General features: G+C 44.9%; 2 protein-coding genes across 7 annotated transcripts; one reads left to right on the top strand and one right to left on the bottom strand.

The window, feature by feature from the left end:
• Positions 1-30,059: 30,059 nt before the first annotated feature.
• On the bottom strand, positions 30,060-70,261 carry LOC119180309 (uncharacterized). Its single transcript, XM_037431477.2, has 12 exons — positions 69,994-70,261; positions 69,485-69,576; positions 65,145-65,254; positions 58,660-58,782; positions 44,371-44,513; positions 43,062-43,273; positions 42,277-42,421; positions 40,055-40,245; positions 36,360-36,551; positions 33,601-33,676; positions 32,669-32,721; positions 30,060-30,773 (listed from the first exon to the last, which is right to left on the bottom strand). Exons 1-12 carry the CDS (start codon positions 70,112-70,114, stop codon positions 30,654-30,656), a joined length of 1,578 nt encoding a protein of 525 aa, XP_037287374.1. The 5' UTR covers positions 70,115-70,261; the 3' UTR covers positions 30,060-30,653.
• A 432-nt stretch (positions 70,262-70,693) lies between these two features.
• Positions 70,694-118,524, top strand: LOC119180032 (putative RNA-binding protein Luc7-like 1). Of its 6 annotated transcripts, none has more exons than XM_075869170.1 (10): positions 70,738-70,876; positions 80,057-80,147; positions 83,227-83,321; positions 84,489-84,587; positions 85,902-86,012; positions 89,284-89,475; positions 90,188-90,480; positions 102,156-102,311; positions 103,297-103,374; positions 118,223-118,524. In XM_075869170.1, exons 1-9 carry the CDS (start codon positions 70,874-70,876, stop codon positions 103,358-103,360), a joined length of 1,104 nt encoding a protein of 367 aa, XP_075725285.1. In that variant the 5' UTR covers positions 70,738-70,873; the 3' UTR covers positions 103,361-103,374; positions 118,223-118,524. The 6 variants fall into 6 exon arrangements, with proteins under 6 accessions (XP_037287062.1, XP_075725285.1, XP_075725286.1 ...); XM_075869171.1 differs by having other exon boundaries at positions 70,747-70,876; positions 80,060-80,147; XM_037431165.2 differs by lacking the exon at positions 80,057-80,147 and having other exon boundaries at positions 70,694-70,876.
• Positions 118,525-124,237: the final 5,713 nt, after the last annotated feature.

A 124,237-nucleotide genomic window follows, 5' to 3' on the forward strand; every position in this document is an offset into this window, starting at 1 on the left:
TGGATTTCGTAGAACTGAAAGATTTCGCTCAACGCAAAAAAACATTAGGAAGAAGTTTCCTTCGGAGCTAAAGCAAACAAAAGTAACAACTTAACGGGGCACTGACGTGAATATTTGTTCTTCGGTTTGTTGGTCCAAATAAAAGGGTTGGTGTCGAGAGACCTAAAACGAGTATTGCGGTGATCGGAAACGCATCAATTACCTTAAAAGAGCACTCTTGGTTTCAATATCGAGGAGGTGGCTTCTCCGTGACGTGTCAAAGCAGTGTGACGTCACGTGAAGACAGCAACGGGCGACGTACTAGCGGCAAATCTCTCCCCACATCGTGGTGCACATAAACAAGGACGAGTGAATCGTCGCCCAGTCACCCCGACCATGATTTCCGTAATTTTGGCCGTGTGTGGGACGCAGAGCTCGCAAATTCAGTAACTGTCTTCACTCGTCGGGATAATGTCTACTGCAGTGTAGCTGGCTTGCTCATGCTCAGCTATGAAGACTTTAAAATCAACATAATACATTTTATACGTGTTGCCCGACTCCGCTGTTTCGAGAGTGTTGACACTGCATACCAAGAAAAAAAATGACCCTTTCACGGTGTCTTCAAATAGTGTTAGTACTCCTTTAAAGAATAGATTTGTTGGCTGAACTTTATTTTGGTTTCTATGTAAAAAAAGCGTCTTTGGGCTAAGAGCAGTTTACCTTTATTGCTTAAGTCACAATAATAACTTCTCAGATCCGGCCTCGCATTTCCGATGGAGGCGTAAATGTTGTAGGCCCGTGTACTCAGATTTCAATGCATGTTAAAGAACCCCAGGTGGTCGAAATTTCCGGAGCCCTGCACTACGGCGTCTCTCATAATCATATGGTGGTTTTGGGACGTTAAACCCCACAAATAAATAAATCAAACAGATCCTGTCTCAAACTAACAACGGTTTGCACTATCGTGAAAATGTTGAACGGCCAGTAAAATTGGCGGGAAAGTTGGAATTTTTGCCCATGGGGTGGCTTTCAGCTCTCCCATAGTAGAGGCACTAAGTACTCTGAATCGTTAACCACTTCTTCTAAACACACAACGCAGAGTAGCCGAGTCATTAACGGTTGGAAGCACACGCGGCCACGACGTTTTAGGGGCGAAGCTCCTTAAGGCACGGGTCTGTCCATCCCTTGTATGTAGTAGTACGTAGCCATTGGTGGCACATACCCGCTCTAGACTGGGTATGTGCCACAGGGGATTCGAGATCGGAGAGGGCGGTACTTGGAGTGTTCACTAGAGGGACGCACGGATGGACGGACAAACAGACTAGCAGACGGACGGACGAATAGATAGGCGCGCGGACGTGCGGAAGCACGGACGGGTTGACGAAAGCTTTGTCCCAATCACCATCCACGTGGATATGCTGTGATTTTTTAAGTGCGAATGCACTTTATAAGCGACCCTGAATCCGACATCCGCAGTGCGCCTCCTCCTCTCCCCTAGCAACGGCGCGAGGAGTGGAACGGAGCAACGGCGCAGCAACGTCACACATCACGTGATTGCGCGTGCCCGCGCAGCCACGACTTGCTCGAGATCGGCAAGTCGTCATAGGTATGGATCCATCGCAGGCATCAACCTCCTCGACTGCTATACCTCCAACAACGAGTACAACGCAACCGAATGCGAGCATTGCACGCGTCGTTCAAGATGTCGCGCCGGTTGAAGACAAGGCAGCGCGGCGAAGGGCCCGTGATGCCGAGCGCAAGCGGGCGAAGCGGGCCGCGGACATAAACAGTGTTATAGTGCGAATTTACTGACATATACGCGTAAACTCACCAAGATTTCCCGAGAGGGTCTAATGGTTCCTGGGAATCGCAATGTGATCTTGCGGAGGAGTTTACGTTAACTCACTGGCGAATGCCTACGGATTTTAACTCCCCCTCATAGCATCACCTCGTGCATTCGCACTTAACCATGTTCACCCTCGGGGAAACGCTTGGGAGTTTTTCTTTGTTTTTGCGTTCCTATTGAGGTCTATTGATGTGTATATATATTAGAGTGTCGTCTTTCTTTTCAACCAGGCCACCAAGCCACACCCCTTCCTCCATACAGCCTCTCGGTCCGTCACCCGGGAAAGCTCACGAACATCCGGTCATGAGACCGCTTGTGTCATCTGCGTGATCGGCATGACATTTTTGATCGGAAATCGTGGGAGCCGGCGGCCGCACGGTATGAATGCGAAGTTTTTGAAGAAGGGAAAAAGGCCCCTAATTTTTGTCTGCCTAACTGACGACACGGCGCAGTGCCTAAACGCCCACATGGCAGCCGTTCGACAGAGGATATGGCCAGTTGGGAGAGGAGGCTCGGCCTTTTTGGGCTCGGCCTTTTCGGCCGGTTTGAAGATTTCGATAGCAGCAGCACGTGTTGTGCACCCCAGAAACTTCTGGTCTATTCAATGATCACTCTTCAACACCGAAGCAAAAGGCGTGCTTTTCAAGTTGCCCCAGATTAAGCAGATTCTTTTTAAGGTAAAGTTAGGAACTAGCTCTTGCAATATTGTGTTTAGCCTATAGGAAACTTTTATTTCAATTACTGGCCACGCACAACGATAAATGTAGTGAAAATTTATGGGCTACTCGCTAAGGTTTTCGTTCCCCGCCAATGCTAATAGGATACACTAGCACACAAAAGCAAAAGCCAACAAGCAAACTTGAATGCCAAAGTGTCGGAGAGCGCTAGCTGCTTTCTATAATAAGTAAAGTTAGTTCCTATTAGTTCTTATCGAGTCGGCGTGCCATCTATACTCTGCGATGCCACACAAGCAGGACGTCTTTGTGCAGCAACCAGTTTTGCGATTGTTTCCAGCGCCACGCAGAATGTGGCATGAAAAGGTCGGCACGACACGGCACATAGTGAGCCCGAGTAGTTTGTCTTTTTCGTAACTTTTTACATCCTTAATCAAAATAAACCAGCCCTACAGAATAACGGAGTGGTGGGCTATAGTTGCTTATGGCTCATAGTGAATTTTGTGGGGTGGCATTATATGGGCACCACATGCCCTGTCTTTTCTCGTTCTTGTATTCGTCCTAACGCTGCCCCACATGATTCGCTATAGCCTGTTCAACTTTCTAGTACGCTGGAAATGTCAACATGTTTCTCGGTGTGGTGGCGACATTTCGTACGAGACTCCCCTACCATTCCCCCGCAAACTTCACAACAAGGGGGCAGGCCAAGTGACCCCCTCCACAATCACAGGCCTGCCTCTTGTTATGGGCTATTTTCCATAAAGCATCTAAGTACCACCATTTTGTGCTGTAAAGCCTATGTTTGCTTGATTCTCTACATCGCGACGTGAATAAATAAGGCCATGCATGAAACATCATATGCACCAACCCAATCGTGCGCATGTATATTCGCGGACCGTAACACTATTTATTTAGTTGATAACTATACAAAACACGGCCCCGCCACGGTGTCCTAGTGGTTAAGGTACTCGGCTGCTGACCCGCAGGTCGCGGGATCAAATCCCGGCGGCGGCGGCTGCATTTCCGATGGAGGCGGAAATGTTGTAGGTCCGTGTGCTCAGATTTGCGTGCACGTTAAAGAGCCCCAGGTGGTCGAAATTTCCGGAGCCCTCCACTACGGCGTCTCTCATAATCATATGATGGTTTAGGGAAGTTAAACTTCACAAATCAATCATCCATCATACAAAACACAAAAGCAAACAGCTCAATGCATGGCGACCCTCAAACCCCTTTGTAACCTGCATAAGTTCGGGTGAGTGAAAAATCTTGCTGTTCATAAAAGATGCGTATATCTTCTAATGAGTAATGCCTTTGTTAAAACGGATGATGCTTGGACCAGTTTGCTCGCACTTAAGAAAGATGAAACAGCGCAAGACAAAACAAGCACGCAGAAAGACGCGCCGGTACAGCGTTAACTCGCACATCTTGAATTGTTTTTAGAAACGCAAGGATCTCTGTGGCATTCATCAGATAGGAAAATTACAAAAAGACTTTCGATTACGGTGACGCGTTTCAAGAAGCTGCCAATACAGGTAAAACAAGAAAATGCAGCAGCATGAACTAAAACATACAAACTGAGGCACGCTCGTAGTCAAGCGGAAGGGACAAAATGAACGTATATATCATGATATATAAAAATTCAAACTTTTCCACCAATCGAAAACCCAATTGAAATCTAAACAGCATGGAAGTTACACAAGGTCAAAGCTACTGCGCTGCATCCACCTCTTTATGTGTACACAGATGTTCTCGCGTTTTTTTTTTTTTAATTTTCCAAGTTTAATTTGTTGCAACTGCACATCTGAACGCTTCGGTTTCTTTAACTTCGGGCCAAGTCAATGAGCCTTCGCCGATTTCAAGGGTGCCTCGAGCACTGCAGGCGATCGCTACTCCAGTGAAACTCTCGACAGGCAAGCTTCATAGCCGGTCACCCATTAGCGTAACCCAGCGTACTTCATCGTTCTCACGGCGTCCTTCACCATGCTGGTGTCCTTCTCATTCCACCCGATGGCCGTGTAGCTGGGCCGGTCCTGGCGCCAGGTCAGAGGAGTGACCAGTTTCTTGACCATCTGCGCACACCAGTTAGAAAAATATGGTTACAAGGAGCTAACTGGAGGAATAGTGAGTGAGGGAGGGAGGAAGAGAGGGAGGGAGGAAGTGATAGCCCTGTGACACGTGGCAACTTAGGTGCACTTTGAGCAAGTGCACTTCACCACGAGTGTCATTTGCGCACGAGAATGTTTTGTGTCACTCGCTGCGAGGACAGTTGCCGGCAAATGCGTTCGCCAACTTGACTTCGCTTCCACAGATTGATTGATTAATATGTGGGGTTTAACGTCCCAAACCCCCTATGATTATGAGAGGCGCCGTATTGAAGGGCTCCGGAAATTTCGACCACCTGGGGTTCTTTAACGTGCACGCAAATCTGAGCACACGGGCCTACAACATTTCCGCCTCCATCGGAAATGCAGCCGCCGCAGCCGGGATTTGATCTCGTGACCTGCGGGTCAGCAGCCGAGTACTTTAGCCACCAGACCACCACGGCGGGGCTCGCTTCGACAGTGTGTGTAGCTTCGGTAGCAGTGCCTTGCACATAAGTACGCTGTGTCAAAGTAAAAAAGCAGCACTCGTAGTATTTTCAAACCATCATTTCTAATAGGAATACTGCTATATATTAAAACAAGTCATAACACAACAACAACTTCGTTACTGTCGCCCTCGGGCAGTTTGCGGCCACGTCCGCTTGGGGGATGCGGCCTTCATGCGGAAACACATGCCGTGCAATGACCGCGCCAGTCGCGTTTTTCGCACAGGTGTAGGTGAGTCGTTCTTTAGTCGCTTGCAATGACGTGTGTTATTGTTGCTACTTCAGCGAAGACAAAGTGGTCCGACGATTAGCCACGGGCGCGAAAATAAACATGTTGCACTACAGTTATCCGCCAAATGTCCCTGCCATCATTTATAAAGTGCACTTCGCTTTCTCATGTAGCCGCGCACCACGAAAGTGACACCTTGTGATGTGTGTATAATTATATGTAAGTACACTCGCTTTAAGTGCACTAGAACTGCCATGCGTCACCAAAGTTTCACGATCATAGCGCAGAAAACGCAACCAACCAAGACTTCTGTGCAAAGCCACGTGTTCCTTACATTCAATTTGTATCTCACAGACTAAGGAAACTGAGAAGCATACCTGTGGTGCTGATGCGGTTTTAACGGCCACCATTAAGCTAGTAGATATGATATGTGCCGCCATGCAGATAAATATTGAGGGGGTAATATACAAGAAGCGGACTGGCGTTTCTTTCGTAAAACATGCGCAACAAATTTCCCAGCTGAATTACGGGTGCGTTAAAAGTTACTTTCATAGCTGTGACTGCTTCTACGTTAGGCAGACGGGCCGGTCTGTAAACCAAAGATTCATGTAACAATGAGGGATCACTAAATCCGCGCTCAATATATAACCTTTACACTACCAACGGCGTGTATTCACACCGCAATTTGTTAAATGCATACTTTTACACAAGAACAAGAATGTAAAGACACGTCTGGTGGTTGAGGCCTGGCGTATCGATAATAAGCGCATGCATTAGTCGAAGGTATATTCACTTGTATAAAGGCAAATTCAAATGCCCTAAAAGTTATCTCTCACGTAAACCCCTCGCACTCCACGGCTTATATAAGGTATCGCCTCTAGCCCGGGCATGCGTACAAGGTTTTCTGTCTACATTCTTTTCGGTCGCGGAGCACCTTCTCATTTGTATGCATAGTCAGCGTCCGTGTTCTCCAGACTTTTCTTATGCGCGTTCGCACGTCTTTCAAGATGAATCCTTGCCAAATATGCCAGCTTTTTTTTTACTCTTAGTGGTCACTCATTCACCTCACTCAGTTACACACTCCCTTCTTCACACGATCACCCATGCTCACCAACTCAATCACCTGTCATCACTCACTCGCTCAATCACTCGTTTGCACTGACTTACTCACTCGCACACTTATCCACACTCACACCCTACATCCCCGCGGCGAATAACCGTTAGCGTTCAACCAACCGAGGCAAGACGGAAAGGCCCATGAACCTTACAAGGCTAATCGGATTGCTACGGTCGTACGTAAGCAGCTTTTTTCTTGATTGCTCACTTTCAAAACGTCGAGGACGTGCTTGAGCTCCTTATAACTGCGACCGAGTTCCATGGTGACGAAGCCGTAGTGGTAGAAGCGCATGCCCCAGTACCGGGACACGCTGGAAGCTGCCGCCTCCTTGGACAGGTCAAGGTGGACTGCGCCCAAGGCTCTGAAGATAAATGGTTAAACAAAAAATTAACTAGGGAGCATAACCAGAGGACGATATAATATAATTTTGCATTAATATTTATTATTCTCAGAAGGGCTCTTGCCTTGGGCCATCGGACAATCTATTTACAGCACTTCTTTTCTTTTTTACGTGTTGCGTCATGTTACGTTCGCCAAGCTGTACTATTTAATATTCTGCTGTGTTGGGGGGGGGGGGGGTTTCCCGGCACCCCGTGCTCGGAGGAAGCCTTGCGGCTGCTGTTCCAGTTGTCACGTGATCATAGAAGGCGGTGGCAAGCTAGGAGATGGGCGGAGCCGGCGCGCCGCGACGTCGACACAAGCACCTCAGTGATTTGACGTCGCCTACCACTATTTACAAACATGTAATATGTCTATAGTGTACTAGAATAAACTATTCTATAGTCAGATAGAACTTCAGAAGTCAGGGGAGGCCCCGCCCAGACGACCAAAACGCGGCAGCCGATCACTCCGAGCGACTCAACGAATAGTGCCGCTCTTGCTCTCGGCAGCGTTCTTTGTAGGCGGGGTCAGCGGCCGTCCTGTTTGTGACGTCAGTCCGGAGTATACACGCCCATTGGTGCAGACTTGTGGGCATCCGCCTTTGAGGAGGAAATGCTGCTGACTTCTAAAGTTGACACAGACTACGGTACGTTATGCTCTCCGACTCCGTGCAAGTTACAAGGTCACTCACACGACGGGAAAACTGATGCCGTATTCGGTCCTGGTGTGCCGGCCGGCCGACTCCATGAATGTCGCCTGGTCCGCGGTCATTCCCTCGAGGAAACCCTTGTGCGAGCGTGTGTAGAACTGCTCGCAGAAAGTGTAGTCGCACACGCCATCTGGCGGCAGAGCCACGACTGTCTCCTCGTTGGACCCGTAGTGACAGATCACGGACTGGGCCAGTGGGCTCTTGACTGTGCGTACGTGCAGCCGAAGGCAATACAATTACAAACGTCATTGTATACCACGATATTGATGAGAACAGACAGTAATGCCAGGGAAAGTATGTATAGAGGATGTTAATAGAATTATAATGTAAATGTGAAGAAGCATTCTGCAGAAATACTTGTTGCTGGACTACTTGGTGTCGGATCACAATCATAATGTAGCGCAAAATAATAAAAAAAAACAAGACGTACACAAAGTGCTTGTGGTGTGTCGTTCTTTGTGTCCGCCTTGTCGTATTTTTGCACTATATTATGAATGTGAAATGTGAAGAAAGAAAAGTGGACGAAAACATAACTTGCCACCGGCAGGATCCGAACCTGCGACCTTCGAATAACGCGTCCGATGCTCTACCACTGAGCTACACGGTGGCTGGCATCCCCCCGTCCGCCTTAGAGGATGTGCATTTAAACGTGGGAGCGTCAGTCAGCTCATATGTACCCTCTAAAATGACCCCTTAAATTTACACCATCATTCATTAGAGCATGGTGATTTTAGCGCTACAAAGTACGAACGCATGTGAGAGACAGACAGGCGCTAGCTGTCACAGCAGCTGCTGATCACCTCGTAAACTGTGAAAGGCGTATACCATATAAAGAAGAAAAAAAAAACGAAGTAACTGTGTTAGTGACACGTTCAGCTGCTTGTAAAGCCGGGTGCACTGTTAAAGGGAACTCATGCATCCACAGCATGTTTGCATTACACTCACTTGCAAAAGCATAGCGACTTATGTTTACAAGAGACTCCTTATGATTGGTCGTTCTGGCTCCTTTTGACAGATTAGTGCCATGCATAAACCTTTTTTTCATATGAAGTTGCATACAGGACCGACAATGTGAACCATGCTCACTGCAGTGTTTGTTCCCTTTAACGGTGAATGGTATTGTACAAGAACAAAATTACGTTATTTTTAATATCGCAGCGCCAGAGTACCCTCTAGTTAGTTTTAGGAAACTCTATGGCATCAGCGGCAGTGTGACATCGCGCTTGCATGCGGCGCCACCGAGACGAAGCGGCTATGCATGCGGGAGACTAAAATGATCTACATGCGTGTCCATTACCCCCCCTTTTTTTTTCTGTATCATCGGTATTGTTGTGCCTTCTTCGTTTCGGGTATCAACAGTGCAGCTTGTGCGCAGTGCGCCCACATTCACGAGTTCGACGAAACTAAAGCGGTTATATCTCAGTAGGACAACCACTTCTTCAGGCTGTAGCACGTATTAGAGACTTGCGAGGCTATGTGTTACAGAAACCAGCTGCGCCAGAGGCAATGCACAGGAACGTAGACAAACTGAACAGCTTAGTTGATTTATTTATTTATTTATTTATTTATTTATTTATTTATTGATTGACTGATTGATTGATATGTAGAGTTCGTCCCCAAACCACCATATGAGTATAAGAGACGCAGTAGCAGAGAGCTCCGGAAATTACATGCACCCAAATCTGAGCACACGGGCCTACAGCATCTTCGACTCCATCGAAAATGCAGCCACCGCAACCGGGATTCGATCCCGCGACCTGCGTGTCAGCAGCCGAGTACATAAGCCACTAGACCACCGTGCGCGGGTACTGGAGAGCTTTTCTTCCTCCAGCACCAGTCTAAACTACAATTACAGAATTATTTTCAAAATAAGTTGCATTCCACACTTTTGACTCCATGGCTGCTGTGCAAAATGGATGTTCCGTATTCTAATGAATATTCAGTTTAGTGAACTTTCAGTGAGGAGCCTTGAAGTTCGCTGTATTGTATTGAATCGTCCACGGCAAGTCTCCTGTTACCCAAATGTTTCTATAGCATAGTCAGCAGAAATCACTCTTGGGCAACATTGGCACGTGGCCTACCTTTCAACGCTCCTGGACCACGAAGACCTGGCTTCGAAGCACATCCCCGGAAAGAAGTTTAATTTTGTTTATTATTTTCATCGTGCACGCGCGCTAGCTGTGGTATTGGAACAAGACCACTAAAACTTCACGTGAAGAGAGTTTACTTGGTGCAGTTTAGCTGATACACCCTGTATAAATGCTGTGGTTCAGTAACGGCATTAACAATTCGTGGCCATGAGGGGGTGTCACTGGAGCATGCAGTTTCGACAAGCGGATTTGTTTTCGACGCTGCAACTTCAAAGCAGCTGCAGCCTTGAGGAAGACACGTCCGCTCGTCGAAACAGTCAGCTTTGCTGCAACCCCTTCTCCCCCACCCCTTCCCACGCTCATGAATTTTTCATCTTTTGAAGTTTCCCCCTTTCCATTAACAATAACGGTAGCACGGCAACAAGCTGAAACACTGTATCACTATGGCAGACACAAGATAGGCGACTTACGTACTGTACGGGAACGAAACCATATCAGCAGTGCGTTGACTTACTTCGCGGAGTTTTAGGCGTGTTCCTGACTCCATCGGTGATTGGCCAGCCTGTTGCGCTCTCTGTGCGATACGGAAACAAAGTGAAATCGAATGCACAAAGCTTTACGGCGAGGGTGTTTTAAGTATGCTTGAAATTATTGGGGGCGTCATGCATTTTGGCACAGAATATTATGAGCTTGCAGTGTCTCACACAAAAACATCCCTTTCGTCATATACTATCCAACGAGACCCGAGCAGCAGCCTGTGGTGGTGCCAACAGCGACAGAAGCAATGCAGCCCCGAGAAGTGAACTTTAGACGATGAACATAATGCAAGCCGCGTTCAATGGCTCTCTTTCTTCGCGGAAATCCAAAAAGACCTAAACTTGATTGATTGATTATTATGTGGGGTTTAACGTCCCAAAACCACCATATGATTATGAGAGATGCCAAGAACTAAACTTTGAGCAAAGACTGGCATTTGGCGCAATGTTATATGGACGATGCATACTCTCGGATATAAGTGTGTAGGTCAGCTTACAGTGCTTCTGGAAAACTGAGTAAGAAAATGTTGCAATTGTTAACATATATTGCTGTTTTATTGAATATTTCTTGATGTCTGGGAGAACGGTTCATTAGGACAAACGGGGGTCGCTTTAGGAGCAATGAGTGATTCAAATTTATTTAATCAATTTCTGGCTTTCCAGATAAATTACTTAGAACTTTTTCTCCATATTTGTCTAGACAAAAAGCCATTATATGACACTTTTTTAGAGAACTGAAGTATGGCACCCAATTCATATGTGAAAATGTGCGTGCGTGTCTGGTGGATATTAAAGCGCGTTTGTTTCATAATCGTACCTTTTTACCGTACAACTTATAAATAAAATATTCTCATGTCGAAAACAAGAGTGTTTGCGGCATAATATTTTTTGATTTATTTTAAAGTATCTGGGTTAATCACGACGCTTGCAATAATAAAATAAACTGCATGCGAAAATACGCGAAAGCCTATCGAGCTTATACGCAACGTCTTTCAATGCACTATATATATATATATATATATATATATATATATATATATATATATATATATATATATATATATATATATATATATATATATATATATATATATATATATATATATATATATATATATACGCAGGTGCACGATACTCACCATTCGATGCGTTATCGGGCATCTCCGCAGGAAATGTGGGCATTTGACCTGACCTTTCTGCAAGCACAAAGTATTGTTTTGTCAGGCAAGTAACAAAATGAAGAGGTCCGAAACACACCCATTCATAAGTCATGCGCATAAAATAGCTCTCATTTGCATTTTTTTTTTTCTAATAGGAGATTGCTCTTCCAAATTTGGTTCATTGATTCATTCATTAATTATTCGGTCATTCATTCATTAATCGATCACTCTTATGGATTCGTTCGTTCGCTCACTGTCTCTTTTTTTACTGTGATATATGGGCTGAGAAAGATAATATTGCAAAGGAGTATAGTTCTGCGGGATGCCGCAAGGTGACGGAATGGTTATGAAAAGGGTAACTGGTAACTTTGCGGCCTTGTGCTAAAAAACCGGCGGCTGTCAATTACCTTTTTGAAGAATGCAATATGTAGACCTGGCAATCATTCTCGCTACCAGTTTAAACTTATATTGTGACGAAGCCTTGGAACTCTGCATCGGGTCGTCCTCTCTAGCTCCTTAGCGGGTCACTCTATTCGGCTCTTTTTCTGAAAGAGCTCCACTCGTGCTGGGGGTGACTGCACCTCTTGGGGTGGCGGTTTAGACTTATTTATACCCTCAAAAATTGCCCATAGAGATGAAATTACATATCGGTCAATGACTTCCGAGGAAGTGAGATTCTAGAGTTAGACATTACTATTATCTGGTACCTCCCATTCTCGTTAATAATTACATATTCTTCATCGGGTGTGCAAAAGGCTGCCTTTCTGGATACTGCAGTTTCATATTGCCAAAAAGGTATCATACTAGTGTCTGACTTCCACTCTCATCCTATTTCGTGGGGCTTTAGAACTGATTTGAATGGGAAACGTCAGTGGGACCGGGTTAATAAGAATAATTTTGTATGTGAAAACAAAATAAATCTTACTTTTATGTGCAATCAGTCCTATTCTAACTGGACATAACTTTTTCTAGTGTTAACCTCCCCATGTCATAATGGTTTGCGAATAATTCTGGCACAATTAGCGACCACATGCCTATTATTTGAGGTGGTACGCCCAGCAACTTCCATGCTTGGACCATGGGTTACGCACGTGAATTTCGGCACATTGAACAAAAAGTATTACGAGCGACTTTATCTAGCCAAATAGACTACGAAGAACCAGACGGCACCAGATTAAGTGAAATCTTAAAATACTTGTTGAATAGATTCAAATTTACCATACAAAGTTCCAAAAGCGCTTCTACCAACCCTTGGTGGAATGCTGACTGTTCGCGGGCTTATAGGTTAAGAAAAGCTGTATAGAAAAAAAAATACTTTGCAGCCATAGCCCTTGCAATTCGAGTTGATATAAGTATATGCAGCCGCTATTTTAAAAAAAAACTGTGAAATGCAAAGATGCAAAAAACTAATTTGACGCGAACGATCTGGGTTTATTACAAAGGCGGCCAATATAAAAGCACTATTGAAACTTACGAGAATTAAGAAAGCTTTTCTGGAGCTGAAAAGCGTGGGATCTGTGGTATCAATGCCAGGTGAGCTGAAAAGGTTGCTCAAATACATAGGTCAGGACGTATAAAGTCCTTTCATGAGTGTTCTCTTATACCAACCGCAATCCCTAGGAGCGAGGATTTTGAAGAGGTCTCAGCTGCAGAAGTAACACATCTACTAAGAAGACTGCCTGATTCCACTTCAGGTGTTGCTGGTACATATATAAACGACGTCGGTAATAAACTCAGTACATGAAATTCACCCCTTTGGTCTACTTGAAATCGTTGATCACTCAATTAGAAATTCTAATAAATCTCTCCTGACTGGGGAGTTGCGAGAGTGATTCCGTTATTAAAAAAGCAAGACGCTGGGTTTACCATAGAGAATACCAGGCCTATAGCGCTCACATGATTTGATTCGTGGGGTTTTACGTCCCAAAACCACCGTACGATTATGAGAAACGCCGTATATAGTGGAGGGCTCCGGAAATTTCGACCACCTGGGGTTCTTTAACACGCACCCAAATCTGGGCACACGGGCCTACAACATTTCCGCGTCCATCGGAAATGCAGCCGCCGCAGCCGGGATTCGATCCCGCAACCTGCTCGTCAGCAGCCGAGTACCTTAGCCACTAGACCACCGCGGCGGGGCAGGACTCACATCTAATCTATAGTAAAACACGTTGAAAGAATTTTACATAGTCGTGCAGATCGCTGGATGTCGGATGTCGCTGGATGTCGGACTCTGCAGCCATTTAAAATTGGATTCAGGCGTGGTTGCTCTATTTGGTGTGCGCATGTTGATCTAGAGAGTATAATGCAGCTTGCCTGATATCAAAAACAATTTTTCGCTTAAGTAAATTTGCACATCACAAAAGCATATGGCAATGTAGAGCATGTAAAAGTATTAGAGCCGCTTCATAACTTAGGACTGCCACAATTCTTTGTGGCAATGGTCTCTGACTTCTTAGGTGGTCGATAATTTCATTGATCGCAATCCGGGGCTAATTACTAATTCGCAATTACAATTCTGTAAAATATCGGGAAATGCGGTGGCTCTCGCAATAGTCAGTATTATCACGGTTATTATTTATAGTACTTGTGTTTACTATTCCCTTACAGTAGGATGCGCAGGGCTGTGTGCATTCTGATTTCATCGTATTTTTCGCTACATCAGCAAACATTCACACAATTTACCGAATTCTGCAGACGTGCGAATAACATGAATAAATGGCTGTAGGGTGTTCACTTAACATTCAATACTAACAAGAGCACAATCGTAGTTTCCGCACAAAATATCCCAGTGCAAATTTCGTAGCTGTACAGGTCGATTCCGTTAAACATTTGGGAATAACCTACCCCGCAAAACCTAACTGGAGACCCCATATCGAAAGCATTGCTGCAGAGTGGGCACGCGCAGTATGGCTGCTGCACAGGCTCAGCAATAAACGTGCAGGTTTGCGCGGAGAAGTGTTTGTCGTAATTTATTGCATGCACACTCAGCCGATATTAGTATCCGGTTGCGTTTCGTTTTGTGGCACTCCCGCTAAGAAAGTTAGACCTCTGCTTCTGTATGAACGTTAACCGTTGCGCTTATATCTGGGGCTACCTAAGTTCGTTGCAGACAATGTTCTTTATTAAGAATAACGCCTGCCTTTTCTTGTCAAAAGATTTCATATTTAAACAATACGGGAATTCTTAAAAATATGTACTTCAACACAAGAAGGTCACCAGTAAGTTTTAAATAAGCAGAATGTATCATTTTAACCATCAATAGCCCCGTCTACGTTGCCCCCTAGTAATTTTTATACAGAAACATGTGGACGCATTAAACGTTTACGGCTGGAATGTTCTTGTACTCAGCACTGTAGAAGTAACTTCAGTGCTGAGTAACTATATATATATATATATATATATATATATATATATATATATATATATATATATATATATATATATATATATATATATATATATATATATATATATATATATATAAGTTTACTTATTAATATATAAATGACATTTTAGAAAATCATTTGGCCCATCTCGAAACAAACATTGCGATAACCACTGGTGCTTCCGTTTGTGATGAGAAGGCAGGTGTGGGACAAATTAGCGAACATCTGGGTAGGATTTTTTTTTTCATTTTGGCTATGTAATACTACGCACTAAATACATTCCACCTGGTTCAAAGAAGAATGGGAGAAGATACCATGAATCCGCGTTATTATTTCAGATACCACGGCCTGTACGTAACAAACTAAATACAACGCATACAGTGTTCGAACACGCACCAAGCAGGAAGGCCCATGCTAAGTACGAGGCGCAGACGGTCACCATGAAGACGACCATAAGCCCCAAGATCACCGTCCACTTGTCATAAGGGGATGGCTGCTCACTGGAAAAAAATTAAAAACGCATATGACGTACAGCCATGCGCAAATGAACTTCCAACAAGTTAGTGTTACCTAAAACGCGCTCTTCGGTTCTCGCTTCCGCCACTGCGCTCAATGATTTAGGCTTGAAAGTTTATTTTGAGGTCTGCAAGCGACTTGTGGTAACCCGACATTTTGCAGTCCGAGATGTTCATCACAATTTATCACCCGAGAAACCTGTTCTGTAATTTATTACGGCGAAAGCATTTAAAAAGCCATCTAACGCTTGAAAACACCGGTGCCGACTGCATAACTCGTGGTGGCACTCGCCAGAATTACTGTGAGCGGAAATGACGCCGGAAGGTTGCCGCCATATGATTGGATAAATGTAACGTTAAATGTGATCGCGACATTGCATCAAAATAGGGATTGCTATTGGATTTATTTTTATTACCATAATTTTTAATTCAAAGCGACAGAGAATAAAGCTCTCGGACTTTTCCAGCTTCCAAAATTCGAGATTGGTCAAAAAAGTATGCCCAACGCCATGTGCTGGAGGAAACGCGCCAGCGATGGCCCGGGCGCCGTTATTTGAAGAAACTGATATAAAAAATTGTAAGAGCGTTGATATATATACGTCATTGCAAAAATAAAGATCGGTAAAGTTACAAAACATTATAGAAACATTATAGAAGCGTTCGCGAGCTGACTCGTTTCGCACGTGTCGTTCCCTCAAGTACCACATTGTTTGTTACCATCGCAACGACATCCTTAATACGCTGGACGTAACAGGCAATATGTCATGCGAGCTTCCTGTTCATTTCATTGGGAAGCCTTCCGACGTCAGAGGGCGAGGGGTACTCTGTAAGGTGAGCCCACGAAAATCGAGTTGAGGGTAAGCATCCATTTCAGTGTGTTTTGATATCTCCACGCTGAATAACTTTGCACTGCGGGGCCCTATTGCTGTCGTTCTTGCGGCACTTATCTCTTAAGCCGTCAGTGTACGCAACCAGCTCGAAAAACATGTAAAACTATGGAAGTCATGAAAAGTGTTAGAGGGCCCCTTTAATGTATCATACTCGTTGTAATCGACGTCCGTCCGTTCGCCGGAACGGTTCAAGTGAGGGCGCGGCAACGGACGCCGGTCGCGTTGGTCGCGCCTCACATCCGACTACAACAGCGTTCGTGTTTGGCTGTAGTAGCGTCGCTACTCTAGCACATAGAGTTTCCTAATTAATATACACAAGAGGGAACTCTGGCGCAACTGCCTATGGAGCTGCAGCGCACGTCGCTTCAGCGAGCATGGGAATTATGGGTAGTACACGGATTTGTCTAATCTTCATACTCCTGGCCTGCTTCTGGCTCCGTGTGTGTTCGTGTGGCTTAGAGCTGTTTTCTCACGAAACAAAAATGAACAAAAGTTCAGCGGTTGCGCTTCACCATCTTACTGTTTTAGGCTTACCGTTTCGAATCGGGTCACAAAGTTCAAAAGGGTTCATTCTTTCCTTCAAAACAAAAGCGTAAAAGAAGGAAGACGCACGCATCAGGTTCCATTCTGACCAACCCAGTCTCAATGGGCACAATCTTGCGCCGAACACGCTTTGGAATTATAAAGAGTCCTTGAATTTTTTCCCACTTCATTCGTAAATTGGCATATACATTCTGACCAAAGGTCTGCAAAAATGGTGTAGCTCAGTCATACACACTTAATAAACATATTCTAAATGTGAATACACTTTATAAGCGACCCCAAACCATCCACCGCCGTCGGCGGCGTCCGCAGTCTTCTCTCTATCTTTAAAAGAAAGAGGACTTGGCGGGCCGCAGCGCGACGCTCTACCGAATAAGCCACGATGTCCTAAATAGAGATGCAGCAGGACTAGCAGCCACACTGGCGAAAGGCGTCGATGACATGCGCGCCACTTCTCCTAAGGTACAGGTAGTGATATGCACGATACCGGAGGTACCGGTGCGTGATAGCAACCTGCAAAGAGCGGTGGTCAACGCAAACCAAGAGGTATGGCGGATGAGTCGAGAGAAAGGCTTTGAGGTGGTGGAAATAAACAGAGAGGTGCATAGGTGGGGGGGTTTTCAACGAGACAGAATTCACTTCGATGGGCGGCTAGGTCATGAGGTGGGTTGGCGACTTGCAGGACGCTCAGTAGCTTTTTTGGGGGGCAAGCGAGCCCTTCGGGGTGCAGGATAGCTAGTAACGAGGAAAACAACCAGGGAGACTCTTCGACAGGTGGTATGGACAGAGACGATTCCAAAGTGGCACCAATATCTAAGATAGGTAGAGTCCGGGGCATAAATAGACGTAGCCACGAGCGCCGAGCCAATTCAGACATAGGGTATATTAACATGCAGGGTGGTAGGAACAGGCTGAAGTGGGAAGAGATAGAAGAACAGCTAAGGGAAGAGAGGCCGATGGTATACGGTTTTGTAGAAACACATCTCAGGGACATGGAACAACCTCCGAACAACCCGGACTACGCGTGGGAATATTGCAATAGAACAGAAGGCAGCAGAAAGGGGGGTGGTATTGGGGCATTCATTCATAAAAGTACAGACTGGCAAAAAGTCAAGCAGGAGTGCAAGGAACATTTATGGCTAAAAGGGAAAGTGGCAGGTCAAATGACACTCCTTGGTTTCGTGTACTTGTGGACGGGAGCAAAGGCCAGAAAGGAAAACCAGACAATGGTAGAGTGTATATCAAAGGACATTCAAGAATTAGGAAGAGAGTGCGAGATAATTATACTAGGAGACATGAATGCGCACATAGAAGATATAGATGGGTATACCGACCCGACAGGCAAAATGATCATGGATATGTGTGAAAGGCTCGATTTGATCATTTGCAACAGTACCGAGAAGTGTGAAGGGCAAATAACATGGGAGGTAGGAAGGCTTCAGTCGACGATAGATTAGGCACTGATGTCACATAGGATGTATGATAAGCTCAGGGGAATGCACATAGATGAAGGTGGCTCCAGAAGTCTGGGTAGCGATCACAAACGTATCAAGCTAAGTTTTGGAAGAGCAGTGAAAGTGGGAAGGAGACAAGATGAGCAACTACAGGAAAATTTTTATCCGGAAAGGCAAATTGAAATAGCCACTAAACAAATTGAGAAAGTAATCACGGAGGATAATAAGACAGTATGGACATACACGAATCTAATTAGACTCTTTGAGCTAGAGCTTGCTAAGACGCGTGACAAGTCACCCCGGAAAAGAAGACACAAACCCGAAAGTTGGTGGGATGAGGAAGTTAAGAGAGCCATAGCAAAACGTCAGGAAGCCTCTAGGGAAGACCGACATGCTAAGCAGCGGGGTGAACCGACAGATGATGTTGAAAGAAAATGGGCAACCTTTCTAAGCTGTAGAAGAGATGCATCCCTTCTGATCAATGAAAAGATTAGAAGGAAGGGAGCTCAGTGGCTGGCAGAAGTACATAAAAAAGATAGAAAGGCAGCTGCGAAATTTTGGAACCATCGAAACTCCCTAAGAAATGAGACGAGCCTAGAGCAGAGATTTATAACTACTACCCAAGGTGCTAGGCTAGAAGGGGACGAAGCTATTGAATATATAAGAACAAAAGTGACACAAAAATTTCGACAAAGAAGTACTTTATGCACCACAATAGACAAGGACGAATCAAGTGGTGCAATGGCTCCATTTTCACAACAAGAGTGGGTAAGGGCTGAGAAAAGGGTTCCTAGTAGTACATCAACAGGCCCGGATGGCATACCAATTAGGCTGATAAAGACATTAGGTCCGAAGTCTAAGCAGGCTTTGAGAGAGGCAGTGAGCACAATAATAATCGATGGTGAAGTTCCCGATGGATGGAAACTTAGCAGGATGAGCATGATCTATAAAGGAAAGGGGGACAAAGCTGACATAAACAACTACCGTCCTATAACAGTGACATCAGTGGTCTACAGGCTGGCGATGCAGATTATAAAGGAAAGACTGCAGGCGTGGATAGAGGATGAGGGGGTGCTGGGGGAACTGCAGAATGGATTTCGGAAACACAGGAGGTTGGAAGACAATCTGTTCTCACTGACGCAGTGCATCGAAATAGCAGAAAAGGAACACAGGCCCCTGTGGCTAGCATTTTTGGATATCAAGGGAGCGTACGATAGCGTGGTTCGAGAGGAATTGTGGGGAATACTGGACACACTAGGCGTGGAACATGTAGTCACTAATCTTTTAAAGGGTATCTATAAAGGTAACAAGGTAGTTATAAAGTGGGAAAAACAGGTATCGAAGCCTGCAGAGGTAAAACGGGGGCTTAGGCAGGGGTGCCCCTGTCACCCTTATTATTCATGATGTACCTACAAGGATTAGAGGCAAAATTAGAGGGAAGTGGACTGGGCTTCAACCTCTCTTTAGTCAAACAAGGAGAACTTATTGATCAGGCACTACCCGCATTAATGTACGCAGATGATATAGTGCTAATGGCCAACAACAAGGAAGATTTGCAGAGATTGATGGACATCTGCGGTAATGAGGGAGATAGGTTAGATTTCAGCTTCAGTAAGGAAAAATCAGCAGTCATGATTTTCAATGACAACGAAGGTAGTGAGCTTAGAATACAGGAGGTCACTCTAGAGATAACAGATAAATACAAATATCTGGGCGTATGGATAAGCAAAGGGACCGAGTATCTGAGGGAACACGAAATATACGTGACGACTAAAGGTAACAGGAATGCAGCAGTCATGAAAAATAGGGCACTGTGTAATTACAATAGGTATGATGTTGTGAGAGGAATATGGAAAGGGGTCATGGTTCCTGGGCTGACGTTCGGCAACGCGGTCTTGTGCATGAGATCAGAAGTTCAAGCAAGATTAGAAATTAAGCAACGTGGAATAGGTAGGCTTGCTTTAGGAGCTCACGGGAATACACCAAATCGGGGAGTACAAGGTGATATGGGATGGACATCATTTGAGGGCAGGGAAGCTAGCAGCAAGATAAAATTTGAGAAGCGATTGAGAGAAATGGGGGAAGAGCGTTGGGCTAGGAAGGTTTTCAGCTACTTGTACATGAAGAATGTCGATACAAAATGGAGGAAGCGAACCAGGAAGTTGACTGGTAAATACTTAGAAAACAGCAGGTGACCAAACCAAAAAGAACTATCGGTTAAGAAGAAAGTGAAGGAAACGGAGACTGACATGTGGAGAATGGGCATGATTAATAAGTCCGCACTAGAGGTCTATCGAACTTTTAAGCAGGAAATTGCAAGGAAAGGATCTATGATAATACTCGGGGTAGTTCTTTACTGTTTGAGGCCAGAACGGGAGTACTGCGAACCAAGACATATCAGGCCAAATACGAAGGGGTAGACACAGTATGCAGTGCGTGTGGAGAGGAAGAAGAAACTGTCGAACACTTGATAATGTTCTGTAAAGGGCTTCACCCTATAGTTCAGGATGATGGCGCAGAGTTTTTCAAAGCACTGGGGTTTATGGACCGGGAGGGCAAAATAAACTTTAAGCGGGTAGACTTCACTAGAAGGAGGTTGTCTGATTGGTGGCTAAAGTCAAGGCGCGAGTGAAAATTGAACTCTTCACTGCAAAGTACGAATCCTCAAACTCTTTTTTAAGAAAAAAAAAATATAGTTTTTGGTTCATTATATATTACGGCTTGGTGGCGCTAGCCACCGCCCGATCTAAAGGGTACAGCCATATCCATCCATCCATCCATCCACGGACGCGACGCTGATATCGGTGTCAGTAACGCGCCTTATACCCCCTCCCCCTTCGCTCGCTCCTCCGCTCTCCTCGCTCGCTGCAGCTGCGCGCGCACCCCTCTCTCTCGCGCGCCCGCCTTCTCTCTCAGTCTCCCGTCGAGAGCGGGTCGTGAGGGGGAGTAAAGTTAAAATCCGTTGGCATTCGCCAGTGAGTTAACGTAAACTCCCCCGTGTGATCAAATTGCGATTCCCAGGAACCATTATACCATAAAGGCACCATAGTGTGATTAATAAATATAATAGTGCGAATTAATAAATACCCCTCATAGCATCACCCCGTGTATTCGCACTTAACCATGTCCACCCTCGGGGAAATGCTTGGGAGTTTTTCCGCTTAGGGCTCACTCTGACTACGACTCACCAAAAATTTCTTCAGCCGGGATCATTCGGCCTCTCACGAAAATTTTCTTAAAGCGGACTCACTCAAACTCATGGCTCCATCCGAGTCTGAGCGAGTCCGAGTTATTTGACTTGAGTCCGTTTGCTCACAATCAGCTTTTCCGACCATGGTGTCAATGCACTTTATCACCGATATCTCGCATATTCGATGCTCTTCTTGGCGCCTCCAGTTACGAGCGATTACAAGCCAGTAAGGATATTTTGCTTGAAAGAAATGACAACATCCGCTATATTCGTCAATGACTTCCTTGGAGAGTTGGCGGCGGGGTCAGTCAATGCACCTTACTACGCAATTCACTGCTCTGATGAATAAATATTGATCTGGTCTGTGACCGACACTGATTTTCAACAGGTGTGTGTAGACGAGTGATAAACGTGAATGCAGAGCAAGCTGATAGTAATGTTGAAGATGAGCAGATATAGATTTCTGACACGCATAACAGTTTCATAGAATGTGTATAGGTGGAAAATTTGTTGATACGGGATGCTGCTGCACCTGGCGTTTCCACAAGCGGATTAGACTTCTTCAAGGGGACCTGTCTACTTGTGGATACGTCGGCTGCAGTGGTAGCCCATGCTCACATAGTTTTCAAATCTTCAACCTTCCATGTTCCCTTAAACTTCTACCTTTTCTTAAAACATCGAAGGCATGTAATGTGAGCATATCAAAAAACACAATTTCACTCGCGAATATACAGACGCTACACGCTCGTAACGCTTTGCGTAGATTCACTTCGATTACATGAAATCGGCCCCGAACGAATCGATTCGAAAGCCAGAACACAGGATATAACTGCATGCCGAACAGCACGACTCTCTGCATGGAGCACAGAATGAACCACAATGATAGGTCGGTGAACTCACTCATCAGTCGATTCACGTGGACTCACTCAGACTTAGATCAAGACATGAGTGCGAGTCTTAGTCGAAGTCTGAGTGATTTATATATTGGCCAGCTTGAGTCCGAGCGAGTCCAGTTGAAAAAAAAAATTGTCCGTCAGTTCGAGTGACTCCGGTTCAGGAAAATTTTCGGTAGGCCTGAGTCCGAACGAGTCAAAGATGTAATTTCTTCAATGTGTCCGAGTCAGTTTCACTTTGTTTGATGGTCTATGACCACATATACACAAAACGAGCACAAAAATGCCCTATAATACTTCCATTCATGGCTTGAGACGCAGTAAAACTTAAAAAAAAACGAGCACTGCGGCAAATATTGCTGTGGGCCTTGGTAATTAAGCAGTGCATGCAAAGGTATGCTTCTCGAAAAAAAGTGCACGAGTTTGTGCAGAACCTACATGAGCAGGCAAAATTTTTCGTGGAAGACTTCTCCGTGTTAGGCACAGCCAAAAGGAAACGCTGTTTTTTCGTACACTTTCATTCGTTTCAATTTACGTTATAATTGCTATAATTAAAGAAAATTAAGGTCCTTTAGCCTGTTTGTTGAAAATATTTTATTGCATCTAACAATGCTGAATGCAACTTCATTGACTTATCGATCATCATCCATCTTGCGTATGAGTCCTAAACCGAGCTATACTGCGATGTCCCATTAATGTCAGTTGTGTGGGTACCAACTAGCTGCGTAGCTATAGGAGGTGGCACACCGAGCCCCCGCCCCTTCTCCTCCCCAATTTTTTTTTTTTTTTTAAAGCAAGATGACACTCGACTACAACTCGCGGGCCGGCTCCCACTCTAAATAAGAGGTGCCTCCTCCCCTCCCCTGAAAAAAAAATTCTGCCCTGTAATCACGTGGATGGATGGAATAACATTTATTAATGTCCTACAAGAAGCACGCGAGCACTCTCAGGGCTCGCACGTTGTACAAAATAATTTGCATTACATTTTTGGGACGTTAAACCCCACATATCATCATCATCATTTTTGTTCATTCGTTTTAACTACGCGAGTCACCTGTTAAACAGACGAAAAATGTGCCGTTAAACTTCACTCACTCAGCAGTCCCGGAGCCTGAACTCCTGGTCGAGACAGCCTGATTGGTCATCTCGCTGCCTGCAAGGCACCAGAAAGAATACTTATTTATTAATTTATTTATTTCCGTACTCTCAGGCCACGAGGTCGTTACTGTACATCAATAACTGCAACCTGGAAGGCGGCAGGTTTTTCGATTGCAGCAACGGTGTCAGGTAGGTGGTTCTATTCGCCGCTTATTCGCGTAAAAAAAAGCACAAAAAGTATTGGGGCGGCACAAGAGAACTTTAACTTTAAGATTAAGATGATGCTCGAACCATGGGGATACGTAATCTGGGTGAAGAAAAAGGTAATTTCAAGTGTAGATTGATGTAGATTCTGTGAAACAGGTTTAAGCGGAAGTACTTACGGCGCGACTTTAGTGTTAATAGACCTAAAGTATAGCTCGCATTGAAAAAACACTGGTGGAGCGGGAGTAATTCGAAAACAAAACGAGCAGCGCGGTTTCACATTTGTCTGGAAATATCAGTAGCAAAAACTCCAATTGTTCCGTGTTCCCGGATGCTGTAATGTTTGTCTGACGATTGTCTGACGCTATTTAAAGAGTAATACGAAGGCAGCGATAGAACATCGTATTTTTCCTATTTTTTAGTACTTTCAAACATAATTCTTGAAACGCCCCGTGTACACATTTTCACAGGAAGGGAAAAAAAACGCCGCCAAGTTGGGCTGTGCAAGGGAGCACAAAGACTGAAGTCGCAGCTTCGGCAATGCATTTTTGGAGGGTCACAACAACTTGTGCTATATATACACCCGACAATGCAGTTTACGAGATCTGATGGCAGCGCCAGAACACACAACCTAGCGAGTAGGCGCTGCAAAACCGAGTCTTCCAATGGGTAACCTAGCGAGCTAGTAGACTTGCCCGTGCATATTATTTTCTTCTTTAGCTGTGGGCAGCCGCAGGGGTGTGACGGCTGATTATGTAAGCGCCCAGGAAACCTTCTTTGAAAACGCACCAAAAAGGGCGTTGACACTTCAGCGTCTCAATGTGTGCAGCGAGAGTTTTATTTTCTTGGTGTCCCTGGCGGTCGGCACCAAGAATGCTGAGGTGGCTGGATGAATGGATGGATGGATACGGCTGTACCCTATAGATCGGGCGGTGGCTAGCGCCACCAAGCCGTAATTCTTGAACCAAAAACTAGATATATATTTTTTTTCCTTAAATAGTTCAGTTGAGGATTCGTACTTTGCATTGAAGGGTTTAATTTTCACTCGCGCCTTGACTTTTGCCACCAATCAGATAACCTCCTTCTAGTTAATACTACCCGCTTAAAGACTATTTTGCCCTCCCTGTCCCTAAACCCTAGTGCTTTTAAAAACTCTAAGCCATCATCGCGAACTATAGGGTGAAGCCCTATCCATACACCCAGATATTCGCATTTATCTGTTATCTCTAGCGTGACCTCCTGTATTCTAAGCTCACTACCTTCATTGTCATTAAAAATCATGATTGCTGATTTTTCCTCACTGAATCTGAAATCTAACCTATCTCCCTCATTACCGCAGATGTCCACCAATCTCTGCAAATCTTCCTTGTTGTCGGCCATTAGCACTATATCATCTGCGTACATCAATGCCTGTTCAATGAGTTTTCCTTGTTTGACGAAAGAGAGGTTGAAGCCCAGTCCACTTCCCTCTAATTTGGCCTCTAATTTTCGTAGGTACATCATGAATAATAAAGGTGACAGGGGACACCCCTGCCTAAGCCCCCGTTTTACTTCTGCAGGCTTGGATACCTGTTTTTCCCACTTTATAATTCCCTTGTTACCTTTATAGATATCCTTTGAAAGATTATTGACTACATCTTCTACGCCTAGTGTGTCCAGTATTGCCCACAATTCCTCTTGAACCACGCTATCGTACGCTTCCTCGATATCCAAAAATGCTAGCCACAGGGGCCTGTGTTCCTTTTCTGCTATTTCAATGCACTGCGTCAGTGAGAACAAATTGTCTTCCAACCTCCTGTGTTTTCGAAACCCATTCTGCAGTTACCCCAGCACCCCTCACCCTCTATCCATGCCTGCAGTCTTTCCTTTACAATCTGCATCGCCAGCCTGTAGACCACTGATGTCACTGTTATAGGACGGTAGTTGTTTATGTCAGCTTTGTCCCCCTTTCCTTTATAGATCATGCTCATCCTGCTAAGTTTCCATCCATCGGGAACTTCTCCATCGATTATTATTTTGCTCACTACCTCTCTCAAAGCCTGCTTAGACTTTGGACCTAATGTATTTATCAACATAATTGTAATGCCATCTGGGCCTGTTGATGTACTACTAGGAACCCTTTTGTCAGCCATTTCCCACTCTTGTGAAAATGAAGCCATTGCGCCACTTCATTCATCCTTGTCTATTGCGGCGCATAAGGCACTTCTTTGTTGAAATTTTTGCTGCTTCGTCGCGCCCTCTGGTTCACTGTCGCCCACGGAGCCGTTTTTTTAAGAGGTCTATATATATATATGTATTGCTGAAAACAATTCCATGGTAGCGTCCGCAACCACTCGCTCGCCCCACGCGTGGTCGTCAGCAGAATTTCCACTCCAGCAACACTGGTGCAAACCTGATGCACTGGTGCAACACTGATGCAACACTGGTGCAAACCAGTGTTGCATCGCGACTATGGGAGGGGGAGAGCACTGGGATAGTCTAGGTAAGGGCAAGTGCTGGTTAGGCTTGAGGGGGGCAAGTGCCCCTTTCGCACCAACCTGCCGACGCCCAGGCGCCATGCTAAGCCTAACGTCATCCTGGCCGCTTGCTACACCTACGAATCGACGGTGGAGAAAGCTACACAGCCAACCTAAGCCACCACCCACCTTCAGCCGAACTTTTTGAGGACGGCGTCGACGTCGAGTCCTTAACTTGGCTATCGACTCCCTGCTCTGATTTCTTTCCATCCATCTTGAGCTGGCGGTCGTCTAGCTCGACAGTGAACTGGATGGAGCCCGTGCGCGCGGAGATGAAGATGACGATGCTTGCGCTAGGCGAATGCATGTTACGTGTATACCCACTACCCGTACGTTGAGCTCCAGAAAGATGAGAAGATGGAATGAATTTTATTGCCTGAAATGTAAGCTAGACAAAAGTAAGGTATCTTTTGAAACTACCCGGTTCTTGACCAATTCCCAGCGTGGTTGCATGTGTGCCACAGATTCTAAGCTTTGCTCTGCCCAACCAACTTTCGATCGGGGCTTTGTCCCTTATTTGGCCACAGTGACGGGAAGGTTGCCAATACCTTGGAGGAGTTTATTAAAGGATCAAAGGTTCACAGGGGCGGCAACCTATAGACATAGTCTGGGCACATGAGAAGCCCCTAGTGGGACAACCGGTCGACACATAAACCCAAACAACTCTCTTTATTCAAGGCAACAAGACAAGGCAAGGCACTAACCCTTCGCAGCTAGGAGGGAGGCATCACAAACCAACTCCACAGTAGCGACCTCTCCACATCAGACCCTTGAAGCTGCGACATTTCGTAATTTTGCGGGGTTGTCTGTGATTACGTTATTTGGGGAGAAGAGATGCACGGGACACGACATGTGGCAGCCTCTGCCACACCCCGTCTCAGCTACGTAGACTTCCTCTTCACGCTTGAGTCGCCTTTCGCCATTTTACTGTGCGGCTACCACTTCGCCCGTGACCTAAAGCCCCTATATGAAGAACTTTATCGAGGATGAGGCAGTAACGCTCAAGGTGAATCTGGGAACAGGAGCTCGGCTTGCACCGAGGACATTCATCTGTCGTCAGACCCACTGTAACCCTTAAAGGTTAGGCAGGTATACCTAACATATACGTATGCCTTGGAATTTCTAGACTGTCATTGCATCACAAAATCTATCATGCGTTTCATTATAACTCCTCCATTCAACCAGCCCAGCGTACCTCAGCCCGCACAAGTCGCGACAAGGCCGTCAACCGACCTCCTGCTTGCACCACAGCCCATGATCATTCCTTTTTTGCTCAGGCAGCGAGAGACAACACATGTCATTGATAATTCCAACACAGATAAATTTAGGAACGCCATAGGATCACTGTTTTATTAACACTATATTGTTTGCCCACACCCTCATGTAAAGCTCTCTGTAGAGGGCCTTTGAGGTATAATAAATAAATAAATAAACTCGCCAGGCCCAAGAACAGCTGCACCAGTGGCATAGCCAAAAAATTTTTTGGGGGGAGTTGTGTGTGTTCAGGCATACTTTATTTCGCTAATATGTATATATATATAAGGGAGGGGTGGTTGAACTGCCCAGCCCCCACTGTGAAACTTCGGATGGAACAGATATTTGTGCCAATCAATTGATGGCTGTGTTGCAACTATACAAGCTCACAACCCACGGTGGTTAAGCAACTTTTTCAATCAAATAGATATGGTCACTTTTCTTTTTTTTTGTCTCTCTCTGCTTCTTGTATCTATCTTTTGTACCTGCTTGTTCGTATAGTTTTTTTTTCTATTCATTTTTTTCCCTACTCTCTCTCGTCCTTCATTTATTTCAGTCTTTCAAAAGTGAACTGTAGCAAGAAAAATAAAGATGCAGAAAAAAACTAAACACGAGTGCTTTTCAGTGCTCGTGTTATCACTAGTTGTTTTTTTCTTTCTGCGTGCTTTTTTCTCACACTCGGCTTACTTTTAAATATTAAACATCAACATGCCCACGGTCCTGCCCTTTCGCATACTTTTCTGTCTTGCTCTCCGTTTTCTCTTTTCTGTGTCTATTTTTCATGCATCTCTTTGTCTCTCCATTGTTTTATGCCTTCATCACCTTCATTTCTCTTTATTTCTATGCTTTCTATCTTTTCTCGACATGTTTCTGACGCATGCACCTGCTGCACGCAGTGGTAGCGCAATGTCATGCATACCTACCAGACATTTCTGGTGACACTGCACATACTACGGAGACCTACAACAGCTTTGCTGTTGACAATTCCACCTTGATCAGTGAAAGATGCATGCCAACATGCTCATTTGTTTCTACAGTGTTTTAGAGTGTTACACAGGAATTTACAGAACCCCTGTGGTTGAACTTCTATTGTGCCCCACATGTGGTGGGGCACAATAGAAGTGGTGGGGCACAATTACATGTGCCCCACATGTGGTTGAACTTCTATTAGTCAATGCCCTTAGCAGGGACCTTTGATAGAATTATAGAGGCTTGAATGGGCTTTCATTTGCCTGAACCCAACCCAGCTTGTGGGCCAGGGTCGTGTAGGCAGATGCCTTCTTATTCAGGGCTCATTGTTGTTTCTTATCAACCAGGCCAGGCTCGAAACCCGAATTAAACCCTCAATATACACATTGATAGAATTGTTTTCCACCGTGTAACGCCTTCTCCGTGAGTGTCACATTTCAATAGCTTATGTTTAAGTTTGATATGTTGATTAAAATGCTACATTATCGGGAGAAGATAATATTTTAAATTTTCTCAGCAACAAACCTCCTTAATGTCAGGCCGGACTTACCTGGCCCCAGGCGTTTGTTTCTGAGCGTGAAGCTGGGCCAGGTTGGCTTGAAGCACTTTAGCATCGGGTTCGGGTGGGCCTTTGACGCTGTCAGCGAGCCCGCGTCGGGCTTTGCCTTGGAAATGAGGCCTATGCAAGGCTCTAGTACTTTCAGACACGTGACAAAAGATTTTACAAACAAGCTTTTTGTTTATTCCACCGAACAAGTGCCAGATATATATATGTCGTCCAACATAAAAACGTTAGTCATCCGAACAATTGTGCATATATATGATGATAACATACGCAGCCAGAAACTTCCAAGAATTATCAGCTGCCTGACGCAATTCTAACGCAACATATTTTGTCAATAACTATAAAACTGTAATAATACCTTATTACTTCCCAAGTGCACAGGCTCCGAAAGCCGCTCGTGCTCAGGAATATTGCCACACTTTACCCCGAAATGTTGCGCTAAAAATATCACTGTGTAATGAGTATTGTGCATGTGTCAGATCAAATATCCGTTATTGAAGCAGCCGCGTCTGCAAAAATAAATATGTGCTCGGCACAGCTGAGAGGAATTGCGGAACCCGATACATTGGCTCGAATACAACACAACCTTCGTTAAGTAGGATATGCTACTGAAATTGTTCACTAAAATCCTCTTCCTGGGATAAAAATTGCGACGTAACTAAAAAAAGCATCAAATTACTTCGTCACAGCTATCGCTGTTTGTAACACGGAGCAGCCGTCCAAATTTAACGTTACTCTGCTTTGAAAAATATCTCAACAAGGCACATTCAATCAGTAGCAGCCGCACCTACAAATGTAATATCTGAGAAGCTTCGTCCGAGAACAACAGAGAAAACAAATCCGAGGCAACAATATATGAAAAGTTTCTACGTTGCGTGGCTGTAATGGAAAAATTGCCCTATCGGTGAACTTCAGGTAACAGAAAACTGACAACTTGCCTGCGAGCTGAACAACCGATTCAAACGAGGTACCTTTTGTGTTTGTGTTAGGCAAAAAACAAATCAGGGGAAATCGGAGAAGCTTGCAAGAGACTACAAGATCGTGCAGCCAGAGGGAAAATCCCTATGTAGGCATCTCGGTGAAATTTCGTGCAGTTGGCTGCCCTGTGTGCCAGAGTTAAAACTGTGATGTCATTAAAACTTTTATTTAGTTTACAATAAAAAGAATGGAACAATTCAAAGCAGATAATTAACATTCACATCTCAGTACCCAAAAAGTGACTAAAACTTGGGAACAGATCCATTTTGTGGATACATTTAAAAGAATACTGATGCAATGCTTTAAATGTACTTTATTTTCTTTTTGCATTAAAACAAGCTGTTTGTACATGAGAGAAAAATGGACCTTTTGTGACATGATGATATGCCGTGACACTGTGCTTCTCCAACATCTGTGAATGTCACATGGAGGCGCAGTCAGAAGTGATATGCGCAGCATGTTCGCACATCTTCCGTGGGCAACATCCTGGCAACTAGCATATCGACAATGTGTCAGTAAATTTTACTCTCTGTCACGTCCTGATTATGATGACGTCATAGGAGCATTAAAGGATAAAGTGCTATCAGATTCAGGTGATCCCTGTCGAAGTGCTTTCCTGTCGGACCAAACTGGTGCCAATTACATGCTAGTTTCTTAAACCTTGAAAACATGCATCACTACTCTTCTATAAGAGCAGCTCCGCAGGGCAGCCAAAGCACCAAATCTCGCCGATTGTCTGCTGTAACTTCCGTTGTCACAACCTGAACTGCATGACAGCATCCCCCTCAATTATAGAACGAGTGGGGTGATGTTTAGAGTCCTTTCGAGACCCCACCCAGATTCAGAAAACTGGTGAGGGCACGCTTTGCACGTATGCTTCAGCGTCGTCATGCCGTTATCGACACTGAGAGCTTGAGACCGATCTCGTCGACGAGCTTCTTGACCCGCTCCGAAGCGCCGGAAAACTTCTGCAGGTCTGGGCCGAGCATTTTCACTAGGGCGGGAACCTGCGAGAACGTGACAGTTTGAAGTTCCCTTGCTCCATGACCATCTGTGTGAGCTCATTTTACAATGACTTGAGATGATACAGTTGGAGTAAGCTTTCAACATAGCGGTCAATCAAGTAATTTCTAAGTGTTGGTATACATGTTTCCAACAGAAAAACACTCTCGGTAAACGGAAATCTGTTCAATGCAACTACTGCTTAAAAAGAACTATTGCCTCTGCAATACTTGGTTACGGGCTTGTATTCCGCACCCATGTTCACCTCTCAGTAAACGGAACTCCTGTTAAATAAAACATATTTTCACTGTCCCTTCAGGTTCTGGTTACTGAGAGTCTACTGTAAACTGAGAATGAGATCAAGTTATAGTTTGTTCAAGTTCACATAGAAACTCAATATATTTGTGTGTTGGCGGATGGGTGCAATAACAGAATAGTCAGCTTTTATTTGTTATAATGAATAAAATATGGCAGGAAAAGAATTGTAGTGCAGTAAATCTCGTTATTTGGATTTCACAGGACTGGAAAAAATGCCTGAATTAACTGAATCCAAAATTATCAAACATATCAAGAAAACAAACAATTATGTACTACATCAATACACTTTCCTTTTCTGGACGAATACGTAAAATCCTTACTTTTGCACAAGAGCAGTTTAAAATAGCAATCTTCATCACACCTGACTCTATTCATTCACTTTTCATCACAAGTGACTCTATTCAGTTTTGTGCAGATTGCAATGGCAATACAGATGACGCCGCCTCGTTTCGATTGTCCACAAACACCATTTTGGCACCTTTGTGTCATACATTTGAGGCACTTCATGTTTGGTGCTTTCCAAAAGTCGTCTGAATTAACTGAGTTATGGCTCAATATGACCCGATTAGCGAGAGTTTGATGCTATAAAAAATATGTATGCTCGTCTGGACCACAGAATGTGCCCAAATTAGTACCTAGGTGTTCACTTAATGAGCTTTTACTGTATCAAGTTTAATTGATGACACAGTACATTAAATAAGTATACAGTGCCATCTTTTCATACTTTTGCGATATGTTGCTAATCTGTTGTTTATTTGACCGTAAAGTAGCTCTGCTGAAAACTAACCTAGACAGGTACAACAAAACCGATGCAGGATTCGCTGCCATATTCAGAAATGCTCCTCGAATTGAACTTGACTTGCCACCGCCTTGAATGCAGAAGAAACACGTTTTGAACGCGCTTCATAGAAGGCGGTGCCAAGTGAAATTGAGGTCAAGGCACGTTTCTGAATACGAGGGTTAGTAACTTTTAGTCACGTCTAAGATGTATTTCGTTAGTGGCAAGCGCGTCTTTCGGGGTTTTGAAATAATGCTTGACAGATTCATCACTGCTGTGACAAAGCATAAATTTCGGTAGTATCACCCACACGAAGAAAAATACGCTTCAGTAGACTCAGTTGAACGGAATTGCTGCTTAAATGGAACAGCAGTCTCCCATATTTCATTTATTTATTTATTTTCAACACACTATTTACCCTTTGGAGGGTTTTTACAGGAGTGGGAGCAAAAAGAAAAGCACAAAAAGCAGCCACATCAGAAGTAACAATAGAATTTCGTCGGAGCAGCGTTGATGAACAAGTACAAGTTAAGAAGAAGGAAACTACATGCATATATAAGGTGACAGCGGATGCATTATTAATTTTATACAATCCTAAATATCCTTATATGATCGGTTTAGTACTGGCATTCTGCACCGCTGTACATCTCTCAGAAAACGAAACTCCTGCTGCATGGGACATGTTTTCCTGGTGCGTTCAGGTACTGTTTAACAAGTCTACTGTTGTTTGCTTCACTTTGCCGCCATTGACAATCAATGACGAACAACCCCATAAAATTTTAAAACAAGCACCAGCATACTCACATCATTGTAGCTGATCTGTAGAAACCGCAGAAGCGCCGTTAAGCAGTAGAAAGCTACAAGACAAGGAGAGAAGAAAAAAAAGGGGTTCGAATAACTTTCATGACGTAGTCTCAAAAGCTAAACAAACTTCATGCCTTGGTCTATCGTGCTGACATACTGACAAAGCGGGACATTTTTGAAATAGTGGCAAATTATTAAGGCGTACTTATGCGCTTGCCATTCACGTTCAAGAGCAGTTTTCAAAAAGCAAGTTCTCTGTGCCTGTTCCCCTAATTTTAGGGCAATAAGTCTTCATATTGTTGGGTTAATTAACTTATACATATTAATAAATAATTACATGTCCAATAGCTGTTCTATCAAGCGCAGCAGCCCGACTCGCACTCTACCTAACTAGGCCCTGGACGTACACTGAAAGGCCCAGGTAACATCCCCACTAGCTTCCACTATTTGAGGCGTTTTCTCAAGACATTGTGTATGTTAGGTTTGTTGCATGGCAAAAGTTTATCGATTAAAGTGAAAATGCACGCTCCTACAGTTAAACTTAAAAAACCTGAAGCTTGAAACCTGAAAAAGAGGCCTGTACAATCGTGCCATCATTCATTCTGAATAAGATACACTGATCTTTGATACTACAGTTCAGCAAAGCTGTTCCTATGCAATTGAAAGAGTAGATGGCTGTCTGGCTCAAATAAACAAATGCTAGCGTTAAAAATTACTGTATTTCAGTTTTACTCTCCAGGCACAATTTATCTACCAAACGTTTGTTTATATTAGGGAAAACAGATGGAATTGCACATTACATACCTATATAGAATGATAATGCTGAATGTCCCTGAATTCTGTGGGAAGCTAGCGAAAGATGAGCATGCCCATAAAGGTGAATTTCATACTGCATACAAAACAAAGTGAGCGAGACGTGTTGAACGACATACCTTGTTCCTCTTTGACGTCTCCATGCAGGTACTGGAGGACGGCTGTAGACAGCTCGGTCGCCGTGTCATCAAACAGCTGCAACAGCGAAGCGCGGTACTCGTGAGTACGCCTTGCTTTGAAAAAAAATGAGTTGCAGAACTTACGCATTTAATCGTAGTGAGGATTTTAAAAAAGCATTACAGTCAGAACTATAACAAATAAAACATCAACTGAAAGGTAGCATGAATCTAATCACAACCTAAATCCGGCATTTCAGCGCTGCGTAATGTAGGCTTGCCCGAGGACGTGTTGCACAATTACTTTTCTGGAGCAATACGATGCCCCGAAAAAAGCGGGAATATGTAAGCAAGGCAATCATGTATGCACAGATGGTGCCAGATCAATGCATATTGCAATCGGCTGCCAGACTGCTCTGTGCCATCACTTGGCTTCCCCCCTTTCCTGATTATTGGTGTGTGCAAATGCATAGCAGCTGCGCATCCAATATTTAAGCACAAAAACCTTGTGCGTTAGCTTTGCCATAGCACTTTTTTGTCTGGTTGTTGAGTACGCCCCTTTTTCAAAGGCAAGCTTTCAACGAGAAAATAACATCAGGTTACCGTACATTCTGAGTGGTTTCTAAGCAATGCAAAGTGCTTTCTCCTATCGGTGAGTCGTTGATGCAACTGTGCTCATCTGGTACGCCAATCAAAATAGGTTGTATGAGAGGGATTATTGGTCCGCTGTCAGCTCGCGATAAGGTTGATTTGATTGATATGTGGGGTTTAATGTCCCAAAACCAACATATGATTATGAGAGACGTTGTAGTGGAGGACTCCGGAAATTTCGACCACCTGGGGTTCTTTGACGTGCGCCCAAATCTGAGCACACGGGCCTACAACATTGCCGCCTCCATCGGAAATTCAGCCCCCGCAGCCGGGATTTGATTCCCAGACCTGCAGGTCAGCAGCCGAGTACCTTAGCCACTAGACCACTGCGACGGGGCCCGTGATAAGGTCGTGTGCAACGTGACGCCAGCAGGCAAAAAGGTCTCCCACACTTGCCGCCCCGGCAACAGGCGGTGCTGACTGACGCTCCCATGTTTAAATGCACATATATACCATATAAAGAGGAGGCGGGGATGACTGCCTCCGCAGCTCAGTGGTAAGGCATCGGATGCGTTATTCGAAGGTCACAGGTATAGTCCCTGCCAAAGATGAGTCAACAATTCATCCACTTTTTTTCTTCGTAATCACAATACAGTTACTTCTAATAATATCACCTGTATTTTGCTTGGCAGTGTTGTCTGCTAGTTCTCATTATCAATGTGTCTTACAAAAAAAAAAAAAAAAAAAAAAAACGCGTCCTTAAAATTTCCACTTCTTTCCTTCAACCACAACACTTGTTTACCAAAAGTTGGACATGGAATTTATGCAAGTTCGTTTTTAGTCAAGTAGACAACCATAACACCTTCTCTTCTTGTGCATGCATGTGCTTTCTTTCTGGGCCTTTCTCTTCTATTGAAGAGCATTATGAAGGGTGGTATGTCAGTTGTCTTTTCTATATTAATAATGCCCGAGGTTTCACGTTCAAAAACCTTGATTTTTAATATGTGAGACATAGTGGACGGCCCAAGTAATTTCAACCACCCGCTGTCTTTTACCGTGCACTGACATCACACAGTACCTGGGTACCTGGCATTTTGTCTTCATGAAAACGCGACTGCCATAGCTGGCACTAAACCCACGACCTTTGGGTTAGCAGCCGAGCACCACAACCGTTACGCCACTGCAGCAGGCTTCTCTCTTTCTTACAGTGAAAGTTGAAATGTATTCAGTTTGGAAAACATGTACAAACATATGCACCAATCTATGGATCAGCTAGGTTCACGTGTGAAGTGATTTACACGAGAAATGCAGAAAGGCTACCTGACTTCTCCCTCTTGTCTCCCACTCCCACAAACCCCATAAAATTCGGGGTTTGATATTCGCATAATAGCAGCATATCCAAACTGAAATCTCTTAAAGGGGCCCTGAAACACTTTTTTGAGTAACCATGGAATTATTTCACTGGAAAAGCGTATGACCTCACAAATTGAACGCCGCAAAAATTTTAAGAATCCATCCAGTACGAGCGGAGTTTTGTCACACGCTGCAATCAAATTCTCTTTTCTCTTGTCCCAACGAAAACGCTGGAAGCTGAACAGGGAAGATGGGAGGGGCAAACAAAAAACGTCACTCGCGCCTCGTGACTTTGAGCATTTTTTCTTTTTGTGCTTCAAATATGCGGCTTTTTCAATGCGATCGCGCACGCATGCAGGAAAAGTGACGGCCACTCGCGGCGACCTCCGTGACAACCGAGCACGCCATGTTGAAATTAGCCAATGGCTGATAGATGGGCTTACTGGGCTTAATTCCGTGATTTGTCGAGAGAAGAGAAAGCTATTGCTGACTTTAAGAATTTATTGTGAATTCCAGGCGGCGTGCTGCGCTATATTTGGCTCACTTGTTGTTGGGAGCCTCTACTACCGATTAGCAGCTTTTACTGACCATGCTCAAAAAGTGTTGCATGGCCCCTTTAAAATGAAACCGCTGCTTCAACAGAACAGCTGCGCCTAATATGCTTGGTTTCATACTATAGTTCTGCGCGCTCGTTCATCTCTCAGTAACTGAAACTTGTCAAATGGGACAAATATTGCTGGTACATTTAGGTTTCATTTAATGGGAATCTACAGCAATCTACTATAATGCTGTCACATGTTCCTGGCAGCGAAACGCACCTCTTTGAGAGAGAGGTTGAACATGAGGGCGGCGCTACGCTCCTGTGCCTCTGGCCTGTCGCACAGGAGGCCGTGGACGACGGCGCGCACGGTGGCTTTGGCGTTGTTGCATGACTGGCCACCCTCCTCGCTCCACTCGGAAATGTAGAGAAGCCAGTCGTAGCTGCTCACATTGCTGCACAGGTTGCAAAGCTATGCAGAGGGGAAAGGTGAAAAAAACAAACAAAAACATCACATGGCGTAAGACACAGGTAGCACACAAAGAATCACGCATACCATTTCACACTTAACAACTTCTAGGATTAGCATTTACTTCTTACTTCTAGGAACACCTCTACGTGCGCTGATCATTTTTAACACCATTTTCAACCTGAACACTTGGAATGCTTGTCAATCTAATTTCTAGGATTACGTAGGGCGCATCCCGTAGGACCTCATTAAAGTTGTTTCAATTGATCAATCAATCCAGCCGAAATAGCAAGAACACTCCGAGTGGGAATAGCGCATACATGCATCGATGAGGCCACTTTTCGAGGACAAGTGAAAAAATGCAAAGATGTCCCCAGACAGCATCGAGCTGTGACACTATACATCACAAACACATTTTTTGTCTTGTTCCTATTCATTATAGGTTTTCATTAGGGGTGTGCCAATATTCAAAATGTCGAATATTTTTAAAATAAATTTTGCCATTCGATTTGCACTGCAACTTTACTGTTTGAACCATTAGAATTTCCCAAAGACAAATACACTCATGCGATAGGCAATGGCCCATTCAGATTTTCTAAATGTTTCACCCCAATCACTCTCTCATATATATATATATATATATATATATATATATATATATATATATATATATATATATATATATATATATATATATATATATATATATATATGGATCAGTCTGTTTCACCTCATTCACCTCAACACATTTTCGCATTGCAGTAAAGCCGCCTTTCAGGCTCTGCCTTTCGCTTATGCATTGACTCAAGAAAACGCTGGTTCCAACACAGCATCGATGATAGTTGTAGCGGATGTAGAGCTGGCGGCTCAATGCTGTTTTGGACATGAAATTCGAGCAGAAAGTCCAAAAAATTTGATACCAAAGATTTTTAGCACCCAAAATTTCAAATGTTCTCGTATGTTGACGTCTGCGCGCAGATTTGAACTCCTAAGTCGAAGGGAGCACACCCTTGTCCCCCACATCAGTTGGGCTTCCACACAAGTTGGAAAAGGAGGAGAGGCTGAGGAAATAGCATCTTTGCCGTTCACATTTGAGGTGTTGCCGGCAACACTTTAGCTGCACCAAATCATGTACATAAATACAATTTGCCTCATTCTCAATGAGACAACTATAAAATACCATTGTCCCAGAGCTTCATAAACAAGTTAAAAACTAACACTTTCATGTGGCTGGGTCATAAGAATAGGCTTATGAATCTTCTCCAAATGTTTTTCCCCGCCATTCCACTTCGAACTACTATTCCAAAAGTATTCAAGAAATATATAAAAAATATTCGATTCGATTTGCACTCACACTCCAACATTCGAATTCGCCTCGCACCCAGAATTTCGCTATTTGCACAGCTCTAGCCAAAACCATTGGCAACTGCGCATGGACTGTCAGTTTGGTGTAGACGAGCAAAGCATTTACAGTTGAAGGAAACAGACGGAAGCCTCCTTTGTGTGCAGTGGCCTCAAAAGTTTCAGGGGGCCGAAAAATAAAGCATTTTCCAGTTGAACGGGAATCGACAGACTTCGTTTGCGGACAATGAAGCATTACTGGGACTCCTGTCGATACTTGTGCTCGACACGTTTCAGTGTCACGTCCAGCTGCTGCACCACTCCCACACGCCGAGCTGGCCATTGCCCCAGGAGGACATCCGGGCTGCAGCGCCTTGATCTGTGCCTATATAAACATCAAGCATATGTACATGGAGTGGATGAAGTCTGGAAGGCCAATGTGACCTCTGCCGGTTGGCTAAAATGGGTATTGCCAGCCATGCTGTGCATATGGATTGCCGAAGCTTGGGTCTGCATTCCCGTGGCACTCGTTCGTTGTGCCTTTGAGGAATGCTCGATTTCATTCAAACGCCCTCGATGGCAGTGAAGGTCAGGTGCAGTGGGAGGACAGCTCTGACAAGAGTGTTTTAGATAAACCGCATCGGATGACAATGAATAAGTGTGTGAATAAATTTCAGGGGCGAAGTTCCTGTTACCGTAATTACTCGAATCTAATGCGCACCTTTTTTCCGGTTAAGCGAGTTCATAAATCGCATGCGCGTTAGAATCGAGTACGAAAAAAAATGAATACTGTCATTCTATTGCCATTGGCATTTCCAAAATGGCCACCCCCTACGTGCGTCGGCATGGCGCGTTGGCCATTTGTGCCTGTGTTTCTCATGTGTGGCACTTCGTACGTGTGCTGAGGAGTTCGTCATCTGGTAGTGCATTAGCATCGACGGCATGGAAGGGCCGACTCCAAAAACTCGACGAGTGCACCACGATGCTGCTTTTAAAAGAAAAGTCATCGCGTGTGCCGAAACGGACGAAAATCGGGCCGTATCACGGTCGTTCGGAGTTCCCAAAATGTGCGTGCGAGACTGGGGGAAACAAAAGCAGAATATTGTTGACAGCAAAGATTCACGTACAGGCTTCAGTGGACCACAGCAGGGTCGGTTTCTGCGAATTGAAGAGCTGCACGGCGAGTATGAGATTGAGCAGTGAGCGGCACGTGACGACAGAACTGCTCCAAGTGCAGGCTATGCAGTTAGCCTTAGAAAAAGGGCTAATGCCGAGCCAGTTTAAAGCGAGCAGGTGCTGGATAACTAACTTCATGAAGAGGAAAGGCTTTTCCCTCGGAAGGCGAACGGGCATATGCCAAAAGTTGTCGAAGGAGTACGAAGAAAAGCTTCACAGTTTTCAGAGGTTCGTCCTAAGCTTGCGGCACAACAGCGGCTACCTGCTCGGGCAAATCGGGAATGCAGATCAGACGCCTCTTTACTTCGACATGCCTGGCACCACAACTGGCGAGAAGAAGGGGGCGAAGCAAGTTCGCGTGCTGACATCGGGCCACGGTAAAACTAGAGTGACGGCAATGCTCCGTTGCACATCAGATAGGCGTAAGCTTCCCCCGTACCTCACATTTAAACGAAAGACGCTCCTGAAAGGAGTCGTTTTCCCGAGAGGTGTGATCATGTGGGCCAACGAGAAAAATGGGTGCACATAGCAATCGATGTCTTGTTTGTTTGTTTTTCGTCGTGGAAACCGGGTGCGCGTTACAATTGAGGGTGCGGTAGAATCGAGTAAATATGGTAGTCTAACTTTGTCCTGCATCAGGCGTATCCGACCAGATGGACAAACATGAACAGACACATCGACACACGGACAGACAGACGAACGCTTTGTGCCACTCATCATCATTCACTCCATGAATATGCTGTGATTTTTTTTTCTAGTTTCTGTTATGCTCGGGCTATATTAGGGCGACAACTTCCTCTCTCTCGTTTGCTATCCCCGAAATACACCTCTGACTATATGAGAGTTATTGTGGTACTACCCATAACTTCTGGGCTGGGTGAAGCGTCATGCGTTGCAGCTGTCACAGACACAGTGCCAGATTTTCCTCTAGTGTATTACTAGGACACTTTAGGGCCCATATGATTGGGAAAAGCACTTCACGCACATACCAGCTTCAGCACTTCGTCCTGCTCTTCCGGTGGCAGGCTCTCGATGCGGTACACGTAGCTCATGATGCAGTGGCTCTTGCGGTCCTGGTGCAGAAACAGAATGACGTCCTCCTTGAGCGCTGCCGCCTGGAGCACCCGCAGCAGCGATAGGCGCACGGCCGATGAGAGGCCCGGGTCAGTCAGCAACTTGTCTGCAGAGAGTGGGCAACCATGGTGAAGCTTTGATAGTGAAAGCGTAAAATATCGGCTACTACAGAAGCCGCATCTTCCATAAAGTGCTAAAAATATATGTTTATCACGAATTCGCGAATAGTATTACAAAGTTCTTTTCATAAGAAATGCGACTTTGGTGAATAAAATTTGACTGTAGAAAAAGGTTGAAAGGCAAAAACTAATATTTGAGAAAAAATAAAAAGTGAAAGTGAGATTTTTTCAGTCTGTTTTCAATCGCAGAAACGATGATTACACATCATCGTTTCTATAACTTGAGAGTACTGCAATGTATTCTGAGGTTGCTGAAACGATGATTTGCAATCACACTTGCACATAGAGCAAAAAATTATGGTTTCTTTCAAGTAACATAGACAGCCTGACAAAGTCACAGCTTTGCCGCACAGGCGAAGCAATGAACGCGACCAAAAAAAAAAAAAAAAAAAAAAAAACGGAAGGTCACATGCAGGATAGCAAGCACATCGAAACGTGCCCCGCGTTTCTCACGCACCAATGGTGCACGAAACGTATTCACAGGTACAGATGAACGCGAATAAGCGTCTCAGCGTCCCTTTTCGCAAACGGAGGATGCGCAATGATTGCAGTGACCTTTGTGCACCCGATAACTAAAACACAATACATACACGAGCATACGATCCTTCCCAATGCAAGATAAGGGCACGCGATTGAGCGTAAACCCCCTTATTCTCTACGTGGGCCAAAGTACGCGTGAGAGATGAGAGCCACCGCGCGCTCACTGCACCATCTCGCAGATAACGCTGGAAACACGATAGTTCCCCCTGAGATGTCCGCTAACAGCTGTAAGTGGTAGATATAACTAGCTTGCCCTTTGAACGTCCAAAGAGGTACCCTACAGTGGCTCAGTGATAACGCCTCGCATTTACAACGCGGAGGTCCCACGTTCGATTCTGCACGCCGGAGTCTTTTTTCTGGATTTTTCTTTCTTTAATGCGTTTTCATATATATAGATACGCATACATATACAGTGCATGACATCAATGCCGGCGCTGGCGGTGATATCTAGCTGAGAGTGTCCATATAATTGCTTTCGCAATAAAAAGGATTGAATTGCATGAATCACTGCAGCATGACGCACAGACGGTGCACTGGTACGTCTTTGGCAAAATCAGCCTGTATCAAGTATCGCAACACACTAGCTCGCGCATAGAAAATTTTTAAGTGTGTCCCATTCATCATGTCCACATCTGCATTGAACTGACATCTTAGAATTGAATATTGCTGGAAACTTAGTTTCCTTGATTTGATATTAGTATTAAGCATACTTTAGTTTTAGTTTTCATATCACTTTTTTTTTCTCTTTTTTTCATTTTTACCACAATATAGTACAGTGCTTTAATCGCGAAAACACAGGTCACACCTGCTTTTCCAGCACTTTTAACGATTACTGAGGCTTCCAGTGCTTCAGCTTAAAGGAGCACTGACACGACTTTTGAATCTTTTGTTATCGATGCTCCAAGGGAGAACACTGGTTTCGAGAACCATAAAAAGATTACTGTGGTTCCTGAGAATGCATCGCATGTATTTGAAACACCACTACTGGTGATGGTGTGACATCAGCCTGAGAAGGTAACTCACGACGTACCACTAACGACAGATCTGCCATCTGCTTGTTGTGCTACAAGTAAACAACGATATGTGCATTATCTTTTGCGATCCTGACAGTGATTTCTGTGACGTAGGCTGCATGTAAAATGCAGAGTTCACAGACTAAGTGTGTTCACTCATCCAGATAATGTCCACTGAGATAGGATGGTTTGCTGATGCTCTACGGCGAAAACCTTAATGTCAAAGGAAATGTTTCATACATGTTGGCTGACTCTGGTGTGGGAGCAGTGTCGACACTGCACACCAAAGAAAGAAAAAAAAAACGACCCTTTTGTGATATCTCGAATTCATGTCAGTACACCTTTAAGACACCACTGCAAATATTAACAGTCGTTAACGAAACAACATCATCGAGACACACATACTGAACAGGTCGAGCTGTGGCGTTCCAAGGGCCCAAGCTCCGTTGTCTGTAACAAGGTATTCGTGCAGCTCCCTGAGTGCCGATCGCTCCTGGTCGTTGATGACACTTTCCAGGTGACCCTCCAATTCCTTTAATGCTGCAGCTCCCTGCACATCAGAATGATTGTTAGGGGCCGATGCTTTTGCATAGTGTCACAGGCTACAGCTGTGCCGAATATGCATTGCATCATGCCATACATGCTCAAAGCTGCCAACACTGCAAGGTTATGCCAACTTGAAAAACAGTCATCGAAATATACACTGTTTAGACTACCAGTATGTTTAAAACCAATTTCAGGTTTGCCAGTCTTGCAGTTCTGGCTTCGGGCCCCTTCTACCATGGCCAGGATGTCACAACACATATTGAGTACCACAGTACATGTTTCAAAAAAGGGGGTTAGCAGCGCAAACATGCTTTCAATCATTTGCGTGCTGTTGATCCCATCTTTGTTTAGTTGCGAGGTTTCATCTGCTGTCAAAGCTGATTAAAGGCGAAGAATTTATTCTCAAGCACATTTGTATTACTTTCCTGTGAGATCCTGCTGAAATAACAGAACACTAGGAATAAAGAACACAATTGTAAAGAGCTTTAAGTATCACAATCAGGTGCCCTTCGTTAGCAAAATATAGCATATTTTAGCACTCTTCATTACTTATTGAAAAAATAAACACTAAGCAAGTATAATAATGCGTAAACGAACCACATGCACTAAAGTACAGTTGAACAAATGAGAAGCACATTGCTTACATCAACTTGTGGGTAGAACACCGGTGGGTCGCTGTATCGCCGAGACTTTCGGATGGGTGCGGGTCGGTCTTCAATCTCGCCGTTGCTGTCGGCTGCTGCGGAATCTGAAGCGGGCCGTGCAGCCGGCTCCGTAGCTGGCTCCGTTGCCGTTTCCGATGACATCCTTTGAATCGGAGCTGGTTGCCTCTCTTGTTGAGGCGGTGATACAGAACCTGCACGAATCAAGTGTGAGTTCTATTCGATTTGCAGGTAAAAATCTGGACGCTTGATAGCACTGTATGCGTATAGGCAATACACGCTCAAACCCCTCTACACTCAAACCTCATTATAACAAAGTTGCATCTCGCAAGAAAAAAGTTTGCTATATTCAAAACTTCGTTATGAAGGTTATTCCTAACACTATTTATTGCAAAACAATTATTTTCATTTACGTCATTATAACCAATATTTCATTATATCCGTCTTCGTTACAATGAGGTTTTATTGTACAACGAACTCGGATATAACGAAATATCGGCTAGAATGAAGTAAATGAACAATGGTCTTGCAACAGGTATAATATTAGGAATATACATTTTATAACGAATTTTCAGATAGCACTTATTTTTGTGTAAGATGCAACTTTGTTATAATAAGGTTTGAGTGTATTGTTAATGCTGAGTTTGGCCCACTATCGCCATACATTGCCCTCGACGTCATTAGGCACTACAAACCAGCTTCTTATGCACAGAAGACACGGAAAGCAGGGAGTTGTTCTGACATCGATGGGAAAATACTATGTCCAATTAGTACATGTTATGTTCAAACAATCTGAAGTGACAGCAAGTTTTGTTTTGGAACTGTTTTGTTATAGGACAGCTCTAGCAACACCAGTGAAGCCATACGAATTGCCACGACTCATAACTCAGACTAAATATAGAAGTTGAAACCGGGCACTTTCTATAGAAAACAGATGCGGCACTCCATTCGAGTAAACAGCTTCTAGACTTGTACACCAATGCAAACAGTTGTACAGTGTCTCATGGTTGACGACAAAAATAAGACAAATAGGCTCGCAGAAGGGGCCATGTAATGTAAGTGCAGCGAGTGATTTGCCCAGACTCAAACCCCATTAGACTCAAACCTCATTATAACAAAGTCACACCTGCCACGAAAATACTTTGTTATATTCTAAAGTTCGTTATAAACGAATGTTTGTAACACAATCCATGCCAAAGCTATTAGCAACTTCATTATAACCAATACTTTGTTACACACAAATTCATTATATCGAGGTTTGAGTGTACATTGCTGTAAATGTTTGGCTCACTCCTTGTTCTCTGGTCCCACGGATCTACGGGGCTGAAGGGAATGAAGTTCGTCGGTGCTCCGCCACCAAAGCTGAGCCCCCGCGCTGTTTCCCCTCTCAGCGAGAGGTTCTCGAAGTAAGTCTGTAACGTGCCGCCCAGAGGCCTGCGGAAGAGTGAAGCACATGAAAAGATGTGAATATGAAAAGAGAAACTGCACACTGATTGCCTTCAGTATTTGTTTCTCGGACAAGCCTGCTCTTTGAATCACTGGTGGGTATTTAACGCCCAAGATGTCGAAGCTGTAATAGAAGACAGGATAATGGTACAACATATTTTAGGCCACCTGGAATTGGTTAATCGGGTCATTTACACTAGAACTTCTTTTATTCTATTTTCTTTAAATGGTAGCTGCCACAGCAAGGAATCAAACACACGACCTCAGCCTAAGTATCAGAATGCTAGTCACAGAACCAATGGGTCGGGGCAGAACTATTGTAATTGTAAAAGCACTCATAGCTAGCAAAGCACACAATGCCAAATGACGTTCGATTCAACCTATTGGAAGGCGATACTTACTAATTAGTCTATAAAGAAGACAACATATCAAATGATGGCTAACTTTCAACTGAAGAACCATCTATTACTGGCAAATATATCCACTTCACCTGCCTTCACTAGCAACGCAGCACTTTTGATAATTGCCACTCTACCCTACACACCTATGGTTGCATATCTAAAAATAACAACAGAAATAACACATGTGCAGGTGTAAATGAAACTCCACACAGTAAAGGCAGTGACAGGACAGCATAAGCTAGATCTAATAACTGTAAATCTTTTCCCACAAATAGCATAATTAAATATGCTCTCTCACTTCTACATCCTATATAAAGCCATTACAAATATATTACATAATCTTCACTGGACCAACCTACACATTCGCAAACAAAACTTGATCTAATCTGCTGAACCCAAAGCAATGAGCAATAAGCCTGTCTAAATTATCTTTGTACCAAACCACAGTTAGTTATTACTAATCAGAATTTATTCCATCTGGTCAGAATTGAACTTTATGCCGACACCATTTTGTAAGATACCTATACAGAAACCTACAGTATCCTACAATAGTTGCATATGCAATTGCAAACTGCATGCATCTTAGAGCTTATGCTTAAGCTGAAAAAGAAAATTACCTTTTTGACAAATCTGGCTGACAATTTATTCCCTACTTGAAAAGAGGCAAACAAGCACAAACATGTGCATTTATTCAGGAATGACAAGATGCAATAAGCAAACTCAAATCAAAGGCTAAGTTCTTATTGCAATCGCCCAGCTGAAACCCAAGCAGATAGCCGAAGAAACAAGAAAAAACTATTAAAAAAAACTGAGGAAAAAGCTATGCAGCTTACTCACTTCAAAACGAAGTACACAAAGATTATTGTGAATTAGGCTCAGAATGAGGCTATCTAAAAGTCCAAAGACATGCTATTCACCGATGATTAACTCCACGCTAAAAGTCACGCAATATTCTGAACAGGCCTCACTTGTGTCATCACACACACACAGAAAAAAAACAAGTTGCTTCCCCGACAGATTAAGAATACATGGGTAAAAACAATAAGCGAAAATAATCCACTTTTGCTGTTGCTAGCTAGCCAAGACACCGTTTCTCTATCTGGATGTCCATTTAAGGAACCCAGCCGGTGCAACGTGAGACACACAACAGAACTGAGAAAGGGTCCCTGCAGACACAACCGCACGTAACGAATATTATACAAACACCACGCTGCGAACTCAACTCGTAAGACTGTTACCTCAGAGATGCAGCGTTGTCGGCGGGTCAGGAGCCGAAAGAGTGCCCGTTTCAGAGGCAGGAGCCCAAGCCTTCCTCGAGACCGACACCGAGAAAGACGCGAGGAGGAGGTTGAGGCGAGGGAGCGTAACAAAAACAAAAGAAAAGGCAAATTGTGCTGCCAGCTCTCCAGCTATGGGTGTTAGAAACCTGTGCCAGGTTTACGCTTCCAAATAATCTGTCTCTCTTTCCCGTCACCCCCCCCCCCCCCCACACACACACACAGGACTCCTGAAAGCTAGCTTTGCCTCGCTGCATCGCGAGCGCGGCATTAAGCCTCCTCCCCCCCCCCCCTTTTGACTTCCTCTGGCAAACGTGTCGCGCGGGAACTCTTGCCCCCCTTCTCACACGTACGGAGGGGAGAGGAAGGCGCTATTTTGGGCTCGCCCGACTGCAAATAGAACTCCGGGTTCTCGATCGTTCTCACCCACCGCCTAGACGCCAGAGTCCACAACTCCTGCTCCTCCTTTTTCCCTTTCAACGCGTTCGGCCGAAAAGAAAGGGAGGGGAAGGGAAAAGGCGCGCGCGTCTCAGCGCCGAGCAACGCGTGGCACGGCGCCGAGGAGCGACGTTAAGTAACAGCCAAGCCCGCAGACGCGGCTAGACACGAGGCAAGAAAGCACAGTCGAAAGAAATGAAGAAACCAAGTTCAAAGAAAAGACTAAGGAAACGACGGTTTAAAGCTCAAAGCGCGTGCAACCCGAGATTCCAAGCCACGTTCCCCGAAGACGCGCGGCGGTAGCGGTAAAACGCGAGAGCGGCGCGAAACGGAGAGGAAAAACGCAGCGAAAACTCGAGCGCGCGAAGGAGTCGGCCGGGTTTTTCGAGCGGCCGAGGAACGAATCCATCTTGAAATACGAGACCCATTCGGTATGCACTTGCCGCGCTCAGATGCGTCAATACGAAATACATTCACAGCGAGGCGTTGAAACGTGCCATTTACGACATCCAGGCATTTAGATCTAGCTAACCATCCCCCTCCCTTAACACAACACCACCCGTGAAGATCTTGGCACCCCCCCCCCCTCCTCCCTCCCAACCTAAAAAATATTCCGGAACAACCCAACTATACCCATACCCCATCCATTTCACAGACAGGACTTCGTTGCATTTTGGTACCCTCCCAACCCCTCCCGATCGAACTTCTGGATAAAGCCCTGACGTCATCTACACTCCAATAAAACTATGGTCCATTTTCCCCAAGAGAACCCTCATGGGATGCGAAGCAGCAGCGGTGCGCATGGCGTTGGCCCGGTCTCGAACCGGGCGTCGACGCGGGTGCCCGAAGAACGGTTTGAAGCGAAACTCGGTGTAGCGTTTGCTCGAATAAACATTAGTTTGAAAAGCAGACACGAGAGACGGGACGCGTTGAAGACGTATGCGGTCGGCTTCCTTGGTAAATAAAGAAAAAAAGAAAGGTCGGCTTCCTTGGTGTTACTCGCGCGCCGTCTGTATTCTCGAACGCGATCGGTGTTCTTGACTAGCACCTCGTCGGAGTCGCCGGTCTTTCACTGCCGACGCTTGCGTTCGGCTTCCCTTGCTCGCGCCTCGTTGGTGTTGACATCGCCATTCGTGAATGCGATCGGCTTCGCTAACCCTTGCAACGCCGGCGACAGCCACGAAATGTACGCGCACACTAGCGGGAAGCATGCTGCGACGGCGTACCTTCCGTCGATCGCGCGACAAGCAGCGGCACGCTGTCCACATTGTCGGCGCCGCGATATTCTCAAAGCGAGCGCCGCCGGCTCGCAGCTTCTCGCCGGCAGATGAAGAGAGGTGGCGTGGGTGAGGTGATGCCCACGTGAGGAGTGGGATCGAGCGTTGCGAGCGGTGGAGAGGGCGAAGAGAGAGCTGACACGCGGCGAGCGCTCGGGAGGGGAGCGGTGTGGACGGAGGGACATCGTTACACAAACTAGTCAAAGAGCTGCTTCGCACCTAATACAAAATCTATCTCTTGGATTTGTAATACTAATCATTTATATTTGTATTTCACTACAGCATGAAGCAAAATTGGATTGTATAAACTTTTATTCGGTCCTCTGATACGCAGATCACGGTGTCTCGGGCCGCTCCCACGTGGGGACTGGGATGTACGTGGAAATACATTGCGGTAAGCATGCATTCGATAATTTCTGCTACGTCAGCAAGCGGGCGAGGCGTCAAGCGCGCATAAAAAAACATGAATTTAACTTTAAAACCATGTCCACTCGCTGCCATGATGAAGAGCCAGTGAGCGAACGACTCACATTTCCTTTTCGCTTCAAACACCGCAATGGTCAGCGCAGACAAAGCCATACTGTGACACGCAGCATTGAGACGACTTGCTTCTCACAAAGGCCTCCTGTTGGTCCTAATTTTTCAAAGAACAGAGCCCTAAACACATGTAAGCATTACAACGCGTCAGCACGTGGCGTGCCCTCTCTCAATGCGCACCCGCTTCCTCCATAAGGATAGGGCGCGCATAAAGAGAGGGCATGCCACGCACTGAAGCGTTTTAAAGACCTGACCACACGTATACACGTTCCAGCGTGAGCCATTTTGCCGCCGCGCCCTCTCTCTACAAAGAGAGAGGGCGCACAGCTTGCGAACGCTCCTCTCGCCCTAGAAAGAGGCCGCGACCCCACATCAAACAGCCACGCACTGCATCGTCTGTACGTGTGGTTAGGGCTTTAATGCGGGAAGTAGACAGCTCTTGGAATATTTCATTTAATGCATCAGTAATCATTGGCCACCACTATTGTCAAAAGCCAGTGTGGCCATAACCCTGCACATTAAACAATGATGGGCAGGTCCGAGTAAGTGAACGTATGGAACCACACTTGGCGCCCCCATCAAATGGTTGGAGGGGGGAGGAGAAGAGTAACCCTTCTGACCTTGATTTTCACTCTGCCTGACGTTAAGGGACCCTGCAACACTTTTTGAGCATGGTCAGAGAACGCTATAGCCGAGGCTTCCGAGAACACGCGAGCCCCACATTGTAGCACAGCACGCGGACTTGAAATTCAATTATTAAGGCCAGCTAAAAATCACTCGCTTTTCTCTCGACAGGTCGTGACATATACAGAAATGATGGCGCCATATATCCAGTGTAAGGCCGTTGGCTGAATTGAGCATCGAGAGTGGCACAGCTGCTGCTGCCGCCGTGACACACGGCCACGAGCGCTGGCAATCACACTGAGAGTAATGCCCCAACCACACCACGGCTTCCGAGAGTGCACGCCGGCGGGTTTCTCTCCAGCCGTCTCAATCACTGCCCTCACGAGCAAAAAAGTAATGCACCTAACGCGCCCGACTGCCGCGATAGCGCGTGCTGACTGAGGATCCCGACGGCAGCGGAGACCACGCGGCAGAAAACAGAGGCATACCAGCGTGCATGCACATTCGTTCCTTCAATGATTTTTTTTGCTATGTTTATTCGTTTGATGTTCGTTTTTACAAGACCCAACATATCTACCAAAACCGCAAAACTGACCATGCAAATGGGCGACCATAAATGAATAAAATGGGAGTGTAACCTGTCCACAGCTATCGCAGCACCGGCGACTTCAGTCTAGACCATGGTGGTCTGGAGTAGACGAATGACGACCGCCTCCACTCTGTCTCTTGCTTCTGCGGTCTGACGGGAGGTAGTCAGAAACAAAACCTGGGGAAGCCTTGCAGGCGGGTGCGAAGCACTGTGCACTGAAATTCTCCACAACCTTTTGGATGGCTGGGAAATTTTGTCGTGCAGCATTCTGTCGACTTATTACATGTAAACGAGCTGTTTGCTCTGCCACGATATTCCCCCTCGTACTTTCAATGTGCTCCATGGCGTCCCCACCGTGCACCACCGTGTGGTTGTAATCAATTCTGTGAAATCTTCTTTTCCGTGCCTTGTGATTCGTCTTGACTTTCATGGCAAGCAAGCACACTGCTACGTTCTTTTGTATGTCCGCTGCCGAGCGGTATGCCGGCTAATTAGACGCAGAACTGTTCTAAAAACATGTGAGGTTATTCTTACCGTTCATTGTAAGAGTCTTTATGAGATTTGCATTATGACAAAGTCTCTCGCTGCAGGTCAGACGTTGGGATGTGAAGGCTCGACTATGAATCAAACTTTCATTTATACCTCGTGTGCCTTACGGCAGATCCTCCAAGTTAAGGTAAAAAATAACACCTAATAATAAATACCTTGGTCCTCATCACTGGGAACTCGTTTTTTCATGCTCCTTTATTCCCTTTTACCTCACAAGATCTTTTTTCATAATTGTAAAGGTAGCTTTCCTGCTATGCAGATTGCCCTGCAAATGGCAGCTAGCCACTTACTGAGAACAATGTATTTGAGTACAGTTTTCTTGTGCTATGACGTAAAAAATGTAGACTTGGCTGTCTTGATATTGGCACGAATGATAGACAAACCTCAACACATGCAGCTCGGACCTCGTCTCCACTTGAAGTACGACCAGTGCTGCTATTAGAGGGGCAAATATGCATCGCAGAGAAGTGCACTTGCAGATTAGGAATATGGTCTACTATTATACACTCCCTATGCTTTCCTTGGCTCCATTTTTGTCCATTTCTGTTATATGTTCCTTACCTGTTGGTTTTAAGTAGTAGTGTACACCAAAAAAGGAAAGGACTTGCATGATCCATTCTACTTCAAGAAAAGGGCTCCTTGATCCTTTCCACTATCGTCATCCCCGATCACATGGTCTCTAATGCATTTGACTAAGACAACTCATAAGCAAAAGCCATCTTAATTTTTTCCTTCTCAGTCGCCTGTATCGACCCCCCGAACACTTTCTGAGCTCGGTGTGGTTTTGCACTGCCTCCGGGATCAGAGGCATTACAAGCTTTCTACACATTATGCGGCTTCGCAGTGCCCCCGAGATTGGCACACCTTCGAATAATTGACAATGCCATGTGAAGACGTCATCATGTTGCATCACGAATTTCGTCGACCTGTGACACCATGACCAGAGTTTCCCTATAAATACACTAGAGCATACTTTGGTGCCAGTGTCTATGGGCGCTGCAATGCACCGTGCTTGAGGCAGCATGGGAATGATGGGTAGTGTATGGATTCGTGTAATCTTCCTTCTTTTGGCTCTGCTTGGCTCCTCAAGGCCTGGAGCAACATTGTCGCGAGACTGAGTTCAGAAAATGTTGAACACTTTCACTGCACCACCGTAACACTTTTGGGCTCAGCAATTCAAATCAGCTCACAAAGTTCACGATTCATTTTTTTTTTTTACTGATACAAATGTCAAAACACAACAAAACCACAAGTTCGTTCGAAGCCGCAAAGGCGGATCTGTGTACTACCAATAATTTCCATGATGGCTGCCCCGCCGCGTTCGTCTAGTGGCTAAGATACTCGGCTACTGACCCGCAGGTCGCGGGTTCGAATCCCGGCTGCGGCGGCAGCATTTCCGATGGAGGCGGAAATGTTGTAGGCCCGTGTGCTCAGGTTTGGGTGCACGTTAAAGAACCCCAGGTGGTCGAAATTTCCGGAGCCCTCCACTACGGCGTCTCTCATAATCATATGGTGGTTTTGGGACGTTAAACCCCACATATCATTATTCCATGATGGCTGAACGATCATAGCGCAGGAGTTCCCTCACGTAAATATTGTAGGAAACTCTATGGTGATGACAATGTATTATGGTAACATACTTCCCTTCATGATTATTTTTTGCATATCTCATGTTGATGCTGACACCCACCGTCACTTATCATGTTTGATGAGGCACCTAAGGCTTTTATCTGAGTAACTAGTGTCCCAAGTTCTCTAAATGTACAGACAAATATAACTAATGCAGAACAACAACATGCTGCTGTTTTTCTTGGCTGTATGTCCTGGTGAGTGCATTGAATATCAGTGTAACCAAATCGCTCCAACTATTTCAAGTCCCCACTGTGTTAAAATGTAGAAGACTCACAGAAAGCTTTTCTACAAAAAGAAATGGCACCTTATCAATCTGCAGTACCATCCACTCCACTAGAATTTGGCAGAGTGCCACAAAGCACCCCTATTATTACTTTTACAAACTGTTGCCATCACCTGATACATATCTCGTACCAGTTCTGATCCCATTAATTACACTTTCGTGATTTTCACAATCATGACTGCTTAATGCAGTAACACGTGAGTAGCTTTGCACTCAAGTAGCAGAAGGGAATACAGCTCATAAAGCATCATTTAATTTACGAGCAATTGCATATTTACAAGCTGTACACTTTGCTTGTCAGCTACAAAACTACGCATGAAACAATATTTTTAAAAAATTATTTCCCGTGCAAATGGTTCTAATCATGCTCTACCTCGGTTTATAGTGGTGCTGTGTCTTTTAGGACTGAAGCAAGAGAGAACATGCCGCTTTCTACTTGCATAAAAATTAAGCAACCCTGTGATCTTTGTCTCTGTTATGGTCTGAGATGCTGTGCTGAATTAATCATATGACTGTTTTGAGCGCACACTGTGAACCAAATGAATAACCACTTTGCAAGTGTTATCTGCAGTTTTTAAAGCAATATTTTATGGTAAAAAATTAAGTAGTAGAGGTATCAACAGTGATGGAAGCAACATTTTGCTTTTTGGAACAGATTCTGGAGCAAAAAAAATGGTGCTTTGGAGTAGCCTCAAGTATCTTTGGAGCAGAAAAAATGCTATAGCTTAGGGTTCCTATTGGTGTTATCGGAGCAGATGCATGTTCCTAACGACTCCTGAAGTCTAAAACATCACTTAAGCATCTAATAAATATATATATATATTACTAAACATGCCGTATACTAGCATGCAGCTAGTATACAAGAAGTATAGTTGGCGTAAATCATGGGCGGGGAGGAGGGGTCAAGAGAGTGGATTTTTCTGGTGTTCAGGCTGGAGAAAACACCCCTTGCAAGTACCCCACTTGAGATATAGCTTTAGTGCATGATATATTTGAGTTAACTGTCAAGTGTAATGCAAAAACATTTTTAAAGGGGTTTTAATTTAATAAAAGGTTTTTATCTTTTACTGCGTACCTGTGGTAAATGCCCCTCAGCTATGTGAACTATGGAAATTGAAAAAAAAAAAAAAAGGTGAAGAGACTGAATAGAACAACGCAATTGCCAGAGCTGAGACCCTATGCTTGTTTTTTTTAAATTTTATTTGAAAGCATGATTTATTTCTTATAGAAATAAATATACAACCCATTTTAAAAATATAAATTGGGCACCATGGCCTGATGTGTGTCACCCTTTCAGATTTTTCTGGATTTACGTCACTGAGTAGCATACTAGGATAATAGCGTATACATCTTGCTTTCGGTTTCGCTTAGTCTCATGGGATGGTCCCATGGTTCAACATCATTCTTTTTAGTTTGCCAACACAATTCTGGAGCAGGTTTGGAGCAGTTACTAGCAGATATTGCACTTTGGAGCAGCATTTCTCTTTTGGAGCAGTTTGGAGCAATTGGAACAGCACTTCCTATCACTGTATTGATGCCACTTTTTTGAAGGTAAAAGAGCAGCCAACTTGAGAGCCCCTGTTCCTTTGCTTTGAACTTTGAGCTAAGGTATAGCGTGGTACTATACAAATAAAGTGAAAATATTCAGCACCACCTCTGATATACTGAATGCTGTCCCCTCTGAGCGCACTTCTCAAAACTGTGTTTACACCTCATCAGACATGTTTAATTGTGCAAACAGGGCAATGACTAAAGGAAAAGACAGCACCATGCGGAAAATTACAAACAAAAAAAAAAATGAACTTCCACTCTGATATTAATTAATCCTCATGCTATAATTATATTTATGCTGACAAAATGGAACTGTTTTCACAGTTGCTCTCAAACAGGGTGCTGAATGCTAAATTATTTATATGCATGGGGAAAATATAAGCAAGATGCCTGCTTCAAAATATGAATGACTTATGTAGAGACAGTCTTATTCACACTTTTTCATGGTGTGAAACACTCTTACAGTTTTCATAATGTGCGGTTTTGAGTTGTTCAGTAAGCTTCACCATAGCGCAGCCATGTACTGCATTTTGGTTTACAAGCAATTCAAGTAGCTAACCACTGTGTTGTAAAGCATAGCACCTGTGGCCTACATCAGAATATAAAGTCAAAACTTTCCATAAATCTTCATAAATATACTAAGTGTATCTTTATAATGGAATCTGATATGCTTTGCATGACTGAGTTGCTTCTTTTGCTGCAATGTTAGCTCTATAGTTGTCTTCATACTGCTTTCTCATGAGATTTTATTTACAACATTATGTGATTGATTGATTGATATGTGAGGTTTAACGTCCCAAAACTACCATATGATTATGAGAGACGCCGTAGTGAAGGGCTACGGAAATTTCGACCACTTGGGGTCCTTTAACAGGCACCCAAATCTGAGCACACGGGCCTACAACATTTCCGCCTCCATTGGAAATGCAGCCGCCGCAGCCGAGATTCGAACCCGCGACCTGCGGGTCAGCAGCCGAGTACCTTAGCCACTAGACCACTGCGGCGGGGCTACAACATTGTGTGTAATTGACATTATACGATCGTGCCAAACTCAGGCACTGCAGAAATTCGTAATAAATCAGTTGAACCCTCATAAAACTAATTTTACTGTACATCAAACACTTTTAAGATCCCCTAGAATGTATCTGTTTGCAAAATCCTTTTCAGTCACTTTAAAATTCAATATATGCAGGTTCTGCTTTATGTATACACGATTTTACTTTCAATTCATGAGCGCCGCCATCGTGGACTGATGAGCGATTGTTTTGCCGGTTTTCTAAGCCATAACATGAAACGGCCATGGTCAAAAAATGTTGAATATACCGGCGAAAGCATTTCAACCAACTTGCACAAATGCCATTCTCTTCAAAGGATGTTGAAGTAACTCTGAATAGTAGCACAACTTGACTTTCGGTAGAATGCAAGAGATAACCGGCAAAATATGCTACGCTTGAAAATTCACTGTACTTTGAACATTTAAGCTAGTATAACGAACTTCTAAACTTAAAAGTTATGAATCGATGTGAGGGCAATATATCTTCATCTAACCTTGAAGTGAGGCTTTGCGGCAGTGCGGATTTCTTCTGAATAGATGTTTTCACGGCTTAGCACCCCTTCACTGCAGCGTGACCACCTTTACAAGGGGGAAGGGTGTCACATGCAGACTACCATACACATTTTTGAATACTTCGACATTTCCCATAATTTAAATTCAAATAACAGTAAACTCAGATACTGTGATAGTCGTTGGAATATTTACACAAGCCTAGAAAAGCAGCTTCATATCACTCTCTTCCCACAACAAACGTGAAACTAGGTGCCTGCCGGACAGAAAATACTTGCCAGGGGCTGCACGTAGTTTTATTGCGGTCAGTGAACTTGTGTGAGCTTTAGAAAACATTCCCCAATGAAGTAGGAACATAACACCTTAATTAAGAAATGAAAAATCACGCTTATTGTAGAAACTCTTAATATAGAACCTCTCCGTGAGCACTGTAATCTCGGGATTTATTCTGAGATAGAAGATTCCCTGTAAGAGGAGCAAGTGCTCCTTTCTATGGTATCTCGAACGATCACCCAAGGATTCCCTTCGAAGGAAGTAGTAGCTATCAATCTCTAGCAATCTGCCACAGCAAAAGTTTCACAGAAGGCCCAGTATAAGCCATGACAGGTCCACTTGTGCAAGCTATCACTTCCATATTTTTGACAGAAATTACAGCAAGAACCATCTCGGTATGTCTGTTGGCATTAGTGTGATCAGCACTGAGCCTACGTACACTGTACGTACTGCACATGCTGTCTAATTAGCACCGGAATGTGCCGTGCATGAGGTGAGTTACAGCAGCCAAGCTCTTCTCTTGCATTTCTTTCTGCATGTGCTATGCCGTTCAATAGGACTGCCATGAAGTCTGTGCATAGAGCATGTCAATAACCTTGAGGCACGAATTATGATGCATTGTCGACGAATCTATCCAAATTCACACGCACCCAAACCTCATCATAGGAAACCTTAAATTCACAATTTTTTCAGATTAACTACTTTTTCGAAAATCCCCCTCCAAATTTCTAGGTTTAATATAAAAATATTTTACTACAACAACTTTCGGAATCGCTGTTTCAGAATAGTATAAAATTTTATTTCCCGTATATCTCCCCAACACTTCAAAGTAACGAACGGCGATCTTAAAAGTTACCTGCGGCTGCGGAAATAATGCCCAGCTTTGCCCCTGCCACTATCTTCATCATCAGAACACCCACATATTATTTCTCTATGTGACTGCCCTATGAAATGTCGCCATCATCATCGCCTGGTACTTGTTTCTTGCGTCAGGCTTTGCTCCACCGCCTTTGTTTTCGTTGGGTAGCTTTACCTGCACACTCGTTACACGGCTGTTTTCTATCCTTTTGGTTGGTGGTTGAACATTCAAGATTATCTCTGGGAGCAGCACGAAAGGTATGCTACGAAAGTGAAAAATGCGACGCGAGTGACTTATGGGATGAAGTTGCCAACTGAACACTCTGCACAGTGGGATGACGAAGCATGTACGTGATCTTAGCTTATGACCAATAAGATCCATACTATTTGTCATGATGAAGAAATGGCTAAGAGAATAAAAAAAAAACGTCGGAGCAGCACGCACTAACTGACATAAAGAATCGGTATCTAACGCCGATGCTTCACAGTGCACAAGATGGATGCGCACACTTAAATGTCTGTCTTTCAGCAGTTGAGCTGCTCACATCAGGATAGATGTTTCATTAGAATAATTCATGTTTGCTTGTTTTTCGTGCTTATTAGCGGGTAACAGGGCCATGAATATCAATGCAGCATAAGTAGTCGACTCACATAGTCATGTTTACGATTTTTGCTTAAATTTTAATATATTCACTACAAAAAATTTTCGAAAAAACTGCACCACCGCGGTAATCTAGTGGCTAAGGTACTCAGCTGCCGACCCGCATGCCGCGGGATCGAATCCTGGCTGCCACGACTTCATTTTCGATGGAGGCGAATATGCCATAGGCCCACGTGCTCAGATTTGAGTGCACGTTAAAGAACCCCAAGTGTTCGAAATTTCTAGAGCCCTCCACTACGCCGTCTATCATAATCACAAGAAGGTTTTCGGACGTTAAACACCATATACAGAAGACTTTCAGTAAACGGAGCCTGAAGGGACCAGAAAAATATGTTCCATTTAGCGAGAATTTCGTTTACTGAAAGGTGAACATAGGTGCAGAATATAAGCCCGAAACCACGCGTTGCAGAGGCAATTGTTACATTTATTCAGTAGTCTTGTTTAACAGATTTACGTTTACTGAGAGTCTACTGTATCTATCATTTTTTAAAAAGAATGAATAATTTATAACGGTCCCTTGAGATTCGTTGTACGGAGACTTCACAGTACCACGATACCAAGGCACTCAATATTAAATTTTAAGAAAGAAAATGAAGTAATTTGCTATTTTTAATGAGTCCCTGCAATCAATTATGATTAGCATGAAGTCAAATATTCCATTATTATGCTGCCAGTCATGTTGCTTTTTGAGGTAAAAAGAGTGAAATCATAGGCTTCAAATGTGTGCGCCGTTAGTTTTTGGTTGCATTCACACCGAGAAAAGAAAAGTCATACTTTGTGCTTTGGTTGTAGAGTGCGGTGTGTCAACAACTCGTCAAACATAGCACGCCTATGCAGCACACAGAGATTAAGTTGTGACATGACTATACAGAAGGTTCAATACGTCTAATGAGCAATGTATCTTTCTCTTCCTTGGCCACCAATTCGCACAGCTAGCATAAACGAATTGCGTGCACAAATGTAGCCACCGTCAGTGAAGGGCATTCTGTTATCTGATGAGTGATCACAATTACAGCAGAGTACAGCAAACAACATGCCTGTATACATGTGCCGCGGGTTTGATTCTATCCAGAACCAAATGAACTGTAAAGAACTTTTTTTTACAATGAAAAAGTTTCTGAGCGAGGATGGCACACTCAGCTGGAATCTGCAAAAGCAAATCCCGAAATCACGTGACCTCAACCACCAGAACGTTGGCTGGTGCCAATGAATACTGCAGCAGTCACCCACAGCTGTAGCAGCTTAGAAAAGGGGTATCCTCACAGCAGAAGGAGAAGACCCGAATTGAAAGGGAGAAGGAACACACATAGGAACATTCAGCGCATTGTGCAAGCACGTCTACAACACGCATCTGCAAAGGGAGCGCGTGCTTGTACTTGTATCAGTTGGCTTTCAACAAATTTCAGCAGCACCCTTTCTTAACAACAACCTAGCCAAAAGAAACACTTTTGTGCTATCATCTCATAACATTATGCTTGGTATTCTGTGAAACTTTTGTGTGTGTGTGTGTGTCACTGAGGACTGTACCAACCCAGTGACCAAAGCTCCATAGACACACACAAGCAAGTATTACGCGATGCAAACAGGGTGAAGCTTCCCAAGTGTGCTAACAAAACTCACGTGCTCAGAAACTCGTCCGGAAGGTCCAAAATTTCCTGAGGAATGGACTTCCCCGTGAGAAACACAGCCACCTCTTGCGTAAAGTTGTTGCAGTTGTGACGAAACAGATCGTAAGTGTGAGGCCTGCAAAGGAGAAACAAACCAAGGTGGAGGCGTCCATAAGTACTGCACACTTTTTTAACAGCAGTGCAAAGAAAACAAGCATAAGTACATGGTAGAGGAGCTAGAGGGAGCAGGGTGAATAAACTCACAACAGTGCCTAGTCACCAGTCTCGTGGTCATCATCAGGTTATTCATGCCTATTGTGGGATGAAGGCCCCTGCAGTCATCTCCTATTGTCCTCACCTTGCATCAGATGACTTATTGAAAGTGGGTCAGCAACATTTTTTTGAGTAATCAGAAAATTATTCTCCTATCGGAGTTTATTGCTTCACCACTAAGTCGCTGAATTTTTTCTTTAGATTCATGAAGTAGAACTGCAGTCGCAGAAATTGGTCACAGGCTTCAAGTGCCTTTTCTCTTCTTTCGTCTCTATGAGCGTGCTCTGATGACAGAGGGGCCAGATCTACATCAGCATAAGTCATGACCTTAAACGGATACTGAGTGAAAATAGAAAAAACTGTCAGAAACACTCAAAATTCCACTCTGAAGATGTGACTCTTCTAATAAAGAGTTTAGTTCATGTATTTTTGAACAGATAGCCATACTTTTGGAGGGCCTCCCGTGCACGGTCGCTGCATGACAGTGCAAGCCGTGATGACGTCAAAATTGCTGCGACAGATGCAGGGTGCACATTTTCCTCCTTCCACATCTCATTTACGTAGCACTCTTTCCGCAAAGGTGTCAAGATGGGTCTCTTCATTTAAAGGATTTACCCACACAGGATGCCCGGCGCTGTTCGCTACCAGTGCAAATCAAACCGGTTCTAGGAATTATAGTGGGAGCTGAGTACGTTGAGAGACGCTGGCGATGGCTGGCACAATTGACATACCCATTTCCGGAGGCGTTAGGCTTTACCTCCTCTAGCTGACAACACGAGCTTTAGGCTTGTTTGTGAAAGGTGGAAAAAATAATCCTTTTTCTTTAGTTTCAGCATGAATGAAAGCTTGAATAAAGGAATTTTAGCATCCATGCCAACTAAATTAGAGTGACAAGGGCAGGGGGGTCCTAGAAAAAAAAGTATTATTGCGAAAATTCACCGACTACTTCTCAGACCACCTCGATTAGGCACACTACACAGAAACTTTGTCGAATCACCTTCAGAATTTCACGCCCTGAAATATGCCAATCGTTCGATCTCACAAACGCACACTTGATTTCAAGACATCACAATTGAATCGCAAACCACCATTCGAGCGCTACACGTGACCCTCTCATTTTCATTAATAATATGCATCCCCTACCATCAAGTGCAGCCACCGCAAAGAGTTTTTTTAATTCCGTACCAAACCGCAACCTATAAATAGCACTTGTCCGCTGCCGAAACACATTAAGGCCGATTAGGCCTAGCCTACAATTCGGCATATTGTCGCAGGAAGTTTGTCCAGGACATGAAGATCCGGCGTCGAAAAGACCCCACTCAAGCACTGAACCAAGAACTGTATGTGTGGTACAAAGTTTGCGTTCGCGCCCGGAAGATCAACAATAACGAAAACCTGCCAAGCTTACGTATAAGACCACGCACGGGCAGCGAAGCTGAAAGTTCACATCGTAAAAGGTTTTAAATTTATGGATGAGGTAGCAAACACGACATCTATAGCAAGCTATATAACAAAAACGCTTTTTCCGACACGAAAACTGTTAAGCGCAGTTGATAAGAACGGGATCACACGTGCCGTGTTGAGCCGCGCGCAGCCGAAGTCTTGTTAGCGACGCATCCACTGTAGCCCCGTCAGAGCCGCCGAAAAGGTATATCCGTCGCCCTGGGCAAGCCCGTGCAGCCTGTCGGGGTCTTTTTTTCCTTCTCTTTTCCTTCCCTCGCCCTTTGTTCGGTAACTCCGCGTACCCTCCTCCTCCGTAAAAATCTCGTCGCTCGCTCCCCAGTGGCGCGTCCAGTGTGCCTCTTTTTTGAGACGCACATTCTCTACTGCCTTTGTCACAAAGACTTTCTGGGGACTGCATTATAATCGGTCTTTCATCTTGAGGAACTGCACAATAAGCGGTATGCGTATATATGCGGTTCAATGAGAAGGCAAATCGAAGTCTAAAAAGACCCCATTGTAAAAGAAAGGGAATAAGAGCTTCATCAAAGAAAGTGTTACAGATAATCATTTATAACGAATTTTCGAATATAACGATGTATTTTCGTGGCAGACGTTACTTTGTTATAATGAGGTTTGAGAGTAACGCGCAAAGCCAGAATGAAAGTCATGTTTATTTTCTGGACGTACGTAATGAGGTTTATTCTTACAAACATAGGTTGCAAGCAAAAATACCACTTGAGGTCAAAATGGCAATGGCAGCCTTCAAATAGGAAGTGACGAAGGAAAAGGTGCAATGTTCTCATACCACTCTGGGGGTATCATAAAACTGGCCCATGGGTCTCAGGTTGCCAACACCTGCTCTAGGCTGTGAAACCGTTCTGCAATTAAAGCAGATAACAGGGTATCCATTCTATATTGCCTTATTACTGCATTTAAAAGCACCCTCATTCACAAAAAGTGAAATCAAGAGAAAGAGATGAATAGGGGCTGCACACGTAGCGCATCGGCAGGACAACCGCTGGTTTAAGGGTTACTGACAGGATTGCAAGAGAAGGCACACGCTCGAGAAGGAGACATAAGGTTAGGCGGGCCAGTGAGATTAAGAAGTTTGCAGGTATAACATGGCAGCAGAAAGCACAGGGCTGTGTTGATCGGCGGAATATGGGAAAGGCCTTAGCCCTGCAGTGGGTGCAGTCGAGCTGATGGTGATGATGATTTACAAGCTGTAGAGCGTGATCCCACAACGACACAACACGGCTCAAAAGCCCAACAATCTCTTTTACAGTATTCGAAATCTCCCCACTGTTCAGTCTTCTGGCATATGCAGATGCCTCTAAGTAGTCCACTCAAACCTCATTATAACAAAAGTTGCATCTTACACAAAGATAAGTTTGTTATATTCAAGAATTGGTTATAAAGGTTTATTTCTAACAGTATATCTACTGCAAGGCTATTACAATTTTCTTCATTACAGCCGATATTTCGTTATATATCAGTTCATCATTGCATTAGTGATGAATGTTAGAATATATTACAATATGTTTTTGAAGTACCGTATTTCCTCTCATGATTTGTGCTCTCGCATAATTTGCGTACCCCTAATATTTTGCCGGCTTTACGAAAAAAAATTTACTCGCATACTTTGCGCTCCTAGACCCGCCGGAACCAGCTCACTGGCTTACGCACGACTTTGGACCTTTTGACATCTTGAACAGGCGCGCACCTCGCCGAGCAGGCGAACCCAATCAAGCGAGATGCAGGTTCAAAGCCTCTATTTCCGAGGAATTCCCTGAACTAGGGTCCCTATAACACCGCACACGCTGGAACTGCTCGAGCATTTTCCTTCCTCCCCCTATCTCTAGAATCTGTAACCTGTACACTCACATCATGGCACGGACAACATTGTGCATAGGAGGCGTGTGAGCACCTGTTGCGCCAACTGTTCCCCTCATTCTCTGCGACCGCCCTGCAACGCACACTTGGTCGATTTCCAAAGTTTGCGTTTCGCCATCCAACCGTTGCGTTTTTACTGTTCTCTTGCGATGGCCTACAATAATTATATGTATACGGCGAAATTCAAGCTTGCTGTTCTGAAGTTTGCCTAAGAAAACTGGAACCGTGCCACGGCCAAGCACTTCAGCATGAACTTCAACGTGTAACGATCGGTGCGTTCGGTACGGGAGAAAGCAAGTGTGCGCTATCTAATACAAGTTTTTTGCGATTGAAGAAAAACTTTTAAATTATATGCGAACACTTAGGTTCTCCAGTATCGCCGTGTTGTGAGACCTAGTTTCTGCCAGTATTGTCGAGAAGTGCTTCAAGGGGCATTCGAACACACTCGACAGAACCGAGGACGATGCCCTTTAGGAGGGCGGTGACAGCGGCCTGCGACGATGATTCTGAATCAGAACGTTGATCAATGATTCCAACTAGACTGCGCGTGACTGGATCTGACTGGTTAAGGTACGTGCTCATTCTGTTTAAATAACAAGTACACTTCATTTGTGCTTCAATTTATCATTTTGAGTGTATATACTGCGTGCGTTAGGACTATCGCACATTAGTATGTCGTATGCGTTCGCGAAATCCCCGCGTAACTTGTGCACCCCCTTCTCAGAGCCCCAAAATCACAACAAAAAGTACAAATAAGTACGATAAGCAGAAGTGCTCATGCAGAATCTCCAAGACATTATGACATTACAGGCGACAAGTTTATTGAATCTTCTGGTTTTCTGTGATGCTTTGCCGGAGCCAGGAGTGCTGTTGACGTAAGAAGAACAGACAGTTGGGCTAGTTGGCCATCCACGAACATCAACAGACTAAAACAACAAACACATAGAAGGAGGCAGCCAAAGTACAGGCACCAGTTCTTTTACAGCCTTATTTTTTGTGTTTGTCGTTTTTTACACTATGTGTAATGCTTCATTGTTGACGTTATAGATAGTCAAGTTTGAGTTAAGCGCACTGGAAAAGGTTTTTTTCTTCCTGACTCCCTTGCTGGGCTGCTCATGCACTGTTCTTAGTCTACTGTTTGCGTGTAAGGAAATAAACAGATCGTATTGAAGAGAAATGTCCAGTGCTGCAGCCACAATGCCAGCCCAGAGTGAGGCAAGAGCCAGAACTGTCTAGCCTGTGTATGCTGCCTGCAACCATCCAGGTCTCGCTGCTGCTCTTGAAACATAAAACCCACTCTCTTCCCAGTGTTTGCGTTGTATTTCACTGCCGGTGCCCCACTTTACCCAGCACTGAAATAACGTAGTCAAAATCTGCCATTCATCATGCCTGACGGAGCCGCTTCAGCACCCGTGCGTATGCGCTGTTGCACAGAATCCGCAAGAGCCCGAGATCTGCAGGGGCACCGACGAGATCTGCAGAGGCACCGACGAGATCTGCAGGGGCACCGACAAGATTGATTATCGGCTTGAATTTTATGAAAGAGTGAGTGCTGCGGACAAATGGGATGATCCCATGAAGCTCGACACCGCAATGTTTCCTTTAACGAGTGTCGCAAGGTACAAAAACCCCGAGGCTCATCAACCTTCAAAACTAGCATTGCAGCAGTTTTCAAATGACCTGGCAAAGGCAAACTTTGACAAGAACAACGACTGAGAAATAAGCAAAGTGGTGAAACATTCTCCAACTACATTGAAGACACCTCGACCATCGCCGGCATGTCAACTCCATAGTGGAAGCGAACGAGGTACACCACATCATGAAGCGCATTCACAATTACTTTCCTTCGTCTTCACTTCAAAATATTTAAAATAACTCAAATAATATCAACAGTATTGCATGCCAAAACCACAATACCATTATGTGCCACATCTTAACCCCTTGACGTCCACGTTCTCCACGGCAGGTCCCGCCTAGTATTCCGCAGGAAAATTTTTGCACTCTCAAGCAGCACGGATTGGTGGATATAAATCACAATAAAATCTGCGAAAAGCATCCTAGAATGACAAATCTTGTCTTATTCTGTTAGCAGTGTTTAGCTGCATCAACTGTTTCAGTATAATTTTTGTGTGTAAAAAACTTCGAAGTAAACAGGCATGTGATAAACAACTTCGCATTTTTTGCACTCCCATCGGCTCACGGTCTTTTAGCCGTGTGCTTTGCACACTAAGCACAGCTTTGAGGGATTCTTTACTTAATTTAATCGCTCTGAGGTGTTAGAAAAATATTTGAGAAATATGCAGGAAACATTCTATTCGATTTGCATTCCCACTTGAATATTTAAATTCGCTTCACACGCAAATTTTGCTATTCGAACAGCTCTACTATATTTTTTCACATCCGTTCGGCGTGCCATTTTGACAACTGCAAAAGAAATACAAAAAATTTCAAGAGGAATGTCCCACATATTAAGATGAATGGACTTCGAGGTCTGTAAATGTGCACTGAAATATGACAGGAGCTATGCCATGTAAACCAAAAATAGAAATGCCATGACTTTGGTACCGAAAACGTTATGAAGAATGTTATGGAGAATGCTACAAAGGACGATACGAAAAACGCTACGAAGCGTGCTACGGAATGTGTTATGAAGAATGTTACATATAAGAGTATGGAGATCGGTATGGAGAATGTTATAAAGCATGATACAGAGAACAACCCAAATAATATTATGGAGAATGCCAAGGTGAATTTTACAGAAAACGGTGCAAAAAGGGTACGGAGAATGCTACAGAGACCATTATGAAGAATGCTACAAATGAGGCCATGGAGATTGGAATGAATGTTACAAATGAGGTTACGGATAATGGTAGAGAAAATGGTACTAACTTGTAACTGGATTCACCCAGGGCAAAGATGTACTCCAAGAACAAGCTGTACGGGAGCTCGGTGCGGCCGAGGCTCAGGATCTGGTCTGGTTCCTTGAGGATGGTCTCCCCCTGGTGGAAAGCACAACAGCAAAACAGACACCAAAAGATTGAACAACAAACAAGCCATCTACAGGCAAATGCAATAGTAAGAGGCATCTGTAGGTATTCAAGTACTCTGAATATTCTAAATAATATTAGCGTTTAAATTTGCTTGGACACAAATTTAAAATGTCTATTCTAAAGAAACAAGCTTCCCCTCTTGAGCAGGTAGCTAAATAATGTAAATATAGCCGGTGCTTTGCAGAGAAACTTTCCAGCCGAGTTTTTGCATACACTGTAATAGAACTATAAAAAAAATGTGTTACAGCAAGCTTAAACTCTGTCATGCTCTCCCAACTACAAGCATAAGTTTAACTATCTCTATCTCTCTGGACAAAAGTGAATGTCATCTGTGCTATACCAGAATATTCAGTATATACTGGCTGTCCCAGTTAACTGGGACCAAGATCTTTTTAAGAAGCACGCGCTCTAGGAAACTCCTGCCTGTTGTATATTGATGGTAGCCATGTTTTAATACACCTTGCACTTCTTTAATGACTAAGCACTAATAAATTAACTTCTAGAACTATCCAACTTTTTCAATCTTTCTCATATCAGTAAACTATTAACTTTATGTCGTAGGTCACCTCAAACAACCACAGAATCGAGCACTTATTTTGTGCAGAAATCTGCCCGTTCCCCCCTTCCCAGAAAAAAAAACAAAAAATGAACCATACAAGGCAAACATGAAATAGACGTGCGCTCGCACACCTCCACTGATGCGCTTCCAAGCGTTCTTTGTTTGATGAATGCGTTCGTTCACTATACTGGGTTTCATATTATTCGATGGACGCAAATCAAAACGCGTTGCTGGTACATCCATCATCAACCGTGAAGCCCCGTATGATGCATGCGGCAACGAACGAACGCAGTCGTGTATCAATCAAAGAGCATATGAAAGTGCTTGCGTAGTGGTGCGCAAGGGAGTGTCTATCTCATACTTACGATACATGTCTCACGCACTTTTGTTTTTCCTCAGAAAAAAAAAACAACCATGCATATTTAAGCACGAAATAAATGCTTGATTATGGGATTGTTTGGGGTGGCCTACAACATAAAGCTGATAGTTTACCGATATGAGCAAGAATAAAAAAGTTGGCTTGTTATGTTAATTAATTCGTTTATACGGAGTCATGAAAAAATACAGGTTGTAAGCACACCTGACGACCGGTAATGTACAACAGCTACAAATTTCGTAGCCTCTCTCATAGCCATATGGTGGTTTTGGGACATTAAACACCAACAATTATTATATTACTACAATTTTTGTAGAGTGCATGTTTCTTTTTTTATGTAAATCTTGGTCCAAACAAGTTGGAACAGCCTGTATACAGAGCGCTTCAGCTGGCTTTAGCCAGAGTTTAAAAATATTCCGGCACTTTATCATCCCATCTTCTAGCATGAAGTAGATTTTGTGAAAAATAGTATGACATATGTCACACTATTTCTTGTGTTGTGCTTAATTAGTACATATAATTGATTAGTACTAAATTGATTAATTAGCTTCTAAAGCAAAGAAGTCAGGCAGGACAGAAATTAGCATATTAATTTGCAAAATGTCAAATTAGGCAGCTTCTACCTTTCTATTATAAGTGCTTTTCCCCCACTGCAGACACCCATGAACCACACAAGAATACCACGTACTGTTGAAATGCTAAAAATGTTTTGCCTGTAAACAACGTCATTCTGCCATGTGTGCTGCGGCTTAAAAGGCAACAGAACAGCCACGAAAGAGGTGGCTGTGCGATGACGCATATTCTACAAGTGGCGACCCAAATGATAACCGCTGCGTCTGCTTATCTTGGTCATGAATCGCCACAACTGAAAACACATTGTTTGTGCCAGGATCATTAAGGGAACACTGCAACATGGTGTGCAAATGGGACGTGTAACATGGAAAATTTTTTTTTGTATTTCGCAGGCATTTGCACTAAGCAGAAAAGAGCTAATACTTAATAGATACAAAGGTAGAAACTGTCTAATTGGGAATTTTGCCAGCCGGTCTACAACTTTCTAATAGAAGTGTTCTGCTTGGCTTAATTGCTTTAGGAGTTTGTTAATCACTCTTACCGAATTAGGCATGACATAAAAGACAGTGTTACGTACTCTATGCAATAGTGAGAAAAATGAATTGGTCGTTCTGTCATAGAACGCATCAGCATATTTTAAAGCTCTCACTAGAGTTGGGTAGAGCGCGCTGTTGCGTGTATAATGTTTGAGCGTGACAACATATTTTACAACATTTTTTACTGTTTTTTCTTTCATACTAAAAGTGTGCTAGCTCACTGTATGTGTGTGGTGATGTGCGTATAGTGTGCGCAACTGCTCAGCGCACAACGAAGTTAACTCAGCATTCATGCTATGCAGTGCCTCTTGTAGCAAACAGTAGCAACTTGCTTTAAAAAAATGTGTTTGTCCTTGACAGGCTTCACAGGAGGCCAGGTATGTGGCCTGTCACAGGGAGTCAAACATGATACAATGGTAGTTAAAAAAGAAAGAAAAACGGATTCTTTCAGCCCTTTCATACCAGAGCAAGACTAGGTGAAAATCTAATAAAGAACCCCCCAAATAAACTTCTATAAATGCTCACTTACTACACAAGATGAAACACAGATGGAAAGCGATGGATGTAGGTGGGATACCTTGTGCTTTATAACGGAATACTTTAGTATTGATTTAGTTTTTCTTTCTGACAATCACACCAAGCTGCGCCTTGAAAGACAACAGTTTTAGCTATAACTTACGCAGTGCTTAGAGTTTTCTTTCTTGCTGTGTTAAGTAATCTTGAATGTACAAGCCCGCTCAATATGACTTTCAATACGGTAGTGCGTCGCCGCGGAAGTTCAAAGGTCGTGCATAGCTTCATCTTGTTTTTATATCAACAACTAGACATTATTTTCTTATTTGGGATCGTATATAAAGGGGACAAATGCATTCAGTGGTAGAAATAATTAGTACAAGCCATGCACAGTCTTTGAACTTGTGAGGTCACGCGCTCCGACTATGCAAGCCATATTGAGCTTGATTGGAACGTCTGTTCGTGGCTAATGTGATTATGACTTCAAGGCAAAGTCATCTGGTCAGGTAAAGCATTGTTAATAGGCAGATCCCTAACCAAAATACGGATCCCAAAAGCTCCCTGAGTTTTGTTTTGACGTCAGTCAGTGGCCTTTTGTCAATTATGTGCACGTAAGAGAGGAAAGCAACCTGCAGATTACAAAATAACGACAATGTGATAGTACTGTGCTTTCGCCTAGAAAAGCAGCTTTGATGCACCTGCGAGGCTTACTTATTTTAACAAGCACTTCGGCGTTTCTTTAGATGTGGTGACACATGGAAGCACGAAAGTTGGCCACGCACTGAGCTCAACCAAGTTCTGTCGAGGATGCGATGCGAATGATGCGTCGCGGCACCTGTTGAGAAAGTTAAAAAAGCGCAGGCATACGACACGAGCTTTAGAAAAAGAATATTTGCTCTTCTGTTGTGCTGCTTACTGGCTGTATGCTACTTAGTCTTCAGATGTATGAGCGTATAATGAAGGCAATACAACTACGGCATGATGCAATATTACTGTCCCCACTGACGAAATGAAACGTCCTAACACGCAATTCACGGGGCATTTAGGAAAACAACAGAAAAGGGCGAAACTATCAATGTGAGTGTGGCGAATCCTGCTAGATATTAACAATTAAAATCTGGGTTTTCAAGTACCTAAACGACGATATGATTATGAGAGACCCCATAGTGGAGGGCTCCGAAAGTTTTGGCCATGAGGCGTTCTTTAACGTCTACTGACATCGTACAGCACTTGGGCCGCTAGCATTTCGCTTGCATCGAAATGCGACCGCGAACGAACCCGCGACCTTTAATTGGGTCAGGAGCCGGGCACCAATCCACCGAGGAGGACATCCAGCTAGATCACGATGGCCGCGCGATGACCGGCAGAATTGACTCAGCGATGTTCACGAGCGCGCCAGAAGTAAACATCGTTCAAGCAGTGACGATCAAGCCCGATTAGGACAAAGGCGATCGCGACCTGGGCCCCGAACAGCGATTTGGCTGACGTCTTGGCAAAAACTCGTTAGTCGAGAACGAGTAGCGGCGACAATAGGCTGCTTATCGCGACCACGAAATGCGATCTGGATCGGCCCTGATCGCGATCAAGCAGTGGCCGTGTGACACGTCGGAGAGACAACTTACCACTCCGCAACTTTCGATTCCCATCGAGCCGAAGAAGTACTCCCTGCCATAGGCCACGATACTTGTATGCCATATTCCGGGCAGCTGCTTTCCTGCATGAAAAATATGCGACTGACACTGTCACAGCGGCTCGGGTTAGCGATGCGCAGATCCGACCGCCACACAAACTTCCCGATCGCTCACAGTGAACACATGCGTGCATTGCATAAAGAAGGCGACAGCACAGAAGAAGAAAACTCACACCTAGTGTTCTACAGAGCTTACATCACAACCTGATACTCGCCGAATGCCACCACACCGCTTGTACCGGGCTGAAAAAGGCTATTTATAAACGCACGCCCCCTCCGGTTTCATTCCAAGCGCTGCGCTTTTCTCTTCACTTCTCGACCAGTTATAAACAATTCGCACCGGTCTCGCACTATTCAAGGTCATCGTTGGAAAAAGCGTTCGAGAAACGAACAACAGAGCCGTCGGAGACGTATAAGTGAAACGAAGCAGCGAGATGTCACCTATGAGCATGGGCGAAAGGGTCTTGGCAAGTCCCTTGGACAGGTCGTAAATATAGAGCTGAACTTCGAAACTTGTTTCGGCTTCGATGTGCGAAGTGTTCTCAGGCTCTTCGGCGCTCATGGCTAGATCGGCCACCTACACGCTGTCGTGCTCGAAACCTTCGCGGTGGCACTAGACTAAGCGGCACTGATCGCACTTCGGGGAAAGGAGCGGCTCAACGACATTTCCGACTGCCGATGATGTTGCAGTTCGGAGCGGTACATTCGTACGCGCGAACCATGCTAAATGCGTGATTCCCGCGTTGCTCGCTTTTCTTTGATGGCGCTCGCGTCGAGTGCGGTGAAGGTCCTACAAAATATAGTAACTTGCTTACAAAAACATTTACTAGCCTACTGTGCAGGTATTTAGAGCATCGAGTAATTTAGGAACTGTAAAATTTCAGTTATAATTTAGAAGTTTTTATTTTTGTTACCCTAACAAAACAGTAATTTCAAGGTATTATTTACTAGTCTCAATAGGTGTTCTGGGTCTCAATGGCTATGCTTTGTCAATTTATCTGTTGTCAATGTGCTTTTAACATGGAGGAAGGAATGGCTTTTAACCTCACGAAGTTGTAATATGTTCTACGTTTTCAAACATGGGTTTAACCAACGCCTGTTTATCGCATCGCTGCTGCCCGAAGCGCCACGTTTCAGCCTTTTCGCCGTCGTGATCAACGCCATTTGTCGCTGGTTGCGTGCGGCGGCTGTGTGTGCGTCGCTTCAGCACGGAAACGGATAATTTTTTTTTTGTAAATCGGGCCGCCTTTCAGAAACCTCGCCATGTCCGCTCACGAGCAGATGCGCCAAATGCTGGACCAGCTAATGGGCACCGGCCGAGATGGTAAGTGATGTGGCTACGTCCACGTAGTTTGTGTCAAGTGATGCCTTTCTGTGGGGCGCGACTGCCTCGCTGGCAAGTGACGCCTGCGTTACCTCCCGCACAGGGCTGGCTACGCGTTCTCTCGACACGCGTCGGTGTGCTGTAGCGCGATTGACGTTGCTAACGCCCATTAAACCAGCACTCAATAAACCAGCTCGTAGTGTGGGCATCCTTTTGAGGCCAAAAAAAAAAAAAAGCCAGTTATGCGGTCGACCGCAATAGGCGACCCATTTTGTAATGGCCGCTTCGACCTTTTTTGAGAGATCTTCGAGAGCCGTAGTACGTTTTTGATACGTAATTTCATTCTCGGACTGCTGTAAATTCAAGCGCGTCGCTTCGAGCGCGACTTTCGAGGAGGAAGCTACTCAGACGTACCAACGTAGCGGTACTGACACCGCCAGTATTTGCACAGCCGTGCTGGCGGCCAGCGCCGCTTCCGTGTAGGAGAGATATTTCGATCCGTATTGTTCGCGCTGCGCTGAGCTGCTCCCCATCTTTCTGAAGTTTTTTTTTTTTTTTTGCCGCACCTCAAGTTGCTCTTCCATGCACGCGTATGTCAGGGTCGGCCTGTGCGCGCTATAGTTCACTCCCCAGACGAATTAAATATGCATCGCAGCGTTGCCTTTCGAGTGATCGATTGATTTGTGCTTGAGTATGATTGCATATTTTTGGATGCGTTGCTGGCGTTTGATTGCGTGGAACCTCGCAGGAGCGATGCTCCGTGACATTTTGGGTGGGATCTGCTGTTTTTTTTTTTTTTGCGTGATATTTTAGTGCCGAGTGTTGCGTACTTAGCGTGTGGCATCTGACGCGTTCCGCGGCGTTGCAGAGAACCTTGCGACAGACACCCTCGGCACCTGCCTCGTCATCGGGTGCGTAACTTTAGTTGAAACACCGTAATTCATGTGATGGCGTGATTCCTGTCGGCCAGAATTGGCGAGAACTCGCAAGTTTCGATGGTCTACGCAGACCACTAGTTTTGTGTCGTGCATTTGCCGAAATCTAAAGCTTTCTTGCACCTGCTAGAAAGAGAAGTTCATCAGCTACCCACGTTTGCCGTCTGATCAATCATGTCGTCTTGACTAGTGTGTTCGATGTGGCCCTAATTTTTGTGTACCCCTGCATGTTTATTTATTTTTATTTATTTATTTATTTGCAATACCCTCAGGGCCAAACGGCATTACAGAGGGGAGTGGTTGCGAAAGAAAAGACAAAAATTTTTACAAATGCAGCGGCGAATCTTACATCGAGCAGAAGATCTTAATTATACAGGTTAGCTAACAGGCTTTATTTTATAGCAAACAAAAACGCGGGAATGATGAGAATTACATCAAGACAGAAAAAACGACAAGAAAATAAATACTGTACAGGAACAACACAGCATCGGGTAATACAATACTTTGTTGGCTGTAATTACACATAATTAGCATTCACGCTTACAATAAATGTTATGCGATCTTTGTTCCTCCTTGTTACAACGCCATAGCTTAATGCCAGCAAAACACACCGATTAAATTCTTATCACTTCGCAAAGATGTTGGTGTTAATGTAAGTCACTAGTTAACATTCAAAGTTCTGTAGATTGTTGAATTGCTTTGTGTGCAGCTTAGTGTTCTCGTGAGGGCACAGGAGAATGTGCAAAATTGTTTTGTGTAATGTGCCAGTTTATACAGAAAGTTGCCACTTTTCTTTGTACATTTTATTTGACTTTACATCAATTGCACCTTTGATAGTTAATGCAAAAGTTCACTTCCCTTTGAAAATTTAAATGAACACACAATTGTTGGTGTGGCATTGAGCTAGTCTGCTTTTCGGGATCACATATAAGCCAACGAAAAATTGAAAGCAGTGATACACCGAAGCGCTGAATATCAACTAAACTTGGTGTTTGTGGACACTCAAAAAGTTTCGTTGACCCCATCTTTTAGTGTCTGTGCATTAATGAAAGGTGGGCTGTCCGATCCACGTTATCTGCGACATTCAGCTCTGAACGCTGCACCTGCCCTAGGCGAGCTGTTTGGGCTCTCAACAGCTTCTCTGCCATTGTTTGCACCGTTTTTACCACCACCTTTGTCCGCCAATGGGTTTAGCCCATTATAAGGTCAGCTTTTGTTTTTGTTATTCCCGGGAACACGTGTGTAGTTAGCTCGTAAAACTACATTCGTATTCGTGCAGCCTCATTGAGCCTTATTCCAATAGCCTGCATTGTTTGTTGTGTAGGCTAGGACTTTTAAAATTTCTGTGGAGGAAAGAAACTGCTGAGGAACATTCTTGTAGGTGTCTTTGTGTGCATGTTGTGATCCCCTTCAATTTACACTTAAAGGACCCCGTCACCAAAATAGAAACCAGGAGATATGCATGCTCTTTGTCCCGTATATAGAGGTATTTCTGGCCCTTTATTAGAGGCGAATGTTTCCTTCAAGATATAATAAGTTGGTTTTAATGTAAGCGTGAATGCTCATCTTGGTTGGCAGTACCTCACGACTTAGCCGCTGGTATGACCTGCGTTGTGGCCCCTTGAAATGTTTCACGAGTAAAGCTAGCATTGCCGACGTCCCAGAAGATTTGCGGGATGCGCATGGTACCGCGACTGTCATTACAAGAGGGTTATTGTTCGTCGCTCGCAAAGTGGTTTCGGCTGCTTACGTCGGGAATGCCTTTCCTCAAAAGGGGCATGCTCTCAGTGCTGTAGTGAATAACAGGCAGGCTTAGCTCATACCAAAGCTCACACATCTTATTCTTTACTGAGCAGGTTTGAAAACTGTTCTTACAGCATTACCACATCTTGAGTGAATGCGCTCTTAGGTGCTCCCCTGTGTTGAGGCAGCGGGCGCGTTGAGTTGAGGAGCTCAAGCGCGCTCTAGCCGGCGGAGTGCTCTCTTGTAAAATTAACGGTTTAAAAGCAACTTCGACGAGAGAATACGAAGGGCATGGAGTGCATCCCAACCTTGAGACGGTGCGCAAGAGGTCGTGCCCGCTACTGTTCTGGAAGGTGTTGCGTGTTTCTGAAACCGGCTCCTCCGATAAAATGCGTTCTCCTTCGCCACACATTCCTATTGCGCAAGCAAGGTAACATCAGCCATGTAACACTTTCTTGCCCCTGAAAGCAGTCGGTGGAAACTGTTATGCTAAGCTACGAAGGGGATGCACTCAAGCGTATTTTAGGGTGTTCCCTTGGAGTTCGGAGTGCACCAACTTAACGTGTCCACTAGTTTCTTAGTATTTTGGTCAGGTGCTTCGAAGTGACCCTAAAAGTGGCCACAGGTAATGAGGCTAGCAATAATTATTCAATAGTTTTGGGCATTTATGATTCGATTTCGGGATAACCAGTCAAAAAGTTGCAAATTGTAGTAAAAAAGTCACAAACGAATTTCGATTTCAGAACTGCTGAAGAATGATTTGGTCTAAATTGATTAGTTGTACTCTGGGAATTTCGTTATCATGAATTTCAGTCACAGGTTTATTAATAGAGGTGAAAGCTGAGGTTGAAAATTCACTTTTAAGTTCACGTCGATACCTCTGCATGTAACAATCGCGAATTTGAAAGTATCTTTCGTGTTTTAGTGGCATCGGCTCATTAAAAGTCTTTAAACGTGGCATCTTAAGTCTATGGCCCCCTCAAATACAGTTTACTTCATGCTTACTGACTACGAAATACGTAAGACTTTGTAAGGTGCTGTTAAAATTTGACAAAAAATCTTTTGGTCAGGAATTGCAGTGTGGCAATGCCTCCCACATTTTCTTTTTGCCCGTTTTCTCACTTACAGAGTGCCGTCTCACAGCAAACATAGTGATCTTGAATTTGAGCAGCAGTAATTTAATAATATCAGAGAAATCATTTTTTCTTCGGTGTCCCTTTAATAGTCAAGGTGCTAACTGCTCTGGATAATTAAAAAAATCATTTTTTCTTCAGTGTATCTTTAATAGTCAAGGTGCTAACTGCTCTGGATAATTAAAGCTCCCAACTGCTGTGAGGGATTAAGCTGGTGCAGCCTTGTGCATGCTTAAAAGGCCACTAAATAGGTTCTGACTTTCTTTGTACACCCCCCCCCTTCCTCCACCCCAAACAACCTTGCCAATTTGTACATTTGACCGCGGTGATCACACTTTCAGAATATTAGAGCGTCACGCAGAACGTCGACTTCCAAAAAGCAATTCCCGTGCTTCTTTCCTTCGCCTGGCCAATCCCCCTCGTATGCGCAGTGATGCAAGCTTGCCCATGGTGTGGGCAACTTGATGCACCTCTGAGCTCGTCGACGGGTTCTTTTCACGAAACGATGCCTGGACCCTGCGGCGATGCAGTTTTGGTGTCGCAGTCCGCATTTTCATTTTCCTGCGCTGCCCTCTGCAGTTTTGTGGAGCCGATGATAAAAAGGCATCTCGCTTCTTTACTACAAGGGGAAGGATGCTGTTCTTGCCGCACCTCCTCCCCGTGCGGGGTACAGATGCTTATTTGTGAGAAAGCCCTGCTCGGCCGTTAGCTGCATGCCAATCACGTACCGCTGACGTCGTGTCATGTTGCTGAATTAGGCGGAATCATGACAACGGGCTACGCTTTCCCCCTCCCTATGGCGGAGAAAGGTGGCAAGGCCGCGCAATAATTTGAAACACGTATTTGCGAAATTCTTGCGGCAGCATGTTCACATAGCAAAAGTGAGCACATTTCTCTTCATTACAACTTTTGGAGCTCGGGATTGTTTACTGGCCTTTTTAACAGGCTATATTGACGCTGAAACGGCGAGAACAGGCATTCCTTATTTAAGAGCGAGAGCGTTGAGGAAAACCAACATTGACCGCACAGACCCAAAGAATGCAGAGAATAAATATAAGGGTCCCAGCAGGAATCAGACGCAAGCATTCTGCGTGGCAATCAAGTATTCTCCCACAATGCCACGCCAGGTCTCGATAATGCTTAGGAAAACGGCCTGATGTAGGCGAAATGTTGGTGAAAAGTGAATTGTGTTTGCAGTGCTGGCTATCTAATTTTGTAAACATCATATATCTATTGCAATGAGGCAGGCGTCACATCGTGTAAACATCAGTTGTATACATCAGTGTCATGCACTGAAGTTGGTCTGTGTAGCTCTAACCAGGGCCATCATCTTGCAAGCACAATCATGACATATTCTGGTGTTGGTAATACCCATGTTACTGTTGACAAAGTTGTGCTACTGTAAACAGCTAAATATAAGAAAACATATATGACTGTTCAACTAACATGTCTGCACATACATTTACATATATTTAGCATCATTTCTCTCAACAAAAAAAGTTGCACCACAATCACCTTTCCTCTTCATGCTTTACATAACATCAATTCTCATGGCACATGAAAGCTGTCAAATGTTTATCCTAGTTTATTTCCATTTTGACATATGCATGGGGAAGGATTAAGGAGGCAACTCATGATTACGGAGTTAGACAAGGAGAGCAGAAAGGTGGGTCTTAAAATGAATCTGCAGAAAACGAAAGTAATGTACAACAACCTCGGAAAAGAGCAGCGCTTCAAGATAGGTAATAGCGCACTTCAAGTTGCAAAAGACTGTCTACTTAGGGCAGGTAATAACCGCGGAGCCGAACCACGAGATTGAAGTAACTAGAAGAATAAGAATGGGGTGGAGCACATTTGGCAAGCACTCTCAAATTATGACAGGTAGATTGCCCCTATCCCTCAAGAGAAAGGTATATAACAGCTGTATCTTGCCGGTACTTAGCTATGGAGCAGAAACCTGGAGACTTACAAAGAGGGTACAGCTTAAATTGAGGACGACGCAGCGAGCAATGGAAAGAAAAATGGTAGGTGTAACCTTAAGAGACAAGAAGAGAGCAGAGTGGATTAGGGGACAAACGGGGGTTAAGGATATCATAGTTGAAATAAAAAAGAGGAAATGGACATGGGCCGGGCATGTAGCGCGTAGACAGGATAACCGCTGGTCATTAAGGGTAACTAACTGGATTCCCAGAGAAAGGAAGCGGGTTAGGGGGAGACAGAAGGTTAGGTGGGCAGATGAGATTAAGAAGTTTGCGGGTATACATTGGCAGCAGCAAGCACAGGACCGGGTTAACTGGCGGAACATGGGAGAGGCCTTTGTCCTGCAGTGGACGTAGTCAGGCTGATGATGATGATGATGGTGATATACATTCGGTATTTAGTCTTGGCCTCCGACACCACTTTTATTCAGAAAGCACCCTATCAACACACTTCAAATGAAGGTCCCCTTTTGTAAAAGTGCTAGTGTATTGCGTAGTGGGTGTACCCCCCCCCCCCATTTTTTTTTTTTTACACCATGCTCGAACTTCCCAAGTGAACAATTTGCAACTCTCAGCATGTGCATGGCACTCGGAATCGCTTCGGTGATATTGGCTGCCTTTAGGTCTTCTCTTATTCCCATATTCAGAAACGCTTCTTGACATGACTTGCCGCTGCCTTCAGCGCAGCACGTTTGAAACGCGTTTGTGCATTTGTGCTGCCTTGGCACCGCCTAAAAACACGGCGTTTGAAACACGTTTGTGTGGCATTGAAGGTGGTGGCAAGTCAAGTTTAAGTCTAAAAGCGTTTGTAAATGCGGGGGTTAGCTCCTTGTTCTGGTGCTTTGCCAGTTAAGCACATCAGCTGACAGGAGAGCCTGTGCTGAGGGGTCCTGCAGCGCTCTTCGTAGTATAGTCCGTCAAGTACCAGTGGAGTTACATGGATTTGTCGTACACTTCAAGTGTGTATTTTCGCTTATCGTACCAGTGAGTGCACTGAAAGCTATGAAGGGGAAGGGGTAATAATGCGGGGGGGGGTGGGGGCAAGAAGCTACATTCGTATCTCAGCATGTGACCCTGAACATTTATCTTTTTCACACTGCATGCTTGCCGTTCTGACTATGCAGCTCACAAAAGTTTGGAGGCAGTGTTCTCAATTCTTGAATCAGTGAATGGCCGTGACCTCGTGCTTTCGGCGTGGTAGAAAAAAAGTCTGGTCAAGTGTTGCAGGGCCCTTTCGAAAAGGAAAAAAAAAAATTCAAAGTAGACCATGTGAAAACACTCTCTCACATTCAGACAGTGAATCCCTAGTTTCTTAATTTGTACTTGGAGGTCCTTCAGCCACAGGCCAGTTTCAAGGCACAGTTCTCGATGGGAACCTTGTCGCAACAGACCAGATCGTCGGAGCAGGTTTTGCGAGGGGTGTCTGTCGCGGTGGTTCTTTGTAAAATAGAGGTTGCTGTAAACACACTAGATGAAACTCCGGCACTAGTGCCATGAGAGCTGCAATGCACGGTGCTTTCAGCCAGCATGAGAATGATGAATAGTACAGAAATTTGCCTAATCTTCGTTCTTTCAGCTTCGTTTGGCTTCGCGAGGCCCGAAACTGCTTTGCAAAGAGATGACAATTGGGAAATGTTCAGCAGTTGCACTTCATCACGTTAATCTTTGTAGGTAGGCCAATTCCAATTGGGTCACGAAGTTCACAATGGTTCTTTTTTTTTATTCAAAACTGAAACACAGCAATAAACAATGCCGCAAGCGGGGTTGAAGCCCGCAAGCATAAAACTACCCATCTCTCCCATGGTGGCTGAATGATTACAGCACATGAGTCCCCTCTAGTTAATTTTTGTATACTCTGTGCTCGTTACCATTAGCTGCGTGCAATATATGGTAGTGGATCTATACTCTGTCTCACGAATTCTTTGCAGTGCACCAAAGGACGGGCTTTGTATCAGCCAACAAGTTGCAACATGCGATGGTTCAGAAATGTGCTTACATATGGTGCACTGCCTATCTCTTTCTGAAGCTTTTCCTACTGGTTGCTATGAAAGACAACCAGTGATTTTATGTTAGGGAAGGCATTTTCCAGAATCTATATTAGTTGGCTGACATGGCCTGTACTCTTGCTGCACTGCCTGGAGTTCGGGAACGGAAGCGTTTGCACGAAGCTGTGGACTTCTCCATTGATGGCTCTGCTTTTGCGAGCCAGACAGCGTTACGAAAGCATGGACCATGGGTGGGCGGGGGCTGTGCAAGCGTGCGCGTGCGCTGTGTCGGGCTGTACACAGGTGTGTTCCCGTGTTTTTCCAGGCGAAGCACTAGAGAGACACCCGTCTCTTGACCTGGAACCGGGAGAGTGTATTTGTTCAGTGCTGTGAGTTTTTGGCTTGCCGATATATATATCTATGTATGTCTAGTATATGTATATATCAACATACCTGTATGTACTTGTTCTGGGGGCCCTTGCCCCCTTGTGTGACGTGCCATTTTGCACCGCATTGCAGATGTTGCCAGGGCTATTGCATAGTAGGGCTTCTTTTGCAGTGTCCTTTATACTTTCCCCTAGGTTGCCACTACATATGTTATGTAAAGTAGACGAGGCATTGTTACCTCCCACGTTCATTCCTATGTGCACTCAGCGCAAACGGCAATCAGTCCTTGTTTAGCTTGCCCTTTACGTGCAAAGTCCTGTTCCGGTTCAGGGTAGTGCGTTTTCACAAAAAGAAATGGCTGAAAGCTCTGAAATCTCACACAAATTCTGCATGTAGCATCACAAATGTTAGGTAGTGCTCAGTAAAGCTGTTATCAGTCTCCTCAGCTTGCCATCGCTAAGGAGTCTTGCAGTTTAGATGCCGCTGTAGGCTATTAAAGCTTAAGTAATCGATGCATGCATCTCACCTGAACTGGCCCAAGTTCCCGTTGGGCTCTTTCAATTTTATAAATATCTACACTTCAATTAGTTGCTTTGCAATGTATTGTAACGGCAGCCCCATCTACTTGTAAGGATAAAACTGTAGACTTGTGAGCATGCTCATGAGAGCCATGTACATTTTATTCCAAGAGTTTCTCTCGTGCTTGGCCGGTAGACAAAATTGCAGCTTAATTTTTCTTAAACGTGCACTTAGAACCTGCATCGCAGTTATCATTCATCTGGTACATCTGCATAAAAGTAAGCTTTAGTACTCGTTTACTCTTTAACCGCACTTGTACGCGTAAGTTTCATATTTACTACAACACAAAACAAAAGGAGCCTTAAAAGTGCTAGAGGCACGTAACCGTGTATCCTGCGATTCCTACAGATTAGTTGACTGTTCAGACGTTACGCATTCGGGGGAGGGGGGTGTTCTGGGTTAAGGTATGCTCCGCATGTTGTCTGTTTTTTTCGGCAAGAAGCGGAATTCCTTGCCGCTCTCAAGCCACGCCACTGCCCGCCCCACTCTCAATGAGCCTTTGGTGTGCCCCCCCTTTCGCCGAGCGAGCCGTAAGTGTTTTTATTCGAAGGTGCCGCGTCGTCATCGCTGCCGTCGGGGAGAGAGAGCTGGCTGCACACTTCGTACGTAGATTCCCCTCTCTCTAAAACTCTCCTCTTTGTTCTGCTCGTTACTTTTTGGCTTGCCGCGCTCCCCGCCTCTTGTACGTGGGGCCGGGGAGGCGTGCCCGCTCTTCTCTTAATTTTATATATATATATCATTTGTGCAAACGTCATCATCACCAGTGGATGGATGTTACTGTGTTGCCGCACTTTTCTCTGCGAAAGGGCATAAGGGAGAGAGAGTGAGAGAGAGAGGCGGCGGACACTCGCACAGGAGGTGGAATTGTCGTTCAAGCGGCGCTCTGGCCGGTTTGGGGCACTCCCGCAGTTTTGGGTATGTTTTTGTGTGAGGAGACGGAGACTGCGAATCTGGGTACGTCCTTTCACTCCACCGGACAAACCTTATAGTTTTTCTTAAAGCCTTTGCTTGACTGTCCGGAGGGGTGCTTCTCTTCCTGTGATTTCTTGTGATTACCGAGTGTGCGTGACGTCGTCGAGAGCGGAGCATGATCACCATCGCCGCTATTTATTTTTTTTAAATCTGAAAGCTCTGTCTTTAACACGTTTTGCCTGTTAAACGAAATGGTCGACAAAGGCGGCACCATCGACGTGGGAGGAGACAGCGCATATCTTCTTCTGTGTTCAGCCAAGTGGTGAGCCAACATGTGAATCGCAGTGCTTGGTCACGAGTGAAAAAAAGAAAAAAAATTTTAACGCCTGCTATTTTGTAGTTTGACTGCCCGTTGAGAGGCTGTGTTGTGTGTTCTCAATGGGTGGGGTGCTGTGGAAACACTTGTGAGATTGGAAAGTGACAGGGGGAAGTGTTGCTTAGTATGTTAGTTTTTTAGGAGTAGCAACTGGGTCTTTGAGGTATAAAAAAATTGGCTCCTAATACAGTCCTAGTGTCAAGTATTGGAATGATGCCCATGCCAACTGTAGTTGCACAACTTTGAGTTAGGCAAGGAATTGTAATTCTCTGTGAAAATTTGCTTTTTTCAATATTCTTACTTGTACTCTACAATATGAGGTGTACCAGGGGTTTTCTTATGCTAGTTTTTCACACAGTGCAGTTCTTACAGGGTTCTTTAATTTCTTCCTATGACAGAAAATATGCTTCGTTGTCTTCACTTCTGTTTCTTTCTCCATATGTAAAAGGCCGAGAGCTCTACTGTATTTGAGGCGGGTGACTCCAGAATGCATGCACAACAATAATTGGAGCTTCGTAAGTATAGTGTTTGAGGGAATGAAGTTTGTCTTAAGATTGTGTGTTGTCTGTTTCACAATTGCGGGAGATACCTCGAAGTGCATGGCATCGTGATGCGGCCAGTGCTGCAGTCTCACGCCCACAGACGCTTCAGAGGCATAGTGCTGAACCGCACCGTCTGCTATGGTGGCACGCGCTGGCCTCCCGATTGCATCGTTACTGTGGGAACTTATACACATACTATACCAAACATTGGGTGATTCCAATTTCTACGCTTATATTGGCGATGATGGTGTTCTAGAAACAGTAGTGGACAGCATACTTTGCTCTCTCGAAACGCTGTGGTACCGAGTGCATCCGGGTATATTTCTCTTTTGTGTGTGCGCCGCAATACGCTGCGATGTGAAAGACCATAATGAGCACGCACCATGCGTGGTGTTCATTTCAGGCTAAAGAAAAAGCATTCTACAGCGATTGATGTGTAACTATGTAGGTTTAACACAATATAACAAATTCAAATGAATTCAGGAATGCTATAGGTTACGATAAAGACCTGAATGTTCTTTGGCTTGATGACACATGAGGCAGCGCTTGCTCACTGGTGCCGAAATGCATGCGTGAAGCTTCCAACTTCACTTAATACCTCGTCATGTCCTCAGCGGCAGCGATGACGATGCTCATCTTGGATGGCAGTGTGGCGTAAAGTCGCTCGATGGGCACAGATGTCGACGTAATGATGAAATCCTCTCGTTGCCCACTAATGAAGCCAGCGCACGCTGCCGTACACGACAATGTGGTTCAACAATATACCTATCAAGCATCTGCGCATGCACGAGCTACTGCTGGAACGTGAATGCAGCGCTCGCTGCATCACGATGCCATGCATTCAGGGATATTTTTCCCCAAAGGTGAAACAGACTGTATCTTACATAAGCATGATAGAACTTGTATGGTCGTCCAAAACAAATTTGTCACATTGGACTGGGTTGTCACTGCTTTCCATTTGGAGGACTAGCTTTTGGCTTTGCATTCTGTACCAGTTTCTGGTGCTTTGCAAGGAAGTGTCTGCAAGGTTTTAATTTTTTTTTTTCTGGAGTAAGCGTGTAATCCATTGTTAATAGTGCTGGACTAAGAGGTGGTGTAATGTGAAGTCTTCCTTGTGTTCTTTTTTATGCATCATAAAAGGTTGTTTTTTATTTCAGTCGTTCCTTTTCTTTCATTGAACTGGTAGCAGGGTTCAGGATTATCACCGAGCTCATTCCATCAGTGACCGATGAAATCTCATCGCTCTGTCTTGGCTCATGGCATAACAGCATTAGTTCGCTCATTTTGTAACAAATTTATTTTATATTCATGCCACCTAAAAAACCAAATCTCGCAAGGGTCAGACAGAAAGATTCCGATATTGATGATTTCTTTTTTGTCAATTTGCTGGTGAGCCTTTGTTGTCTTAGTATTTGATGTCCATTTGTATCCCAAGACATTCATAGAGTGGTCATTTGCGTGAACACAACAAACTTCGAAGATTCGACAAATATGCTCTCGTTAAATTTTCCTCGTTTGTTTCACACCCAGGCTGGCACTTCTGTTGACTCATTTTGTAATGCATGCAGCAATTCACTACAGGCACAGGTGCAGAGATAGGTTCTCACTCATCAAGTTGGTTTGTTTCTTCAGCAAGGCTTGTCGGTTGTGGTTAGTGGGCAGTTTCAGATTTTCTTTCTTGTTAGCGTAGTTGGGAGACGGGGCTTTAGCTGCTTGATTGGGGGTGATTCAGCGTGTGGTTGAGCGCACCTCTCTAAGCTGGCTCCCATGTTGTTGTAGGCGAGAACAACCGGTACAAGGTGCACTTCACGGATCCCCGGGTGTGCAAGAGCTTCCTGCTGGCCTGCTGCCCGCACGACATCCTGGCGTCCACGGTTAGTTCTCTTGGGCATGCACGAAAAGTTGATTCAAATTGAAAGACGAATAAAGGAAAGCGTAAAAGGAGTGCTGATGTAAAATTTAGGAGGCAAGATAGATTTATGTGGAGACATGCGCAACGTCTACCAGATATCAAGTGCAAACCTAGCCTAAAACACACCTAAATTATTTTTAAAGTTCAGGCTGCGCTACTGAGCAAGATGCGGAGCCCCTTGCGACGCCAACATCAACGCGGTGGGAGTGTAAAGAAACCCAAGTCACGAGTTCGTGTTGGGTAGCTGTGAGCAAGTTCCTCGCGCTTTCCCCACCTTTGATTTCTTCCTCTGTGCCTGCAGCTTCGCATGTGCTGGTTGTGCTGCGACGGGGCCAGCAGTGTTTACCATGCCTCCATAACTGCTCCTGCCTAGCTCGGTACTCTTTAAAGCCGGAACCGAGACTGGGTGCTCTAAAAACGTCTCTAAATAAATTACTGCTGCCCGCTTGTGTAAACAAGGTTTTTAGCTGTGATAAGTGGATCATAAGCTGCCTAATACAATAGCAAAAAAAAGAAAAGGTGAGAATTTTTGTGTCGGTGCTTTTTTAAATCAAGTCAGGCAAACGTAGTAGTAAACTTTTGGCACTCACTTTTCTGGGTTAAAAGCAAATGGTAATTGGTCTTGGATAATCTCAAAGTGAATTCAAATAATATCAGGATTTTGGTGTCAGGAGTGTGCAAGTTGTCAGTGCTAAAACAGGTGGGGGTCAATTTCCTTTTCTTGTCTGATTTTTGCTTTGAGTATACGAATCCATCACGGTAGTTTAGCGGATACAGCGCTTGACTCCTGAGGATCGAATCCCACCAGTGGTGGCCGCATTTTTTGATAGAGGCGAAAATGCTGTGGCGTGTTTACTTAGGTTTAGGTGCTCATGAAAGTACCCCAGGTATCCTGGAGTTCCAGAGCCTTGCAGAATGGTCTCCCTCCAGCAATTATGACATCTTGATGTCGACAACGAACGTTTCTTCTTCTTGCTCGAGTGATAACCATTAACCTAAGAGAATCAAATTAACTTCAACATTATGTAAGAAGGGACGGCAGCTCTTTTGCAGTGGTTATATGTTTGCGCCTTGTGAGGTCTAGATGTGCTGCTTACATATCTTTATTTTTTTGCTGCTTTTTTTTCAGAGGATGGACTTGGGCGACTGCCCCAAAATCCACGACCTGGCCCTGCGGGCTGATTATGAGAACGCCTCCGCGAAGAAGGACTACTTTTACGATGTGGACGTGAGTGGTGGTGTTAGTTGGAAAAGAACGAGCGAATGTACTGAGGTCACTTGTGGGTGGTGTACGCTGGTGCGACATGCGTGTGGGTAGCGAGGGTGAACCATGATTTCGAAGCGAGAAGTCGCACGTTTTTTTGGTTTCGTTTCATCGCGGGCGTCGGGAATCGCGAATATCTTTGAAAAAGGTGCCATTTTGTTAGCTGCAGGATAGCCACAGGAACGATGCCAATAATGTTAGAATTTTGGGAGGGAAATGCGGCCATATGCTTTTCATACTCTGAAATTTGGCTGTTAATGTGGCTCTGAAAGCTTGCAGATAATGCAGTTGAACCTCATCTTAATACAATCTAGACGTATGCCGCTCAAGCAAAAAGAAGGAAAAGGGAGGAAAAAGATGGAGCAGAGATATGCTTCGCTCTATCTCTTCTCCCTTCTTTCTGCTTGCACAGCTAGTCTACATTTCAGTATAACCAACTAATCTGCGAAAAAGCGTGTCTCTTTATAACGTGCTGCTTTTGACACAAGAGTAGCTTCATTGTAGTCAAATGTTCAATTTATTGGCATATCTGTTCCTGTAATGACACAAAGGCAATCTTGCTATCACTTTGTTATGTCTGGTGCATAATTTCACAACATAGGTTAGTCAAAGAGAAAAGAAACGTAGAAGTGGGCCCTATCAACTGAAGGGTCACTCTGTGTGAAAAGAGGCTCTAGGCAACACTTCTCTGCATGTGATGAAAGCACCGCTTGGCTGTCTGCAACACATTACATTTTCGTAATATATTTATGAAAGGTAATCAAAGGAATGCGTATGCCTTACTTTATTCCACTATGAATGTAATGTGAATGTCTCTGAGCTTACTCAGCTTTCTGCTCTGCATGTGTTATATGAGCTTCAACTCCATTTTAATCTTATGCTAAAATCGGTTGCTAAATGTTCGGTCCGTTACTGTGGACGTTATTACGCAGAGCGAAATAAGCTGACGTATGTATGTTGGTAAAGGCAGTACACTTATTCAAAACCCGAAGGAAAGACGTGTAAATTTAAGAGCTTGTTTTTATGTGTTAGATACAATAATAACGATAACAGACAATGATTATCCGTTGATTCTCACAAATATTTTATCATTCAGAACTTGCTGCTGGGTAGATTGTCCTATCATTTTCACTGCAGCATAGTTCCGCACATTATCATTCAGAACTTGCTGCTGGGTAGATTGTCCTATCATTTTCACTGCAGCATAGTTCCGCACATAGTGTACTTCAACACACCTGCCGAGCATTGTTGTGTACAAGTATGTATTTTCTAATGTAGGCAATGGAGCATCTGCAAAACTTCATTGGCGAGTGTGACCGTCGAACGGAACAGGCCAAGCGGCGGCTGGCTGAGACGCAGGAGGAGTTGAGCGCAGAAGTCACGCTCAAGGTACGCCTGGACCGTGTTTTTTGTCAATCACTGTCCTTGGTCTGAGGCAGGGGTGGGCAAAATACTACCCTGAGGCCATGTGTGGGGCCACGGGGTGATTAATACCTTGTAATTAACCTTGTAAACTTTTGTAATTTAAACCTTTGTAAACTCTGTAATTTAAACCTAATTTAAACCTGAAAACAAATACGATTTCCATTCTAGTTTCGTACTTTATTGTCGATATGCCGAACTTTCCACCATTGCTTGCAACCCCCCCCCCTCCTCCCCGCATTGGTTTGCCATCCGGCTCCCGGGACGGTGTTGGGTTCATGAAACTCGGCCCGCCACCTTCAAGAGGTTGCCAACTTCTAGTGTTGGAAATAGCTGCCAAACAATAAAAGGCTTAAAGGGGCAGTGAAGCACAAAACGATTTTTCCCGTAATAGTTAAGTACAATTTTACAATCCTGTAAACGTCACTCTTACCGCGACACGACGCTTGGTCAGCGAGAAAATGTGGGTAGAGACTGTACTATGAGATTCCCGCGCCAAACACAGTGACATGGTAAAGTTTGAAAGCACCAACTTCTACTCTATAAGAATGAAGTACATCATCATCTGTGGGTGCCATAGACCTAGCGGAAGGAGTTTCAGAAAATTTAATTGAGTCAACGTAGTCGAAATTGTTGCTAGCGTACTGACCGATCGTTAACGAATAAAAACCGCCAGGCCTGCGCGAAACGCGCAGCACAGTCGCAGCTTAGGCTGAAAGAGCGCACTTTCCGAGTTTTTTCTAAACACTCTTCGGGTAACTGCCACAAGCTGAGTTTCCAGGTACCCACTACACCATAAATATTAGGTTTTGTATAGTAGGCTGGCTTTCACTATGCTATAGTTCGTCATTTTTCAGAGAAGCGTGGTATCCGCAACACACATGCTAGGATTTTTGTCCAGTTTTTTTTATGCAGTGGCTGACCACGAAGAATTAAGCCTGAAGTGGTTATGCATTACAGTTAATAGGTGACAAGAGGAAGCTTTTGTAATGGGTTGAAGCACAAGAACAAACTTTTGTAATGGGTTGAAGAAATGGATGACCCACTTGTTAAGCTGTTCGCATTGTGTGATGCCTGGTTGTTTCTTTTATGTTCTAAAAGGTTTTATTCGCGTTAATTCAACGTGATTGCTTTCTCGCCATCAAGCCTGCCCAAGGCGACTTTGGAAGCGAGTGCCAAGCACTGGCGTAGCTCAATGGTAGAATACTGGGCTGGCACGCAGTGAACCCGGGTTCTAATCCCATTGTGTCCTTAATTGTTTTTTTTTTTTTTTACTTCTTGCGACGCTGGTTACGGACACGCGTGGCGGCGGACAACTACGGCACCGCACGTGACCCGTGGTCTGATCTCATAACAGCTCTCGCTGTGAAATGCAGCGTCGAACGACGCAACGTGCACCTTCAACATCTGCACACGCATATTGCGGCGTTGGTGCGGTTGCATTGCATGTCGCACGGCGCGGTTGCTGCATAGGTTGTGTTTTTTGCTTTGTTTTCGCGCCGCTGTGCTTGCGTGGTGCTACAAGCTGAAGGTTTCTTCTGCGCTCGGCAGATGGCGCTCTGTCACAAAAGGCGCTACTTTTAAATTTCAATCGACGTTGTCTGAGCTTGCGTTGCTTGCAACTGTTTAGCACAGTTGTTAAACTATTTTTTTTACATTTATTGCATCGTTATTTTGTGATATAATTGCATGATTAAAAGGCCACTCACCAGGTTTGACAATTTTGAACTGACAAGCGCAATGCGTAGACGAGGCGTTCATGATCACGTTTGCCAAAATTTGCAACGCTACGCGCCGCAGAAATGGATCAAATTTCAAGATGAATGCTTCTCCCCCTCCCCTCTGTTGGCGTGCGCCTAGAGAATGAGGGCATGACGTGCGCATATGAATGGCCTTACGTACACGGCAATGCAGTGACGTTGGTCTTCTACGTAGACGACTCTGCTCTGACGTTGCAAACAGTGGCATGTGACATGGCGAAAATTATTTAGCACGGCATGCGTAGTTTATGTATGCTTAAAGACATTAATAAAGCTCTGGATAAATGAGACACAACAAGGGAATGTGAGCGTCTTTTTTGTCATTTTTCTCCCGTGGATTGCAACGAGATGCGAGGCTAATGTGTCGGCGTTTCGCATGTGTTCGTGTACCCACGGTCAGCCCATCGAGCAGACGACCGACGTGGAACGCTCCTACATGTTCGCGCACTCATTGTGCTCATCTATTCTACCACGTCTAAGCCAGCGCTTCCAAACCATTCCGCAGAAACAGGCAGAATACCACAAAATAACGCTGGTCAACAAAGCAACGCTGCTCGCGTGCTCGGGGATTGGACTTGTTTGGGCACGTCATGCGCACGTGACCTCTTGGTCGGAGGCCATGAGAGGATGGGGAAGAGATTTGGCGTGCGAAGCTACGTGGAAGAGCGGCAAGGGTTTCGAGCTCGCCTCCTCTCATCCTCGTTTCGTGCCGCTTCAACCAACCCGTTTTCTCCGCTCGTGATGAACCAATTCAAAAAATTTTTGTGGCAAAATGTTCTTCATCGGACACCCAACAACTTTTACTGTCTAACTAAAATTTGGTATGGGGCCTGGTGAGTGGCCCTTTAAACATTGTTTCAGTAGCCAACAAACAGCACTGGCTACCACACAGAAATAAAATCCACACATACATAAGAAAACTTGTTCACTTTATTTTTTTTTTCAAAGGCCAAGGTGAGCAGTGGGTTCATTACAGGAGTAAGTACAGTAAGGGCTTGCTTTGTTTTAACAATGTGTGCATTGTCAGTCTACCTTATTGTACTTATAACCTTAATCTCATTCTGTAAAATAGGTTTCCTTGCTTCAGCATACCGAAACCTCACTGTAGTAAAATTTCAAGTATAGTGCTATAGTGCTGTCTCAGACTAGCGTAACGAAGGAAAAAGGTTAAAACAAAATGTGTAATAAAAGTTTCTCTTAAAAAACTGCTTTGACTTACAAATTGAAAGCGAGTTTTGTTTAATCATACATTACATTGGTTGCCATCTGAGAGTCCTAATTTCTCAAAAGTGCATTATTGCGTGTGCAGAGGATTTGTAGTAACATTTAAATCGCTGTGCAAAACTGATGATGGTGGCCTCCTGCTTATAACAGCTGGCCACGATGCTAATGGCACTAGCATAATGAGGGCAAGCAGGGGTGTTTCGTGATTTAAATTTGAAAGATTTCACAGTTAGGCTTGCCTTCCCATGTTGCAGCTGAACCGTGTGCACGAGCTGGCGGAAAATATGGGCAAAAAGCTGGCTGCGGCAGAGGCGAAAGGTGCCGATGGCAATGTTGAAGAGTCGCTCAAGCTCCTCGAAGAGGTGGAAGAGATTCGGCGGAAGAAGGCGGAGGCAGAGCAGGACTACCGCAACTCCATGCCTGCCTCGTCATACCAACAGCAAAAGGTGACATCTGTGACTCGTATTCAAAAGCGCCTGTGTTATGTCGACTGAGCTTAGGCGTGATACTATTGTAAGACCTTGTGCTCATATTGTAAGACCTTGTGCGCAATCCAGTTGTTAGTCTGCACATCTTCTAGTGTTGTTTTGTTCCCTGTGCAGTTTATTTCAGTTTTAAGTTGTTTCATCTCGTTACGAACCACCTTATATATATTGTAATACAAGTACAAAAGGAAATTTAGTGGCGCAGCAACCAATCGCGATCACTCATATTTGTGGCGTTGTGTTGTGTGTGAACAGGATGGGCTGCTGTTGAAATTCATCATGGGGTAGTGTAATTCAAGGTGAAGGTGTACCATTGTATTACTATCCTCTCCAGTACAGTAAACTGAAAATCTCTTATACAGAACTGCTGCTTAAAGGGAGATACAATTCGAAAAAAAAAAAAAAGTTTTGTTAATCTGTAGCTTAGGGCAATGATCCTTGTCTTCCATACGAAGTGTCTCTTATAAACAGGGTGCCATGATTTTCTTATCAACCACTGTTTTTATGTAGGCCCTCTTGTGTCTCTTATACTATCAATGTCTGTTATCAAGGTGTTAGACTGTATTGGTAGATTGTCACACTGAAGCTCTCATTAGTGTATGTGGCAGAATGAGTTAGAACTTGGATAATTGAGTCTTCTAATATATCAACGTCGGACTGGTGCTGTGTGCAGTTGCGGGTGTGCGACGTGTGCTCCGCCTACCTGGGCATCCACGACAACGATCGCCGGCTGGCCGACCACTTTGGTGGCAAGCTGCACCTGGGCTTCATTGCCATCCGTGAGAAGCTGGCCCAGCTCAAGCAGACCGTCACCGACAAGCGCGAGAAGGCGCGCGCCGAACAGCTCGCCGAGCGGGCCTCCTCCCGTGGCGGATCAGCTCCGTGGCGAGGCGGGCCGGACAACCGGAGCCGCAGCCGGAGTCCTGCTGGCCGTCGTGGCATTGACGATCGCCTTGTGCGTCGCAGGTGAGCGGCTCGAACAGTAATGGGAACAGCAAAACGGTGGATATAATGAAGCAAAGAAGGCTCTCCTCTCAACTTCGTTTAGATGAGATCCAATTGTGCCAACTTTAGCAAGTTTTGCGCTTTAATAATTAAATATTGACTATTCCCGCCACACAGCTGTAATCGTCGTCTGACTTGGTCGAGTTTCCTTTCTTGAAAACCTATCAAGAATGCTTTGTCATGGCGATAGTGTATCAACAGGCACAGTATAAATGCGCACAAAGTGATGAGTGGTGTGCCTAATTAGAACATCAGGTCATAGTACTTCGAGTATGTTTCCCACAATCCGCCTTTTCCACGACGCTGCTGCGCATGCGCCCTTCCCTAGCGGGAAAGTCGTGAAACGACTACTGGTCGCGGCGGCCTTCATTCTAGCAATGCCACTTCTGCCGGCCCCTACCAAACCTTACCAAAACGCCAGAGGGCAGCACAAGAAAATTTTGAAAAAGGCGGATCACCCGAAAACCCGACCTAGTTGTCATGCTCAACCCATGAAGATGCAACGGATGGTGCGCTTTCACAGCAGTCTCCTAGCTTGTGTATCTTTTTAGCTTCGGTTATCTCGTATCAATGTTAACTATAACCGGTGTCTTGCCATTACCGCACTCTGATGAAAAAAAACAACCATCAGGCCTGTGTGTAACGTGAAGTAGGGTCACAGCGAAAGCTGGAAGTGCGTCCCTTCTCAAGCCTTTTTTGAACACCCTCGGGACAACTATACTGGGGCACTACAGCTACTCTTGCAGGGCACCCACCACGCCTTAAGGGGGGACGTGGCAAGTAAAACTAATTTTTTTATTAATGTACTGTTTGTGATGAAATTTGGTGTGTGTATGTGGATGATTGTGAGGATTCCAAATATGAAAACCGTTTTCAAATACCTCTTGTACTTTTTGAGTTACAAGCATAATTATACTAATTAATGCTCTTCACACTTAAAGAGATAATTATTGCTAAATGAAATTATTTTTTCATATTATTATGTTCCCAAAGCATCAACTTGTGCAAAGAAGCTATTAGTTGATTTTTCTAGTTCTTGTAACCATAAATAAAATTTCCAAAACATAGATGTTGTTTTGCGCACACATCGCAGTAATTATAAAATGTGTTCTAAAAATTTTAAATGATGAGTAAGAAGAGAGATAAAGCTTTATTGCACTGCTAAAGGCCTCCTGAGCCTAGTGCAAAAAACGGAACGACTCTATCAGTCTTTGTTAGAAAATGACTATTGTTCTAGCGAAGGCACATAGGCGAAAATCAAGAGTTGAGAAAACCGACTTTGAAAGTTCACTCTTGTTTGGAAGTTCACAACATGCCTAAAACACTCAGAATCCTCCTGGGCAGTAATCCTGAGATGCTGTGGCCTTGGCCTCTGTAGAGCGCAACCCAGTTTTGCGCTTCTTTGTCGTGGAACAATGCGCCTTTTGAGCCCTCTTCACCCTTTTGGCATCCTTTTCGGCTGCTCGCCGCAAAGAGCAGTCTCCTGGATTGAAGCCCAGTTGAGCAGTGATCTCTTGCAGCGCACTCTTGCAGCCACCATTGAAACGGCAGACTGCATCTGCAACTGCACTTTCCACACTTCGAAGGGAGGCGAACTGGCTCTTGGACTGGAGTGACCAAATGAGGCTGTTCATACTCTCCACAGCGTTCTGGGTTTTTCCCTGCGCACACCTTTCAAGGAGCTCTTTGTTCGAGAGGCGCTTGTAGATTGGCAGCAGTGCCACTCGCACGTGAGGGGGCAGTTTATGTTTGTGAGGCGGCAGCGGCTCTCCCTTGGCCAATGCCTGATTGTGCGGGCACCAGGAGTCAGTCCCACTTGGGCACAGGTCGTGGTGTGGATCCTGGTCTGTGGATGTTACATGGTAATAAGTGGCCATGATGGCCCTCTCCATGCCAGGAACATCGTTGGGGTGGCTCTTAATGGCCCAGCCATAATAATTCGTCAACTTCTTTATAAGGCCCTGCGTCAGCCGGCCTTTGCCACCCATGCTCAGTCCTCGGCCTTTGGATTTGTGCTCATCAAGAAGGTTGCGCAAGGAAGTGCCCATTCTTTTTTTCACATGGTTCACACACTCCTGTTTCTTAATCAACATGTAGCCATACACCTTGTCTTGCGTGAGGGCAAGGTACGTACGGCTGTCACCGTCGCAGAGCACATTGATGTATCGAAGCTTGTACTTGGTAAACGATCTTTCAAACATGATCCTCGCTGCTTCTACTTCCATTTGGCCTGCATTAGCATCGGTGTTCTTTTGGCACTGTGGCTTGTGTTTCTCAAGCCACTCCTCATAGTTGTCGTCACCAGGCTTGGGGCCAACAGCACAGCCTTGGCAGTAGTTGGACAGGACACAGTGGTCCAAGACCAAGCCTGTGTACAGCTCGATTACACAGCCCACGCCAATATGACTTCTGTGCCCCCTCGTCATCCACGTGCCGTCGTAAATGACGTCAATGTTGCCTGGCACTCCTCCTAGGTCCTTGTAAATGTCATGCACCTTCTGTGCACTTTCTGCTTCAATGCGGGTGGCAGCTGATGTGGTGGCAGGGTGGCTGTACTTCCTTTGCAGTCTCTGGTAGGACTTGTGGTGCAATGCTCGATGCGAAATGTCCATCGCAGAAAAAATGTCATTTATGGCAGATTGTTTTCTGCCAACTGACTGCACAGCCCTCAAAGCACGCACGTTTACCTCAAAGGGGTTCGTTTTTTGTTGCCCGGAGCACCTCGGGGACGACCACGCACTGTTCACTATGCCACAATTGTCACAAAAAAGTTCCATCCTCGCCGCTAGTCCAAGGCAGTGCGTAGTCTCGAGGCGTATCGACCCTTCGTCGCACTTGTTGCACTTTACTGACGAAAGCAGACCGTTCAGCATCTTCTTATTTACAATGAAGAATGTGGAGTCCTTACCGCCGTCATTTTCGTCGCAGCCTTCGTTCAGAAGCTCGAGCTTCCGCTTTGAAGCGGACTTCGATGCTACGGCATCCAAAACATCCCGCCTTGTCTGCGCCCGCTGCGCGATTTCTTCACTGCTCGGAATCTGGCCCGAAACTCGCGATAGAATGTTCAACGCGCGCACGCCCGGAGTTGCAACGGCTGCCGACGCGGTGCCACCGCAATCGGGTTCGCGAGAGCGTCCATCACGGTCGACGGCATCCGGCGGTCTGACATACGACGATGTGGCACCTTCCACACTCTCGGCCTCACAACAATCAGCGAAGGGTCTGAGTAGAGGCTCCGTGACGCTTGAAGAGCATGCTCCGTCCGGAACTGCGACTGGGACGGCAGCCGCAGTCGTCTGCCCTTTGTTCCAAGCTTTCCGACGCTTGCCGTACTTGTGGACGCTCCGGAACTTTTTTTGCGACAACATAGCACCGCAGTATGAGCAAGCACTCAGAAGAGACCACCGATGTAAACAAAGCTTGGTAAAAAAAGCACGCGAACTATCACAAAAACAGCCAACTGGCAAAAAACGAAACGCACGCCGGATGATTCTCGACTCGGCGGCCGCAGATGCGCTCGCGCTTCCAAGGTTGCCAAGGTGCGCGGCGCAGCTTTGACCAGTAAGAGGTCACGCCTGCTACCACGTGACCCGCGCAGCCAATTGCCGTTCTTCGTTTTCGTTTTTTTACTTGCTCCTCGCGCTTTTATTTTCACTCGGCGAAATACGAGACCGCGACCATCGGGAAGCCGGCTTTCTCCTCTTTCCAAAGCTACCAAAATGGCGGCCCACGGTCAACAACTTGGCGCGTTTGTGCGGCGTGAACAACACCGTTTCAGGGGCTTTTTTTTCGCACTTTTCGGCGACTAGCCTCGGCAAAAACACTATTTGCGGGATTTGTAGCGCACATTTCGCTGTAATATTTTAGAACAAGGAAGTTGAAGGTCTGAAGATTACGAAAAAAAATAAATCAGAAAATCGCATATTTTGACCAAAATCGGCACTTTACTTGCCGCGCCCCCCCTTAAGTCATAATTTTTGTGAAATGGGGAAGCACCCACTTTATCATTGCAGATTCTTTGGAGAAGCATGGCACACGCTGCTCAACTACAGTAAAACCTCTTTAATTCGAAGTCACTGGGGCCGCGAGAAAGCCTTGAATTAGGCGGGTTTTTGAATTAACAGAACATACAAAAAGGGGGATGCAAGGATCTTAGAACTATCCAAAATAATCGGTACTCGTCGGTGCTCGGCTAGCTTGCGGCTCCAAAAGGTTATGTTTCTCAGCAATACGTGGTCTTTATTTTTCCGGGGACATGGAGGAATGGTGGGCCTCGCTGCTGCCACCGAAAAAAAGAAAAAAACGTGGTTGTGACTGAAATGTGCGCCTGCAGAAAACTTGAAATCTTCACTACAACACGTGACATGCGGACAGCATGTCGCTTGCTCCTCTCTGTGTCAGCATGTTATGATGCGTCCATTTGCACATTCTTTCTATTATAATGATGAATTTAATAATGACCAGTATGACGAAGGTCACGATGTGTTTTGGCTGGAAAAAATTATCTTTGAAACTTTCAAACTTGGTTTCCGAAGTAGGTTTTGCTGGCAAGAACTCCGCTAGCAGTGCAAAGACGCAAACTGCTGGCGGCAAATTAGCAGTAATTGCACACATCGCGATTTCCGCTAAACTGTCCTTTATTAATTTCTTTACAATCCCAGAAAGCATGGGTAAACCACGACCCGCTGACGTTGCGAGAAACGTGCGGTAAGCTGCCCGTGTGTCACTACTGTATTGCAGTGAAGCACAGCTCATTTTCTGCAGGTGCACGTTTTGGTTGATCGCGAGACCATTTTATTTTTCTTTCTTTTTTTTTCTGTGCTGGAAGCAGCGAGACTGGGATTCTTAAGCTGCCACTCATTAGTATCGACATGTTGCATTGCCTTGTGGCAATTAATGGCCATTGTTTCCGCGGATTTGCGACGAAATCGGGATCTGGAACTGGCACACGGCACCCAATGTTTTCGAATTAACCAGACTGGTGCTGGCCGCTGCTTCAAATTATCCACTCAAACTTGCATTTAAGGGGGGACGTGCCTTTGAGAATGAACTTTCTTGTTTCTGGTCGGATGATGATTAAAATCGGCACAGACACTAAGAATGGCCTCACCGTGCATCCACAAAAATCTCGAGGCGATAGCACAAATACTTAATGAGAGACAAATTATTTTTCAATTGAACCTCGTGGAGGGGCCACAGCCAAATGTATGTTGAAGGGGGCTGCGTTCTCAAAATAACTTATTTGCAACACTAAAACTTGTAGTTTACGTTTTCTCCAGCGACACTGCAATGAGCACACTTGCACTACAAACAAGAAACTCTATAAAAAATTCTTTAAGGAGTACAATGAAAAACTAAGATCGCAGCCCCCTGAAGCACAGTTCAAGGAGCATTACAAAATAAACGGAATCAAAATCCGTACAGTGGTTGCCCAGATATCTGCTCCACGAGCTGAGTATAATGCCAAAAAAACAGTATTGAGAAAACTGCGTTTGAAGTTTCAACTTCTTTTTACGTCTCTAAAACACCTAAAGATTGTGATCTTAGGTTTGTCTTGTGATATTTGACTTTTCAGGTATCTGGTCTCTGACCAGTGTGCCTTGGTTGCCCTTTTTTTTCCCCCCATAATTTCCTTTTCATGTTTTACAAAGAACAAGTATGGATTTCAAACCAAGTTCTTTGTATGAAGGAGTGGTGTGATAGGCATGACAGAAAAGATTGTAATTGAATGAGACCATATACTGAATTGATTACACATATTTCTTGTGCCGAAGTTGTAATTAGCGTAATTACGTTCCTGATTATAAGTATTCAATGAACATTTCTTTATTTAGAGAGAGGTTTATTGCATCAGAAAAATGGATCACACCATGACAGCCTATGCCTTCTTTCCAAATAACAAAGTTATGGGCAGAAAACTGGTGGCACAGGAATTTTTAGCAGTATATTTAATGACGTAAAACGGGCATATAAAAATTCTTGCCCCTGATTCATACGTGCTCTTTTGCCGCTCTAGCTGTGAAACGCATCATCATACAGCCGGTCGCGGAAACTCTAATCTACAGCAATTTATTAACCTCGGCACATTCATAGACGTTCGTGGCGATATCAAGCACGGCTCCAAGCACGTCTGAATCGCATCACAAAAGCTTATTGACAGCACTCCATATGACCGTGGGGTGCGCGGCCGCGCGGACAGTGCAGCCGGCGCGTAATGCACTTGCCGGCGGCGTTCGATGACGATGTGCGAAATGTGTAACTACGAAGACAAAAAATCGGCACGCACTGCACTTGGCATCGCATTTTCGAAGGACGACGCGCGAAACTGCTAGCCGCTGTTCCGAGCAATCCATGGCAGTGAAAGGGGGGGGGGGGGCTGACGAGCTTGACTGTGTTGTCCGCTGCCGATGCGTAAAATGCCCGTACGTGATTCAGAGGAGCTAGCGAGTGATGTGGCACATTACTTGCAAAGAAGCACATCGCCAAGAGTGCGCTTGCGCGTCGCTCCTGCTCGCAGTCTCGCTGTCAGCGGAGTTAGGCCTAAAGCCGACTCCGATGACGCGCCGCACTCGTAGACCGCCGCGCGCCCGCTCGTAGTAATCTGATCGTGCATCCGGTGCGGCCACTCGTAGCAATCAGATCGTGCCGCCGCTTTCAGCTTCATTGCTTGCAAAGAAGCACGTCGCCACGAATGCGCTAGCGCGTCGTTCCTGCCCGCAGTCTCGCTGTCGGCGGAGTTAGGGCTAAAGACGACTCCGATGACGCGCGGCGCTCGTAGACTGCGCTCCCGCTCGTAGTAACCTGATCGCGCATCCGCTTAGTGCTCGTAACTAAAGCGTAGTTATATCTTAAGTGATTATCAAGCCGTGAACACGTCACGAAGTGGCGATTTTCGAGAACCATGTCCTCGCGACGCACAAGCAGCAGACGACGATCTCCCAGAGCGAGCATCGGGCCAATGGCGAGGCGAGCTGAGGCAACATGGCGGCCACAGCCAATCAAGGGCCTCAGAACGACCTTCAAACATTTGCTTTTTGCTCGCTTGTTAAAGGGAGGAGCCAGCTGAGGCGGGAAAGTTAAACACGGAGAAATGCTCTTTTTGATGAGCCCAAGAAGTCGGCTCCCGGCCCAAGCATCGCGAAGCTATAATTTTTTGAAAATCGCCGTTTTCTTGCCATTTCCAGAAAAAGTTTTGCTATCTAGGTGGGTGAAACGAATTTTCCGAAGCACTTCTGCGCGGTTTTCAGTGTAGATATTTTGGAAACAGATAGAAAAAGGGTTCCAGAAACTGAAAACTTGAGTTTCAAAAAATCAATTTTTTTTTCCTTTTTTCGCGATCCCAAAGCCGCGTCCCCCCTTAAAAAATACAAGACTGTGGAAATCCTTTGAAGTCGCACATAGGCTAGATTTTTATATAACTGAGTTTGAATTAACGAGGTTTTACTGTAGAAGGCATGTGCGCATTGTTGGTCCTGTGGCTGATTACGATAATTGTGGTTGAGCTTTTTCTAATGATTAGGAAGCTTTCAATGACATACTCGTTATGCAATTCACATGGTGTGATGCCATGTTGTTATTTTACTCTCCTATATCGCTCTATTACTCATGTTAATGCAACTCCTTCCCCGAAATGGAGACTGCATAGAGTCAGTCCCGTTGCAAACTGACCCTATGCAGGGCGCTTTTTTTTTCTCCCTCATATATTATGCAATAGGGTTTACAGGCACCAGGGGTAGCGGCAGACGACACCGACACCAAAGACAACTGTGTTGTGGTCTCATATCAGCTTTCACTGCTGCCAGATTCAAAACAGTGATATGCCGGCACATCATCACTTTACACCATTCGACATGACGTTGATTACCTGACTGTGTCGTTAAGGGTAGACACCGATTTTTCGAAGTATTTTTTTTCATAATCATTGAGGTCTAAGGAAGCTGTTCCTAAAATAATATAGCCCTGTAATGCGTATTTGTCAAGTTATTGGGTCGCAAAGTCAGTTTGATGACCATTTTCGCTTCCGAAACCACCTCAAAAACGGTCGTATTCAACGCCGCAGCACGCGAGAACCGCACCAAGTAGCGCGGCCATTTTTGTCTCATTTTAAAGACTCATTTTTCTATTATCTGTTCCTAGCAGAAGAACGTTTTTCGTCTAGCAACAACGCAGCTATCGCGCATAAAGAAAACTGAATACTCGCACATCATTGGTGCGTTTTTGTCACGTGGGGCAGTTCCCGGTTTCCTATTGGATGCGAAGGGATTCGTCTGCTAAACAGCGGCGTGCAAGCCGCCATTTTGCGTAGAGGCCTAACAACGGCTGTGCATTCGGTGCAATGGCAGGTGGTCATCGGAAGTTCCGGAGTGCTCATGCGTTCGGAAAAAGGCGAAAACGGCGTCCGAGAGCCCGCACCTTATCACCAGCGAGACCTTCTGCCGCCGAGAACTCTGAAGAAGCAGGCTGTGCCAGCGCTATCCCCGCCGCGGCACCCGCGATCGCGGATGCGATAGCCGCGCCCCAAGATCGCACGAGAGCTGGGCGCGTCGACACTCCCCTGGTTTCCGACGCTGAAAAAGTGGCCATCGAGTGTCGTGCGAGCGATGTTCTGCAAGATCTTTCATCGAAGTCTGCCACAAAACGCAAGCGGTCTTTTTTTTTTGAGACTCGGATGGAGCCGCAACGCCTGGTACGCCGTTCACCATCGTTAGCTTAGAGTTGGTCAACGAACTTCTTCAGTGTATGAAGTGCGGTGTGTGTGGCGGGCCTGGCAGAATCTCCAAGGAAGACCGCGAATATGGCATAGCCGCGAAACTTGTTCTCACATGTGACGAGTGCGGTAAACTGAGGACCGTATGGAGCTCGCCGAGAGCAGGGGGGGACGCAGCGCACGGCCCCTTCGAAATTAACCTGCTCGCGGTTCGCGCGGCAATGAGCACAGGAAACGGGCAAACTGCGCTCAACGATATTTTTTCCGCCCTAAATATTTCACGGAGAGGCCTGCACACCAAGACATACCAGGATTATGTAAAATTGAAAATGAACCCTGCCGCGCAGAAGGCTGCCGCGCGCGTTATTGACGACTGCGCGAGCACCGTGAAAATGGTGTATTCCGAACTCAACTATGGAAATCCTGGAAATATCGCCGTTTCCTTTGATGGGACTTGGCTGACCAGGGGCCACTCATCCCATATTTGTGTAGGGACCGTGATTGAACTATTCACGGGTTATGTGCTCGACTTCGTCGTCCTATCGAACTTTTGTTTGGGCTGCCAGCTAGGGCCGAAGGAGGACAACCCAAGGTATGCCGAGTGGCTAGCTGGTCACACTTGCCAAAAGAATACCTCCAGTAAGCCAGGACAAATGGAGGTGGAAGCAGCACAAATTTTATTTGGCCGCTCATTGGAGAGACATGGGCTCCTCTACACAACCATGTTGTGTGATGGAGACAGCCGAGCCTTCAACAGTCTGCAGGAGGCACAGGTATATGGCTTCGTGCTAATAGAAAAAAGAGGACTGTGTCAACCATGTGCATAAGCGCATGGGCACAGCACTTCGAAACCTCCTGCAAAAACAAAGAGCCGAAGGAAAGCCAAGCCTTGGCGGCAAGGGCAAACTGACAGGCGAGCTGGTCACAAAGCTCACGTCATATTATGGATGGGCTTTACAAAGCAACCAAGGAAGCATTGAGGCCATGAATAATGCTGTCTGGGCAACCTTTTATCACGTAGCATCTACTGATGCAAGCCCTCAGCACTCTCACTGCCCAGCTGGTGAAGAGTCATGGTGCAAGTACAACAAGGCTGTTGCCAAGCAGGAGACTCCTCCGAATCATCGCTACAACCTGCCGGAGTATGTGGTTGATGCCTTGCGGCCTATTTACACGCGCCTCTCTGACAAGAAATTGCTGGAGCGTTGTCAGCGAGGCAAAACACAGAACCCAAACGAGAGCCTGCACTCCGTCATCTGGTCGCTCATGTCCAAAAACAAACACGCGTCGCTTTTCACCGTTGAAGCTGCTATGGCCGAAGGTGTCGCAAGGTTCAACGCTGGCAAAGGGAGAGCAGATGCGGCCATATTGAAGGAGCTGCACCTGCAGCAGAGTGTTGTGGCCGCTGAAAGATGCTCAGAAAAGGACAGTCGCCGACTAGTGGCATCGGAGAAGAAGCATGAGCATGCTGAAAACTTCAAGCATGCCATGAAAAGAAAGCCACCAAGGAGAATGATGATGACTACATTTCTGGTGGCTTCTAACATGCTTAATACACCGATTCACACCTTTTCTTGTTAAATATAAGTGCTCAGCATGTTCCTAAACTTCTTTTCTCGTTTTCTCAAAACAACATTTTTCATCACACACTAAGCCATTGCCCACAGTATTTTTTGATGTAGCAGTTGGATTTTGATAATTCTTGCAGAATTTGAAAGCTTATACATTGATTAGTGCAAGAAAACCAAAAATATGTAATATTTTTATTTACAATAGTGATTTAATTAGCAAAAAACTTAAGCAACAGTTTCAGATTTCTAATGAGCTTACTTGTTAAGGCCATAACTCTGGTACCAATGAAGCTAAAAACAAAATTATGGTTTCGTTGCTCTCCCTGGCCTTCATGGAATGCTGTCATATCAAATTTGTAGCAATATTTTATGAGGAAGATGTCAAAAGGCTGGGCAGAATGCAAGTTCATGTAACAGTCAATATTTAGAAATCTAAAAGTGATAGCAAAAAACTAATTGCATATTTGTTTTCAGCTGTGAAAATACATATTGCATTAAAATTTCAGCTGGAAATACTGCAAATTAAAACAAAAATTTTCAGACCAGTGTCTCCCCTTAAGTGCAATCGTGTGCATGTGTTCCAAGAGATTTGGCCTGATGTTCTGATTATGCTCATACGTGCTTGTATATTTTGATCTCCTGCAAAATAAAAAAGATCACTTGGTGGTTGCTGTTCATTTTTCTGCTGTCCTTTTTTTCTGTGTTCTTGCACTGTGCTGCACGCTGTCACGATCCAGCACAAGCTTGCCTGAGCTCCTACTCTTGTACGGTCATTTCAGAGGTACCTATGATGACCCTCTACCATGCCAGTTGCTATCGTCAGTCGGCATCACCCAGTTTCTGTTGCCTAAATGAACACTAGAAAGAAAGAATGACTTGATTTAGATTGACATGCTGCACTTGAGTAATGCCATGCGTTTCACTATCATACATTCATTATTAGCGAAGCAAATCCAAGGTGAAGTTTCATTTTTAAATTTCGCTCTGCACACTTTGCACGTAACGTCAGAAATTTCTAACCAAATTTTTTCTATTCTCGCAACATTGGCCTGATGAGGCTTTCTGAAACTTCATATGCTATTTTGATGGCACCAACAGATGGCTATCATTTTCAGTCATTAAAAGCTACGTAAGACTATGTTTGGTGTGAGAATCTCGAGGTGGCGTGTCCATCTACACTTTTCTATGCATTTTCTCGCTTACCAAGCGTTGTGTCGCAGTAAGAGTGGTGTTTTCGGGATTGCGAAATACGCGAAATACGTTAATACGCAAAATATCGTTTTCCTCTTTAGTGTCTCTTTAAGCATGAAGGCCCCAAGTTTTGCCCTTTTTGTTGAAGTGGCTGTCTCGTGTTGCAGGTCACGGTCACGCGAACGGCGTCACCGGAGTCGCTCAGGATCGCGGGACCCCTCTGCGCGCCATCGTTCCAGAGGCTCTCCAAGAGACCGAAAGCGCGACCGTAGTCGCGAGAAGCGACGAGACAGTCGACATCGGCGGTCGCCTCGCGAGCGCAGGTACATAGTCTTTGCCTGCTGGTGTTCACAATGGTTGAACACGGGCGTGTGAACATTTACATTTTGGAGAATATTTTTCTTATACTGTTTGCTATTTGATTCAATTCGCACTGGTATTTTGCTATTTGAACTTCTAAATAATAGCTATGGTAATGGAAAATCAGCATCCAGCAAATTTAGTCGTGTGTTTTGGGGCTCCAGCATGCGTAACTGTGGGCAAGGTCATCACACTAGCAGACATGCAAAAGCGAAGAAGCTGAAAAGTGCTTCATTGCAAGCAGCATGTGGACACCCGCTGACACCTTCGAACGGTGTACTAGTATTTCACGCATCGGCAGCAGCAGACTTGCCAACCAAGCTTGTCGCTCTACTTGTTGCACAGCAACTGCTTGGAGCACCAGTGGAAGCTTCTAGCAGTGTACGCTAGTCGGGGCCCCAAAATGCAAGACCTTAGCACGCTGTGCGCCAATTTATCCCAATTGATCCCTCTGATGGGTGCAGCTCTAAATTATATATGAGGTACACTGAAGAGAAGCAATTAGTTTGTCTTGTATGAGTAAATTGCCCTTCCCATGCATGAAGTCGCTCTGACATACCATTGTTGGGTTTTCATTGCCACTTTTTAGTAAGGCTCCTTTGACGTTGATTTTCTGTTCTGTTCATAAACCTGCGATTGCAGAAGTAACTGCTCATATTTACTTGTAAAATGTCATTTTATTATTATATATGTATTCAATGTTCTACGTGAACTACTACTACTACTACGTGCTTGTGTGCGAACTGTCGTTTCAGGTGGGAGGACCTCATCGGGCGTGAATGCCTTTAGTCCTCTCCTTCCGAAGTGTAACTTTTTTGCACTTGGATAAGAAATCAATTCACTTCAAGTGTAGACTTCCAAAAACAATAATTTGTCCGTGTACGTTGATTTGCTGTTTCACTTTTATATTCTTCTGAAATAAAGCCTGCCCACATGTTCATTGTGCAGAGGTTCGCGTGAGAGGAGACAAGAGCGGGCTGATAGCGAGGAAAACCACAGACTGGAAAAGTGAAGCACCCCATCACTGTGAGTGCTGTTGAATTTTTATTTATTTATTTATTTACAATACTGCTACTCTCCTTAGAGAGCGTGGCAGTTGGGCAATACAGTAATTTTTCACACACAAAAAAAAGGATGTAGGCGTAAAACATGCGAGCATAATAACAGGACATGAGGATCATATAACCTTTGAACAGTACAGAAGTTAAACGTTACAATGTATGCAATAATCACAAGATACAAAGCAAGTTATAGCCATTATACAGAGCTGAAACCATGCCGAAAAGTGATAGAAATAAAATACATGATTGAAGAAAGGAACTTATGTTAGCATTGGTGTCGTGAGGGAAAATATAAAGGGAACAGTTGTGACAGGAATAGCAAGCACTGAAAGCATACTTCAAAAATAGCTATACTACTGTGAAAGGAACATTGAAAAATGTGTTGCTTTAACTAACGAACAGCAGATCTGGGCCGGTGCGCCTGCATGCGTATAAACTGTTATGCGCGCCCAGTTTTTTCTATCTGTGCAATAAATTCTGATAGCGATTGGGAGTTTGTGATAGTGGCATCAAGTTGGTTCCATTCCGCTATCGCGCGCGGAAAGAATGAGTACTTAAATGTGTCGTTCCTACATGCGTATTCTGACAACGTGCGCGCATGTTTATTGCGAGTTTGCCGAGCCTGTGAAAATGAAAGGTATTTGGATGAATCTATCTTGTAGTTATTTTTTATTAGCTGGAAAAGGAATTTTAAGCGAGCGTGTTTCGCTCTTGTGGACAGCGTTTGTAAACCTGACTGAGTTAAAAGATGTGTTGGGGAATCTGTGCGTCTATATTTGTTGTAAATAAATCTTACAGCTTTCCTTTTGTATTTCTTCTAGTTTGGTTATATTAGTCAGCGAATACGGAAACCAGACAGTGTTTGCATATTCTAAAACTGGTCTTACGAATGATGTGTAAGCTAGCAGCTTCGTTGGCGTTGTTGAGAGCGCTAGAGTTCGTTTTAAGAAGAATAGTTTGCATAGCGCCTTCGAAGTTATATTAGCGATGTGTTTGTCCCATTTGAGATCAGAAGTCAGTGTAACTCCTAGATATTTATGTTCCTCAACTTTATTAAGAAGTGTGTTATTAATGGTGTATGGGAAGTTGGATGGTTTTGTTTTTCTGCTTACGGTCATTATCCCTGATTTCTGTGTGTTTATTTTCATCTGCCATTTAGAGCACCAATTAGCCACGACAGCTAGAGAATCATTAAGCATAATGTGATCGTTGTAATGATTAATTTCTCTATAGATCACACAGTCGTCCGCAAATAGCTTGATGTTGCAAGTGATGTTAGCAGTGATATCATTAATATAGAGCAAGAAAAGCAATGGCCCAAGTACCGAGCCTTGGGGAACGCCGGATGTTACTGCTACTGTGTTAGAAGACATCTGTTCATAGACTACAAATTGTGACCTGTTAAATAAGAAAGCTTTTATCCAAGCGGAAAGTTCTCCTATTCCGAAAACATTTTCTACTTTAGTTATTAGTTTGCTGTGGCATACACAGTCAAAAGCCTTAGATAGGTCAAGTAGAATTAAGTCTGTTTGACCACGGTTATTAACTGTAATGGCAAGGTCGTGAACTAGTTCAGTAAGTTGAGTTACCGTCGATAAACCACTTCGAAAACCATGTTGGTTAGGGGAGAAAAAATTTATGTGCTCTAGAAATACTGTCATGTGTTTTAAGTTTATGTGTTCTAGTAGTTTACATGATGTGCTGGTCAATGAAATAGGTCTGAAATTTGAAAATTGTGCTTCGTCTCCTCCTTTATGGATCGGTATCACCTTTGCGATCTTCCAATCGTTAGGTAGTTGTGAAGTCTTGAGTGATTTTCGGAAAATGAGACCAAGATATTTGCTAGACCATTCTGCATATCTTTGCAGGAAACTGTTCGGTATATCGTCTGGTTCACTACTTTTTTTGGTGTCGAGCTTAAGTAGCAGGTTGAAAATCCCAGCATCAGCGATGTCTAATTGGTCGACTTTCGTACGATGTTGCTCTTCTATTGGTGGAATAACGTTATCATCAACGGTAAACACCGATCGAAAAAAATCGTTATATGCGTTGGCCTTAACAGTTTTTTCTTCTGGAAGGAGATGTAATGCTGCTGTTTTAGTGGCGCGAAAGTGATTCCAGAACCTGCCGGGATTATTTAGAAGGAACGTAGGTAGTGTCTCGTCAAAATAGCGTTGTTTAGCAAGTTTAGCTTTGTGCTTAAATTCCGCGATGGCATCCGGTAGCTTTCGAATTCTGGATTCTCCCCCGCCTTTTGTTTTTATTGCTCTACGTAACCTTTTCAAACGTCGCTTCGCCTGAATAACTTCGCGCGTGATCCATGGATTATTTTTTGGCGGGCGTTTGACTTTTGTAGGTATGTGGTGAGCGATACAAAAACGTACGACAGATTTGAAGTGAAGCCAAAGGGAATCGACATCTACTGATGTATTCAATAACCCCATTTCTGAGAAATACAGAAATTCATGAGCGAGATGAGTTAGTATGCTATCGTCATCAGCGTTTTCGAAGTTTGTTACAACGGATACAGAAGAATGAGTGGTCATGGTGCCACCAAGAGGAACTACGCACACTGGTACGTCGTGGTCAGATATTCTGCGGGTTACATCAATTCTTATGCGGTTTATGTCGAAATGGTCGCTGAAAAAGATTAGATCAAGTATGTTCTCAGTTACTCCCTGCGAGCGAGTAGGCTGCGAAACGACCTGATGAAGACTGAAGGTTAGCATGAGGTCAAATAACACATCCGAAGCTGATGACGTATAGCACATACTATCCCAGTTAATGTCTGGAAGATTAAAATCACCCATGAGTACAACACGTGAACCGTAAGCATGACGTTGCATGTAATCATGAATTGCACTGATAGAATCGTCACCCGAGTTTGGGCTTCGATAGACACAACCTAACAATATGCTGGTACCGTCACAAAGTAGTTTACAAAAAACCGCTTCAGCATTTTGTACCTCTGGAAGGGCCACGAAAGAGAGGCCTTTTCTTATCAATATTGCCACCCCACCACCACGTGTGGGGCGATCTTTTCGGATCACGGAATAGTTGGGTGGTGTAAATTCATGATCTAAAACATCAGGCGTGAGCCACGTTTCTGTGACGGCTGCTAAGTGTGCGTTTGACGAGTTATGTGCTTCGAAATTTCCGAAGCCCTTCACTAGGGCGTCTCTCATAATCATATGGTGGTTTTGGGCCGTTAAACCCCACATATCAATCAAACAACCAGTTATATGTATTGCATTGTGTTGGTGTTGCTGCGAGTTGTGGTAGTGGGGACCGTAAAAGAGAGTGGAGCTTAAATTGTGGGATAAGCGTGCTTGATTTACACGCTCATTTGCGTCGGACCGTCGGTTTATCTCGAAAAATCGGTTAGGATTAAATTCTCTCCAGGAATGTTCCGTGGCACGCGCACTAAAACCCATTCTTTTGCAGCCTGAGAGGCCCAGCACTCTTATTAAGTAAGGGTGTTTGGTGAAGTCACCTCGCTACATCAAAGTGTTTGCCATATTTACATGATTGTAAGTCTGCCCGCACGAATAAACTTAAAAAAAAATGTACACATGTGTGCATTCAGCTATTGAAATTTATTACGTTGTTGTTGGGACTGACCACACTCAAACTTCATAATAATGAAGTTGCATTTTACATAAAGATAAGTTCATTGTATAACTTACAGTTCGCTCACAGGCTCGGCAAACTCGCAATAAACATGCGCGCACGTTGTCAGAATACGCATGTAGGAACGACACGTTTAAGTACTCATTCTTTCCGCGCGCGATAGCGGAATGGAACCAACTTGATGCCACTATCAAACTCCCAATCGCTATCAGAATTTATTGCACAGATAGAAAAAACTGGGCGCGCATAACAGTTTATACGCATGCAGGCGCACCGGCCCATTCTTCCCATATTCTTCCCTACATATGTTGCAAAAGTATTCTTTAGACTTCGTTATATAGATATTTAAGTATATCTGGGTTCGTTATGTCAAGGTTTGAGTGTCCTTGTCCTCACTGTTCATTGTCAAGCCACTTGGAGTGCATTCTTGGTGTTCCAGTTTTGGAGGTGACAACACCGACTTTTTGCGTGGCCATTCCAATTGTCATTGGTGAAGACTTATTGCGTAGTTTAGGCATATATGCTGCAAGTGTCAAAAGGCATTTGGACTTGGCTCGCGAAAGCCTCAGCTCCTGGCGTGACGCACAAAAATCTGGCCACGCCGTTGTCACAACTGTTGCAGCACCCATTCAGAGACCTTTAAGGGGGGACACGGGTCTTAAGGGGGGAGGCTACCCTGGAGACCGAACTTTTTTATTTTTAAGATATCTGGATGAAACTTTCAGGGGTTGTTCACTACAATAAAACTAGGACAATTGCTAAGTTTCACGAAGCTGTGTTTCTTAGTTCCAGAGTTATTGAGGTTTAACTGGGTGCTTCACATGGGTGCCTGAGGAAGAGTCGTGAGAAATCCCAGGACATAGTAGAAAGCTGAAATTCATTGTGGTCATTCCTTGATAGCTATCCCAGGGCGCTACAAAGCCGTTTTTTTTTTAATTTCCCCCCCCCCCCCCCAAAAAAAATTTTCACGCAACTTTGAATTTGATGTAACCAGTAATGACCAGATTCATCAAAAATTAATTGTTTATTATAAATTAACAGCACCAATTTTCAAAAAAAGGAGCTTGTTACGCCCTTGCAAGGTCATTCAGGAACAGAATAAAAAAAACGGCACACAAATCTGATGAACGGTTTTCGAGTTCTTGCTTTCCTCAGCACCACAACTAGCAAAAAATCCGTTCTGAGAAAACAGGCCGAGAAAGTTCAAAACACGTGTTTTCTTCAAAAAGCTCCAGCACAGTAGCTAGAAGTGTCCTGGCGCACTCTTTTCTTCTTTTGCCTGGCCTCCATCTTCTCTTGGTGTCTTTTAGAATTCTTTTTTAGGCGTAAAGCGTCTTTTTCACGAGCTCGCTGGATGGCCAGATGACCTGGTTGAAGTCCAATGGAGTCCGATATCACTTGGGTTGCTTTGCAGCAGCCGGCATTGTAGCGCAGCACTGCTTCATGCAGTGCTGTTTCTACTGCGATCAAGGATGAGTGTTGTTCCTTCGGCATCAGAGACCACAGAATGGAGTGGAATGATTCTGATGCATTTTGCGTCTTCGCCCCCAGGCAGCGCTTAAGAAGCGACTTTTGTGACAGTCTTTCGTAGATGGGCAGCATAGCTGCAGCGACATAGTTCGGTAGGCTGTGTTTATGTTTTGGCTGTGGCTCACGCTTTGCCTCTGCAGCTCTATGGCGGCACCACGATTGAGCCCCCTCTGGGCAAAGTTCATGGTGAGGGTCCTGGTCAGTCGATGTGACGTGGTGATATGTTGCCATCACTGCACGCTGCATGGCTGTTAGGTCAGTTGAATTGTTTCTCAGGGCCCAACCATAATATCCTGTCAGCTTTTCAATGAGGGCTTTAGTCAGCTTCCCCTTCCCACTCAGTGGCTTATCACTTTTCTGCACAATGTTTCGAAGAGCACTTCCAATCCTTTTCTGAACATGGTTCAGACATTCTTCTTTTGCAATTGGCACTAGCCCGTACACATTCTCTTCTGTGAGGGCAGCGAAGGTACGGCTGTCTCCGTCGGACACAAGAGTGGTGTACCGCAGGCCATGCTTGGATACAGACCGCCCAAAGAGAGTCAAGCCTGCCTCCACTTCCATGCTTCCCGATTTTGCGTCTGTGTTTTTCTGGCAAATGTGGTGCTTCTGCCAGCTTTCGTATACTGCATCTCCAGGTTTGGGCCCTGTTTGGCATCCAAGGCAGTGGTTTGAAAGAACTACAGCATCCAAGATGAGACCTGTAAAGAAGTCAATTACCGATCCCACTCCGATGTGTGATGTGTGACCCCGCTTATGCCATGTGCCATCGTACACTACGGTGATGTCCTTGCAGAAGCTGGGGTCCATTTCTTTATATGTTTTGATCACTGCTGTGGCAGAATCAGCATAAAACTTCTCCAAAGCGGTGGCCTCTGGCTTCCTGAACGTCTCTTTCAAGTGCTTTTGAAACGTCTTGTGGTGAAGACCTCTGTAAGAGACGTTCATGGCAGCCCAAAAGTCATTAAGAGCTGTTTGCCCCTTGCCTATTTGCTTTATAGCCATTATGGCGCGGACATTTACATCGAAGGCCTGCGTGTCCTTTTTGCGGGGTGATGTCCATAATTTATCGACGGTGCCACAAGAGGCGCACACGACTTCAAGTTTTGTTGCAAGTCCAAGCTTGGTGCTCTCTCGGGCAGTCATAGCACCTTTCAAACATTCTTTGCACACTGTGCGACTGAGCACGACGTTAAAGATGTTCATTTGAACGAGCGAAAAATGTTCGCCCTCACTTGTCACTGCAGGTGCAAGAGCCGGCTGCATCAGTTGAAATTTCTTCTGCGTCGCCGGCGTAGACTCGAGTTCAGCGCGAACGGCGTCACGACGTTTCGCATTCGCATCGATTTCTTCCTTCGTTAGGAAACGCGTCCGCAGATGAAGCGACGGTCCACTCACGCTCGATGGCGGCACCGATTCAGACGAAGTGCTGGGTCCGGCGATATCAGAAGCACTCGGTGTCACGCTCGATGGCACCGATTCAGACGAAGTGCTGGGTCCGGCGATATCAGAAGCACTCGGTGTCACACTGGATGGCATCGATTCGGAGCACGTGTCGAGCCCGGCGATCTCGGAAACACTCGGTGCATTTGCGGCTCCAGCCACACTCGATGTGTCGGATTCTCGACTGGCGACAGCCGACAACACAGTTCCGTCGCTGCAAGCGTCTACGCAGTCGGCACCCGCAGCAGAATAGCGGAATTTCGATGATCGTACAAGCCGCATAGCGCGCCTCCGCGCACCGGACTTCCGCACTGACTTCGGCTTCGTTGCCGGCATCGCCCGCAACAACAAAGACGAAAGGCACAGAACTAGTGCAAAAAGAAAAAAAAAACGAGAGAAAATGATCGAAAAGATAGCACAAGGCGAAGAGCGGCTCGTAAGCAGACGTCTGTCGAGGCGGACGGAGCAGAGAGCAACAACGAAGCGAGCGCGCTGGACGCGCCATCGAGAGGAGCGACCGCCCCCGCTGCTGCACAGCAGCCAATGGCGGGCACGCTTTCTCCCACGAGATATGAATGCGCTGCTCTAGCCAATCAGCGCTCCGCATCGCATCGCGGGAAAACGCCAATAGCGTCTCAACTGTGCTGCCGACGCCATTTTGCAAGGCGGCGAACGAGAGAGAAAGAATTCACAGTCAAAACAACACCAAGATGGCGCGGGACGACCGCATGGTCCGGAAATGGCGCGCGCGCGAAGTTTGGTTTGATTTCGGGATTTGCGCCTGTTTTGGACGCCGCGGCGGCCTCGAAAATAGTATTTTTTTTGCACTTTGCGGTTGAATTAGGTGCTGATAGTTACAGAATAGGTAGTTTATGAGACATACAACCCAAAAATGTGGTTTTTCAAAAACCGACTTTTTCGCGATTTTTCGGTTTTCAAGGGCCGCGTCCCCCCTTAAGTTGACATTTTTGGAATCTGCAACTATTTTTGCACTTATCTGAGAAGTTTCTAACCTCTCGCGTCATTATTTCTGGCACAAAATCAATTTATAACACCCCTGTGCGATGGGTCTGAGCACAAATAGATGCTTAAGTCGCGCTTTTATCACGCCGTACCGTTGCTGTTACACAGAGCTATCGTGGTCATCTTGGTCTCGTTTGGAAGGGTCGTTCATCTTCGATTTCCCGCCACCAGTGGCTCGCCTTGCTCATTGGTTTTTCAGCAAAAACGTGCCATCGAGAAGCACCAGCGCGCGATTGTATTGGCTGCTTGGGGCACGTGACAAAACCTAGGCACCCGATTGGCCAAGTGGCCTTTCCGGTGTCTGCTTCTTTATCGTGACGCGCGCTGACATGTGCCATTTTGTCTTGGTGCTGTCGACTGCCTGTCGCAGTAAAGAAGTTCCGCGAAACACAAATTTGTGAAGCGAGTGTGGCAATTGTTCGGTTGCTGTGAACTTCAGAAAGAGCCCCGCTATGGCTCAGGACTGCGAGAATAACAAACTTGTGATGTTCAACGGCGGTCACAGAGTTGTCGGTGTAGGCCTAACTCACGTACGAGCCCGTCGATTGTCAACAACATCGCTGAAAGCGGCCGTGTTTTGGAGCCTCAACAGTTACAGGACAGCAAGTAAAAAAGCAGAAGTGAAGCTACGAGAGATAGCAATCTTTGCAATGATGGAGCGGAAGCGCAGTCTTATCCCTAAACGCGCTGATGTTGCGGGTTCCCTTTGTCTGATGAAACGACCTCATTTGCGTGTGAACTGCTTGACGAGTCGTCAGAGTGGAGTTCGCCACGAGTGGACAAACAACAGAAAATTTGTTTACGGTGAATGTGCTCACCGCCCGCGCAATGGAGGCTACTGGTAACAGGTGCAGTGCTTGTAACGACTTGTCCGCAACGAACATATTGCGCTGTAGCCTCCACTTCAAAATGTGGCAATTTATGTAAAAAAGATATTAAGACCTCGCTGCTCTTGCAGCCTTGAAATTGATGAGCGAATGCGCGAGTTCGGTCTGCGACATCAACTTAATCTGGACAAGCCGAAAAACGTCGTTTCATTATACGATGGATCGCGGATGACGCACGCACATTTGTCGCACATAGGGGTCACCGAACTGATAGCGGCCTAGTTGGCAGCTGAGCCCATGCCGATTGCATCAGCTCGCAAGTGTGCCTCTGCGGAAAACATGCAGTGGGCATTGAAAAAACGCCATTTAGGTGATGCAAATAGAAGGACTACATGCCTGGTGCCTACTGAGAAAGCTGAATTTGCAAATCATTGTAAATAAACAGCTTTTCCGTGCTACTGTCTGCCCAAAATGGACTTGTGTTTTTGCATGATTTCTCAGGATTCAAATTTTGCTGCAGTTGGAAACTTGTCTAAAGGATATCTCTGCCTCCAGAGCAGCTAGGACTGTCATTTTTGTTGTTACATGTAGCCGTATCTTTAGTTTGCACAATGGTGGGCGTGAATTTTTTATTGAAACCTTCAAGAATTTTATTTTTGCCAGAAATCGAAGCGTGGGTGTGTCTGCAACACTGAAATGCGAGGTGCGACAAACCTTGCTAAAATTATGAAATCCAAAAAGCACTCCTATCGTTGTGTGCCTTATGTTCATTAGTAAACAGGCATGTGTCAATAATACCTCTGCAATACAAATTTCTTGTGTCATCATACCAGGAAACAATAGGTAATTAGTTTTAGGATATCTCAAAAACTAATTGGTTTAGAGGAAAAGTAAATACATTTTCGAAATCAGCATCAAAAACTTACACTGTGATTTTTTTTATAAACACATGAAAATATGTGGCATTCCTTACCAAGTACAGTGTCCCCCCTTAAACGTCCCGCCATGCAGTTACCAGTTTATTTCTCGCTGAGGATACGGGCCCTCTTCAAGACTGCACAATGAGCACTGAAAGTTTCTTGGGGCCGGAGTGTCCATGACCATAAAGTATCAAGCGCGACAGTAGTATGTGCATACCTGCCAAATCTCCTGATTTTCCTGTAAAACGTACAAATTTCAATCACGCTTACGATTTTACGCATCTTGTCTGAAATTTTACGAAAACTATTTCATTACTAATAAAAAAAATAATTAGTAAAATACCATGGCCTCTGCGATTGGCTGCGGGGCATTGCTGTAGCTAGTCGCGGAGACCACAGAAACTGTGTGCTATATTGCACCACCAAGAGAGAACAGTATGTATTTACCGTATTTACTCGAATAATCCTCGCACTTTTTTTGCTGGAAAACCAATGAAAAGTCGGGAGGTGCGAGAATTACGCGGGGAAAACTTTCTACGAAAACGTACAGAGCGAAAGAGAAAAGTGGCCGCAAATCGGGATTCTCACACCAGCAACTAACAGCAAGCTTTAAGAAGTACTAATTAAAACTTACCTCAACAATAAAATCAGAGGTTCAACACAAGACAAGATTTATTTGAGGCACAAAAAGTGGAAGCAAATAGTAGAGAATTAGAATACCATGCGCAAAGCTTGCGGACGTTGCGGGCATAGCGGTAGTGTTCGGAACAGGAGCCCTCAAAAGGTAAGCGTGGAACATCAGTATTGGGCTGATGGCTATTTAAGAGAATTGTCCGCAGTTTCCTTCTGAAGAAATAAAGTTTACCATCAATCCCAGTTTGAGGCACACGGCAGGCCCAATGCGTCTTGGTGGCTTTCAGCAGCCATCACCAGTAGCGAACACAAAACTCGTAGACTCCGAAGGGCCTACCGGTGGCCCTGTTGCCGTTCTTTAGTGCATGATCTATCACTTGCAACTTGAAAGCAGCCGTGTAGCTTCATTATCACCCCATAATGTGACGAGATCACCGACAGAACATACGAAACACGCCACAATGTGCACTTGCCACTTTGGCTTGGCTTGGATTGAATCTCCGTGCAATAATTGTACGCTTGATGCTTGGGAGATGGCGCATGCTATCATCAGTGGCTGGAACAAGCATACGACATTATTGCGGCAGTTTTCGGGGGTGCGATAATTACTCAAGGAAAAAAAAAAGCAATCATATTATTGTTGGGCAATGTAGCTTCAGTATCGCCTCATAACTTGACAAGGTTACCGACGCAACATACAAAACACGCCGCAACGAGCACTGACCACTTCGGCTTGGCTTGAATTGGATTGAATCTCTGCAATAGTACGCTTGATGCTTAAGAGATGGCGTGCGCTATCATCATCAGTGACGAGATTATTGCAGCAGTTTTCGGGGGTGCGATAATTACTCGAGGAAAAAAAGAAATCATATTTTTGTTGGCCGATGTGGGGGGTGCGAGAATTATGCGAGTGCGAGGATTATGCGAGTAAATACGGTAGTGTTATCATCATCACATACCTGCCAAGTCTCCCGCTTTGTCCGGAAGACTCCCAGATTTTGACCGTTTCTTCCATTTGTACGGTTGCCATGAAAATCTCCCGAAAATCAAAATTCGTGTGCAAGATCTGGCCGCATTGACAAAAATGCAGGTCAGTCTGCTCCAGGCTTTTCGCGAGCTCACCGCATTTTATTATAAACGAATTTGAGAGGCATTCATTTAAATGTACAGTAAGTTTCCCCAGCCAAATTTATGTGTACATTGGGCTAAAATTCGAATATTCCGAACACTTTTCCTAATCGTGGCGTGTGACATGAACCGTAGTACAGAAACCATCGAATGAAGGCCAATTGAGAGCAGCGTGCTTGAAGCTTCGGACAGTGCGTGCAATCAGCGCAAGCACTGTCTTTCACAGTGCGTGTGGTTGTCGTTGCCACAACCGCTCTGGACGAAACCACGGTCGTTCGACACAATCTTGTATGGCGACAACATTATTGACAGAACTCCGAAAGTGTGTGCGTGGCTAATGCTTGACCGGTCATAGCAATGCTGCTTTTCACAAACTCTGTGGACAAAGTCATGTAAGTTGCGATCATAGATGGCATAAAACGACTTAGCTCTGAAGGCACATGGATTGAAAACAAAACTACTGTTTGTCGTAACTGCCGTGCACGAACTCGCGGTCACAGCGATGCGATAGCGGTCTACGAGGTCGAGGGCACTTGGCTGATGCAGTGGTAGATTAAAGGCGGTAAAGACGTACAATAGGTTAGAAGCATTTTTGTGTTCCTGTCCAAAGAATCTAGTAGCGAACAAAGCCAAAGCTTTGACCCGCGCTTTCACGGCAGCTAGCTGCGCTGTCCCATCCGTTCATGTGTGAAAACTATGCGGGTTGTTTTGACGGAAATTCATTGTTTTTATGCAAAATTTCAAGAGCATTTGCGCTCCCCCTCTTGAGACTCAACTTTGTTGAAAACCGTACCCTCGTGTGTTCGGCCATCGAAACTGCAATGCCGATGTTTGCGCTTGCTTTTGAGGCTACCTGCCAGGTTGGCAGGTAGTCAGGGGCCGTAATAGTGGTTATGGACACCGATAGCGGCAATGGACAACTACGGCGCTTGTGACCCTTGTTGTGATCTCATAACAGCTTTTGCTGTTAAACATGATGGAGAAAGGTTGCTGCGTGGGCAAGTTGGTCATTAGTTACTGTAGCGTGACGCAACACACCCCATCTCTGTCCGCTGATCTGCACGTGTGCGTCTCGTTTTGCTGGTTCTCCGTTTTTTTTCCATGTTGATGCTCGTTCTAGAATTATGTCAAAGAGCCAAAGGGAAGGGCTTTTTATGAACTAAAAGCACTCCCAGAACAAATCGCCACCAGTTGTCAAGAGGGCCACTCCTGATTGGAACAGCAGCCCTTTCATCAATGAACAAGGCTCGGCACTACCACAAGATTCATTATGTATTAATTACGATGTCAAATCTGTGATAGGCACAGTAAAAACTAAAGCGTTTCACACAAGTGCTGAGAATGACCATACGTTATATGCAGAGCTAGAACTGGTAGAAACTGGCTCTGTAATGGCTGCATTTTTTGTAGCTCACCATCTCTCATGATTGGCATCACAACTCGTCGTGATTGACCGTGTTAATGTTAATGCACTTACAGTCGAACCCCTCTATAAGAGACACTGATGTAAAAGACATACCGTATTTTCTCGCATATAACCCGCACCAAAAATTGAAAAAAATCGCCTGAAAAGTGGGGGTGCGGGTTATCTGCGAATAATCCGGAAGCAGAGGTCGGCTTCACGGCAATGCATAGCCTGCCGTGCAGTCCGCATCCCCATCGGCATCGTCTGGTGCAAAGCCAATAAAAGCCAACATAGGCCATAGACAGATCCCGTCCGTAGCGTGTTTATTCACTTTTTGCGTGCTTTGTTTGATTTGGTCAACAGCGTCACAACAGCGATTTGACAGCGTCTGTCTCAGAGTCAGGTGTGGCCAGTTTGCACCGTTGGTCAGCTTTGTCTGGTGAGGCACCATGAGTGGGTCTCGGCGACAATCTTTCACCGCGAAAGAAAAACTCGCGATTATAGCTGCTGCGGAAGAAATCGGCAACAGAGCTGCTGCGAGGAGGCACGATGTCGACGAGTCCTGCATTCGCGACTGGCGAAAAAAAAAGGCCTCTCTCGAAAGTGCACACAAGCAGAAGCGAGCATTTCGCGGCCCGAAGACTGGTGCGTACCCCCTTCTTGAGACGCAGCTTGTCAAATTTATTGAGGAGCGGAGGAGTCGCGGCCACGCTGTGTCAACGGAGATGGCGCAGATGGAAGCGCTGAGGTTGGCCCGCGAGATGAACATCTCACGCGAGTTTCGTGCGAGCCGTGGATGGCTCCAGCGATTCATGGCCAGGCACGGATTTTCGATGCGGCGGCGAACGACTATGTGCCAGCGGCTTCCCAACGCCTACGAGGATAAGCTGTTGAGCTATCAACGTTACGTCATCGGGCTGCGGAAGGAGCACAACTACTTGCTCTCCCAGGTGGGAAATGCCGATCAAACGCCCGTGTACTTCGAGATGCCCATGGACACCACTCTGCAGAAAAAGGGCTCGAAATCTGTAAGCGTACTGACGGGCGGAAACACCAAACTACGCTGCACAGTAATGTTGTGCGCTTTGGCGGACGGTACCAAACTGCGCCCGTATGTAATCTTCAAGCGCAAAACGCTACCCAGCACTCCACTGCCACCAGGGATTGTTGTGCGAACCGAAGATAACGCGTGGATGAATGGTGACCTCGTCTGTGACTGGCTTCGCACGATCTGGGAGAAGAGGCCGGGCGCCATGTTGGCACGGCGGTCGGTGCTGGTGTTGGACTCGTTTCGAGGCCACTGCACTGACGCAGTGAAAGCGCGCCTCGCTGACCACCGCACCGACCTCGTGATCATACCCGGTGGCATGACTTCCATGCTACAGCCACTGGACGTGTGCCTCAATAAGCCGTTCAAGGCGCACGTGAAGCGGCTGTATGCCGAGTGGATGGCCGACGGCCTTTACGCCCTCACACCGACGGGGCGCGTGCGGAGGCCAGACATTGCGCTGCTGTGCCAGTGGATCGTGGATGCGTGGGGGGCGATTCCGGCCGACATGGTGCGCAAGAGTTTCAAAAAGTGCGCCATCAGCAATTGCTTGGATGGCACCGAAGATGATTGCGTCTTCGAGAGCGGCGACGAAGCCTCGGATGGCAGCAGCGACAGCGGCGAGTCGGGCGATGATTGAAGGAACGGGAATCGGCGCCGTCAACGTTGCGGCGATCGCTTCGAAATAAAGTTCTTTTGTAAACGAGATTGTGACTGTGACTTCCCAAAACAGTTTTTTTTAAGCTAAGCATGCGGGTTATACGCGAGGATTTTTTTTCTTTTTTCGGGGAGTTCAAAGTTAGGGGAGCGGGTTATATGCGAGGGCGGGTTATATGCGAGAAAATACGGTATATAAGATATAAGAACTGCTGCCCAAAGCATGCCTCTTATAAAGGGATTTAACTGTACTTACTGATTGTGATTACATCTGCTAAAGTGCAGTCGCTCAAAATAGTGTGATTTAGTACTGTGTTGTATCGATGTAATGGCATTGTGCACAAACAGCAAGTATGCATAAGCAAAAAGTTCTGTGTGCGCCCTGTATAGCAAATGTGAATTATTGGAATGCTACATGTACAGTTCTAAAACTCTTGAATGATACTAATAATTTCCATATGGTAGGTACTATTTCAACCTCTGCTTCATAAATCAAAGCTAGCCTGAGTAACGAATGGATGTCAGTGTAATTTCTCTTCATTGATTTCATGCCCCCGTTTCTTTTGCAGGATATATGAAGTGCAATGCTGCAAGGACAGAAGAAGAGCACTCGTTCCAACGCATTGCAGCAGGACTTTCTCGAACGATCTGTAAATACAAGCGGCGTTGCATCTGACTGCCGGTCTCTTTAACCGTGAAAGCTAGTTCACGGAAATACGTCAAATTGAGTTTTTCATTTCCGTTTCATTGCTGACCTTCAAGCACCGTTGCGCTGCTGTGTCTCTCCCTCATCGTTTCTTTTCATCATTTCTGTAAAGTGTATCGCACTCGACACATGTTCAATGAATGCAAATAAACATTTGGGAGAATAGCTGCCTGTGTGCTGTGTATTTGGAAACTGCCTCCGGGGTCAAGTGGTTACAGTGCTCAGCTACACACCTAAAAGTTGTGGAACCAAATCTCGGCTACGATGGCTGCATTTTGATGGAGACGATGTGCCCGAGGCCTGTGTGCTTTAGGTTTGGGTCACGTTAGGGGGCACGAGGGTCTCAAAATAGCACAAAATTGTGAAAAGGGCAGACGTTCAAAACTTGCAATTAGAGGTACTTATAGTCCAAAGTGTGTTGTGGAAAAATTTATAATGTGGCAAAAAACCATTTATTTTTGTTAAAAGCTTAATATATGAAATTACAAATGCTTTTAAAGCTGAAAACAATTTTTCTTAGCATTCTTTTTTTTTTGTGAAGTGAATGTGCCTTACGGAAGTTTTGAGCAAGTTCTGTGAAGATATCGAAACAAACTTGGTACCATTCTTTTCTGCAGCACTTGAACTGCAGACTAAAGCTTTTATTTTTCTCTCAGCCTTGGTAGAATTGTAATTACGTGACAAATACCAGCTAATAACTGGAAGGGCATTTCCACCTTCCAAGTTTAAAAATTATGTGACCAAAGAAATGACCATTTTGACATCTACAGGTTTGCCCGCTCACTTTAATCCAAGTGCCAGCTTAAATAATCTGCACGCCATTAAAATAATACGAGTGCCGAACTATTTAATCTATGTGCTAAACATTTAATCCAAGCGCCAACACAATGAGGCCGCGTGCCAGTGAGTTTAATCCAAGTGCCACCGTGTTTAATCCAATTGCCAATGACATTAATTCAGGTGCCAGTCAGTTTAATCCATGGACAAAAAGCTGAAAAACAGCAGTGCAATTGAAATGCAGTTTCTACCGTATAAAAGACAATAGTCGGAAGGTAGAATAAATCATTATTATTGGTATTCGCCGATGGTATTCGTGAAAAAAAATATACTGCCGTGGTTCGCTTGAGCCGTGTTCGGAGTGCTTATACTTTGCTATGTGCAAGTTTGTATAATGAGTGCTTGCCACAAGTGAAATAATTTTAATGAAAGTGAAAGAAAACGCAGGAACATATTACGAATATTTTACAGCGCAATGAAATTCCGTGTCCGTCACTAAAGCTCATAATTGGCTTCTGCACACACTACAACATTACATGACCGGGACAGGTCATGTAATGCGAAGGACAAGCTTTGTTTATAGGAATGCCAGAATACATATCAAGGTATCGAAAACCTAGCCGTGGGCAGTGATGGGCCAAAGGCAGCTACATAATTAAGAAATGAGGAGGCTGTCGTGGGGCAGAGTGAATAAGAGATAATTCCAATATGTCTTTGTCCTGAAGTGCACATAAAACGCAAACTGATCATCCTTCTGTGGCAATGGAAGTTATATCTTACATTATTGTTTGCTCTTGTTATTCAAACAAAATTAATGTCTCCAATAATACGAACGGTACTGATTGTTCATTTAGCTTGGTAGTATTGTGAGGTACTTGACCAACGCGATGAAACGAACACTGAGGAAACAAAATGATAACGCGCATTTGTCCTTGGGCCTAGTTTTTTTTCTGTACGGGTTTCTTTTTTTTACGCGGCATTATGCCTCTCATCGCACATTGGAAGATTGCACAAACCCTGACGAAGACCGGTCCACCGGTCGATACCATTAGTAATAAAATTAAGACAACCACCAAGTTGTGTTTCTTCTCTTCCCAAGTACGTTTGGCCCATTGGAAAAACTCACTTCTTCAATATATATATATATATATATATATATATATATATATATATATATATATATATATATATATATATATATATATATATATATATATATATGTGGCTATGATGACTGGGTAATGTGGCCTGGCTCATACGCCATGTTTATTCTGTTCTGCACTTCTTCCTCCTCAGCTTCTACCAACCATCACTTCATCCGTCACACGATTCCCCCTCCTCCCGAAAGAATGCGCGAGCTGCAATCTAGAAAGCATGAACAAATGGAGTCTTATAATAAATAAATAATGCCAGAAAATGCAGTAGTTCCATGCCACACGGCAGTTCCATGCACTTGCACAAAATGTTCACAGGAAAGGCAGTCCGGTGATATCTAGGAGACCTCAGGTGGGCGAGGTTGGCTGTTGCGTTCTGGGGAGCATAACCATGCCTTCAGCGTTAAAAATGATGATGGCACAACCTGGTTAGTATTGAGGAACGAACAAGGTTGGGAGTCCTTGTAGCGTTGGAAGGTCGGATGTCTCATGCGTTGGATTCTGAGTCGTGGCTGCGACAGACGCTTTGCTTCTAAAATGCGTGCTTCTTGACGGATTGTGACGGCGTTATGCCTGCGGGCTGGCGGTATGCAAGAAGTGCTTCCGCATCTTTCTTGGCGTTTTCCGTGGTGTTGTGGTCTGTGTAACTGCAGGCGCAGGGAGCGTCTCTGGCGACTTTCCTCTGTGCGAGAAAATTTGATGTCTTGGAATACTTTTTGGGTTAGAGATCTTATTTTCTGCTGTTCTTCAATTGGTGAGTGTGCCTCCGTTGAATTTCGCGTTCGTCGATGCTTTCGTTGCAGTCTATTTTGTTGTCGCATGAGGTTGCGCGCTGGGCTATGCTTGCTTTGCTGATGCTGCTCAGGAAATGGCTGTAGTGGCAAGCCTTCCGGAATGGGACATTCATTTACTTTGAGGTTTGACGCGTCCTGTAGACAGCTGATGCATGGTGAACAAGTTTCTCGCTTATCGGGCATGGTTGGTGGTGCGCCATCATTGCTAGCCTGCTCTTCAGAGGCTTCTGTGACGTGGTTGATTACGGACGCTTCTGAAAGATAACTGTGTACGAGGTTTGATGTATGATTTGCTTCTGAATTGGTTTGATTCTTGGATTGGTGACCACTGCATGAGGGTACCACATGTGACGTCGCATCACCAGATTGAAAATGCAAATTTTGCCAAGTCTGCGGTGCCGTGGAAATGAACTCTTGCGACAAAAAACATTCAGAGTTGACAGATAGTTCATCAGGGGCTTCTTCTTCGCGGCTCACTATGAGTGGTTCTTGCGCCTGGTAGCATGCGACGTTCGATGCGTCTGAGTTTTCTGTGTTTGGAGTTTCTGGTGGCTGCGCACTGAACGGCAACATTGCAACAGGGGTAGTTCGGTAAAGTTTGAGTTGTGAATGGCCTTCTTTCTGTGCAACTAACGATGCGAGCTGTTCAGGCGCATGAATCTGGGTGGTAAGTCCAGGGCTTGGCGTAGCATCGTCCGAGCTCCGCAGCTCTATCCCGACCATTGTGAGCGTGCTAGATGTGAGATGGACATTGTGAGTCACGAAAGAGCCAAGCGATGGAAAACCAGGAAGCGGGCCAAGTCTGCGAGATGGGGAGTAAGCTGCTCCAATGCGTGAAGACTGATTTTCACTCTTTGAGTCATCTTGGCGTTGTTTGGTATTTTCCCCATGTGTCAGCTGGTCTACCATGAACAAGGCGTCCTTATGACACGAATAGTGACTGTTAGGAGCCTTTGAAGAGCTGCGTTGTAGAAAACCAGGTGGTGGACCATGTATGCGAGACGAAGCATGAAAGGCATCAGTAGGGTGAGCGACGTCTCGTGTCGTATGTTGGTGCGACGACTTTGAAAATGCCGACTTTCGTGAAGAGAAACCTGGTGGAACGCCACGTTTCTTGAGAAGTAAGCGTGGACTGTGACGGCCGAGTGTGGTTGTATGCAGATGGTCGGTAATGAGGAAGTCCTTGTCGTAGTCGTTAAAACGGGCAATCATCTCTTCCCTGATCTTTTGCCATGATTCGTTGTTTTGGAATATGTGTGTCAGGTAAAACTTGAATGCCTCACCGGAGATGTAGTCAGTGAAGTTGGTGATCATTTCCCGTTCCGACCATGATGCAGCGGTTGCGTGGTGCTCGAACAGGTCGAACCAGTCCTGTACAGGTCCATCGTCCGCTGCTCCGGTGTACTTGGGGATGGGAAGGTCGTCTGATGGGGCTGTCATAATGCTGGTCTTGGTGTAGTGTTGGGATGTACTTTCGTGGTCCACGTTCGGTCACTGCGTCTTGCTGAGACGTTCGGAGATGGTGGCTGGTTGATGAAGTGGCCGCCAGGTCTTCATCCTGTCGACTCGTTTGACGCTATGATGACTGGGTAACGTGGTCTGGCTCATACGCCATGTTTATTTTGTTCTGCACTTCTTTCTCCTCAGCTTCTACCAACCATCACTTCATACATCACATATATATATATATATATATATATATATATATATATATATATATATATATGTATATATATATGTGTGTGTGTATATATAGGAAAAGCAAGAGTGCTTACTACTAACTATAATTATTCAAGAAATGCAACATAGCCACAGGTGAGTGTATTTATTAAAACAGAACTGTCTTAAAGACTCGGAGACGAACGTTCACAAGTCATCTTCACGCGAAGCGGCAGCCACGAAAGATAAATTGTGCTGATGGAAGACCGCGCTGTCCACGTGCTGTGTTTTTGCATGGAGTGGCGAGCCGCATCCAGCAGCAAAGAACGCCTGCAGGCTGTGCTTGATATTGTCACGTTTGCGATCTGTAGGCCTCTGCGTCACTAGCTTCATCGAGTAGCAGTGGGCATCCAGCAACCGATCGACTGTGCTTGCACTGATTTTTACTCCTGGCATTTCTTCCTCTAGGGCCTGCTTTATTTGCTTTATTGTAAATGTGCAGTTTTTGTCGACAATTCGTCTCAAAGTATTCACGACGTCATGTCCAAACTTCCTTTTTGAACCCCCACCATGCTTTGATGTTTCTCTGTCGGTAGGTAGCAGTAATCGATCTTGCTGTTCTAATGTTGATGCCTAGCGCGTCGGCCAGTTGCTTTAGGTCACCGCCACGCCTGTAGACGTCCACAATCCTAGCCCTGTCGACCAGCGATACTCGGCTGTTTTTTTTTTTTTTTTTTTGACGAGGTTTGTTGGTGTTTCAAAGTGTGGTCCTCGTTTGCGTCCAGCCGTGACTTCAAGCAAAGCTCTCTTCTCGTCTGCAAATGTGCCTGTATGAAAACGCACGTGTTTCAAGCAAACGAGATTCAGCAACACTAAGTGTCGTCTGTTACATGAAAACCGGAGTATCTCCTTTGATGCTTTATAACAACATAATTCCACCTAAATCCGAATAAATGCAAGTTTAGTATTTTTACGTGGTTATTTCCGATTTTGAGAACGAATGAATGTCATGTGTCGGTCACTGTTCTCACTGGGCTGAGCACACGACTGCGAAAGCCTCAGCGAATAAGCAGCCAAATGCTGTCTGCTGAGCATATGAGGCGAATCTATGCATATGCGATGGTGTACATGGTTAGCCGGAATAATGCAGTAGCGATGAAATATAGACTAATATAGACCCTATGAGCAAATACATTTAGTACCCATAAATGCAATTACTACTCACTGTTTTTTTTTATTTTGAAGCTATGACACCAAAACGTTAAGGAGAAGTAGCACTGCGCACTTCATTTCATAAGCGCTAGCATTTATAGGCGAGAGAAAAGTTCTTCCTGTGACGTCATGTTCACGTTATTTTGACATTTATACTATATAAAGTGGCAAACTATGTATTTCTAGTGCATGGATTAAACTGACTGGCACCTGAATTAGTCCTTGGCAATCGGATTAAACACGGTGGCACTTAGATTAAACTCACTGGCACGCGGCCTCATT

This window comes from Rhipicephalus microplus, chromosome 7, assembly GCF_043290135.1.
Source record: "Rhipicephalus microplus isolate Deutch F79 chromosome 7, USDA_Rmic, whole genome shotgun sequence".
NCBI classification, from domain to species: Eukaryota; Metazoa; Arthropoda; class Arachnida; order Ixodida; family Ixodidae; genus Rhipicephalus; species Rhipicephalus microplus.

Coding starts and splice junctions, on each gene's coding strand:
- LOC119180309 (XM_037431477.2), bottom strand. CDS start 70,114: ATGAGCGCCGAAGAGCCTGAGAACACTTCGCACATCGAAGCCGAAACA. Junction 65,255..69,484: donor GAATCGAAAGTTGCGGAGTG/GTAAGTTGTCTC, acceptor GCTTTCCACCAG/GGGGAGACCATCCTCAAGGA. Junction 36,552..40,054: donor AGGACGAAGTGCTGAAGCTG/GTATGTGCGTGA, acceptor CCCTCTGCATAG/CTTTGCAACCTGTGCAGCAA.
- LOC119180032 (XM_075869169.1), top strand. CDS start 80,024: ATGCTCCGCATGTTGTCTGTTTTTTTCGGCAAGAAGCGGAATTCCTTG. Junction 90,481..102,155: donor GATCGCCTTGTGCGTCGCAG/GTGAGCGGCTCG, acceptor CTCGTGTTGCAG/GTCACGGTCACGCGAACGGC. Junction 102,312..103,296: donor CGGTCGCCTCGCGAGCGCAG/GTACATAGTCTT, acceptor TTCATTGTGCAG/AGGTTCGCGTGAGAGGAGAC.